We start from the raw sequence: 144,179 nt of genomic DNA on the forward strand, positions 1-144,179 counted from the left end.
AAGGGCAGCTACAGCAGGTATGTAAATTATTATTATAGAGTGGGAACTATATAACTGCACGGACTGAATATTAAATATTTTTGAACACAACCAGTCATTGACTGAATCACACGAAGTTGTCAAACATAGGCCTATACCTCTACTGTATCCTGGTGTTAGTATTCAAAATTATTTGGAATGAAATGGAATTCAATGCCATAACTGAGGACAACTTTATTGAAGCCAACTCTTTGCTTTGGTTCCAAAAGGTCACATTAGTGAAGTTCAATTGTATTCATTTTATTAGTGTATGGTAATTAAAAACATACAGTTTTATGTGATTTTAATCATTTTTGAACCCCTACTGGGGCTCCAACACTGCACCCCACCATTCTCCCTTCTATTTTTTCTGGATCTGCCACTGATACCTAAAGAGGAATAAAAACACTCAGGAAGAAAATCTTGACTAAGTTTGACATAATTCATGCATGAAAGAGTTAAACCTCTCACTTGTAGAGTTTGTCAATCCTTCATGGAGCGTTGATGCTGAAATCGTACACGGCCTCTGCAGGCAAATTGTTTACCTGTCGAGGTCAGTGGCCTTTCCAGCAGCATAAACCGACAGGACACTTACCCTCAAACACAACACTCTGACCCCACGTTCCAACCAAGCCTCGATTCAATAACAGCACGTGAATCCACGCCAAGGTACACAGTGTGTGCTCTGGTCGGCGAGGGAAAAGCTGCTGTGACAATTCAACAACTAAGGCCCAAGAGAAGGAGAAATTAGACTTGACTGCTTTATGGTTAGTTTAATTTAAGGATAAAAAAACATCTTTCTCCTTTACATTAAAGCCTTGGTAAGTCTCTCCTTTTAAGCATCACATCAGCGTGAAAACCTTTTGTGTTGTCACTGAAAAGTGGGTGATAGCTAGAGGGAAAAAAAAAAGATAGAGATTCCCTCTGGGTTCAGTGGGATTAGAGCGTATCCTTTCTTCAGATGAATCAACATGCCGGCTGGATCGGTGAGATTGCAAAGCATTAAAAAACTTGGACAGGAAAACCACAGCTATGAGGCGTCAGATGAAGGTACGACGTGATTACTTTGAATTTCTCACATCAGAGGGAAAAGGTAAAATGTTCACTTGATTACATTTATGTTTAATGTGTGTTTCTGTGTTGCAGAGCCAGCTGGTTCCTACATGTGAGTATATACTGTTTTATCACAACTACATTGATGATTATTCACTACGCAGTACAAGCCCTATTGTATTTAAATGCTTTAGAACATGGGTGTCAAACTCATTTTATTTCAGCTTCCACATTCAGCCCAATATGATCTCCAGTAAAATAATAACATATTAATACATAAATAATGCCAACTCCAAACTTTTATTTAAGTTTTAAAGTACACAAACTCAAATGACATCACAAAAATGTTTACGTCTACAAAAACTTACTTCTAAAAAAATGTGAATAGCACGAACAAAAATGAACAATCTGACATTTCTTCAGAAAAAATAAGTACAATTTTAACAATATGATGCCGCAGTTGATGATTACAACATGTGCATTATAAATTACAGATCACAGAGGATCTACTAATACATGGTATTTTGATTTTTGTGAAAGGATCATTTATAAATGTAATCATTTTATGTAATTTAGCTTTTTTCACACAAAAAAAAGAAAAAATGTGGAGTTGTTATTATGTAGAGATTGTTATGATAGTATATTACTGGTCTGATCCACTTGAAATTGAATTGAGCTGAATGTGGAACCTGAACTAAAATGATTGTTCATATCTTCAGTGTAATTTTGTATTTCACAAATTCATCCCATGGGATGGATTGGACCCTTTGGATTGGACTGGTTTTGGGCCCATGGGCTTTATGTTTGACACCCATGTTTTAGATCATTTCAACATTGTCTTACATTATTATTGGGGGAACACGTGAGGTAAAGTAGAACAAGGAGACATTTTGACTGTACAGAGATGCAATAAGACATAATTACACAAATGCAATTTGCAAAAACAATGCAAGTGCGACAGTAAAACTATGGAAATTTACAGTTTCATGGAGAAACATTGTGTTATTTTGCTTTTTTGTAATTAAGCCTTCTGGAAATGCATCCACAAAATATGGATGGAAGGGATAAAGCATGAATAACAGTAAGTAAATTTGCTGTGCAATCAAACGTGAAAACTTCATTTTACTATAATTGGATTTAACTCTCATGTTTTTATATAATCTCTTGGTCTAGTCTTTGTTTTAATCATTCATTATGAGTATTAATCAATTTCAACGGTTCAATTCTTTTGTCTCTTACTCATGCTTTTACCTGAATAAAATGTGCATATAAAATAAAGTTTTGCACAGATGCACTTTGATTTAGATCAAGGGCTTATGGGAAATTAGACAAAAATACCTAAACTCTTTGAATAATTTAGTGATTTAATGTCGCTGTATTCTGATGTAACTGGAAACTGTGACTGATGTTTAGTGTTTGAAATGAATTCTCTGCTAGATCAAAACATTCCAAGGAAAGATAACGCTTATCTCTTGTTGATTTATTACCCTTTTGTCACCATGACAATAGCAGCAAACAACGTCCTGCAAAGCAAATTGTCCAAATAATATTATTCAGACTTAGTTGCAACACAGAGCGTTGTAAGATTTTTTTAATAACGGAGGGTTTTGTAAGTTGTCAGCAAAAGTTTGGACATTTGTAGGAGTTGTTTGCCTTTTTTAACCCATAAAGACGCAGCGCCACTTTAGTGGCAGTTCCCAAATACATTTTTTCCCCTATATATAACCTTTTTAAAGTGATTTATTACCATTTATTGTAATATTATCTTCTTTATTTTATATTTTCTCAGTGAAAATCAGGTATTTTATTGCTTTGCATTTACTGATCATATAGATGTTCATAAAAGCTCAGATTAAAGTTGAGGGTTATTATATCAGAAACAAGAAAAAATGGAGAAAAAGTGACTTTTTCAGCAAAGATATCAATAACTGAATGTAAAACCAAGTGTGTCCATCCACTGTCCAATAAAGACCTATGAAGACCCAGTGCTACATCTGTGGCGGTTCCCAAATTAATTTTTCTCTCTATTTAACCTTTCTTAAGTGATTTATCACCATTTATTATAATATTATCCTCTGTATTTTGTATTTTTTCAATGAAAAACAGGAATTTTCCTTTATTTAATTTATTGATCATGTACTTCAGTCGTCATGCAGAGATAACATTTGAGTGTTATTGTATCAAAACCAGAGAAAACTGAAGAAATAGTGGCTTTTTCAGTAAAACATATCATCAGCTGAACATAAACCAGGTATCTCCATTCACTGTTATTTGTCAAACTAGATGGATTTTACTGTTGAATCAATGCTGTAGAAGATGACAGTGTTTCCAAGTTCCCTACAGAGCCTCTGAATGTCCAAATGAGTCATATCTGATGACCACGAAAAGATGACGATTTGTATTCTACACCAATTGTTTACATGTATTGATAGGATTAGTGGCTCAACAGGTATTAAACATTTTAGACCAGTAGATGATCTTGGTGAACAGTGGGTGTTTGGGTCTTTATGGGTTAATCTGCTCATAAATGTAAAAAAAAAAAAAAAAAAGTTGATGTGAAGAAAAACTGTGTGTAATATGAAAATGGAACAATAAATGGGTTGCAGCTTTTCTGCAGCTCTTGAGGTAAATAAAGCCTTTAAAGTCAACTTTTTCTGACAACTTTGCTCGATTACATCCAAACCCAGCATTAAACCGGGCTGTTACTACTCCCTCTGACAGTCTCACCCTGCAGGAAGCAGTACATTGCCATCATAATGTAGAGAGAGAGACGTTAAAACACTTAAAAGTTAAAGTTTTTCCTCTGAGACATTGGAAGGGCTCTCAAACTTTTGCCCTGTTGTGGAGTCGATTTCTAAAATTTGACATTTGTTCTGCAGAAAGGCCTCAGCTGCTGTTGGCTTAAGCCTCTGTCTTCATAAGAAATCAGAGTTGCTTTGTTTCTAGAAAGAGTGTGTTATCTCTCTGGAGGGCAATGCCCCCCGGCCATGTGTGCTTGTGGAAAGAGAAGAGTATGTGGGGCAGGGGTGTGCTGTGATTATCTGCTTTGGGGTTTTTTTTGTGTGTGTGTGTGTGTGTTTGTATCTGAAGTCTGTTCTAACTTCAACATTTTACCGTATGTTTCTCATATCTGTTTTTTTTCCATGCAGGACATGACAACGTCTAAGGAGGATGAGAAAGTGAGTAAAACATGGCAATAAAAGCCCATACGTGATCATATTCAATAAATCAGGGGTGTCAATGATGAGTGCCCGCGGGCCCACAACTGGCCTGCCAGATTTTCCACTCTGACTCGTGGGATGAATCTGCAAAGGGCAAAATTTACATTGAAAACATTACCAGTTCATGGTCTCAAAATTATTTTAGCCCAATTTGATCACAACCAGTAAAATAAAAGCAAAATAACCCATAGATAATGTCAACTCCAAATTCCAAACAGCAAAATTTTCACAATATTCTGCCTGTTACTAAAAGTTTTGCGCCTTTATAGATCCACTGCCATCTCTAATGCACATACAGGGTGGGGAAGCAAAATTTACACTGAACATTTAGTTGTTTTTTCTCAGCAGGCACTACGTCAATTGTTTTGAAACCAAACATATATTGATGTCATAATCATACCTAACACTATTATCCATACCTTTTCAGAACTTTTGCCCATATGAGTAATCAGGAAAGCAAACGTCAAAGAGTGTGTGATTTGCTGAATGCACTCGTCACACCAAAGGAGGATTTCAAAAATAGTTGGAGTGTCCATAAAGACTGTTTATAATGGAAAGAAGAGAATGACTATGAGCAAAACTATTACCAGAAAGTCTGGAAGATACTATTAAAGAAGAATGGGAGAAGTTGTCACCTGAATATTTGAGGAACACACGCGCAAGTTTCAGGAAGCGTGTGAAGGCAGTTATTGAGAAAGAAGGAGGACACATAGAATAAAAACATTTTCTATTATGTACATTTTCTTGTGGCAAATAAATTCTCATGACTTTCAATAAACTAATTGGTCATACACTGTCTTTCAATCCCTGCCTCAAAATATTATAATTTTGCTTCCCCACCCGGTATATAATAAGCTGAGGGATAATATTGTTAAAATTGCACTTAATTTTCTTAAGAAATTTCAGATTGTTTGGGTTACTCATTATTTTTTGCAAAAGGAATGTTTCTAAATGTAGACATTTTAACATTTCTGTTATTTAATTTTACTTTTGTGCACTAAAACAAAGAGAAAAATTTGAAATTTTCAAAATGTATCGGCTATTTTTCTATTATTGTACTGGTTCAGCCCACTTAAGATCATATTGGGCTGAATGTGGCCCCTGAACTGAAATGAGTTTGACACCCCTGCAGTAGATATAAAACTGACCACATGTGTCCTTTTATTCCAACAGAGCTCAGGGAAAAACAGAGCAACCAGCAATACGAGTTGGCTTCTTTCAGCTGGTAAAATGTTTGCACTTTTTAAAATGACATATTGTTAGCCTCATAGCATAATTGCCTAAGTCATACACTATCTGGACAAAAGTACTGGGACACGTTGAATTTAGGTGTTCCTTTTCTAATAATGAAAAAAAATCATAATATAGTTTTATATTGTGATAAATGTCATTGAATGTGCTTCAAGTCACTTATTCAAGCATTAAACACACTGAGGCTTTTGTCCTTAATGTCGGTAAAACCAAATCTGATGTAGCTGATGTCATACATGAGTTTCACCATGATTTGAATATAAACTTCTGGGTATTCTTTTATGCTGTGAAATGTCTGGTGTTAATTAGCATTACAGCACATTACTGCCACCTACTGTTGGGGAGTGTGAATGGATAGGGCTCCATTATATAAAAAAAAAGTGGTGCCAGGCACAACAAACCCCTCCCCTCACATGTGTTGTTGCTTATTTTGGCATCGATCCAGCTGATGTCAACATGCCTATGCATGCGGTGATGTCAGGATATCAACTGCCCTTATATATGTGCCAAGTTTGAAGTACATTGAAACAAAATTGATGTTTTTTATAGATGTGAAGTTTCGCCCATTATAAGTAAATGGGGGGGGATTTTAAAAATTCATAAAATTTTTTTAACTTTGACCTACTTTTCCCAAAATTTAATTACATCTATTCTGGGTCACTGGCAATCTATAAACCCAATTTGGTTTGAATTCAACCAATAGTTTTGGTTGGTGCTACATAATAATAATAATAATGGATTAGATTTATATAGCACTTTTCTATGAATGCATGCTCAAAGTGCACACAGTGGATCCATTATTCATTCACTCTCACATTCTCCCTCTGGTGGTGGTAAACTACATTTGTAGCCACAGCTGCCCTGGGGCAGACTGGCGGACGCGTGGCTGCCATTCTGCGCCTACGGCCCCTCTGACCACTTAGACTGGGTTACAAAAAAATGTTTTTTGCAAGTTGTCTAGGTTTTTTCAACTGAATTAGGACCATTTTGCACCGCTAAATCCAAAAATGACATCTGTTTTTCTCAATCAGGTCAGGTGTTTTTGCTAATTTGATTTTGAAAAATTTGATCTTCTCACAAAAATTGATGACATTTTGTGACTTTTATCAGTTGATTTTTTATATAGTTCTCACCCAAAATAAGTTTTAAGAGAAAAAAAATCATTTTCTAACAGGATTCCTGTTAGATACAATGGTGTATTCACCGCAGATGTACAGGGGTTGGACAAAATAATGGAAACACCTTAAAAAATCAACAAAAATATAATTTAATATGGTGTAGGTCCGCCTTTTGCGGCAATTACAAGCCTCAGTTCTCCGAGGTATGATTCATACAACTTGTGAATTGTTTCCAAAGGAATTTTAAGCCATTCTTCAGTTAGAATACCCTCCAACTCTTTTAGAGACGATGGCGGTGGAAATCGACGGTCTTACTTGAATCTCTAAAACTGACCATAAATGCTCAATAATGTTGAGGTCTGGGGACTGTGCCGGCCATACGAGATGCTCAACTTCATTAGAATGTTCCTCATGCCATTCTTTAACAATTCTAGCTGTATGGATTGGAGCATTATCATCTTGAGGTGAAGGTGTTTCCATTATTTTGTCCAACCCCTGTAGCAGAATACGTCAGGCTTATTTTTGCAAGATCTTCTAGTCGAAGCCATTTCATTCACCTGTAATATTAAAAAAAACCATTAATCATAAATTGGCAAAAGTAAAATCTTCAGAACTCGTTTATTGCAAGAAATATGAAAGAATTTTGTATCATATGATATGAAAATGCCCATAAATGTAAGCACAAATGTTAAAAAGCCAATATGTAGCATAGTTCAGAAAGTTGACCTGATTGAGCAAAATTAATGTGATTTTTGGATTCAGCACACCAAAATTATCCTAAATCAGCTCAAAAAACTTAAACAATAAATTTGTTGTTGACCAGTGTTATAAGTAAATTGGACAAAAAAATAAAAAAATAAAAATTTCATAAAAAAATTGAATTTTGACCTATTTTTTCCCAGAATGTAATGACATTGATTTTGGGTCACTGGCAATCTACAAATCAAATTTGGTACGAATTCAACCAATAGTTTTGCTGCTAGAGTGTTAACAAATAAACAAACAACCAAACCAAAAAACGACACCCCCTTGCTCCCCCTCGAGGGACAGGGTAATAAGCACTGGATTTGTTTGTTACCATATTTTTTGGCCAGACAAAGCCCGTGACCCACTGAAGACAGGGTTTGCAAACCTACTTTTGGGTTGCGACCCATCAGTTGAGAATCATTGAGTTAGACAGTTACGCGATGAGGCTAACGATTTGCACTCTTCACAACCTTCAGAGATGCTCTTTAATGCTTCATGCTTGTCCAGTTCCGTTTCGCCACAAACAGAGAGGTTCTGATGATGTTATGGGCAGCCTGTGTGCCATCCTGCATGGCTCGCCCAGCCCCTCATGTTGCTGGTGTTCGGCCTCCTCACTGACCCTTTCATCGACTACGGACACCGGAGCTAAATGAGCTGAGCGGACCCCAGAAAGAGTGTGTGAACAACACCATCCAGTGGAAGAGGAACTACACAGAAGTACTGAACCAGAACCAGTCGGGCTGGGGCCTCATGACAATTCACGTGGGAGATGCTCAGGCCGCTGAAGCCCAGGACGTGTGGGTAAGTGGGTTGTGAGAATGCATGAGTTTGGCTTTCTGAACATCAATATGATGTATGATGTGATATTAAAGGAGTTCTACTCTTTTAGATCTGTGTTTACTTGCAATTTTGTAGTTTCCGCATGATTTATTAGTGGTGTGACTGTACTGTGTGTGCTGACTTTCAGACTTCTTGACATTGAATATGAAATGACCAAATTTGCCTTTTACTACGTTGGCATCGAGTAGCTGTGTTCGTGCTCGGGTACTTTCAGGTTAGTCCTTAAAAACATAAGTATGTATTATGTATTAATGGAAATTATTTTAAAATTTGTTGAAATGTTGTGCTAGATGTTTTGGTGTGTGCTACATTTAGTATTTTAAAGACTTTCTCTTTTCAGTGTAGCACTTTGAGATTCTTTTGAATGAAAAGTGCTTTATAAAATGCCTTTTAATTATTATTAGTATTATTATTATTATTATTATTACCTCTTCAATAACAACAAGTGATTTGTTTAGCCCATATAGAAATGGCTTTGTCTCTATTTAACCTCTCTCAAGGGATTTACAAAAAATTAATTATATTATCCTCTGTATTTTGCTTTTTCCCCAGTGAAAATTAGGTATTTTCCTGTATTTAATTCACTGATCATAAATGTTCAGATTCAAGTTGAGGGTTATTATATTTGAAACAGAGAAAACTGAAGAAAAAGTTACTTTTACTTTACTTTTACTTTTAACAATTTTCATGATTTACATAATTGTTTCACCTTGTGTAAAATGTAGGTGAGTTATGAGATCATTGCCATATTGACAATATTGGGATGATGTAAACACTAGTTCACATTAACCCATAAACACTCAGAGCTACTTTTGTGGTAGTTCCTATATAATTAAAAAACAAAACAAAACATTTTAACCTCTTCTTAAGTGATTTATTCCCATTCATCATAATATTGTCCTCTGTATTTTGTGTTTTTAAGTGAAACTCACCTATTTCCCTATAATTAATTTACTGATTATGTAGATATTCATATTAAAGTTGAGGGTTATTATATCAGAAACAGAGAAAACTGAAGAAAAGGGACTTTTTCAGCAAATATATCATTAACTGAACATAAAAAAAAACCCATCTCCATCCACTGTCATTTATCAAACTCCATGGGCTTTACTGGTGAATCAATGTTTCAGACGATGACAGTGTTTTCCATAGTAACTATGGGGCCTCTGAACGTCCAAACGGGTCATATATGATGACCATGAAAACGATGACAAACTATGCTTACCTGAATTATTTCAATTTATTGGTAGGTTTAGTGGTTCAGAAGTTATTCAACATTGTGGATCAGTAGATGGTTTTGGTTGCTGGCGACTGTTTGGGTCTTAGAGGGTTAAAATAATTTCACAGTGTTCACACATTATACAGAATGTCCTCTGATTAGAATTTATGAGTTAAGGCCAGTGCCTGAATCCTCTAGCACTCTGTCACTATTAAATCATTCCTACTGTTACAGTCTTATGTTGTAAAAAGAATGGTGCAGAAATGTTCTCCTATTTGGACTACATACATATCTATAAAACCACCACATCTTATTTCTGTTTTTAGCTTTCAGTTCCACATTGTTAGTGTTATTTCTCAGACTTCAAGGGGTCTTCTCAAAGATCTACAACACACCGGTTCAGTAAAATAAACTGACATTAATCAGCGTTGTCGAAATTTTTATACCTTTTATGTAAGTAAAAGTAGTCACTTTGCAGTAAAACGGTCTGTCACAGCGTAGTGGCGGTCTCAGTGGTCTCAGCCTCATAGCATAATTGTCTAACTCGTACACTATATTGACAAAAGTATTGGGACACATTAAATTCATGTGTTTCTTTTTTAAAAGGGATCGGGGCTGCAAAACAATAATGACAAATGTCTTAATATAGTTTATGTTGTGATAATATCATATTGATGATTAATATGGATGTTTATATGGGGGTAGTAGAAAAGGGGTAAAGAAGAGGAAAAAAGTACCTGTACTGTGTGGTTTGTGAGTATATAGTGTGTCCTGTGTGTCTGAGTGTGTGCGGTTGTGTGCGTGTATGCAAGCAGTTTATCTTGTTTGTGGAAATAGAAGTGGGCTCAAGGAGAGAGAGAAAAAAAAAAGAGGTAGAACATTTAAAATCACAGTCATGGATAAAAAAAAGAATCAATGTTGAGAGAAATTAGCCCTTTAAAAACAGATCTATTTTTTAGGCCTCTGCTCAAAATTTGCATACCTGTAATAAAAAGAGTATATCTCTGTAACCACAAGGTATATTTGAATGATTCTGGTGTCATAATAAAGGGAACACTTGTGAGATTTGTTCAGATGTGTAAATATCAGTATATATGATACTGGTTAAGAGTAAATGAAGATGGCACATAGCACAAATGAAAACCATCTCTGAGGCATTTTGGAAAGATAACAATTTAACCCTCTGGTATCCAGGTGCGCTTTTTAGGCACACTTTGCACTTCGTGTTAAAAAACGTCATATTATTTTTCACAATTTAAATAAAGTTAGAATTCAAAAGTTGTTCATTTGTGCAGGGTCTTTAAAATTCTGGCCACCAACTAAAATTTTCACATTGTTAACAAAAGAAAATTACCAGACTAGCATCTGTCTCCCAAGTGTGCCTAAAACGCACTATTTCTTCTACGTATTATAACCACTGTTTTTGATCCATAAGCCATTAAGGCATAAATCCTGCTTTTACTGATATCTGGGCTTCATTTGAGAGATGAGGGTCTAAATTAATTTATTAACATTGTTAATGTTGTTGTTAATCATTGACATATGCCAGGCTGCAAAAATCAAATAATTTGTAATCCAATTTTTATGTAGTATTTTTGAAAAAAAAAAAAAAGAAACAACAACATATTTAGGCTTTTTTTGCATCAAAAAATATAGTGACATCTTGATGAAAAGAGATCGTTTAAAGGGTTAAAAAAAATCTAAAATGAATGATTATTTGATATGTATGATTAGGGCTGACCTTGATTTACAAAAATAAAATCAAATTAGAGCAGAAAAATAAATCAATATATAATACTTAATAGTTCGATTTATAGGTGTGCCTTTTTGGCACACTTGGTGACAGATGCTCGTATTTTGAACATTTGACCTAGCACCAAAATAGTAATGCAAATTAACCAATGTTGGAGTTAATCATTGAAATATGCCAGGATGAAAAAATCAAATAATATGTGATCCACTTTTTATGTAGTATATTGAAAAAAAATAATTTTTTGTGTGTTTTGCATCCAAAAATATGGTTTGTTTACATTACAAACATGACATTTAAAGGGTTAAAAAATGTGACAATTATTGAGTATTTGGTATTTTTATTTACGGCTCAAGTTGATAAAATAGAAAAAAGTGTAAAAGAATTAAAAACAAACTGTATGAAAATTTTTTTGACATTATTCCACAAGTGTGCGAAAATGGCACACTTGGTGCTTAGTAAGGGCCTTGCTGGATGGGATACCGGAGGGTTAAACAAAGCAATGATGTTTATCCCAATGTAAAACTATATTATGACATTTGACATTATTGTTTTGTAGTCCAGACCCCTGTTAGAAAAGGAACACCTGAATTCAACGTGTCCCAATACTTTTGTCCACATACTGTGTGACTTATGCTATGAGGCTAACGATATGTAACTTTAGCTTCTTTCCTCTATATTACAGATCTCCCTGTGGGTGACATCTGCTGCCAGACAAATTCAAGTCATCAGGAGGATGTACTTCGGCAAAGTGATGAGGATGGAGATCGGCTGGTTTGACTGCACCTCTGTGGGAGAGCTCAACACTCGCTTGTCGGAGTGAGTGGGAATAATGAGACTTATTTCTGTATCGATCGAGTATCGTCTGTATTACAATTTGTCCTGTTTGCATCGCAGTGATATCAATAAGATCAATGATGCCATCGCGGATCAGGTTGCCATTTTCATGCAGCGTTTCACCACCTTTGTGTGTGGCTTCTGCGTTGGCTTCTTCAAAGGATGGAAGTTGACTCTGGTCATCGTCGCAGTGAGTCCTCTGATTGGTGTTGGAGCCGGTCTAATGGCTCTGGTGAGTCTCTGCTTTTCTTTTCCTCTGCACTGTAAAATTGAATGTGCCCCATTTGTTGCACTAACGTATTATTCTGTGTTAGAATAACAAATTATAACTTGACTTGTGATGACACAAAAATACAAGTTAAAAATGTCTCAACTCTGAACCCTTTATAGGACGCTCACAGAAATACTCTAAAATTCAAAATTCCAACCTTAGTGTGTGATTGGAGGACCTAAACAAGACTTTATTACTTTTGTGAAATTTTTCAAAATGTTTTATTATGTAGAAAATCAAGGTTAATGAAGTTACCATATTTGGTTCCTTACCTGTAAGGAAGCAAAAAAAAACAAAAAACAAAACAAAAAACAAACAAACCAAGAAGTAAATATAAACAATACAAGAAAAACACATGTAAGGAACATGGACCTTTATTGGTCCTTCTGAACAACCAAAAAAAATGTTCTTCAAATAACAATTTCCATGTATGATTTTCAATTTTGTATCATATTTGATACATCAGGTCTCAATGCTCAAATATTATTATTTTTGAACAAACAAAAACACAATATAACACAAACATGTCTAACAAATTGGTTATTCCTTTTCAAAATTGGAAAAGTTCTGCTTCCTTCCTTGCAGAGTCACTGGAAAGGCCTCTGGTGAATGAGTTCCTCCCCCCTGGTGGATTATCCATGTATTGCATGTATCTAATTGTAGGCCTGTAATGGTACACGTACCGAACCGTTTCGGTACACACCTGTTCGGTTCAGTACACAGCTGTACCGAAACGGCACAGTATGATGAGAAAAAGAAAAAGGAACGAAAGACGTTGTTTGATGCGGAACTTTAAATCTGCGCAAGTTCCACACGGACATATTGAAGGACGTGCACATTGACCCGAAATACGAAATAGCAGCTGATATAAGGTTAAAAAAATAAATAAATAAAAATAAAACAACAACAAATATGATGTGAACCTGGAAGGAAGAGACTGAAGACCCTCCACCATCATTACAGTCCCGTTTGGGATCAGTTCAGGTCCCAGTGAAAGACAACAACGGGAAAACAGACATTAATAAGACGGACATTGTTTGGCCCCTAGGAACTACGGTAGTTCTAAAACACTTACACTAGCTCTGTCTGTCTGTCTCACACACACACACGCTGTATAACAGAGGAATAGAATCCGGAGTTGGACGTTGAAAGAATATAAAATTTCACTTTCGTTTCACGCCAGCATTAGTTACATTAGTTATGGACCCCCCCACCCCCCAGCTCTGACCAAAAAAACCACCAAAAACATTCCCCCTACAAATCGCACCCTGCACTCACGCGTGCACATACACAAAGTGTCCTAAACAATTTGTTATTTGCTGTAAAAGAAATAATTTGGTTAATTTTTTGTTGTCAAAGTTGCTCTTCAGTTTGTTTTAAAGAGAATACCAGTTTGTCCTCTAGTTAATGTTGCACTTCATGTGGAATTTTTTTGGTATTTTATGCAGATTGTGAACTGACAGAACTGTGATTTGATTTTTGTTGTTTGTTCAAAACTACCTGTCAGGGAAAAGTGCAATACTAATGTTTCAAATACATCTAGTAATATTAATAATTCATTTTATTTTCTATTTGATTTATAGCAGCAGAATTATATTCCTGTTTTTCTATATTCTATTGTGTCCAAAACTGGGGGACAATTTTTCAAAAATTCATAAATGTATTAAAGACATTTTGAGGGGTTTTCTTTCTTCCTGTACCGAACCAAAAAAAAAAAAAAAAAAAACGAACCATGGCTTTCAAACCGAAAACGTACCGAACCAAAAATTTTGTGTACTGTTACAGGCCTAGTGAATTGTATACATCAGGTTTTTCAAGACAAAAAACATCACACTGATCATGTAGAGGGCTTCAAAACTCATGTATCAATTATGATATGTTTGGCGTTATAGGGTTAAAACATCACCTTTAGAACATAAGTACTGTCAACATACACATTATCACTTTGAACATCATTCCTTACATTAGTACCATTACTTCATGGTACCCAACAAAGCAGTTATGCTCACTGTTCATGTAGAGGTGGACCAGACACTGTAGACCACATTGGACCTGAGATTGTTGCCTCACTGTCGTCACTGTAACTGGTGCTGTTACTGTCTTGTAATGTATGCGGAAATTACCAAAAAGAGTCCCTTGCCTGATAAAGGGTTAAGGCAGCCCTTTCGCTCATATTTTTAAGTTGAAACAAGTTATATTTTACAGTGTAAGCTCCTCAACTCCCGTCACATTCACTGCTCTGGTTCTACTTTCTGTTCTAGTTTGTAGCTAAGCTGACAGGGATGGAGCTGCAGGCATACGCCAAAGCTGGAGCTGTAGCTGATGAGGTGCTCTCCTCCATCAGGACTGTGGCTGCTTTTGGCGGAGAGAAAAAAGAAGTGGAGAGGTAAATTATGCAGGATGAGTGTGTACCGCGGAGCCTCACAGCCGAGATGAACTTCTCAAACTGGTTGCTTTTACAGATATGACAGGAACTTGGTCTCAGCACAGCGCTGGGGCATCAGGAAGGGGCTGATCATGGGCTTTTTCACCGGGTACATGTGGCTAATCATCTTCCTGTGCTATGGTTTGGCCTTTTGGTACGGCTCCCGTCTGGTGCTGGATGAAGAGGAGTATTCACCAGGAACACTTCTGCAGGTCTCACACTCACACTCAGCATTTGTAGACCTTTTTGGCAGCTGAGCACTGGTAAAACTCAGGGGTTACTACACTGGCTTTCTTTTTTTTTTTTTTTTTTTTGAAAGGTTGCACATTTTTTCCTCCTATTGAATGGATGTAATGGGCATACCTTTAGTAATTACATTACATTACATGCTCAAGTGGTGCAAAACTAGGCAAAAAAGACTGTAATTCACCATTTTCCTTTAGCCCATAAAGACCCAGTCCTACTTTTGTTGCGCTTCCCAAATGAATTTTTACTCTTTATTTAACCCATAAAGACCCAAACAGCCGCTGGTGACCAAAACTATCTACTGATTTACACTGTTTCATACCTGTTGATCCACTAATCCTATCAATACATGTAAATAATTGGTGTAAAATACAGTTTGTCATCTTTTCATGGTCATCAGATATGACCCATTTGAACATTCAGAGGCTCCATAGTGAACATGGAAACATCATCATCTTCAATAACATTGATTCACCAGTAAAACCCATGGAGTTGGATCAATGACAGAAGTTGTAGATGCTTGCTTTTATGTTCAGTCATTGATATCCTTGCTGAAAAAAATCCCTTTTTCTTCAGTTTTTCCTGTCAAAAAAGAATAACCTTTGAATTTACTCCAAGTTTTCATGAACATCTACATGGTCAGTAAATTAAATATTGGGGAAAATACCTGATTTACACTGAAAGATGCAAAACGCAGACGATAATATTATAATAAATGGTGATAAATCCCTTAAAAAATGTTAAATAGAGTGAAAAATTCACTTGGGAACTTCCACAAAAATAACACCGGGTCTTTATGGGTTAACCTTTCTTAAATGATTGATCACCATTTATTATAATATTATGCTCTGTATTTTGTGCTTTTTCTGTGATAGTCATGTATTTTCCTATATTTAATTCACAGATCATGTAGATGTTGATGAAAGCTCAGATTAAAGTTGAGGGTCATTATATCAAAAACAGACAAAACTGAAGTAAAAGTGACTTTTTCCACAAATTCTATCATTAACTGAACATAAGCCTAGTGTGTCCATCCACTATCATTGATCAAACTCTATGGGTTTTACTGGTGAATCAAGTTGTAGAAGATGACAGTGTTTCCACGTTCACTATGGAGCCTCTGAACGTCCAAATGGGTCATTTATGATGACCATGAACAGACGACAAACTGCATCTTACACCAATTATTAACCTGTATTTATAGGATTAATGGATCAACAGGCTTTAAACAGTTTGGATCAGTAGATGGTTTGTGTCACCAGTGGCTTTTTTGGTCTTTATGGGTTAATATGGTGACTCATTTCAATATGTAAGTTATTCGAATATACGGTATATGATGACCTAGCTTGAGCACAATTTTAACAGAAGTGAAAACCACTACACTCTGATTTTGCTGAAGCTCCAGAGACATCTTCAAATTCAGAAGAGATTGTGAAGAGAGAATGTTTACAAGTTTTACAACAAACTGTGCGTTTCCTGATTTGTATATTTTAATTGACAAACATCATATGTGTAAATGATACATAAATCAAATGAGATTAAAAAAAAAAAAAAAAAAAAAAAAAAAATCATGTCTTTCCCTACTGACTGTAATACAGCTTTTTTTCCATGGGGCTTTGCATCTTTATTTTACAACATTTGCTTCAACACTTCCAACCTATGAGCTAACTTCAGACTGTTATTTGTAAGATGGGAGGAGTCAAAAAACAGTGTAAACAAGCTTGTTATATTATGCATTGTCTAAAATTGTAACTCAAGCTGTCAGACAGATGTAGTGGAATAAAAAGTACAATATTTGCTTCTGAAAAGCAGAGGAGAGAAAGTGTGAAGTAACATGAAGTGGAAATAAGAAAGTACAGTAGAACCTCACAGCATGAGTTTGTTTCATGACTGAGCATTTTGCAGTTTACTTATTTTGCAAATAAATTTCACCTCTTGAAATTAACCCATAAAGACCCAAACATACACTGGTGACCAAAATCATTTAGTGATTTAAAAAGTTAAATACCTGTTGATCCACTAATCCTGTCAATACATGTAAATAATTGGTGTAAAATACAGCTCGTCATCTTTTCATGGTCATCAGATATGACCCATTTGGACATTCAGAGGCTCCGTAGTTACCGTGGAAACATCGTCATCTACAACATTGACTCACCAGTAAAACCCATGGAGTTGGATCAATGACAGTGGATGGAGATGCTGTTTTTTCTGTTCAGTTAATGATATATTTTACTGAAAAAGTCACATTTTCTTACATTTTCACTATTTTTGATATAATAACTTTTAACTTTAATTCAAGCTTTTATGGACATCAATCATAATTAGTAAATTGAATATAGGAAAATCCCTGATTTTCACTTATGAATGCAAAAATACTGAACGTAATATTAGAATAAATGGTGATATATCACTTAAGAAAAGTTAAAAATGGAGAAAAAAATATTAAGGAACTGCCACAAAAATAGCACTGGGTCTTTATGGGTTAATATAATATAATATAATATAATATAATATAATATAATATAATATAATATAATCCATTCCAGCCCCCAAAAACCACCCAAAAATCATTTTTAACGGTTTTTAAAACTGGAAAAGTGCAATTTAAAAGAAAATAACATTTATAAAAATATAATACAAGAGAATGCAAAAGAAAGAAAGTGGTTTTATTAACTTATTTAACTTAAAGATGAGACAATCTGAGAGTGAGGAAGAGGAGGAGAAGGATTATTGTTTGGAAGGGGGATTGTGATTGCGTTTTCTCTCTCGTGAGATCATGATCTCATGATCGCATTTTCTGTTGCGATCATGATCTCACGATTGCTATATTGCCTCAATGAGATGAACACAGGAACTGAGTGGGCGGAGGCTGCTCTTGTTGGAGGGAGCTCATGTGATATTGGTGCTGACTAACTGACTCTGTAAAGCCCTTTGAGATAACCTTGTTGTGATATTGGGCTATACAAATAAAGTTGAATTGAACTAGTATGAAGCTCGTACTGCAGATTCCCACTTGTATTTCACGACAAAAATACTCACTAGCTGTGGCTCACAAAGCAAATTACTAATGCAACGGTGCCCTCATACTGCAAGGTTCTACTATAACTTCATATTTTTTCTCCTCAGTTTCAGAAAATTTGGTTAAATATCCCAAAGTCATGCTTGTTCTAATGTTGGTGACATGTGTGACACAATATGCGACAAGAGATGCAGTCCACTAAGCCATTTTACAGTAAACTAGATTCTGTCTTTACCACAAGCCGCAACTTTTGTTATTGCCAATTTTCTTTTAAATTGATAAACATTACATGTGTAAATGGTATCACAATTCACCTGGGATCAAAAAATTATTTGTTTCTCACCATCTGTCATTCAAATGATACAGTGGAAGATCCTTGTAAACTTCTCATAATGTCTACAATGTCCAATGTCTAACAATGTTAAATTCATCCAATATCTCACCAAAGATTAGAGAAAAAAAGGTACATAAACATAAAATATTTAGAAAACCAGAGTCCAGCTCCACTTCCAGCAGAAACAACAGGAATGTACCATGACAACACAAATGCTTCACCATTACTAATCTAATGATGTTTTCTCGTTTTGTCGCAGGTGTTTTTTGGCGTCTTAATCGCTGCTATGAATTTGGGGCAGGCGTCTCCATGTCTGGAAGCGTTTGCTGCAGGTCGTGGTGCTGCTACAATGATCTTTGAGACTATTGACAGGGTGAGAATGCTTGACATTATCACTTTGATGCTTTATTTGGCTGTAAAACTACTTATTTCTCTACCTTGCTTAATCGATGATTTCATCCTGAATACTGACAGGAGCCAGAGATCGACTGTTTATCAGAGGCTGGATATAAACTCGACAGGGTCAAAGGAGATATCGAGTTCCATAACGTGAATTTCTACTACCCCTCCAGACCTGACGTGAAGGTACATTCAGAACCATATCGTTAGCCTCAAAACATAATCGCCTAATTCATTCACTATAAGGACAAAAGTATTGGGACACGTTGAATTCTGTTTTTTCTTTTCTAACAGGGGTCTAGGCTACAAAACAATAATGAAAAATGTCTTAATATAGTTTTATATTAGGATAAATATCATATTGATTATTAGTATTGATGTTTATATGTCAAATTATCATGAACAGGACATCTTACAGCTGTAGCCATGATGTGTCCCAATATTTTTGTCCATATATTTTATAAAGATTTTTCATCCTAAGTGAGATGTGAAGAATGTAGATGGTTAGTTGTAGTAGAAAATTATCATTAAAATATTTTAGAAATTCAATGGTAGAACTTTTAAAATTATAGTCGAGGGAAAAAAAACTAAATCAATGTTGAGAGAAATGAAGTAAAAACCATCTCTGAGGCATTTTGGAAGCAAAAATAACAATTCAAACCAAACTAACCAATGCAATGCAGTGATATTTATCCCAATATAAAACTACATGTTGACATTTGTCATTATTGTTTTGTATCCCTGTATCCCTGTTAGAAAAGAAACACCTGAATTCAATGTGTCCCAATACTTTTGTCCATATAGTGTATAACTTAAGCAATTACGCTGTGAGGCTAACGATATACAACTATGTTGTGATATAATTAGGTTTTGCTAATGATACCATGGCATCACCGCTCCACAGATCCTAGATCAGCTCAGTGTAGCAGTGAAATCGGGCGAGACCACAGCCTTCGTCGGGCCGAGTGGAGCTGGGAAGAGCACCACTATTCAACTCATCCAGCGCTTCTACGACCCTAAAGAAGGCATGGTGAGTCAAAAATAGATGAATAAAACACTGATTCTTCTGTCAGCCGCCCCTTTTGTCATCCTGAAAACTGAAGAAAAAAAAAAAATCCCTTGACACATCATAGATGAAGCCTCCTGAAGTTTCAAAAATAGACATCACCAGAGGTTGATAAAAGTAAATGATAATCTGTGTCATATAAAGCGGAGGTCTTTACATACCTTATATTTCTATTCCTTCTACAGAGGAACAGAGCCTTTTAAATCTGCACTATGAAGGTTATGCACAAGACTAACAATCCTATCAGCTGAAACTAGCATGGTCACAAAAACACATTAACACAACAAAGCACTTTAATAGCATCATCCATCAACTTGAGCCAAACCACCTTCTTCCTGCGCCCTCTGTCTCAGGTGACTCTGGATGGTCATGACATAAGAGGGCTCAACATCCAATGGCTGCGCTCGCTCATTGGCATCGTGGAACAGGAGCCTGTGCTTTTCGCCACAACTATTGCTGAGAACATACGTTACGGTCGTCCTGGCGTCTCATTGGAAGACATCATCACAGCCGCCAAGGAGGCCAACGCATACAACTTCATCATGGACCTGCCACAGGTGAGGAGTTTACTGAGAAAGAAGTAATGTAACTTTATCTGTTACATCTCCAACACAACAGGAAGTAACACATTACCAGCCCCATGTATAAATTAAACAAAAGTAGATACATCCTCACAAATATGATGGCATGTTTATTAAAGAAAAAGGGATTTGGAAGGTGAAAAAAAAATCCTGGAGAATTAAGTTATAAAACAAGAAAGAAACTTTGATATTCTCTGAGAATAATTATTTATTTTTATTTCATTTACCTTTATTTAACCAGCAATTCCCATTAAGATTAGAAATCTCTTTTGCCATGGTCGGGTTTAGAGTCTGGTTTAGACCAGCAAGTAAGTAAGGTAAAGTGTCATGAGATGTAACTTTTGTTATGATGTGATGCTACATAAATAAATCTGATTGAAATAAAATTTTATTATATATGTATATATATATATATATATATATATATATATATATATATATATATATATATATATATATATATATATATATATATATATTTATATACAGGGTGGGGAAGCAAAATTTACAATCAACCTTTAGTTGTTTTTTCTCAGCAGGCACTACGTCAGTTGTTTTGAAACCAAACATATATTGATGTCATAATCATACCTAACACTATTATCCATACCTTTTCAGAAACTTTTGCCCATATGAGTAATCAGGAAAGCAAACGTCAAAGAGTGTGTGATTTGCTGAATGCACTCGTCACACCAAAGGAGATTTCAAAAATAGTTGGAGTGTCCATAAAGACTGTTTATAATGGAAAGAAGAGAATGACTATGAGCAAAACTATTACGAAAAAGTCTGGAAGTGGAGGAAGCAACAAAAAACTAACTAAAGCTTTTATTAAAGCTCTCAAATCCAAAATCCTAAAGGATCCAACCAAATCCATGAGAAAAATGGCAATTGAACTTGAGGTAGACAACAAGAGCGTTAGAAATGCAGTAAAATATGATTTGAAGTTAAAATCTTACACAAGAACACTAAAACACTTGTTGACAACAGCAACAAATCCAACTTTAGCAATTTTTGGGAATCATGTTTATGGCCGCCTTCTAGCCCAGATCTAAACCCTCTGGATTCTGCTATTTGGGGCGTTTTAGAACATGCTACCAATAGAACATCACACAGCAATGTCGACTTTCTTAAAGATACTATTAAAGAAGAATGGGAGAAGTTGTCACCCGAATATTCGAGGAACACTTGCGCAAGTTTCAGGAAGCGTGTGAAGGCAGTTATTGAGAAAGAAGGAGGACACATAGAATAAAAACACTTTCTATTTTGTAAATTTTCTTGTGGCAAATAAATTCTCATGACTTTCGATGAACTAAATGGTCATACACTGTCTTTCAATCCCTGCCTCAAAATATTGTACATTTTGCTTCCCCACCCTGTGTATATATGTATACATATATATATATATATATATATATATATATATATATATATATATAGATAGATAGATAGATAGATAGATATAGATATACATAGATAGATAGATAGATAGATAGATAAATAGATAGATAGATATAGATAGATATAGATATATATATAGAGATATATAGATATAAACAAACTTTTGTATAAAAAAAAAGATTCTATTTTGTAGTCATAATCTATACTAAACTGCAGATATTTTCCTGTTGATATAAGTATCAAACTTATCACTTATGAAAATGTGTCAGCCACTGTCTTTTGTTCCTGCAGGCTGTGACTATCACCATGTTTGGGTTGAAGCCCCTCGGTACCTGGTTTCATTTCTGAAATATCTAGATGACCCAGACTGGGTGGAAATAAATTAACATGAATGGAGGAAATGCTTTAATATGATTTACACTAGTCGATCAAAATGTGTTCTGTGGTTCACCAGAAAATTCTGCACCACTTGCACAAATGAATCCCAACGCATTAATTCTGGACCTGAGCTTAAATTACTGTTTATAATACGGGATCAGCAATAAGTTCTCCAATCTAGGATGCAATGAAAATTCCAGCTTTCACCTTTACATCATTTTCAACCACCACCAAACCAAACCATTTTCTTCTTTCAGGTATTGAAAGCAATTTTGATCACTTAGACTTTATAGAACTAAACTGTTGTTGCTGCAAATGCCTATATATTCACTTGTGAATTACTCAACAACTTGATGTGCAGGAGAATTTCTGATTTCAGATTTGGGATCAAATCAGACTAAGGTAAATCATGTATTCATCTCCCAGCAGTGTTATAAAGAAATTTGGAAAAAATAGGAAGCCATGTTGAGTATAAATACAGGTGGAGTCGATGCATCCCCAGAAGGCAACAACATACTATTTAAGGCCAATTACATAACAAGAGTAAGCCAGCAATAAACATTTATCTAGTGGCCATGAATGAATCAAAGTGCATGAGGGAAGAAATCAATACTGGAGTACTACATAACAAACCATGATCATGTACTAAATTATATAGTTATTTACTTGGGGCGGTAAAACCCAGTCAACAACATTGCAGTCTTCCACACAACCTAGTTAGCTAAACCACTTTAGATGCACTGTAAGGCTTCCTATTATTTCCTGTATATTTAATAATTTCACGTGTATTTTAAACTTTACCCACAAGGAATAGACAGGTTTTTCTTGTAAATTAACTTCAATCTCAATTTGAAGTTTTTTTCTGTAAACATTAGGATTTTCTCCTGCACTAATGATGTTTCTTTTTTTACCTAAAGTTATAATTGCCTAAGTCATACACTATATGGACAAAAGTATGTGGACACGTTGAATTCAGGTTTTTTCTTTGCTAACAGGAGTCTGGGGTACAAAATAATTATGACAAATGTCATAATATCATTTTATATTGTGATATCATTGCATTGGTTAATTTGGTTTAAATGGTTATCTATGCTTCCAAAATGCATCAGAGATGATTTTTACTTAATTTCTCTCAACATTATTAATTTTTTTTATCCACGACGATGATTTTATATATTCTACCTCTAAACTACTAAAATATTTTTCATGCTTTAACTTTCTACCACAACTAACCATCTACTTTCTTCACATCTCACTTGGGAAGAAAAATCTCCCATTAAACTTTAAGAAAATATTGATGTTTATAAACTATATGGACAGAAGTTTGGGGACACATCATGGCTACAGCTGTAAGATGTCCTGTTCATGCTGATTTGACATACAAACATCAATATTAATAACCAATATGACATTTATCACACTATAAAACATTTGCCATGATGACATTTGTCATTATTGTTTTGTAGCCCACACCCGTTAGCAAAGAAAAGCCTGAATTTAACATGTCCCAATTCTTTCGTCCATTTGTGAATAAGTTAGGTAATTATCCAATGACATGTAAAGAATATATGACAATGAGACATTAAAAAATAGGTTTTAAAGTCAACAGCTTTGGCCGATTTAATGGGGAGGCAACACCACAAATGTAATAAAAGCTTATTGAACTATTGATTTAAACAACAACAGGCTCAGTAAACCTTTTCGTATGTTAAACCTAACAGAAATTTGACACCTTGGTCGGAGAGGGCGGGGGTCAGATGAGCGGCGGTCAGAAGCAGCGTATCGCCATTGCCCGAGCATTGGTCAGGAACCCTCGTATTCTGCTGCTGGACATGGCCACCTCTGCCCTCGACAATGAGAGCGAAGCCGTGGTTCAAGAAGCCTTGGATAAAGTAAGTCTGCCCTGTGTGCTTTATGTGCTCGGTCTAACTGGTTGATTTTATGGATAGACGGTGTAGCCATGTTAAGGTTACAGGTTCAACTTAATCTGAAATGGATGGGAGGTCTCAATACTCTTGTTATGTTCTGTGGAGAGATTATTTATTGGCATCATTTTGCGTTTATAGGTACGCCTGGGTCGCACCACCATCTCCATAGCTCACCGGCTGTCTACCATAAAAAACGCTGATGTGATTGTGGGGTTTGAACATGGCCGGGCGGTGGAGAGGGGTAAACACAATGAACTGCTGGAGAGGAAGGGTGTCTACTTCACCCTCGTCACCCTGCAGAGCCAAGGAGACAAGGCTCTGAATGAAAAGGCAAAGCAAAGTAGGTTTACGTGGGGAAATCTAATAAAAGATATGTGGCAACATTTTCTTGAGATGGCAAACACAAAGTACAGATACTTGAGCAACAACGGAGTACTGATTCAAGTTCTATAATCAAGTAAAACTACAGGACCTGAAAGTATAGGACTCTTTTTTTTTGTAACTTATATTTTATTAGTTTTAAAAGAACAACAAAAAGAAAACACAACAACATAAATAAGTCTGGGTAGCACAGTCTTATCAGTTATTTTGCTCACATAATGTCCATTTTTTCCACTTTTTGTTCATTTGTGGTTCTTGTAGTCTCAATCTGTGTGTTAGTTTTTCCATTAGAAATACACTGAACAAAAATATAAATGCCCCACTTTTGTTTTTGCTCCCATTTTTCATGAGCTGAACTCAAAGATATAAAACTTTTTCTGTGTACACACAAGGTTTATTTCTCTCAAATATTGTTCACAAATCTGTCTAAATTTGTGTTAGTGAACACTTCTTCTTTGCTGAGATGATCCATCCACCTCACAGGTGTGGCATATCAAGATGCTGATTAGACAGCAGGATTTTTGCACAGGTGTGCCTTAGGCTGGCCACAATAAAAGGCCACTCCAAAATGTGCAGTTTTATCACACAGCACAATACCACAGATGTCACAAGTTTTGAGGGAATATGCACTGGTCATGCTGACTTCAGGAATCTCCACCAGAGCTTTTGCCTGTGAATTGAATGTTTATTTCTCTACCATAAGCCATCTCCAAAGGTGTTTCAGAGAATTCATGAAGAAGACTGTGTGAGGAAAATGGTGGTCACACCAAATACTGACTGGTTTTCTGACCCCCCTGGACCACCCAATACAGTAAAACTGCACATTTTAGAGTGGCCTTTTATTGTGGCCAGCCTAAGTCACACCTGTGCAATAATCCTGCTGTCTAATCAGCATCTTGATATGCCACACCTGTGAGGTGGATGGATTATCTCAGCAAAGGACAAAGGAGAAGTGCTCACTAACACAGATTTAGACAAATTTATGAACAATATTTGAGAGAAATAGGCCTTTTGTGTACATAGAAAAAGTTTTAGATCTTTGAGTTCAGCTCATGAAAAATGGGAGCAAAAACAAAAGTGGGGCATTTATATTTTTGTTCAGTGTATGTCCTCGATCGTAGTTATCCATTGATCCTTTGATGGTACGTTTATCTTCCCCCAATTCCTTGTTATACATTTTTTTGCAGCTATCAACATCACCTTTACCAAATATTTATCATATTCACGTATAGCGCCATCACCAAAGTTGAATAAATAAAGAATTTCAGGTTTCTTTGGAATTGCGTACCCTAATACTTGACATAGGACATTGTAGATCATTTCCCAATATTCCGAAAGTTTTGAACATTTCCGAAAAACATGAGAATGGTCAACATCCATCTCCCCGAATTCTCTCCAACATTCCTGATGCCTCTGTAACTCTTTACTTTTAACTTGGGTGTAATAAAAAATCTTATAAGGTTTTTCCAGGCAAATTCCCTCCATGTGCGAGAGCTAGTAGTTGTATGATGTCATTTCCACATGTTTAGCCAATCTATATCATCAGTTTCTAAGTCAAATTCTCTTCCCCATTTCACTTTCATATAGTAAGTTGTTTGCTTATTGAGATTTATTTAGACTTTATATAATGCTGAGATTATCCTGGTATTACTATCTTTATATGCTTTAGTCATGATTTGAACCACATCGCTCTCTTCCATGGACGGTCCCACCTGTATTTCCCCTTTATAATAGTCTCTCATTTGAAGATAACGAAAAAAATCATGTTTCTCAAATTGATATTTTTGTGCCAAAGTTTTGAAACTCTCCAGCTTCCCATTATTTTCCAGAACACACCAAGCTGTAACTCCCTTAGTTACCCAATATTTATAGTTTTGGTCAATTTTGGACCAAATTGTCCAAAATTAAAAGTATGGGACTCTAATTACACTGGTCTACAATTTTTTTTAGAAATGATTTGCTTCAGACATTAAATGTGCTAAATGTTACGTATTTTAATAAGATTCATTGGAAAATAAATGACAAAAGTGCCGGTTTGCTGATGTTTTCAAGGTATATGATGAAGTGTTATTACACATATATATTGATTTATGTACATTTATATAATCGTTTAATAAATCTTCCACTAAATAGAACCTGTAAAGTGAATGTATTCTAATGTGCAGACAGTGTTTTGAAGTAGATCTTGTAGCTCTGAGACAAATATTCCTTTTGAGTCAAACCCATTCTCTCGTTAATTCTTGAATTTCACATTTTGACCCAAGGCTGTATCTTGGAAACTTCAGTCTACCAGCATTTTTGACTTGACTTTTCTTTATCAGTGACTCTCATGTGGTAAAATTTCATTACTTTTATTCTGGAAGCATTTTCCTTGTAGACCAGTGTTATAAAAATAAAAAAGTAGGCCACTGGAGGGTGTTTTGCTTAATTCAAGATTTTTTTTTGCTTAATTCAAGCAAAAAAAAAAAAAAAAATCAGCCAATGGATGAAGTGAAAATTTCTTGGTTAGATTTCTTGAAATAAGATTTTCAAGATCCATTGTCTAAAAATAAGTTCTTATATCTCACTTACAAGTTATTCTTTAGGTGGTTATGTCTTATTATGTTATTATGTTTTTGCTGGCGTTGGTTTGTCTCTGTCTGTCTGTCTGTCCGTGTGCAAGATAACCCTAAAAGTTATGGACGGATTTGAATGAAAATTTCAGGAAATGTTGATACTGGCACAAGGAACAAATGATTAAATTTTGGTGGTGATTGGGGGGTGGGGTGGGGGGGAGCACTGATCTGCCTTGGCGGAAGTCTGCGCTCTCCGAGTGCTTTTCTAGTTTTAAGTGTGATGAGATATTTTGACTAGAAATGAGGAAAAATACACTTGGTAAGATTTGGATTTTTGCAGTGTAGCCATTTCTGTTGACAGCATATGAATATGAGTATCTTATTCACTGCAAAAATCAAAATCTTACCAAGTGTATTTTACTCATTTCTAGTAAATATATCTCATCACACTTAAAATAAGACATCATCACCTAAAGAGTAATTTTACAGTGAGATATAAGAACTTATTTTTTGACAATAGATCTTGAAAATCTTATTTCAAGAAATCTTATCAAGATAATTTTCACTTGTTCCATTGGCAAATATATATATATATATTTTTGCTTAATTTAAATTTTTTTTTTTAGCTTAATTTAAGCAAAAAAAAAAAAAAAAATCAGCCAATGGAATAAATGAAAATTATCTTGGTTAGATTTCTTGTAATAAGATTTTCAAGATCTATTATCTAAAAATAAGTTCTTATATCTCATTGAAAAGTTAATCTTTTGGTGATTGTGTCTTATTTTAAGTGTGATGAATTATTTTGACTAGAAATGAGAAAAATACATTTGGCAAGTTTTTGATTTTTTCCCAGTGTTGCAAGCTGAAATAATGCTGTTAAACCTAGTAACCACCAAACAAAATTTAAACCTTATATCTTCATTAGTTTTTGAGATACTGGGGCTTTGACAATATGATGTAATACTGATTTCACTGTCGTATAAAAAAAGTCAATTCAACACGTCTTTAAAAGAAGATCCACAGCTGCATATTTGCCCAGTTATAACTTTCTGAAACTTGTAATAAATAAGTAATGTGAAGCCCATGAGATCATTTGAATTTTAGTATTTATTTTTCATGTTGTAGTACTACAGTGGTGACTTTTAATAAAAAATGGATTCAAAGGCATTGGAGTAAAAAAATAATCATTTAGGACACATATTTCAAATTCATAAAAAAAAAACCAAAAAACTAGAACTGCGAGCAGTTATGAACGGGGGCCAAGCCTCCCCACCCACTCGGACCCCAGGCCCCACAGAGCCCACGGAAGTCGGCCCCGAAGGACATGGGTCTGGGGCTGAGCTGGTGGAGGCTGGGACCCGTTCATAAGGGTTTACAGTTGGAGTTATTATTCCACCATCTGAGCCGCTGTATTCACTGGAATGGGACAAATGCACCAGTAGAGTGGAAGGAGGAATGTGTGGGACTGGGATTAGTTGGAATAGATTACGTCCACTTTGACCAATCATTACTAAACTTTACAGCTGGTCTCAGGAGTGACCCCACATCATACTCACAAAATTTCGTTGAAATCTGTAAAGGCATTTCAGAGATAAAAATTTTACATATTTGCAGCGCCCATTAGAGGCTAACATTCATCAAATTCGGCTCATACCCTCACAGTGACATGTAAACAAAGTATCTAATATGTGGTGTTGAAAGAATTTAATTTGTCTGAGATATGTAATAGTTAACATTTTTTTAGCTAACTGCAGAAAATTATTCATTTATAAATTTCACATTTTTTGACCAAACAAAATTCTATTGATAACTTAGTATCATGTCTATGGGAAGAGCGTACATGCCAAGATTCATGCAGATCGGAAAAAATCCAAAGTAGGAGTTGGAAAAAGTAGGTTTTCCAGTTTTCGCAGTTTTGCTGGAAAAAAAGTCCTCCCCCAAATCTGCCTGACCACGCCCATTTGATTCAGCCCTATTCAGGAAATCTGAGGATATGAGGTTTTTTAATGTGCAACATACAGTGTGGGAGTTATAGACCAAAATGCATATGCCTTGGTTCTATGGCCCCCTGCTGGTGGACATATATAATTGTTTGCGTCTCAGTTCCGTGCAGGGGTCTGGACCAACCCTCCAAATGTCAGCGCTCTACCATGTACGCTTTAGGCTGCAGGAACAGTTGGAGCCGGATTCCCTGCATTCACTGGAATGGGACCAATGCATTAGGAATGCAAAAGGAGGAATGTGTGGGACTGGGATTTGTTGTAATAAATTACACCCACATTGACCAATCATTACCAAACTTTACAGCTGGTCTCAGGAGTGAACCCCCATCATACCCACCAAATTTCGTGTGAATCGGATGAACTTTTTGCGACTTGATATTTCTCTGTTTATAGCGCCCCCTATTGTCCGATTTGTAACAAATTTGGTACAGAGCCTCTGGTTGACCTCTAAAACAAGGATCTAAAGTTTGATGTTGATAGCATTTATTTTGAGAAAGATATGCAACAATATGGTTTTTTTAGCTAGCAAAAAAATGTGTTCAATCATAACTAGCACATTTTTTACAGCAGCAAGCTGATTGTAATAACTTTAGATCAGAAGCCTCTGGAGATTGTATGTGCAAAGTTTGAAGCTAATGGGGCTTAAACCCTAGTAGGAGTTCGAAAAAGGATGTTTTTGATATGTAGCGACTTAGAAAGAAAAATATGCAGTGGAAGTGGGCGTGGCCTATGTCAAAAGAGTCATCTCTATCCAAGGAATACAAAAATGTAACGTTGATGAATGTGTCATTTAAAATGTGGAAGTTAGAGGCAAAAACGCGTATTTGTTATAGTGCCACCTAGTGAAGTACATCCACAGTTTTTGCTCTTGTAGATCTGTGTCCTATTCTATAGGGTCCATAGAAATTTCACAGCTCTCAGCAGAACAGTTCAGCTGTAGGAAATGTTTGTTGTTTAAGTTGTAATAAGCCACGCCCACATTGTTCAGCCACACCCACCTTCAAGATATGGCCTCAGGATGGGCCCTTCATCATGCCCACCAAATTTTGTAGAAATCGGTAAAGCTGTTTAGGAGATATAAATTTTTTATATTTGCAGCGCCCCCTAGCGGCCAACATTCACCAAATTCGGCTCATATCCTCAGAGTAACATGAGAACCAAGGATCTAAGATCTGGTGTTGATAGCATTTACTTGGACCGAGATATGTAAGAGTTAGCATTTTTTTAGCTAGCTACAGAAATTTGTTCGATAATTATTTGCGCATTTTTCAACCAAACAAAATTCTTGTGATAACTTTGGATCAGGTCCATAAGAAGAGTGTATGTGCCAAAATTCACGCAGATCAGATAAAATCCCAAGTCGGAGTTCGAAAAAGTAGGTTTTTCAGTTTTCGCGATTTTGCGGGGGGAAAAGTCATGGCGGAAATGGGCGTGGCCTAGCTCATGTGATTCAGTACTATTCAGGGAATCTGAGGATATAAGGTTTTTGAATGTGCGACATACGGTGTGGGAGTTATAGACCAAAACGCATTATCTTTGATTACAGCGCCCCCTACCGGTGAATATATGCGCATTTTTGCGTCTGAGGTCCCTGCAGGGGTCTGGACCAACCCTCCAAATTGCACCACCGTACCATGTACGGTTTAGGCTGCAGTAACAGTTTTATCGGCGGAAAAATAAAAAGAATAATATTGATGATGAATAATAAAAATCCGTACAAAAACAATAGGGTTCCACAGCACCGCTGGAACTGTGGAACGCGTATGCTGGCATACGCGTCCCCCAGTCTTGGCCCCCTAATAATTATATCACTGAGCAGAACCTGTCTGCATTAATATGTGCACAAAATATGAAGTTGGCATCCTTAACCATTTACTTTTATTAAGATATAAATAGTTCATGTTTCCATTCCATATATATCCACTTCGATCACTGGCAGTCACAAGACATTCTAACGCTCAAAAACTAACGTGGATATAAGGCTGAAATGTTGATGTTTATTAAAACTAATAACATGTTCTGAATGTATGAAACACAATGTGAACGGTCAGTTGGTTGTCTCTGGTGATTTCATATGGATTGCTCCTGAAATTGGTTTTGATGTTGGGTTTTTGAACAATCACGCCAAAAAAAAAAAAAAAAAAAAAAAAATCATATAAATACAATTAATAATTCATCTTTAATAAATTAACAGTGATGTAACAAGTCTGTTTTGAAAATGTGAGGCAAAGAAATACACAGCCGAAATGAGCATGAAAATACTGGGTGTAAAAACTGTCAGAAAGAGAAACATTCATGTCAGATACAGATATCCTTCAACCTACATTTATAAGGATTTTATTAAGTATTTGTGCTTCCCACCGCCCCCCTTCTCTTGCATTAGTGGCTGACGATGAAAAGGAACCAGAGAAGCCAGCGCTATCCAGAGGACTCAGCTACCAAGACAGTTTGAGGTATTACACACCAACACATTCCCAATCATGTCCTGTCCCTTTATCACTTGCTCATTTGCTTACTTGTGTATAATATCCATTAACATGGCCCTGACTGTGCATCTAAATTGGGTTATTACAGTGGGCATTTATGGCTGGAATGGAGTTGTGTCAAAGCAGAAACTGGTACCTTCATTTACTTAATTAGCCTCTTACATTGACTTTGACATTTGGAGCGTTTAGCTGACACTATCATCCACTGCCACTTACAAATGGTGCAATGAGAGAGGTTTTTGTCCTCAATAACACACATTCTAAACACTGCAATGAATGCAAGGGGTGACAACAACTATATGAGTGGAGTAGAGATGTTACCCAAAGACATGCTTGTATAAAAAACAGATGCTGAATGTAGTAGGGATGCACCGATACGAGTATTGGCATCGGCTCCGATACTCAGTGTGTGTACTCGTACTCGTAAAAGATATCCGATACAAATGTACCGATACCACTTACGGCTGTGTGACATTCACAGTTCAGTGCAGCAGGTACGCGGCGGTGGAATACTGTGTGTGGAGTGTGAAGAGTGTGGAGATTTTTCAAAATAAATGACGGTGATAAAAGTAACGCTGACTGCAAGTAACGTTAAAGACACAGACAGATACGGACGCAGCGTTCTGTCCGTCCTCTGCGTACATTCCATCTGTTTTCCAGGTGCTGGCGGATGTGTAAACAGAATGAGAATACCACCGGGTGTACGGAGCGGTGCAGACCACCGCCAACAGAAGTGAAAACAAAACTTATCACTCATTTCTCTTTTCTCTACCTGCTGAAGCTAAGCTGTTAAACCTTACCAGTGAAAACGCTGCAATATTAGTATCACATTAGTGTTGCCTCTGTCGTCTCCATGTTTGTTATTACTGACTTTCTTCTTCTTCTTCTAAAAAACTTTACTCTTCTTCATGGTATTTGTCCAGTATGGTTAATTAAGAGCGGCGCCCCCTGGTGGATTAATTGAGAAACGCTCATTCCAACACATTAAGGGTGTATTCACACCTACCACGTTTGGTCCGTTTAAAACGGACCAGAATTCGTTTCCCCAGAAAGTCCGGACTTTTTTTCAGGTGTGAATACAAACAGGAGAACTCTGATTCGAAACAAACAAGCGGACCAAGACCACCTCTTCCACCTAGGAGAGGTGGTCTCGGTCCGCTTCCAAACGCACTTCTGGTGTGAATATAACCAACCTCGAACTGAACCAAACCAAGGAATCTTGAGCCTTTTTGTGCTTGACGAGCCACCGTAGCCGCTGGAAGTAGCCAAGGTTTACAGGTGGTCAGAGCTAACAGCAGCAGCCATGAGCTGTGGACAGATGTGGAGCAATGAGGACACTGAATGTGCCACTGACATTTGGTCAGATGCCAGATCAGATTATGAAACTGGCGCCGACTGAGCTTCTCTTGAGTGTTAACATTATTTCCGAAAATTTGTGTCTGTGAAAATACAATTTATATTCCGAAAATGATAACTGTATGTAGGAGTACCACGATTATTTTCATCAACACCGGCCGTCTCTGATTCACCCCGCCCCCGACTTTTCTGTCCAATTCTAGCGCAGTTCGTCACGTGTGTGCTTCTGTTCACGCATTTTGGTCCACTAGCAAAAAGTGCAATGTGAATGCGATCCGACCCAAATGAAAAAAATAAAGTCTGCATTTGATCCAAATCAAATAAGCGGACCAAAGGACTTTTCAGGTGTGAATAAACATTAAATGTCAGTAGCAGTACTTTTTTCCAGTCAGACTAATGACAACGACAATAAAGCACATTTACAAAAGGAACTAAGAACTGGAATGGGATTATTAAGTACTCGTATCGGTACTCGGTATCAGCAAGTACTCAAATGTAAGTACTCGTACTCGGTCTGGAATAAAGTGGCATCGGTGCATCCCTAGAATGTAGTATTGGATGTAGTGTAGTAGAATAGTAGTATCTGTTCTTTTGACCAGTAGCAGTTTGTCAATAGAGGGCGCTAGGGTGCTGCCCCATCTGTCTCACATGAGGAAGAAGACGATAGGAATGACCTAAAATAATTTTACAGAAACATTAATATTTACATAAACAACTTATACATGATACAGTGCGTGAGTACTGTGTGTAATCTGCATTTAAGTGTAGTTTAAAAATGTTTTTCAATCATTTAGTGAGCAGTAAAGTGACGTGCTTCCTGTTTGGGACACAAAAATCTGCGCCCAAGGCTTTCCCTTTATCATAATAGACTCTTGTTTTAAATGGTGCAGTAGACCCCCCCTCCAATACAAGAGATAGGAGAGCCTCAGGGCACCCAAGCACCACCCACAGGAGTGAATATGTTTATAGGAAATACTACGAACAAGTGTACATGCGGCAGAATAGCTCAGTAGATAACACGGCTCATTAGGCCTTCAATATGGGAGACCAAGGTTCAAATTCTGGGACATGCCTGACTTTAACCCTTTAACCCCGAAGGATTATTTCATTGAAATGAGCTGCTGTGAATTTTCAGTTTCAGTGTCATAAAAGCTGCTCTGAGTATGTGCTTGTGTTTCTTTTCTTAATGGTTTTGCTTTACTGCATGTTTTTGGTGTCAAACCAGGGTGGAATAACAGAAAAAGACAAAGAGATAAACAGAAGTTTTACAGGCTTTTATTAAATAAGGCACTCAGAATTTGCATCATACAGTTTTTGTTTTGGGGCTCTTCTTTTTCTAGTCCAGCTGCTTTTTGGCATTTGGTTGAACTCAACAAAGCAGTTACAAAACTCTGTAAAAACGCAGTAAAAAATAAAGAAAGAAATAAAGAAAAAAATCACAACAACAGTGCAAACAACAGTTAAAACAACAAGGAAAATGCAAACCATTTATTTTTATTGCAAGTATGTCTCGCTCAATGCTCTGTGTTTTGCCCCCCCATTACACAGGCAGTGGGGGGTAAACTGAGCATGCTCAGATGTCTATGGAAAACACAATGTCTATTCTCTCAGCACATTTTGAATTCTTTCATATAGAGCAAATGGTTGATTTTTAATGAATATTTAAAATAAATCATATATTCAGAATCCTCACCACAGACACGTCAGGAGTTAAAGGGCCAACGATAGACTCAGAAAAATTTGTATGTTTGAAGCAGTGGCGATTTCTCACAGACTGCAAGGGAAGCCCGGCTTCCTCTAAAATTACGAAAATTAAATGGTTAAATATGTTCGGTTGTGTTGACATTTCATTGACTACAAATGTGTTAGAACACGTTCATCTCAAAGACGAGTTTGTTCAGAATCAGCTTTATCACAAATCAACAAACACGATGTTGTTCACTTCTCCTCCATTCCCATTGCGCTGTTTTCTCCTCCATCTCTGCTCAGTGCATTTGTCCGTAGACTGTGTCCGTCTCTGGGCTTCAATGGGACTGAGTGGAGCAGTTTTTTTCATTGCCTCAAAACTGGACGGTAATTGGATAAATGCCACGATGTTGTCCCGCCCCTGGACGCCGGGAGTCTCTGGGGGTGAATGGAGCTGTGGGCGGAGCTCGGCCAGGCTGGACGCCAGAATCCCACGTGCTGATTGGAGGATCAGTCGAAAGGCTGAACCCCGTTTGATTGACAGCTATTTTGAGCTCTCCTCCTTCACTGACACAGTTCAGTTTAATACCGTCACACATTCTGCTGTGAAATCGAGAGAGAAACCACTACGAAATTACTCGTTCATTTCTTGCACTGTAAATAAAACACAGTCATTGTACTTCCTTTTTTCAATTTAACATAATTTCATCGTTTTCTTGTTTCAGTTACGTAATTTAATAATTTCTTGTTCGAGTTTAATATCATTTTGTAGATAGTTAAATCAATCAAACTGTCAGCTAGGTTGGAGTGAAAGGAGCATCTCTAGTTTAAAAAGGCTGAAGTCTTACACCCACAACACAATGGGCCAAGGCCGTCTAAGCAGCCCAGCTTTGGGGACATTGAGAGGACACTGGTCCAGTCCCTGAAAAAGATGCCTACTGGTACGATAAGGTTACTGAGCATTTTCTTAAAAAGGAACGGAGGGACGAATGTATGTTTAAATAACTTGACTTTTTTTTTTTTTTTGATGTAAGTCGACAATGAGCTTCCCCTGTCTGAAGGACGAGCAGCCGCCACTGGTTTGAAGGGTAGATGAGTGAAATTTACATATAGAAAATACATGACTGAAAACATGTACTTTATATTTTTATTTAAATTAATATTTAAAATAGTGGTGCATGTGCTTTGGTGTATCGTAGTGGTTGATATTGGCTTATAGTGCATCTGAAAACTGACTTGCATACCAAAAAATAATTTCACCAGCCACCACTGCTTTTGATTTTTGTTTTCAGAGCTTCAATTCGCCAGCGGTCACGGTCACAGCTGTCCAACCTCGTCCCTGAATCTTCAGTTCCTGTTGTTGGAGAGCTTGGCCCCAGAGCCTATGCCAATACACAGGCAGACAAAACTAAGGTGCGTTTGTGGTACCGATTTATGCCTCAGTGTATATGTGGGTGGTTACGTACTGCTGGAGTGTTAACCACATGCTTGAAATTCACATTTAACATCAGATAGTTAACACAAGTTAGTGTCTGCATGTGTATGATTGTGTGCCCACTCATTATGTACTCAGAATGCTATCCCTGAGGAAGAAGAGGAGGAACCTGTGGAACCTGCTCCAGTTGCCAGGATCCTCAAGTATAACATCCCTGAATGGCCATATTTGCTTTTTGGCTCTATTGGGGCTGCAGTAAACGGAGGTGTCAGCCCGGTGTATTCTCTACTGTTCAGTCAAATCTTGGCAGTAAGAATCTGATTTTCTACAGCTTTAACCCAGTCAAAGTGTAAGCTTATATGTGTGAAGAGTAAGCGACAATACTATCACAACATGCTGACCATGATAATGACAACGCTTATTATAATTGTTTAAAGCGCATAAGATAAGGTAAGGTGAGGTAAAACTAGATTAGACTAGATAAGATAAGATAAGATAAGATAAGATAAGATAAGGGAAAAATAGACAAGATAAGGTAAAGTAAGACTGGACTACTAGATTAGACTAGACAAGATAAAATCAGGTAAGGTAAGGTAAGGTAAGACTTGACTATACAAGACAAGGCAAGATAAGATAAGATAAGATAAGATAAGATAAGATAAGGGATAAATAGACTAGACAAGATAAGGTAAGGTAAAACTAGACTATACTAGATTAGACTAGACAAGACAAGGTAAGATCAGGTAAAGTGAGGTAAGACTCGACTATACTAGATTAGACAAGATAAATTAAGGTAAAGTAAAGTAGTCTAGATTAAACCAAACAAGACAAGGTAAGGTAAGGTAAGGTAAGGTAAGGTAAGACTAGACTGTACTAGATTAGACTAGACAAGACAAGATAAGATAAGGTAAGGTGAGGTAAGACTCGACTATACTAGATTAGACAAGATAAATTAAGGTAAAGTAAGGTAGTCTAGATTAGACCAAACAAGACAAGGTAAGGTAAGGTAAGGTAAGGTAAGGTAAGACTAGACTATACTAGATTAGACAAGATAAGATAAGATAAGATAAGATAAGGGAAAAATAGTCTAGACAAGATAAGGTAAGGTAAGACTAGAATATACTAGATTAGACTAGACAAGATAAGATGAGGTAAGGTGAGGTAAAACTCGACTATACTAGATTAGACAAGATAAATTAAAGTAAGTTAAAGTAGTCTAGATTAGACCAAAGAAGACAAGATAAGGTAAGGTAAGACTAGACTAGACTATACTAGATAAGATAAGATAAGATAAGATAAGATAAGATAAGATAAGATAATTTATTGATCCCAGAGGGGGAACTTCCAGTGTGCAATCTATTGAATCTAATCCAATTCAATCTGTGCGATCTGATCTAATAAGTGCATCTGTTTCTTATTCAATACATTCTTAAATATTTTAAGTCAGTTCTGCAATGCCAATGCAGACAGTTCTGTAGAATTATACACAGTCTGGCCAAAAAAAAGTTGGACCCTTCATATAACTCAGCGATAATACGTTTTTATTATGTTTAATATTAATATGATTAATATGTTTCAACTGTAACAAGTTCTTTAACCCTTTAACTGATGCAGGAGCTTCTCATTTCTTAAACATAAAGACTGGACTGTGTTTCAGAGGAAAAAGGTTATGTGGTCTGAGCAGTCCAGACTGACCCTGTTCCACAATGATGACGAGAGGTAGATGAAGCGATTACCCATCCTGCCTAGTGCCTACATTACAAGCCTGCAGGGGCAGTGTTATGATCTGGGGTTGTTTCAGTCAGTCAGCTCTGGGTTCGGCATTAAAAATTAATGCAAATATGGATAGAAATAGATGTGACATTTATAGATCATATATTATGGATGCAGGATCAGGGACACCCTAAGCAGAACCACGTGAGGGTTAGTGTGGATTTGGCACTGATTGAACCCCTGAAAAAAAGTTCCCATATTGTTTCAGCAACATTATGTGTCCATAAAACGAGGTCATCTGAATCTAAATACCGTAAATTCCGGACTATAAGCCGCTCCTTTTTTCCCACGCTTTAAACACTGCGGCTTATACTCCAACGCGGCTTATACGATGATTTTACCTTGCTGCCTGCCACACCCCAGGGAAGAATCTGTCTATTGTTACCTGGTATGCAGAAATGGATAACATTAACAACTTAACCTTTATAAAGTTAATATTAACACACACAAAAGGGGAACTTTTAAGGAAAAATAGTAAACCTTCAAAAGTTAATATTGTTTCACAAATATACAAAACAAAACTCTGAATGAAAACACCCAATAAAGCTCTCCAGAGACCGTCATAAATTTAAAGCATCTCAGAATTAATGCGCACGTCGTGCGTAATGTTAAATGAAAATATTACAACAGATGTAATTGCTTGTTTTTAATCTTTATATTTTAAAAATAAATTAAAAGTCCTACTCTAACGAAAAACAAAAATTTGTTCACTTTCAAGTCTCTTTCAAGTCATTTTAAGTCCGTGAATCCACAGCCGGCGCAAAAGCAAGTCAATCCCGTATCGGCACGAATCCAAAGGAAACCCCGATAAGTCCACCGGCAAAAAAAAAAGAAAGAGAAAATGTGCTTTATTACTATCCTTTTATTGCCTCGTTTTTTGTCTTTTGTTTTTTAATCATCTTATTAACAACGAATCAACCTATAGATATGACAGCAAGCTCACATATATCATACCCATTTACATACAGGGAAGAATTTCGTTTGAACTCAAAGAAAACCTTTATCCAATTACCGTCCAGTTTTGACGCAATGAAAAAAAAAGGTTCCACTCGCTCCCATAGACTCCTATAGAAGCCAGGCTTCAACGGGGAAATGCACTGACCATAGATCGTATGAGGAAACAGCGCAACGGGAATGTATGAGAAGTGAACAACATTGAGTCTGATGATCTGTGATAAAGCTGATTCTGAACGAACTCGTCTGTGAGATGAACGTGTTTTAACACATGTGTAGTCAATGAAATGTCAACACAACCAAACATATTTAACCATTTAATTTTCGTAATGATAGGGGAAGCCAGGCTTCTCTTGCAGTCTGTGAGAAATCACCACTGGTGGACACTCGCAGCTTATAAACCGGTGTGGCTTCTACGTGTACAAAATTGATTTTCTTTCTAAAATTAGGGTCTGCGGCTTATATTCAGATGCAGTCTATAGTCCGGAATTTACAGTATACTGAATGACCTGGTCTGAACATCAGTGGATTTTATTCTTCCCTGATGATACAGGTATATTCCAAGATGACGATACCAGGATTTATGAGGCTAAAATTGGAAAGTGTGGTTCAGCCAGTGTAAGACATCATTTTCAGCAACACAAGATCTTGCGCAAATATTCCTGCAACTATGGATGGAACTAAAAATCACACTCCTAGAGCCGATCAAAAGGGATCACATGGCAAATCCACAAGGAAGTCCAATAAAATATTATATTGTGGGACTTTTTTTTAGACCAGGCTGTGCACAGTGTACCAGGTGACTCTAACGGCAATAATAACTGACAGAATCACTGGTAGACTTTTAAATAAATCAGTTTTATAATTAATATTATATGGGCCCCTATTGATGTGTGAATTTTTACATTATTAATAGTTTCTGTTAATAATGATCTGTAGAAAATAGGGGTGTGAGTCAAAGAGTTATTCACAACATAATGCATTACACAGTTCTGCAATACTTGATATGTTGCAAAATAATCATCTATGATATATTGTTATCTTTATGATGAACAAAAATAGATATGAAAAAAATCAGGAGCTGAGTTAAGGTCTAGAGAACAAAGCAGTTACACAACAATAATTTTTTGATATTTTCACAGCAGTTACATAGAAAATCACTTGTTAATACATGTACACTTTTCATACAGTTATACAGAAGGTTCTGAGTGAATGTCACTGACTTATGTGACTAAGTCTCACAGACCTGCAGTTTATCCAAATCCACATAAACACCTAGAAATGTCTCTAAAACACCACAACAAAAGTAAAATAAGAAAATACAGGCAGAGTACAGTGTCACCATAGATCAGGGGTGTCAAACTCATTTTAGTTTAGGGAACACATACAGCCCAATTCGATCTCAAGTGGGCTAGACCAGTAAAATAATAGCATACATAAAACTATAAATAATGGCATTTTTTTTCCTTTTTGTTTTAATGCAATAACGTAAAATTGCATTATGAAAATGTTTATAGTTACAGACTATCTTTTCACAACCAATGTGAGCAACCTGAACAACCTGAAATGTATTCAGAAAAATTATTTTATGTATTTATTTTAACAATACTTCGCCTCTATTTTTGTCATTTACACATGTACATTACAACTCAGAGATCACAGTGGATCTGCAAAGGCAAAAACATTTAGTAACAGGCAGAATACTGTTCAACTTGAAAAAATTGGAGTTATTATTTATAGGTTTACAGGGTGGGGAAGCAAAATTTACAATATTTTGAGGCAGGGATTGAAAGACAGTGTATGACCAATTAGTTTATTGAAAGTCATGAGAATTTATTTGCCACAAGAAAATGTACATAATAGAAAATGTTTTCATTCTATGTGTCCTCCTTCTTTCTCAATAACTGCCTTCACACGCTTCCTGAAACTTGCGCAAGTGTTCCTCAAATATTCGGGTGACAACTTCTCCCATTCTTCTTTAATAGTATCTTCCAGACTTTCTGGTAATAGTTTTGCTCATAGTCATTCTCTTCTTTCCATTATAAACAGTCTTTATGGACACTCCAACTATTTTTGAAATCTCCTTTGGTGTGACGAGTGCATTCGGCAAATCACACACTCTTTGACGTTTGCTTTCCTGATTACTCATATGGGCAAAAGTTTCTGAAAAGGTATGGATAATAGTGTTAGGTATGATTATGACATCAATATATGTTTGGTTTCAGAACAATTGACGTAGTGGCTGCTGAGAAAAAACAACTAAATGTTCATTGTAAATTTTGCTTCCCCACCCTGTATATGCTATTATTTTACTGGTCTGGCCCACTTGAGATCCACTTGGGCTTTATGTGGTGCCTGAATGAGTGTGATTGTTAATATCTTCTGTGTATTTTTTTTGCACTTTGCAAATTTAACCTATAAACCGGATTGGGCCCTTTGGCAGGCCAGTTCTGACCCACGGCCTCATGTTTGACAGCCCTGCCATAGGTGAACTCACTGCCACACAGGTCTCATGAGTCTGTAATGATGACTGAGAGGAATTACTACTGTAGGAGTCTAACCTGCCTCACAGGATGTACTCTGCCATTATAATCCTGCCAACGGGTAACTATTTCAGCTGGCATTTTCCTTCTTTCCACTGTCTGTATGTTACCTTTCTGAACAAGCTGCAACTACTCACTGAAAATGGCAAACCTGTCAAACACACAGATCTTTTTATATGTTGATTTGTGCAGGGATTTAGTCATTTTAATACCACGGCACACTTCTCCATCTGTAAATGTTCTGCCAAAACAACTTCTGTCACATATTAGTTTGCACTGTTGCTGCCTCCTGCATTTAGTGATTATTGATGCAAACGCTCCAAATAACACTGTATTCTAGAATGGTTTTGGACGGTGCCAGACTCTACGACGGCATATTAGGGCCACATAAGAAAAAAAAAAAAAAAAACGCTGGTCACTACGAGAATAAAGTCATTATTTAACAAGAATAAAGTCATTATTTAACGAGAATAAAGTCATAATTTTAAGAAACTCATTAATTAACGAAATAAAGTCGTTATTTAACGAGAATAAAGTCGTTATATTTCGAGAATAAAATCATAATGAGAAGTTGTACCTTATCATTGATGTAGAACTTGGAACATTTAGTGAAGTTCTGCTTTCATTAGTCTGTCCTCCATCAACACGAGTCTAAGGACTTTGAGGAGTTCGCACACATTTGGGTTTGTTGTAAGAACTGAACTGATTTGTAGCAAATTTCCTCTTTTATGGAGGAGAAACTGATGAAGTGGTCAGCTGTAGGGTTATCAGTGGAAACACCAGAGAACTAAACAGAGGTTTGGTGTTTCTGAACAAACTGTGGGGATTCTACTGTGAGTTTGAGTCCAACAGAAGGGAAAGTTGCTGCTTCGCTTATTGCCTTCGCCGTAAAGCCGGAAACTCTGTCGAATTTTCAAAATATTACGAGTTTAATCTCATAAAAGTACGACTTTATTCTCGTTAAATAATGACTTTATTCTCATTAATCAACGACTTTATTCTCATTAATTAACGACTTTATTCTCGTTCAATAATGAGTTTTTTAAAACTATGACTTTATTCTCATTAATTAACGACTTTATTCTCGTTAAATAATGACTTTTTTAAAACTACGACTTTATTCTCATTAAATAACGACTTCATTCTCATCAAATAACGACTTTATTCTCGTGGTGACAAGCGTTTTTTTTTTCTTACGTGGCCCTAATACGCCATCATAAGACTGAGATTAATATATATAATATTTTTTTTTACCAGAATATTATGCTTGTTTCAAACACACAACTGCAATCTTCATGTCCGCATGTGCCAGCTATCTAAACAGTAGCTACTGAGTAAATTCAGCAGGGAATCAGCATCAAATCTCTATTTGTTTTAAGAAAAAATATCAATGTAGTAAGATAAGATGGGATAAGATAAAATACCACAAATGATCAATATTCACAATAGCACCTTTACATTTCCTTCTCTTCCCATGGTTGAAAAGTAGACGCAAGTATGAACTTAGATAACATGATATATTTCTGTCAATATTTTTTCTGACTACTAACAAATATGATTTGAATATGCATATGTGCATTATGCATCTGAGCCTGCTTCTCTATGTGAATGTGTTTGCAGACATTTTCACTTACAGATCCAGTGGTTCAGAGGAGGGACATTGACAGTATTTGCCTGTTTTTTGTGGTGGTCGGCGTTGTGTCTTTCTTCACTCAGATGCTGCAGGTACAGTAAGTCTGCTTTAGTAAGACTGATTGCTTTAGTTCTTTGTGCTGCTTTAACCCCCTGCTACTGTTCAAGGTTGAATGAAGTCATGGGAGGCACACTTATTGTGTTAAATTAAAACCATCTTTTTAACAGCATGGGTTTCCCCACTGCAGAGCTCACATTTCATAATTGATCCATGACTTGTGACCCACTGTGGGGAGAGAGGATTTTTCTAGATTACAAAAGTATTACATTATACAGAGGGTGACTGTGATAGAATTTAATAAGAATATGTTTCTTCCACAGGGATATTCCTTCTCCAAGTCAGGAGAACTGCTGACCCGTAGGTTGCGGCGGCTCGGCTTTCATGCCATGCTGGGTCAAGAGATCGGTTGGTTTGATGATCACAGGAACAGCCCTGGAGCGCTTACCACACGTCTGGCCACAGATGCATCACAGGTTCAGGGGGTGAGTTGCAGCCTCAGAACAAAGATGTTGATTTTGACAAGTCATTCATTAACCCATAAAGACTCGAACATCCACCACAGACAAAAAACATCTACTGATGTAACTGTTTAATGAATCAAATACAGGGTAGTGTGCAATACAGGGCAATGGTGGCATGGAATACATTGCCACAATTTTTAATTTCAGAAATTCAAGCAGTTTTTCTAAAAGGTTGAGAATTTTCATATTTACCCAAGAATGTCTGTCTGAGCTATTGCATATCCTATGACATCATCTAGACGGTTTGTTTTTTTGTTTGTTGTGGAGCTGTTTTTATTGGTTTTTTTTGTGTTTTTTTTTCTGATTTTTGGTTTATTTATTCTTTTTTCTGTTGTTGTTGATATTATTATTGTAATTGTTTTGTATTGTGTGCTGTTGCTGATTTTTGGTTTTGTGTTGTTGTGTTGAGTGTAGGTACATCCTGTTTGTTGAGTGAGTTGTGGGAAATTGTTGGTGCTTTGTTTTTGTGTTGTTGATGACCCCAGGAAGAGTACCTGCTGGGGTATGCAGCAGCTAATGGGGATCAAACTAATAAACTAAACTAAACTAAACCTGTTTAACCCTGACCATATTTTCAGGGGTAAAATGCCTAAAAAGACATACCCAAAGTAAATGAAGAATTACTTCACAATAATAAGGTTCATATAGATGTTCTTGGTGTCTATGGACATTTAGAGACCTCACAGAATCTATTCCCATTGTCTAAAATATTGTATCTATTACTATGCCTGAGTAAACTGTAACAAACTAAAAGAGAAATTAGAATTTTTTATCCTCGCCTGTTTTTTTCCGGCTGGATTGGCGATGATATGCATAAATTAATTGTTCGTGTCAGAGATTTTTGATAGCGTATATTCCACCCCACAAAAATTAAAAATCATGTTTGAACATTAAAGTTTGCACTAAAATACACTTTTGATGTACTTTTATTAACATTAGGGTCTAAACTTTGAGCAAAAGTTGAAAAAAACATCCATTGTCCTGATTTATTATATTTTTTAAAGTAGATGAATATTAATACAAATTTTTTGGCCCCGCGGGCTCTGTTGATCCATTAATTCTACCAAAACATGTAAATAATTGATGTAAAATGCAGTTTGTCATCTTTTTATGGTCAGCACATATGACCCATTTGGACGTTCAGAGACTTCGTAGTGAACATGGAAACAACTTCAACTTCTACAACATTGATTCATCAGTAAAACCCATGGAGTTGGATCAATGACAGTGGATGGAGACACTTGGTTTATGCTCAGTTAATGATATCTTTGCTGAAAAGTCACTTTTTCTTTAGTTTTCTCTGTGATCTGATCAGTAAATGAAATACAGGAAAATACTAGTGCTGTCAAATAATTATCATTTTTAATGAGATTAATCACTGGGTTTATGTGGATTAATTTCAGTTCAGTTCAGTTTTATTTATAGAGCCCAATATCACAACAAAGTCGCCTCACAGGGCTTTACAGAAATAGTTTAATTGATTAAAAAAAAACACAATGAAAATAAACAAACAGTCAAGTAATCACTAAACAGTTGGTGAAGCAAATGGGTCAATGTCCCGGGCATCCCCAGACTTAGACCCTGCTTCTCGGCAAGGAAAAATTCCAAAAAACCCAGTGGGAAAAAGAGAAACCTCAGGGAGAACCACGGTGATGGAGAGATCCATTCCCACTGACAGACAGGCTGTAGAGGAGACCAGGACTGACGGACATCCATTTGCTGATGTCATACCAGTCTGTAAGGATGCAGTCACATGGGGGTACATCTGGTGGGGGTGAGGTGGTCCATCCACATAGGTGAGGGTAAGGGAGGAGGTCCGGGGTCACAGGTCAGGACAGGGCACAGATGGGTCACCTCAGGTCCCGTCGCCATTGGCCCTTAAGCGGCTACATCTTAATTGGTAGCCACTCCCCCAGAGAGAGGTGGGGAGAACAGACACAGGGTGAATAGCGGTGAACCGACTAAGTAAACGAAATATTGTAGATTATTAGTAGTGAAACAGATGATTTTGATTAATCACGATTAAATATCATTCATTTGTAATCTATATTAATCGCGGTTCATCTTGCATGAGCGAACAGACTCAAGAAAGGAGGGAATATATGTGCACTTAACGTCTTTGTCGCAAGCTGGGCCATGCGTTAGTGGAAGTGCTAGCAGAATCCCTAACATGCTTTGTGTTAATGTGGTATTTTAAGATGGAAGTGCTTTGGTGAAAAGAAAACTCCCTCCTGCAGTGTGCAAGTGTGCATAATACAGGGGTTGGACAAAATAATGGAAACACCTTAAAAAATCAACAAAATATAATTTAATATGGTGTAGGTCCGCCTTTTACGGCAATTACAGCCTCAATTCTCCGAGGTACTGATTCATACAACTTGTGAATTGTTTCCAAAGGAATTTTAAGCCATTCTTCAGTTAGAATACCCTCCAACTCTTTTAGAGACGATGGCGGTGGAAATCGACGTCTTACTTGAATCTCTAAAACTGACCATAAATGCTCAATAATGTTGAGGTCTGGGGACTGTGCCGGCCATACGAGATGCTCAACTTCATTAGAATGTTCCTCATGCCATTCTTTAACAATTCTAGCTGTATGGATTGGGGCATTATCATCTTGAGGTGAAGGTGTTTCCATTATTTTGTCCAACCCCTGTACTTTGTTGGTCAACTGTTCTGTCTTGGGTTTGTTTGTACTCAAATTTCCCATCATGTGGCCCAACGTGCTGTTTAGCATCTTCTGTCTTTATGGGTTGGTCCTGCTGCCTGTCATGACCAGATCAACTGCCTATTGGAGCATGCGCAACAATAACTCTACTTGGACAAACTGCTGCAAATATGCATTGGCAGAGACGTTCAGTGTCATTCTGCACTACAGATGGGTTAACAGCATTAAAATTTGTAATCAGATTAATCATGATGATGGATTAATCCGAATTAATGTGTTCATTTTGACAGCCCTAATGTAAACACATCAGATCTGATTATTATAATTATATGATGGCTCTCATCTGATTTTTATGGTCATGGGTCATGGGTTCACTGTCTCCCACTCACGTTTGATTATGTTACTTCCTTTTTCTATGATTTTTAGTTGTTGACTTATAAGAACAAAATAAATCAGATTAACTTGTTTACACACTGGAAAACATTGGAGTACTGTGGAGAAATCCAGGTGTGTTCATCTGATTTCTCATAATTAGATTATTGCTGTTACCTGGTAGAACATATCAGGTTATCCTGTTTATAATAATCTGACAACTCCAGAAATCGGATAACACTGGGTTACAAAAAAATGTTTTTTGCAAGTTGTCTAGGTTTTTTCAACTGAATTAGGACCATTTTGCACCGCTAAATCCAAAAATGACATCTGTTTTTCTCAATCAGGTCAGGTTTTTTTTTCTGACTTGATTTTGAAAAATTTGATCTTCTCACAAAATTGATGACATTTTTGTGACTTTATCAGTTGATTTTATATATGGTTCTCACACAAAATAGGTTTTAAGAGAAAAAAAATCATTTGATCACTTGATTCCTGTTAGGTACAATGGTTTACAAGGTGGGGAAGCAAAATTTACAATGAACATTTAGTTGTTTTTTCTCAGCAGCCACTACGTCAATTGTTTTGAAACCAAACATATATTGATGTCATAATCATACCTAACACTATTATCCATACCTTTTCAGAAACTTTTGCCCATATGAGTAATCAGGAAAGCAAACCTCAAAGAGTGTGTGATTTGCTGAATGCACTCGTCACACCAAAGGAGATTTCAAAAATAGTTGGAGTGTCCATAAAGACTGTTTATAATGGAAAGAAGAGAATGACTATGAGCAAAACTATTATGAGAAAGTCTGGAAGATACTATTAAAGAAGAATGGGAGAAGTTGTCACCCGAATATTTGAGGAACACTTGCGCAAGTTTCAGGAAGCGTGTGAAGGCAGTTATTGAGAGAGGAGGACACATAGAATAAAAACATTTTCTATTATGTCAATTTTCTTGTGGCAAATAAATTCTCATGACTTTCAAAAAACTAATTGGTCATACACTGTCTTTCAATCCCTGCCTCAAAATATTGTAAATTTTGCTTCCCCACCCTGTATTCACCGCATATGTAGCAGAATACGTCAGGCTTATTTTTGCAAGATCTTCTAGTCGAAGCCATTTCATTCACCTGTAATATTAAAAAAACCATTACTCATAAATTGGCAAAAGTAAAATCTTCAGAACTCGTTTATTGCAAGAAATATGAAAGAATTTTGTATCATATGATGTGAAAATGCCCATAAATGTAAGCAAAAATGTTAAAAAGCCAATATGTAGCATAGTTCAGAAAGTTGACCTGACTGAGCAAAATGAATGTGATTTTTGGATTCAGCACACCAAAATTATCCTAAATCATCTCAAAAAACTTAAACAATAAATTTGTTGTTGACCAGTGTAATAATCAGAGTATTGGTGTGAATGTAAACAGTTTCCTCTACTCTTACCCTGTCTTCCTTGTATCAAGGCTACCGGATCACAGATCGGCATGATCGTCAACTCTTTGACCAATATTGGCGTGGCCGTCCTCATGTCCTTCTTCTTCAGCTGGAAGCTCACACTGCTGATCGTCTGCTTCCTGCCGTTCCTTGCTCTGTCTGGCGGCTTCCAGGCTAAGATGCTCACAGGGTTTGCCAAGCAGGACAAGCAGGCCATGGAGGCTGCTGGACAGGTAAGACATTCTTATTTAGAGTGTTTCAGGTAGCTTTGAGCATTACTGAGGGCTCCACTTTTAACTGGCATCTCTGCCTTGTTTCATTTTATTGTTTTTTATATATTATTCATTCATTCATTCATCAACCACTTTATCCTCAAGAGGTTTGCGGGGGTCTCGGAGCCTATCCCAGCTACCTATGGGCCAAGCCAGAGTACACCCAGATGTGTCGCCAGTTCATCACAGGGCTGAGATATAGAGACGGACAACTAGTCACTCTCACATATGGGCAATTTAGTTTAACCAATGAACCTTTTAACCTTTTCTTTTTTGTCAGACAGATTAAAAAAAGTTCTTTTTTTTTTTTTTTATAAACATTTATTTATTATTTTTCATTCATACAAAACTTTAAACATCATGAACATCTCGAACATGACAGAGAAAAAATAAATATATAAATAAATAAATGAATAAATGAAAATAAATATCTATAAATAAAGCGAAATAAATACATAAAATAAAAATAAATAAAATAAATCTCAAAAAGATGTGACAAACATTCATCTGACAGCATTATATAGAAACAGCTGATTAAATAACATAATAAATAAAACATAGGTATAAAGTTGGAATAATACTATACTGTACATGTACATTCCCACATCAAACAAAATGTCCCAATTTTTCACTTACTCACTACCCCTTCATTATCACCACTCTTAATTAAATCCAAAAACATCTTCCAAATGTTATAAAATTCCGAAGTTCTCTTTTTAACCGTATATGTCAGTTTCTCAAGAGCCAGACTTGAGGTTAAATTATTTAACCAGAAGTCAAAAGAGGGGTGAGCAATATTTTTCCAACACAAAGCGATACACCGCTTAGCTTGTAATAAACATAAATCAACCATTTTTCTTTCTTTAGCAGATAAAGAGCAGTTTACAGGATAAATGCCCAGTATACATAATTTAGGACACACAGGTATCGGACAAGATGTAATCTGGGAAACATAAAAAAAAGTTAATTTAATAAAAATTTTATAATATTATAATACTGCCAGTACAACTAATTTCCCACTGAGGGTTGATAACCTTAGCAATCGAAGCTTTCAAAAGCATATATTTTATAATTGCAAATTTCATTTTACACATGTACTGTTGAAAATGTATATTAACCCTTTCATGGATGGTGGTCACTCCAGTGGACAGCTGTTCAAAGCTGTTCTCTTGTATATTTATGGGTTTTGTTGTTCTAGTTCCATATCAGCCAACACAGAGGATGATTATGTATCATCCCATACGCTGACATTCATACTATTACTGTAACTGCACTGTTCTACATAAACCTGATCTGCACTAACATGTTTGAGTGTAAGGAAAAAAAAAAAAGCTAAGTATTATTAGACTGTAATTAACAGTTTTGTTTTGTTTTTAATCATTTTTTGTTCATATTATCTCCATGCAGATATGTTAAAATGTGAGAAAACATCAGATTAGCAGCATTAAAAATGTTTTTATTTCATAGTTTTCTCACAGTATATCAGCAAATACATGTTTCTTTGCCTCAAAAATTAAATACATGGTATCCAGCTGAGTGGACATTTTGGTAACTACATGAAAAATAGGTTCATAAAAAATCAATTGCATTGTTTTTTTGTTTTTTTTTTTGTGCCTAAAGAGGAATAAAAACACTCAGGAAAAAATTCTTGATTAAGGTTCTCATAATTCATGCATGAAAGGGTTAAATACTTTATAATGAGACCAAATAAGTCCATCAAGGTCAAGTTAACAGGTTCTTCTTACTTTTCCCCATGGGTAAAATCAGAATGCACACTAGCCTTTTGATCCAGTGTCCCTAAAGGAATCAGGTACAATTACCTGAACAATGTGCGCATTCAGTACAGTTGAAAACATCCCTCTCATCAGAAGTTTTTAAGTAAAGAGATTGAACAATTTAGACCACGCTGGCATCTCAAATGTATATTTCCAGTACAAAAAAAATTGCTCTGTAAGCATTAATCTACATGTTCAAACTGGAATTTTATCAGCTTCCAGTGAGATTTCCAGATACTACAGGGTGAGGAAGCAAAATTTACAATATTTTGAGGCAGGGATTGAAAGACAGTGTATGACCAGTTATTTTATTGAAAGTCATGAGAATTTATTTGCCACAAGAAAATTGACATAATAGAAAATGTTTTTATTCTATGTAGGCCTGCACGATTAATCGATTTTAAATCGAAATCGGATTTTTTAATTAGTACGATTTTTAAAAAAGGGAAATCGTAAAATCGATTTCATCTCTCTCGTGCCTGCGGGCCGCGCGCTTGCGGGCTCCCGTAGGCTCCTCCTCCTATCAGTGACAGCGGTCTGTCACAGAAGTCCGTGTAATGACTGGACTTTAAATGTGTTCATGAGCCCGCAGTACTTACAGCAATGTAAGCTGTGGCTTCACGCACGGATCCCGCAACTGAAATAGAACTGCATGCGGATCACTCATCTTACGTTGCCCCGGATCCGTACCGTACTGTCTTCTTCCGAACCGGGTCCAGGTCTCGGGTCATCAGCCTCAGCAGAGGAGCCCACACAGCCCCCTGCCCACACACATCCACCAGCTCCACACATAGAATCCCTCCAGCGTGTCCTGGGTCGGTCTATTCCACGCACAGATCCCCCAGTTTAAATAGAACCGCATGTGGATCACTCATATTAACGTGGTCCACGCACACACACACGCACGCACACACGCACGACTGATGCCTGTCACTGACTTACATTGGTATCACTTCTGTGGGCCCAGATACCCAGAAAAAAAAACAAACAAACAAAAAAAAAACAAACAAAACATATATATATATATATATATATATATATATATATATATATATATATATATATATATATATATATATATAATTTAGTCCTCTTACTTGCTAATTTTCATTCACAAATGTAAGTTCTGTAACACAAAACCAAATATTATTTATTTTTTGAAAGATGTTGAACTTTATTTAAAGCTGTTCGATAAATCTGGAAACAAAAAGGCAGGTATAAAAAAGGCTATAAAAAACATAAGTATTTGCTCTGATGTGGACATTGTATTATATAGTGTATTCCCCCTGACAAACTTCTGTTATTTTCTTGTTGTATACATTGTTTGTATACTCTACTTCATTCAATAAAGATTTAATTAAGAATAAAACTTCTGTGGGTTCATCACGTGATCCCATCACAGATTTGAGGTCAGAGCAGTGCCTTGCATTGTTGGCTGCGCACGAAAACGGCATGCTGACTTCTGTTGTCTTTTGTATTTTTACCCAAAAATCGAAATCAAAATCGAAAATCGAGTTTTTAGAGGAAAAAATCGGGATTTTTTTTTTTGCCAAAATCGTGCAGCCCTAATTCTATGTGTCCTCCTTCTTTCTCAATAACTGCCTTCACACGCTTCCTGAAACTTGCACAAGTGTTCCTCAAATATTCGGGTGACAGCTTCTCCCATTCTTCTTTAATAGTATCTTCCAGACTTTCTGGTAATAGTTTTGCTCATAGTCATTCTCTTCTTTCCATTATAAACAGTCTTTATGGACACTCCAACTATGTTTGAAATCTCCTTTGGTGTGACGAGTGCATTCAGCAAATCACACACTCTTTGAGGTTTGCTTTCCTGATTACTCATATGGGCAAAAGTTTCTGAAAAGGTATGGATAATAGTGTTAGGTATGATTATGACATCAGTATATGTTTGGTTTCAAAACAATTGACGTAGTGCCTGCTGAGAAAAAACAACTAAATGTTCATTGTAAATTTTGCTTCCCCACCCTCTACAGCAAGTCAAAGCATGACTCCAGTAATCCTGTTAAATTGCATGTGCACTGACACTATCTGAGTTTAACAACAGAGTTTATTTTAAGCTCCAGGTTTTTGCATTTTACACCAAAAACCCCCAAAAAACAAACAAATAAAAAAACTAGAAAAGCACTCTGAGAGCGCAGACCTCCGCCAAGGCAGATCAGTGCCCCCCCCCCCCCCGATCACCACCAAAATTTAATCATTTGTTCCTTGTGCCAGTATCAATATTCCTGAAATTTCATCCAAATCTGTCCATAACTTTTGAAAGATCCGGATCAGTCTTTGCCATTTGATAGAACACCCCATTGTAAATCCCTGAGTCAAATTGCATGAGATTTGCACAATTCCCCCATATTGTGATTTCCACCATAAATATTAGTCCCATATTTATTTGACCTATATTTTAAGATTCCTTGACCATGAAAACATACCATTAGCAACTGAATTCATAATTATATCCTTATTAGTTCAGTAGTTATCCACGAAAATCACATTTCTCGTAATGGCGGTTTCTTCTGGATCTAGCTCCTTAAGTATTAAAGCTACATGAAATCCGGTGGCATACTCCCGATGCGGAACTGACTGAGCTACACGATGGCGCTTGTCAGAAATTTCTACCTTTAATATTAAAGGCACAGTAGGCCAAAAAGTAAGGGCACCCCCATTTTTTATAGAAATTGAGATAAAATCCGCCTTCTGGATCAGATCCGGATCAGCCTTTGAAATGTGATAGAGGACCCCATTGTCAATTCCTGAGTGAAATTTCATGAGTTTTGGTCAATAATTAAGCGAGATATTGGGAAACGAAAATTTTGGCCCCATTTACCACAATGTTAACGAAAATTTCAAAGTGATCCAGAATCCAGGATTTCTTCCGGATCACCCCCAAAAGTTAATCATTTCTTCCTTATCCCATTTCCAACAAACCCTGAAAATTTCATCCAAATCTGTCCATAACTTTTTGAGTTATGTTGCACACTAACGGACAGACAAACAGACAAACAAACAAACCCTGGCAAAAACATAACCTCCTTGGCGGAGGTAAAAAAAAAAACCTCTTGCCCTGACGCTATAGTCAGTTACAACTGTATTTTATTAGGTTCTCCTGTAATTTGGCAAGTTTGGAATGGAGATAATGCTGTCCAGGCACAGTTCCTTCTGGGACCACCCATGCTTAAAATCCAGTCATGGTACTGAAAGGTACATTGGATAAAAAAAAAAAAAAAAAAAACTCAAGACAATATAATGAGAGCCGGAAAGTTCCCAATCAGAGGAAAGTATCCAAAAGTCATTTTAGTGTGAACTTCCTTTACGCTATCTTAATTATTCCACAGCAGTAAACCCCACCCATTTGGTCCTTCAAATAAAGTGGATTAGATGAAAGTTTAATGATCCCTATGGGGGAAACTGGCTTACTGCAGCAGCAGAAAATAGGATGTAGATAAGAACAGAGCAAATACTTTATCTGTATTCAATTCTCACTCACACACTAAAAGCACATGCGAATTACGAGCAACTCTTGTTGAGGCATCCTCCTTTCCTGCCTGGTATTTACAGTGCTATTACATCCAACGTGTCCTTTAATTGCTTCGCAGATTTCTGGTGAGGCTTTAAACAACATTCGCACTATCGCCGGCCTGGGGAAGGAGAGGAGTTTTGTGGAGATGTACGAGGCCCAGCTGGATGCTCCGTACCAAGCATCCTTGAAGAAGGCAAATGTGTACGGAGCCTGTTATGGTTTTGCCCAGTGTGTTGTCTTCTTGACCAACGCAGCATCCTATAGATTTGGAGGTTACCTGGTAAAATATGAGGGGCTTCATTTCAGCCTCGTATTCAGGTGAGGCACTTAGAAATGTCATTTTTGTGACAGTTCCCAAATAAATTTTTCTTTAGATTTAACCTTTCTTAAGTGATTTATCCCCATTTATCATAATATTATCCCCTCCATTTTGCATTTTTTCAGTGATAATCAGGTATTTTCTGGTATTTAATTTACTGATCATGTACTTTAATCATCATGCTGAGATTACAGTTGAGGGTTATTATACCAAAAACAGAGAAAACTTAAGAAAAGGTAACTTTTTCCAGTAAAATCTATCTTTAATTGAACATAAAACCAAGTGTCTCCATCCACTGCCATTTATGAAACTGTGGGTTTTACTGGTGAATCAATGTTGTAGAAGATGATAGTGTTTCCACGTTTACTACGGAGCCTCTGAATGTGCAAATGGGTCATGAAAATCGGTAAATGATTTTGTCCGCTGATGGATATTTGTGTTTTTATGGGTTAAAGTAGGACTTTCCCTTGGTTTGTGGTGCTTTAATGCCCTTTTGTTTTTCTTATTTGACTAAAAATGAAGCATCTTTGCATAATGCTGGACCCAAATTTGTACAATATTTAGAAAATAGTAATGCAAATCTGATCACTATTGAAGTCAACACACAATTCCAATTTCACAACCTATTCTTTGAAATATTCAGACTCTTTAATTGTCATTTAAACATTTACATCATACCTGTAATGCAGAAATGAAGCGACCATGCATTGGACTCAAAAAACACAGATAAAACACTTGTAGACAGAATAAAATAGTTAGAACAAAAATGTATAAATATTAGGCCTGTAACGGTACACAAAATTTTGGTTCGGTACGTTTTCGGTTTTGAAAGCCAAGGTTTGGTTTTTTTCAGTTCGGTACGGGAAGAAATAAAACCCCTCAAAATGTCTTCAATAAATTTATGAATTTTTGAACATTTTTCCCCCAATTTTTGGACACAATAGAATATAGAAAAACAGGAATATAATTCTGCTGCTATAAATCAAATAGAAAATAAAATGAATTATTAATATTACTAAATGTATTTTAAACATTAGTATTGCACTTTTCCCTGACAGGTAGTTTTGAACAAACAACAAAAATCACATCACAGTTCTGTCAGTTCACATTCTGTTTAAAAATAACAAAAAAATTCCACATGAAGTGCAACATTAACAAGAGGACAAACTGGTATTCTCTTTAAACAAACTGAAGAGCAACTTTGACAACAAAAAATTAACCAAATTATTAATTTTAGAACAGATAACAAACTGTTTAGGACACTTTGTGTACGTGCACACATGTGCAGAGTGCGATTTGTCGGGGGGATGTTTTTGGGTTTTTTTTGGTCGGAGCTGGGGGGGTCCATAACTAACGTAACTAACGCTGGCGTGAAACTAAAGTGAAATTTTACATTCTTTCAACGTCCACTACTACCAAACTACCGTAGTTCCTAGGGGCCAAACAACGTCCGTTTTATTAACGTCTGTTTCCCCATTCTTGTCTTTCACTGGGACCTGAACTGATCCCAAACGGGATTGTAATGATGATGGAAGGTCTCCGGTCTCTTCCTTCCAGGTTCACATCATATTTGTTGTTTTTTTTGTTTGTTTTTTACCTTTTATCATCTGCTATTTTGTATTTTGGGTCATTGTGCACATCCTTCAATATGTCCGTGTGGAACTTGCGCGGATTTAAAGTTCCGCATCAAACAACGTCTTTCGTTCCTTTTTCTTTTTCTCATCATACTGTGGCGTTTCAGTACAGCTGTGTACCGAACCGAACAGGTGTGTACCGAAACAGTTCGGTTTGGTATGTGTGCCATTACAGGCCTAATAAATATCCCTAAATAAATAATGCATATAATAAAATCTGATAAAAATTAAAAACCAAAACACTGCACTTGTTAGACATTAAAATGTACTGTACTGAATATGTCCCAAGTTGAGAGGTAGAGTCAATATTGCACAGTGTAGCTAAGATCCTCCCAGTATATTGCACTGTTTGTCTGTTTTATCAGTGTTTTTATCATGAGCCCATGCAGCTGCAGCTAACATGGATGCCGCCATCTCACCTTAGAGGCAGTGGTTTTTCCTTTCCAGAAGAACCACTGCCTCTTCAGGCTAATCTGTTATCTCTCTTGCCAGAGTTATGGAGAAACCTCAGCAGAGATATTCCTTTTCCTCAGGTTAGGTGCAAAAACACTTACGTGCTTAGGGAAAACCCTGTCCGAAAGTAATTCTTGTGTCAGAATTGTGGCATAAATTCATGTTTCTTTTTCTGGCAGGGTCATCTCTGCCATTGTTACCAGCGGCACAGCCCTTGGCAGAGCATCCTCCTACACCCCCGACTACGCCAAAGCCAAGATTTCAGCAGCACGTTTCTTCCAGCTCCTAGACCGAGTGCCTCTTATCAGCGTGTACAACGACAAGGGAGACAAATGGGTATGGGGGCATTATGTTATCCTACATGTTATGCACTTTGCAGGCACAAAGGCACACTTATTGTATAAAAATAAGCCTTTTCCTCTTTTTTCATGATAAATTCAAAGATGAAATCCAGATAGAATGAGCAATTCTTTTATTGCTTAGCTTGTTAACCCTATAAAACCATTTATATCATATTTGCTAAGCCAGGGTCTGAGACCTATATACGTGATATGTGTTTTCTGTCCCCTGGTGGATTATCCTCCTACTGATGCCAGTAGAAGGGCTTTTTTCTTTTTGCCTTATTCAATATGGCCGCTACCATTAAATCATCCACACACTGTTTGTAGGAAAGTCTTTGGTAATTTTCAAAAAGTTACCTTAAGAAGAACTTTTTATATTGTTATTCTTTTTTCTTTTCTTTTTTTAAATAAGTACTTCATGTACTGAAACAATGCATAGTTACTTGATAATTGATTATTTATAGTACAATTAAATTGTGTTAAAATGCGTGTATCAAATTTGATACTGCAGGTATATAAGGTGCTTCATAAAAACACCCAATATATCAAATGTGATATGAAAATATATCGTAAACAAAATGGCATGGCAAAATGTTTTGTTTGGATATTGTTAAAAGGTCTAATAAACTCCACTAATAAATAAAATCTCAATTCCCAAAAAATAGAATTTTGTGGCTAGTTGTTCATGGGTCAGGTTTTACAGAGTTAATTTTTACATCAGTCATGGAATGAGAGATGGAAATCTGAATAATGAGGGAAACAAGAACAGAATCTCATTTTTGTATTATTTGCATACACTGGCCTTCACAGCTGTTTTAAGACAATGGATGTGTAAGATGAAAATCACCCATCAGTATGTCATTTTCTAGTCTAGAGACCTACCAGCTGTGGACAGAAGGTTGGACCAAACATGCATTTGCCCATTCTAACCTTTGTTCTCTCCCTCCTCTGTTGTTTTCAGGAGAACTTCCAAGGCAATCTTGACTTCATTGACTGCAAGTTCACGTACCCCACCAGACCAGACATCCAGGTCCTGAATGGACTGACTGTGGCAGTGAAACCTGGCCAGACGCTGGCCTTTGTGGGGAGCAGTGGCTGTGGGAAGAGCACCAGCGTGCAGCTTTTGGAGAGGTTTTATGATCCTGACCAAGGCAAATTGGTGAGAAAGACATCACGGCATAATTACCTAACTCATACACAAATGGATAAAAGTATTGGAAATTAAGTAAGAACATCTCTGGAGGCATTTTGCAAGCAAAGATAATAATTTAAACCAAACTAACCAATACAATGCAATAATATTTATGACAATATAAAACTATATTATGACATTTGTCATCATTGATTTGTATCCCAGATCCCTGTTAGAAAAGAAACACCTGAGTTCAATGTGTCCCAATACTTTTCTCCCAGTAGTATGACTTAGTAGAGCAATTATGCTACGAGGCTAACGACATGTTCGTAGGATGAATGTGTGACAATATGATGATTATATGACCTGCCACATATACAGGGTGAGTCAGAAAAAACGCTCTTTCCATTTAAAGAAATTGTACTGCTAAAACAGAAACACTGATTTTTCTTTTGACCATACAGTCATATTGATGTGGTTATTGAGCATGTCTGGTGATGTAGTCATAGATTTATTGCATTGCATAAGAGAGAGAAGGTCCATTGTTTATTGGGCACTGAAATACCTGCCAACACAATGTATGCCACAGTGAACAAACTTGAAATTGACAACAATTACAGGAGTCGGGGCTTTGCTTTCACACTCAGGACATAGGCCTACATGACAGTGCCCAGGGAGTTTTCGTCATGGCAAGACCACAGCGATTGCAGGTATTATTTCCTCATCGAGTTGTCTGTTTGGGTCAGGAGAGAGAGTGGCCACCTAGATCCCCGGACTTGACCCCCCTTGATTTTTTCTTGTGGGGGTATCTTAAAAAACCGTGTGTATCAGACTGTTCCACAAACTCTTCAGGAACTCCGAAATCGCATCACGGCTGAAATCCAAGCCCTACGACGAACACGAATGGCGAGAAGAGCTGTGTCAGAGATGCGACAACGAGCACAGATTTGCATCAATCTGAATGGTAGCCAGGTTGAAGGTCGTGCCGGACGACTTCGTGCGGCAAAACATTTTGATGGCGAGGTAAACATGCTGTAATGGTTGACAATTTCAATTTCATTCACGGTGGCATAAACTGTGTTGGCAGATATTCGGTGCACAATAAACAATGGACATTCCCTCTGTTATGCTATGCCATAAATCAATGATTCAATCGCCAGACATGCTCAATAACCACATCAATATGACTGTATAATCAAAAGAAAAAATAAGCCTTTCCATTTCAGTGGTGCAATTTCTTTAAATGAAAGAGCGTTTTTTCTGACTCACCCTGTAATGCAGAAACAAATCATATATTCTCAAATATAACTAAATTGTCTTATAATAAGCAGAAAATCTGGGAGGTAAGTGAAGTTTGATCGGCTAGTTTTTCAAAAATCTAGAACAATTCTATCCCTATTCTAATTGCAATAAGCCAACATTTAAGCAAACAATGCATATTCCCCTGATAAGATATTATGCAGACCATTTTTCTGACTTTTTATCTGTTGAATTTAGGTCTAAGTCACATTATCTTATTAAGGCAAAGCTACAAAACTAATCTCATTTTAAGAAAATAGATCTATTACTTTCTCTGGAAAAATAAGCTTGATAAGACCATTTCTCTTTTTAGAAAAAGTAAGACTAATTTTGCAGGAAGAAAGCTTTTTTATAATTTTTTTTATAGGAAAAGCATTCATTCATCAGTGCAATTGTTCAAACTCAGCAGACATGTTGTCAGGTTTTTTCTCTTTTTTTTTTTTTTTTTTTTTTAACATTTATTTAGTCTTTTATTTTTTTACAGACACACAAGAAGTGTGGTTTTATTTTTACCTTAAGAAACTGATTAGTTGTTGTTTGTTCAACTTTTATTTAATGTATTAGTTTTTCATGAGGAACGTTTAGATATATTTATCTTCATTATATCTGAAACTGTGATGTAACAACCTCCGTGGAAAACTGGTTGAAAATGAAAACAAAGTTGATTTTACTTCTAACTCTGTTTTGCATAAATTGCTCATTATACTTTTTATTTAGTTGAAAACTGTTGAATCAAAAGCTGCCCATATTTACCTATTGATGTTCTATCTTGCTGGTGCTAAAAGCTATTTTAAGATGGGATATCTCCAATGTTAAATTAGTGTCATGAGGTCCATCTGTACTTGAGTACAAGTGTCACTAGACATTATAAAGGGAAACCTACCGTTTGTCAGTGTCAGAGAATAATTGCTGGACATTCAGTGCACTTGGCGATTGAAGTATTTCTGACTTAAATTCATTCATCAGTGAGACATTTATGCTGACTCTCCTTTATTCTAAAAAAAGGGCACTTCATCGAGGATGGAGGTTTGCCTTTGTGCCAGTGAAGGATCACTGCCAAGATTCAAATGGCCTTAATTGAGTTGGGAACGGTTTGGAAAAGCAGCGTCCTGTTTCTCTGTCTGAGATTAAAAAGGGCAGTATCACCTTTACATAGTTAAGGAAGAAATTACAGAATAGATTGTAGTATGATAGTTCAGTAAGTGGATTGTATTCCCAGTCTTTCCATTCTAATAATGCTTACTTCTAATGGTAAAATCAATTGCTTCCTGCAGCTGATTGATGGCCACGAGTCAAGTCGTGTCAATGTGCCCTTCCTACGATCCAAGATTGGCATCGTGTCCCAGGAGCCTGTCTTGTTTGACTGCAGCATTGCAGAGAACATCAAGTACGGTGACAACTCACGGGAAATCAGCATGAATGAGGTCATCTCCGCTGCTAAGAAAGCCCAGCTTCATGACTTTGTCATGTCCCTACCAGAGGTACTATAAATAGTGTGGTTTCACTAATTTTTTTTTTTTTTTCTTCAGAAAACAGGTTGGCATATTTAATGTTTTGTCAGAGAGCTAGACAAATAAAAGCAAGAGAGGAAAATACAAAAAAAGCAGAAATTACAAACAGGGTGAGGGAAGGATTCTTGTAGTGGCACAATAAACAACAGTCAGGAATAGAAAGGAGCTGTCATATGTTGGCGATGTGACAGACAAGGCTGTGTGTTGAAATAAATAGGAGGAACCAGTGACAATAATTTTGTTGCCATAAAATGTGATGTGAATTTGTAGCCAACTTGACGAGTCGCAAAAACCAAAAATGCAAATGATTTGTATTGTCAGCAGGGGGTGCTCTAGCCTTCCCTACAGATAGCTCTAATGAACAGTAGAAGAAGTAGGGCTGGTGTTTTTGCTTTGGATATAGAAATGGTTGTAATGTTTTGTTTAGTTTTTTTTGTTCATGGATGAGACGAAAGAAAAATTCAGTCTCCTTACCTGTTAAATATCGGAATGTCTTCAAACACACAGCAAACAGCTGATCAATCACAAAACATTATGTTAAATGTTTGCCATAGGTCAGAATTATGCTCATTTACTCTTTTGTGAAACAGCAAAAACCACCTCGTATGAGTAAAAAAATATTTTTGCGATATTCTGGATGTTTTAATTTTGCTGATTCCATTTTCTAATTCCAGAATCCACATTTAAACCTTTACAGAATCACTGCTATTGAGCAATATCTAAGGGCATATGGTTGGACAGGTGGAGGATGAGGCATAGTTGATCTCTGTCTTCTGTCAGAAACAGAAATAAATTAGTAAATAAAATGGCATGAAACAGTAAATGCTTCAGAAAGAGTCTGTTCTCAACATAATATGCATACAAAACTAATTAAATGTTTATTTTATTATTAAATATTTATTGTTTACTACTCCAGATTTTGGCCTTGATTTACAATCACAGCTACTTCAGTATTCTACTTGGCCAGACATCATGTTAGATAGTTTGCAAATCCATGGCCATCATTTGAAAGTAATGTTACTGGAAAGAAGCAGTGCAATAAAAAAGTAATAAACTGCACACAAGTGTTGTATGACTATTTCAACACTTTTCTAATACATTTGGCAGAAATGAATCAAAACAGTGGAGAAACAAAGGTACCTAAAAGGTGTAATTTTATCTAAGATGAGCTATAATCATAGTTTATTAAACTGACATTAAAATGCATAAATCTGGCTTTAAAAATGTGAAAAAAATCCTACATATGTGAAATTATGTGCAATAACTAATGCAATAATCTTCTGTTCTGCAATAAAAATGCAATATTTATTCAATATTTATCCAAATATAAATTAGTGCGTCTATCAAACTGGTCCCTAAAATCAGGACAGAGGGGCTAAAAATTCCAACAGGATGTAGACTAATGTTATGAAGCAAGTGAGTTTGGTAGCACTTTGGGCCTATTTTAAAAATAAATATTTACTGAGATAAAAGAGATACTATTTTTCAGATAAAATACATTTTTATATTATTTTTATACAAAAATCTACATGTAACAGTAAAAGGACACGAAAATTACGTGCTATTATTTTTTTGAATATCTTTTTATTCTCTCACAGGTACATTCTGGGAATCGAACCAATTATACAAGGCAGACTGTTTCACAAAAATGGCTGCTGTTGCATAATCACTCGCAATTAAATGGGCAGGTTCCACATGTAACGCCAGTGGACACGATGGGTTACACATGAAACCTGGAATGAGACTGCCGATTCATGAAAAACCTACATGTCTGGATTATAAAAACCACTAGGATCATCAAATTTAACACAGTGTCTTTATTTATAGCTCTATATTAGACCATTTCAAGCCATGTTTTCTAGATAAAATGCACTGACACCTAGGCAGCTTTTCATGTCCCAATTATGGTCCTATTTTTCGGCCCCAATATTTTATTAAAAATTCATTAATTTTGGGATGGCTCAGAGCAAGAGTATAATTTTTTTTGCATTTATCTGAGGTCATCATTAGGTACATCCTGGGGGAAAATATGTCTAAATTTCTCTTTTATTATTGGGTCTAAAAAGCTGGCAAAGTGTCAGGTATCAAAATGAACCCAGTTTCATAGAAGCACCCAAATGCACTATTTTTATATAGACTTGGTTCAAATATATATACACGTACTGTTACCTAGATATAAATACTGTTACATACTGTTAATACTGCAAATTTGCATCTATTCTAATGTTGGCAATTTTTTATTCTACTGAGCTCTATTCTTATGTTACTTTGTAAAATTGTAAAATTTATATTTTATTTTCTTATCTTATTTTTAGTTTTTGAAATGTTATATTTGCTCTATTTTCATTTCTGCAGCACTGGTATTTTGTTAACATTGTTGCACTGAGTGGAGTAGCACTCCTAAGTAAATTGCACACACAATGACAATGAAGGCTCTTCTATTCTATTCTATTCTATTCTATTCTATTCTATTCTATTCTATTCTATTCTATTCTATTCTATTCTATTAAGCTCTGTTTAAAACCCAATCTCTGTTTAGTCAATCTAATTCCATTACTTCCCTTGGAAACTGAAAAGAGACTAGTCAGTACAAATATTCAAAGTTAATTCCTTGATAGAATGTTTCATTATCTGCTACAGAAGGAAAGAGTTGTGGTTCATTTGAAGAGTTCCTACTTTGAGAAAAGCGTGTTGGTACAGTGTAGCCAGTAAAAGATAAAAACCAAATCTACACAATGAGCCATACGGAGGCTGTTGGCAGACTTTTAAGCCACATTTGGCAGCTGTTCCATTCTTCCTGTTCAGCTCCAGAATAGCTTGGTCACTGAACTTTTATCTTACAAGAAATTCAACAAAATCATAAAACTCAGCTGGATGAGTCAGTCCCTTATCTCTTGCTGGAGAGCTTAATTCATTTACTCAATCTGCCTCAACAAAGACTTGCATCTACTCAAGTTTGGTTAAAACCGGGAGTTTTGGTGAATGAAACTGAGGTTGACTTTTCTCCACTCAAGTCATATTTTCAGCTGAGAAGCCAAAAAAAAAAAAAAAAAAAAAATCAGCCATTATCAGCAGTGAATTCTGTCAAAACTGCCCATTAACTGACAACATTCTTGTTCATTTTCCCTTCAGCACATAAACAAAAACAAACAAAAATCACAGCAGACAAACCAAACATTGCCTCTAGAAATGTTCTTTCGTATGTTAAAGTGGTGTAACAGTTTAATTTCAAACGGTGAAAAATTAAAGTAAATTAAGTTGAAATATATATATCTCCATCCATCCATATATATACTATAACACCCAATAATTTCCCCCTGGGATTAATAAAGAATTCTGATTAAGCGAATGTATAAAATGATATCACAATATCTGGTCCTTTTAACATTGATTTCCTGTTAAATAAATTTCGTTCTGTGTCCCTGCCTCAGAAATATGACACCAACGTTGGCGCCCAGGGTTCTCTGCTGTCTCGTGGTCAGAAGCAGCGCATCGCCATTGCCAGGGCGATCGTGCGTGACCCTAAGATCCTGCTGCTGGATGAGGCCACCTCTGCTCTGGACACGGAGAGCGAGAAGGTAATGCCTCAATGAATAATCAACAACACTTATGCTGCCTTTATGTGCTGTGGGGATTATGGGAAATAGTACTTATGAATGCAAAAAAATGCACATGAATGCCCCCTCATGTCGTATTTTCTACTGGGGAACTGGGAAAAAATTTTGAAACGTGTTGCTGAGATGAAAATAACCTTTGACCTTTTCAACATGACGGAGAGCAACAAAGGATCAATAGTGTATGGCAGGGGTGTCCAAACTTTTTTTAAAGAGGGCCAGATCTGATAATGTGGAGATTGCCAGGGGCCAGTGGTCCCTTCGGACGTTTTTTAAACAGTAAAAATTACATATAACCGCGATAATTTTAAAAACAACTTTATTTTCATTATCAAAATATTATTTTTTTTAAATGGCAATGTAACCAAATCTAAGCCACTCAGGTGTGAACAAATTTAAAACAAAAAAAAAAACAAAAAAAAAAAACATTTCTGCCTTCCTTTCACATCTGGAGTCAGATAACGTAGAACAAACCGTGTGGAGTATCTTAAACGTCCAAGAAGTTGATAAAAAATCTTAACCCCACATTCATTTTAAACATGACTTATATGAGTAATCATTACTCATATATTACTCAGTAATGCAAAGTCTGTTAACATTTCAGATGAAAACATATGACTCTTACTTTTGTCTTTCCCAGAATCATTCAGAAAGTAATATTTTGTGTCACATCTACAAGTACATAACACCAGCAGTTAGAGGCAACTAACCTGGCAACTTGGTAACCTGCCTTGGTGGTGAATTCATTGAACTCCCAGGTTCACATGAAGAGTCACTGTTGTGAGTTTAAAGCAGCTGGAATTTGCTTCACTTTTTCAGAACGCTCATTCCCTGCTAGCTTGTCGTATGCGTTAGCATGTTTTGTCTGCTAGTGTCTCTTTACATTGAATTCCTTAAACAAGGCAACAGTCTCTTGACAAATTAGGCAAACACAATCACCTCGATTTTCAGTGAAAAAAAAAATGTAATTCCCATCTCTCCTGGAAGCGGCGGCCCTCACTGTCAACTTTCGTTTTTTTTATTTACAGGCGCCGTGGTTAGAAATTAGCGAAAAGGGTTCACGGCAAAGTCACAGAGCCAGATAGAGTTAGAGTGGTGCTGCCACCATGAGGTGAAAGGAGAAACTGCATTTGGAACCTTTTATGATTCATGTACTCTGTTCAACAGTCCAAGTGGGCCATAAATAATACATTATAAAACCGAAGCTGTGGGCCATAGAAAATCTGACCGCGGGCCGTGATTGGCCCCCGGGCCGGACTTTGGACATGCCTGGTGTATGGTAAACACTGCTTTTATTAATGTTCTGCTGCTGTTAGTGGATTATTTTTGCACATGTATAGTATACAAAATTTGCATGCAAAAAAAACAATTCTACCCAAAAATACAAACAAAAAAAAAACCCTGGAGTTTGCGTGTTTACTTCGTGTGTGGGTTCTCTCCAGGTACCAAAGACATGCATTAATAGGTTAATTGGTTAAGCTAAATTGCCCATAGGTGTGAATGTGGGAGTGATCGATTATTTGTCTCTATATTTGTCATTGTACAGGGTGGGGAAGCAAAATTTACACTGAACATTTAGTTGTTTTTTCTCAGCAGGCACTACGTCAATTGTTTTGAAACCAAACATATATTGATGTCATAATCATACCTAACACTATTATCCATACCTTTTCAGAAACTTTTGCCCATATGAGTAATCAGGAAAGCAAACGTCAAAGAGTGTGTGATTTGCTGAATGCACTCGTCACACCAAAGGAGATTTCAAAAATATTTGGAGTGTCCATAAAGACTGTTTATAATGGAAAAAAGAGAATGACTATGAGCAAAACTATTACGAGAAAGTCTGGAAGATACTATTAAAGAAGAATGGGAGAAGTTGTCACCCGAATATTTGAGGAACACTTGCACAAGTTTCAGGAAGCGTGTGAAGGCAGTTATTGAGAAAGAAGGAGGACACATAGAATAAAAACATTTTCTATTATGTAAATTTTCTTGTGACAAATAAATTCTCATGACTTTCAATAAACTAATTGGTCATACACTGTCTTTCAATCCCTGCCTCAAAATATTGTAAATTTTGCTTCCCCACCCTGTATATATGTCCCTGCGATCCTCTCGAGGATAAAGTTCAGAAGGTGTACGAATGAAAAAAAAAAAAAAAAAAAAATGCTGTTTTACTCAAGTAGCAGGTCATGATAAATTGTGTGTCAGCCTTTTTTCATTTCGCTACGACAACAAAAGCCCTTGAACACAACAAACTGGTAATTTCAAATTCAGATTCATTTTCCCGATAGCACGTGAAGGCAGCATTAGGCTATGTTTACACATAGCCGGGTGTTTTGAAAAGCAGATATTTCCACCTCTCCAAAAAAACCTTGGGCAGACATGACCGTTTTCAGAAAAATCTTCATTTACATAACCCCGTATATCTACACTGTCAAGAGCATGGCAAGCCTGTAGATGGTTGTGTGGTGAGACAATCAAGTACCATTAACCAACCAGAATCCTGACAAAAATCACAACACAACCCTACTTCTGTTACTTCTGTTACTGCTGTTACATCCGTTACCCTTAGCGGTTCGCCTAGGTCGGACCTAAAACCAGTGTAGGCATTGGTGTAAGCTAGCACTGGACCTTCGTGATAGTCGTAGTTGTTGCAAAACTGCAGAGAACTCACTCTCCTCTGCTCCTCAGCATGACAGAGCAGTTGTATTTGGATATGCAAACATACAAAAAGTGTCTGCATTAACATAAATGCTACCACTACTCTAAATGCATCCATAACCATAGCTAAAACAAAATGAACAAATAGTCGCACATGTGTAGCAAATGTATTTCTGTCAAAAACCGTGATGTCCGTCCGAGATCTCACTTTCCCTCTGTTTACACGCAAACGCAAAAACGGAGATTTGGCAAATTCTCCATTTTGGCTGGAGCTTTTTAAAAACCGAAAACAATAGGCACAAATGCAGAGAAAAATCCCAATTTTGTCAGATACCTGGCTATGTGTAAACATAGCCTTATCTGCGTGCTAATCAACTGATCCGTGCAGCTGTTTGAGATTCTCTAGGAACAGAGGGCACGAGAGCAGACAGTTAATTATTATTATCATTAACATCATTATCACTCATCATCTCTATTATTATCACCAGCAGCTCACAGTTCAAGCCAACCCTCCAGTAGCGCCTCTTTAACGTGAATACGGTCTGTGGGCCTATGCAAAAGCTTTTCCAGCTCAAATGGATGAACCATGCTGAGGTGCAAAAAGGCCTCTGCAGCGCTCTGATCCACTGGAACATTCTAATGATAGTAATCAAGGCATGATTGTCAAATTGCCATAATTCTGCAGCTTGTGTGCATGTGTGGGAGAAGTGACAGCTTCTGCCTGCCACCTTATCCGTGTTTCTGTTTGACGCAGACTGTGCAGGATGCCCTGGACAAAGCCAGAGAGGGCCGGACCTGCATCGTCATCGCCCATCGTTTGTCCACCATTCAGAACTCAGACATTATCGCCGTCATGTCCAGGGGTATTTTGATCGAGAAGGGAACGCATGACCAGCTCATGGCCCTGAATGGCGCCTACTACAAGCTGGTTACCACAGGAGCACCAATCAGCTAACTGCTCAAGGAAGGTCGCCAATTAGCAGTGGGCGAGCAGCCAAGAGAAAAGAATGTACAGAGCAGCGTTACATAAGAAAGTGTGGAGTCTGGAGTATTCTTTAAATCACAAAGGATGTACAGAAAAGTGCTAAAAAAAAAAAAAAAGGACATTCTCTCTAATCACACCTCCTCATTCTTACAGTATTTATTATTGAGAAAAAAGGGAAAAGGTAGAGGAGGGAGGGGATTTGTGGGTAATTTTTTCAGATTGTTAGCCTCATTGCGTAATCGTTGAAGTCATTTTTTTCATTCATAGCCAATAATGCAAAATGGATCTGCAGTGTTAGGAGAGTAAAGTTATGCAGATATCACTATTTGGCCAAAAACATGACTTAGGCAATTATACTATGAGACTAACGATATGGTTCAGTGTGTTTCTGTTATTTCTGTTTGTCACATGTTTTGCTAAAGGAGACCCATGAAGTTGTTGCTGATGAAAACTTAATTTTTAATACATGTAGAAATAATTTGTGTATTGTGAACAAAGGTTTGCAATTTATATGGTGGTTGTATAAGCTCAGTTCAAATCAGTGTTATTTATATAGCACCAAAAATAATATATGAGTATGTCAACATTTCAAAAAGTATGATAAAGAGAGGAACTGCAACAAAATGTCCAAAACTTAAACTGTCCTAGTACTCCTTTGTAGTGGAAGTCCTTTATTGTTGTTTATGCTGTTAAAGCGTGGATGTATTATTCAGAACTGGATTCTGAAGCCCAATGAAAAGCTGCTCATTGTCACCTAATGGCTCTTACAGACTGTGAGATTCCTGCTTTATAAACCTCTTTGCAGTCACATAGTGCAACACGGATGCAACAAACTTGGGTGCAACATTATGCAGACTATACATTTACTGAATCTCAGTCTGACATAGGTTAATGTACAAGAATGGTGCTATGAAGCAAAGTTAATAATCATGTGGCTATAAAAGTGGTATTTGTACAATTAACCTTATAATGCCAACGTAGCATATTTGATACATGACTTTTGAAGTCCTCAACATGATCTGTGTGATATTTTTTTTCTTGAAAAACCTGATGTATACAATTAGATACATGCAATACACAGATAATCCACCAGGGGGGAGGTATTCGTTCCCTAGAGGCCTTTCCAGTGACACTACAAGACTGTCATTAGTGAGGAAGGTGGCAGAACTTTGCCAATTTTGAAAAGGAATTACCAATTTGTTAGACATGTTTGTTTTATACAGGGTGACACAAAAAAAACGGGAACTTTTTTAACAACCCAATAAAACCAAGAGTGATGGAAGAAAAATATTTTATTCATAGTAATTGAAACCTTAAAACATGCCATTTAAGAAACAATGATGGAATTTTCATTTTTTTAAAAATTACAGGGTGACCCAAAAAAACGGGAATTTTTGAAGTGCGTATTGGCAGACATGAGCAAGTGGCAGCACTGCGAGACAGTGACCTTGAGCAAGTAAACACACCCCCATTTTAGTAACCATTGGCGGCTGTGCGAGAATTGTTCGGTAACCGTGTGATCTCAAGATTCGGTAACGTTCCCTGGCCCCCTAGATCGCCAGATTTGTCCGTTTGTGATTTTTTCTTGTGGGGCTATCTCAAGAGTAAAGTGTACACGACTCGACCAAGAACTGTGGATGAGTTAAAACAGAGAATTCAGGATGAAATTCACAGTATCCCAGCTGAGATGTTGCAGCGGTCAATGAGGAATCTCAACAGTAGATTTCAAGAATGCATTCGTACAGGAGGACGCCATCTACAGGAAGTAATTCTTAAAAAATGAAAATTCCATCATTGTTTCTTAAATGGCATGTTTTAAGGTTTCAATTACTATGAATAAAATATTTTTCTTCCATCACTCTTGGTTTTATTGGATTGTTAAAAAGTTCCCGTTTTTTTGTTTGTTCAAAAATAATATTTAAGCATTGAGAACCTATGCATCAAATATGGTACAAAAACTGAAACTCATACATGGAAATTGATTTTTGAAAAAAAAAAAGTTTTCGGTTGTGCAGAAGGACCAATAAAGGCTCCAGTTTCAAAGAACTGGAATTTTCTGTTAATGATTTAAAGGTTCAGGCTTTACAGGGTTAAACCTCCAAACTTCAAAAAGAGGCCAACTTTGGGTGTCAGTTTTGCAACAGACTGTTGAGGTTAGTATTTTTAGCTGCATTAACCTACATGCCATGTTGATTAATGTGTCATTTCATACTGATTTGGTTGTGAAACAAGCATAATTTCACATTGAAATGATCAAACAAATGTTCTCATCAAGAGGCTTCTGTGAACCTTGCTCACTGTGCAACACTTTTTATCTACCACTGTATCAATATTTTTTTCCCACTCTTTAAGATTTTATCCACAGTCCCTATCTGCACCTCCAACTCAGAGAAAAGGGTGGAAAAATGTTTGGACAGTTTGACAAGTTTAAACATGTTAGTCCTCTATGTTATAAAAACTGATAATAAAGAGTCATTTCTAAGCAGTTTGTAGTGGTTGGTGTCCGCCCAACAATTTTACAGATGTAAAACTGTTGTTTTGCTCCATTGGCAAAAAAATTCATAAATATCCAACCATTTTCTCAATAGGAAAAATTCCAAAACATCCTGATAGAATAGACCTTGTTCTTTCCACAGACAACTGAGCATGCTGACTATAAAAATGATGGTTTGGGCCTTTTTTTTTTTTTTTTTTTTTTTTACACTGCTTTCTTTGTCGTTTTTTTGTTTTTACTGTTGTTTGCAGTGTTGTGGTGATTTTCCTTAATTTGTTTTTTACTGTGTTTTTACAGAGTTTTGACTGTGTAACTGCTTTTTGGAGTTCACCCAGGTGCCAAAAAGCAGCTGGACTGACTTAGAAAAAAAAGAGCCCCAAAACAAAAACTACTGGGCCAAAATTAAAATACTTGTTGTTCAGTGTGTTCCAGTTCACAGTTCATGATAAACATCCTAAATCTCTTATTGTTGTACATTCTGAGTGCTTTATTTAGTAAAAACCTGTAAAACTTCAATTCCTCTCTTTGTCTTTTTCTGTTATTCACCGTTTTGACCTTAAAACACACAGTAAAGCAAAACTACTGATGAAAAGGAACACAAGCACATACTCACAGCAGCTTTTAATGACACTTCACGGCTGCCCGTTTCACTGAAATAATGTCTTAGGGGTTAAAGGGTTAATAATGCCATACTGTGTTTTTTTTTTGTTTTTTTTGTATGGTGTTACAGCATGATTAACCCTCCGGTATCCTGTCCAGCAAGGCCCTTACTAAGCACCAAGTGTGCCATTTTTGCACACTTGTGGAATAATGTCAAAAAAAATTTCATACAGTTTGTTTTTAATTCTTTTACACTTTTTTCTATTTCAACAACTTGAGCCATAAATAAAAATACCAAATACTCAATAATTGTCACATTTTTTTAACCCTTTAAATGTCATGTTTGTAATGTGAACAAACCATTTTTTGGATGCAAAAAACACAAAAAATAATTTTTTTTCAATATACTACATAAAAAGTGGATCACATATTATTTGATTTTTTTCATCTTGGCATATGTCAGTGATTAACTCCAACATTGGTTAATTTGCATTACTATTTTTGGTGCAAGGTCAAATGTTCAAAAATACGAGCATCTGTCACCAAGTGTGCCAAAAAGGCACACCTATAAATCAAACTATTAAGTATTATATATTGATTCATTTTTCTGCTCTAATTTGATTTTATTTTTGTAAATCAAGGTCCGTCCTAATCATACATATCAAATAATCATTCATTTTAGATTTTTTTAACCCTTTAAACGATCTCTTTTCATCAAGATGTCACTATATTTTGCGATGCGAAAAAAGCCTAAATATGTTTTTTTTTTTTTTCAAAATACTACATAAAAATTGGATTACATATTATTTGATCTTTGCAGCCTGGCATATGTCAGTGATTAACAACAACATTAACAATGTTAATAAATTAATTTAGACCCTTATCTCTGAAATGAAGCCCAGATATCAGTAAAAGCAGGATTTATGCCTTAATGGCTTATGGATTAAAAACAGTGGTTATAATGGAAGAAATAGTGCATTTTAGGCACACTTGGGAGACAGATGCTAGTCTTGTAATTTTCTTTTGTTTACAATGTGCAAATTTTAGTTGGTGGCCAGAATTTTAAAGATCATGCACAAATGAACAACTTTTGAATTCCAACTTTATTTAAATTGTGAGAAATAATATGAAGTTTTTTAACACGAAGTGCAAAGTGTGCCTAAAAGATGCACCCAGATACTGGAGGGTTAAATAAACATGACTAAATAAAAATTCTTGATTTTTATTGAAAAAAAAAAGCAAAATACAGAGGATAATATTATACTAAATGGTGAGAAATCACTTAAGAAAGGATAAATAGAGAGAAAAATTAATTTGGGAACTACCACAGAAATAGCACTAGGTCTTTATAGGTTAAACTCATTCTCACTTTTCTTAATACATGCATGAATTAAATACTGTTTAGTTTGTCTCAATCAAAACACTATAAAGGTGTAGTTTGAGGACATGACGTTGTGTAAGATCATGTGGCCTAATGTTTTTCACTGCTGTGACTCATGCATTCACATCACATTTAGTGACGTATATTCATATTTGGCCATTGCCAGGCAAACAAATGAAACATACAAAGTAAAATTAGTTGTCTGTGAATTTGAAAATGTTAGTACTATAATTGTTTATTTCAACCAATAGTGAGAATTATCACACCATCAATATCATTGTAATTTATTCTGTGTTTGAAGGATGATTTGTGCTTGTTACAGAAAGCTGACGAACACCAGATGGTTAATCGAGGTTTGAAATTATTATTTCTGACAAGCAGCTTGATGATACTTAAACACCTGTTATATGACACTGACAAAAAATAGATCATGAATATTATTATTGTTTCTCACCCACCCCTTGCCCACATTTGATATAGTCCAAGCATAGAAAATGTATAATACTGGCTTCTGTTTACAGATATTTTAATGTATAAATACTACATATTACACAATTAAAAGCACAATGTTGGAAAAGATTTCACTGCCAAACATAGTACTCACACTGAGAAACCAGGATAAAGACATTTAGAAAATAACATGCATTTGGCTGCATTAAAATAGGAGACATTTCAGGAACAGCCAGGTCAGAGTGTCCCAAAAACCATGAAAAAAAAAAAAATGAGAAAATGATCGCTGCTGTGAGTTGCATTAGCTTAGCACATAACAAAACAAAAATAGACGGCAGAGGAGATGGTTGGAATGATGGATCACATTTCTTATGCAAGGTATAAATCAAAGTGAAATAAGTACATTTCACAAGCTGTGTGGATGTTTAGATGTTAAGTTAAAATCACAACTGCTTTAACCCATAAAGACCCAGTGCTACTTTTGTGGCACTTCAGAAACAATTTTTTCTCTCTATTGATCCTTAAGGGATTTGTCATCATTCATTTTAATATTATCCTCTTTATTTTGCATTTTTCAGAGTAAATCAGGTATTTTTCCCTATATTTAAGTTACTGATCATGTAGATGTTCATAAAAACTCAGAGGTTATTATTTTACAACACAGAAAACTGAAAAAGCAAGGTTATCAATTCCTGAACATGAAAACAAGCATCAACATCTTCTGTCGTTTATCAAACTCCATGGGTTTTACTGGTGTATCAATGTTGTAGATGATGACAGTGTTTCCACGGTAACTACGGAGCTTCTGAACGTCCAAATGGGTCATATGTGATGACCATGAAAAGATGACAAACTGTATTTTGCACCAAATATTTACATGTATTGATAGGATTAGTGAATCAACAAGTATTCTACAGTTTAGATCAGTGGGTCTAAACTGGTCTGGCTTCAGGACCCACTATCACCCCTTAATCTCAATGACAAACTGAAGACCCTGGTGCTAATAGTACTGAAGTCACCTTTTTGGACAATTCAAGTTGATCATGTTGTATTTGTTTAGCTAAGTCCACCCTACAAATATTTTTAGCAGTTTTTGTTTTTTTGACTGTCCTTTTAGCACTGAGGCCTTCAATTGATAAATGTTAAACTTCTCCAATTTATTGGATGCAAATAAGGTGTGTTTTGTTCCTGAGATAATACAGAATATCACATTATGCCAACGCAGGAGAGAGGACAAGTTTGATGATAAACCAAACTGACCAGTAGGTGGTGATGCTATATATTGAGAAAAAAACAGTAGCTACACTCCGTTAAAAATTAAAAATTACAAGTCCTTTCAGTCACTTATTCATCCATTAAAACACATTTAGGTTTTTGTCCTCCATATCTGATGTAGTCATTGTTGTTACGACCCGAAGATGAAATATTTAAAAAGGACACCAGAGTCAAAAGGGTATAATTCGAAAGAACATATTTTATTGTATTAGATTTATTTTATTTTGTTCTTTGTCATTTTAACTTCTTTCCTCTGTTGGAACAAGCTGCTTTTAGTTAAGCAAAACCAAACGCTTTAGAACCCCGTAGCCAAAGTAACAAAACAAAAGACCAGAGTGGACCAGTGTTCTGTCGAGTTGAGCTGCTCCGTCGAAGTAAGCTACCGGTAGCTTACTTCGACAGCAACGTCTATCGATTGACGCTACCCTGTCAAAACATGCTACCTTATGTTTCGACACGCCTATTTTAAAATGAAATAATGCTTCTTCTGTAGAAAAACACCATTATTTACTTATTCGTATGAATATGGGTAAAGGAAGCTCATTTTGACAGGCTTTTATGACGTCTATTAAATAAAGCTCCCACTATAGAAACACCATTATTTACTCATTTATATGAATATAGCTAAAGGAAGCTCTTTTCGACAGGCAAAATGAACATAAGGATGGTGCGCTGGACAGGCCAACCCTATACAAGGTCATAGAAGCTGCCAGCGCACCGCTACCCTACCAAAAAACACAAACCACAAAGTAAGTCCTAACGAAAAGAAAAGCAAAAACAGGATGTTCAGATCCACCTGGCCAAGCAAAAAGAAAAGCTAACAAAAAGCTAAGCAGGCATGAGGCAACCTGCGTGGAATGGAGTGGAGCGGATGCGCGCCTTGACGTGCATGCTATGGACACCGGAATCGCTGAGGAGGAGGAGAGAGAGAGCCACCCCATGGCGCAAGCGGCACCAAACTAAGTAAGTTTAAAGGTGGGGTCTGAGATCCTGGAAAAACGGTTCCAGCAGCTACATTTTGAAAATACTCAGTTCAAAAGTCCAAACCCCTTTCTTCAGACGTCCCTCTGAAGCCACGCCTCCAGAGTGGTGGCACGCGCAATGCTTGTTCCCGAGGGTTCACGAGCGCTGCACAGCAACAATTCGCCGGCTCTGCTCTGCTCCGTACCCGGGTTGGGCTCCGACGCCGTCTACGGTCTGGTCCGGCCAAACCGTCTCCGACACCGGCTGAGGCTCCATTCCCTGCTTCGGTCCCGTACGCCTCGGGCTCCTACCCTGACTACGGCCCCAGCTGAGGCTCTGACTCGCATATCCATGCATAGCTCATTCAGTTTCCTCTAACATCTATGTGACTAATGTTACATTTCCTAATGGGTTATGTCAGTGACAAAACAGTTTGCAGGTGAACTTTCCATCCTAATAGAACTAATATAGCCAAGCTCTGGCTACGCTTCCTGTACAAGTGCTCCAGCCTCTGGGAAAGCGAAGAGAAGTACGCACAGAGGGGGGGGTGGATGGCAGTTGAGTTTGATAGACATATCACCGTTCAGTCATTTTGAGTGGCTGCTCAAAATGATTGGATGGTGTTTTTTCAGTCCTGCCCGTTCCACAGGTGACTGATTTTTTTACATTTTTGTGTTAGAGCATTTAATTAATTAGTTGTAATCGGGCTGTGAAGGGGATTTTAAGGAATATAATAAAAAAAATGCTCCAGAAAAATATCTCAGACCCCACCTTTAAACATATAAAAATAGGGGAAATACAAGGACAAAAATTAGGTAACCTAGAAAAACACAATCAACTAGGCAAAATATCTCCAAAATTATCAATCAAAATAGACTAAACAACCAAAGTCAAAAGAAGAGAAAGACTAGAAAAAAATAGTGCACAGCACCTAACAATTGTCATACCTGAGTTTTGCCATGAAACTTTTTGGTCTTCTTTTATGCTGTGAAATATGTGGTGATAATTAGCATTACAGCGCATTACTGCCACCTTCTGTTGGGGAGTGTGAATGGACCGTACTCTGTTCCATAAAAAATAAAGCACTGGATTTGTTCCTACATTATTTTTACCTCCGCCAAGGAGGTTATGTTTTTGCCAGGGTTTGTTTGTTTGTTTGTTTGTTTGTTTGTCTGTTTGTCTGTCCGTTAGTGGGCAACATAACTCAAAAAGTTATGGACAGATTTTGATGAAATTTTCAGGGTTTGTTGGAAATGGGATAAGGAAGAAATGATTAAATTTTGGTGGTGATCGGGGGTGGGGGGGCCCACGGGGGGGCGCAGACCACAAAATTTCATCAAAATCTGTCCATAACTTTTTGAGTTATGTTGCACACTAACGGACAGACAAACAGACAGACAGACAAACAAACAAACAAACCCTGGCAAAAACATAACCTCCTTGGCGTGGGGGGGCCCACGGGGGGGGGGCACTGATCAGCCTTGGCGGAGGTCTGCGCTCTCCGAGTGCTTCTAGTTTGCTCAGGTGAAGGCCCAGAACCTGCTGAAGACGGTTTTGCAGCCCACTTTTGGGTCACGACCCACCAGCTTAGAATCACTGGTTTAGCTCAGTAGATGATTTTGGTTTCCGGCGGCTCTTTGGGTCTTTATGGGTTAATTCTAAACAAAAAAATTCTGTTTCTAGCTGTTAGTCATTTATTCAAAGGACATGATGTTATGGTTGTGGTAAACACAGGAAAGTGTTGTTCGGCACCAGCACGACAAAGCACAGCAGCATTAAAACCTGCTGCTCTGAAATGCCTTCCACTGGGACACATGTAGGGATAATGCATGGCAGGGCTTCCTGCTATGTGAAGATAATGCTCGATGGCAGCATTTCAGGGCTTAGTCGCTTGTATCTGAGAGCTGTTGTAGGCCTCTCCCTTCGCTTTTTCACTTACATAAACTAAAGCATGAATAAGCAGTTTGATAGCATAATACAGCTGCTTAAAAATGGAGTCTGACAGGAATATTTAATCCCACGTGACAGTCTGGTTCACTATTTCACGTTAGCGGGTGTTGATGCTGGCTGCGACAGCCGCTCTGTCAAGAGTGCAGATGTCAGAGACACTCCATCAGTTAGTTGTAATATGTGATCACACCAACTGACCTCTGGGAAATTGAGTCTTTAATCACAACATCTCCAGACTCCTGGTAAATTAGCATTCCTCAGTTGCAATCTAATCTCGCAGCCTCTCCTGCCAATTCATTCAGCGAGAGGACACTGTTTGACTTTGTGCCATGTAATGCCAATGCAATTCTGATTGATGAAAACAGGCACTGCAGGCTGAGTGATGTGTCTCTGTCGGGTGTGAGAGTGATAAGCTAGTGCATCAGTGTGTCTGGTGTGATTTCAGTGTATTTGTACATAGACAGAATGCATAACAGTGTTTTTCTTAATACGCAACATAAATTGTAAATTAGATTTTTATCCGAGATGACTTGCAAAGTAATTTCTCTGAAACTATGCCTGACAAAAATACTCATTTACATGTCTCAAAGTAAAGTCATTCATTTAGTGTAGGTTTATTTGAGTTCAATCACTTCTTTCATTCCAAAGACATCTATTTCATGTGGCAGGTAACTAACCATGAATACTTATTAACTGTATTTAAGTAGAGTTTAAATGTCTGCAAATTATTGTCTGCTTTCCAACCCCAATTCCAAAAAAAAAGTCGGAACGCTGTTTAAAAAAAATACATAACGTATTGCAAAGCTTTCTTATCTTAAAAATCTATATATTTTTCATTGTAGAACATAGAAAATATTAAATGGTTAAACAGGGAAAAAAGAAAAACTGAGATAATTTTGAGTTTATTGGCGGTAAAAAGTCTGAAAGACATTGAGCAGTTCTAAGAAATAACATGGCTGGAGGGCCATTTAGAAAAGGATTAGATTAATAGACAACAGGTCAGATTGGATATAAAAAGTACATCAGAGAGGCAGAGTCTGGAGGAAGTGAAGATGAGCACAGACTCACTAATCTGGGTCTAAATACTGTGTTAGTTTAAGAACAATGTTTGGAATTGAAGCTGTAAATATAAAGACAAGTAAATAAAATAAATAATAAATAAAAATAAGGAAAATCACCACAACACTGCAAACAGTAAAAAAAAAAAAAAAAAAAACACAAAGAAAATGTTGCCAAAAAAAGAGCGCAAACAGTCTATTTTTATGGTGAGTCGGTCTCACTCGCTGATCTGTTTTACCCCCCATTCCGCAGGTGGCAGGGGGTGCACTGAGCATGCCCAGATGTCTATTCTATCAGCATGTTTTACATTTTGTCTCATTGAGCAAACAGTTGAATTTTTATGAATATTTAAAATAAGTCATATATACTGTACAAGAACGCTCACCACAGATATGTCAGGGGTTAAAGAGTTAAACATCCTTCATTCATCCATTTATCCATCACCCATTTATTTTTAATCATGAATTGGAATAAGATTTATTTACAGTGACCAAATTCAGGTTGCTACTGGAATCTGAGTCATAAGTGTTTCCAGTCAGTTCTGTACTTGTCTTATTCAGTTTTTGTAAATGTCATGTTGTATATTTATTATCTGCACCTGAAACTTCCAATGTCCCTCTGTAATTTGTATTCCTTTGTCATATTTTCATGTACTTTAAAGTCCATTATACCCATGGGTTTTTAGTGGTATTCATGTAACTCTGTAGATTGCTGCTGAATAAAATGCGTGTAAAGGCACAAGATTTTTATTTTTTCTATACTTTTCCATTCATATCGGTACAGATGATGGTACATAACTGCTCGCATCTGCATTTTAAAATAATTTTGTATTGAATTTGTTTGTATCTGTACATCACTTTTCATTAATTGTCCTATTGATCAAGATTCCTCTGCTGTGGCCTTGTTCACTGGAAAAAATCCAAATGTTACCAAGTGTGTTTTTGTCATTTCTAGTCAAAACATCTCATCACACTTAAAATAAGACATAAACACCTAAAGAATAACTTTTCAGTGAGATGTAAGAACTTATTTTCAGACAATAAACCTTGAAAATCTTATTTCAAGAAATCTTACCAAGATAATTTTCACTTGGTCCATTGAGAGATTTTTTGTTGTTGTTGTTGTTGTTGCTTAATTCAAGCAAAAAAATTCTTGAAATAAGATTTTCAAGATCTACTGTCTAAAAATCAGATCTTATATCTCTCTGAAAAGGTACTCTTTAGGTGATTATGTCTTATTTTAAGGGTGATTAGATATTTTGACTAGAAATGAGAAAAATACACTTTTTTCAGATTTTTATTTTTACCAGTGTTCACTTTTCTGTCCTCTACCAAGACGACAGTGACTTTAACAACTCAAACTATATACTTTGCAACAGAAATTTCTTCTCTCTCTTTTATTGTTAGACATATTCTACCTTAACCTGTGGTGTTAGTCATGTCTCAGTTCCAAGGTCTGTGCTGCTGTCTGCACACTTTACCCTGTACCTTGTCCTCCATCTGGTCTAAACTATCTGTGTCTCTCTCCTTCAAGAATCATCTGCCATATTTCCCTTGGGAAGATTGCTGGGTTACAGCTGTTTACCCTATTCAACCATTTACGGCAAAAACACTTACTCTATGCTCCACCTTGGACCAAAGAATGAGTGTATTGTACGGTTAGTACAATGGAAAGTGCATTCAGAACTAGATGCTTCAACCTCCTGTGTTGAGCAATTGTTTTCACAAGCTTTTCCCCCTGAAGGCCTCCTGCTTAATACATCCAGAGACTGTCCCTCAGTCTCCACTGTCCGTCGGTACCTGCTCAAAGAAAAAATCCACCTATGCTCAGTGTATTCATGTTACTCTACAGTGCATGAGCCTCATTTGTTGAACAAAAACTGGTCATTTGTTAAGTGTAGGTGCTGATAATAAGCAGACTGCACTCATTCATATACACTTATTCATACCTGCTCATGTCTTCTTTAATTAAATCGCAGCCTTTTGTACAGGGCTGACATTGCAATCCCAGTGTGACCTATATAGTGACATTGCACTTTCCTCATTTAGTTATTTATTCCATTTCTTTGCTCTATTTATTATTTTTGTGGCTTCAAATTTTTAAATTTTTAAATTTTATGTTCTTATCCTGGTTTTTATCCTGGATTGTTTTTATCTTTTCTGGTTTTTATTGTGTTTCATTGCATCTTGTTTTTATTTATTTGATCTTATTTATTGTATTCTTTTGCTTATCCATGCTGCTATACCGATGAATGGTGGAACACTGAGCACTTTTTGTCCTGTCTGTTAGCGTGATCAAGTGCCTGTCTTACATGTTCAATGTGTGTGTTGTTGTAATGCCAAGGCAATCACCTAGACTGCAAAACAAATCTACCTACGGGTATAAATAAAGTAACTTTGACCTTGACCTTGACCTATGCAGTTCTAATTTTAATACATTTAAGTGACATTATTGAATATTTATTTTTTGCATCATTGCATGCCTTCTACATATCAAGTCTATTTTCAGTATGAATAGACTGAACAATCACACACAGAAAAACAAAATTATTCCAGAGTTTTGGTTTGACTGATGCTGGAGTAGGCTGCAAACTGGGAGAGACCTGTTGAAATTCTGCTTACAAGTATGTCATACTCGCTTATTAATTTGCACAAACCTTTGCCTACAGAAAACCTAGAAGTAAGTAAATAAGTACATTTTATTTATAGAGCACTTTTCACAGATAGGGTCACAAAGTGCTCTATCAAATCAAAATCAAATCAAATTTACAGAAACCCAACAGAATCCTCCAGGAGCAGAAAGAAAGAAGATTGTTAGCCTCATAGCATAATTGCCTAAGTCAAAGTATTGGGACACGATGAATTCAGGTGTTTCTTTTGTAACAGAGGTCTGGGCTACAAAACAATAATGACAAATGTCATAACATTACCATGGATGGCCACCACTTGTCTTTTTTTTTTTTACCTCACAAATGCAAATCAAATGCAATCACAACAGTCCTTTTGAGATAGAAATTACCATGTGTAGTTGCTTTTACTTCAGCTGAGCAGTGTTTGACCAGCACTGTAAATAATTGTCCAGAGCTGCTTTAATGCAGAACAAACAAATGGATTTTTCTGACATCTCCTTCTCTGATATTCCCTATTTGATCTTTAAATCCTTGAATTTCAACATGTGATGTGATAAACAATCTGTTACATTCAGAAGTCCAGTACATTCACATAGATCAATGCGAGCATTTCTTATAATTACATCTTGCCTTTAGCTCCCAAACGAGTCATTTGTTTTCTGTCTTTATGCCTCGGCCTTACCTTTGTGCATCGGACAGTGGGTCTCTTAAGGATTTAAAGCGCTGACAGCCAAGAGGCCATTACAGCTCACTGAGAGGATGGCCAGCAAATTGGTTAGCTCACAGCACCAGTAAATAAGATGGAGAGACCCCTTGTTTTTCACCTTGTCAATAGCTAGCCTTAGGGCAGTGGAGTCCTGAGTCAGAATTTAAATGAATTGGAGACGAGACAGAGATGGTTTAAGTGAAAATATTACTTATTAAAATGCTTACTTGACCGCTGATACTCACAGAATAAAATCAAATACTTCCTGAGGGACGTCACAACAGTTTAAGTGAGCCTTCTACTTGGTTCTTGCAGCTTTAATGCAGAAAACTGCTGAGATTTCCTGTCTTTTTTAAGTCGGGCTCCAACACAGACAGCCCCATAAAAATGAAATTACAACGGTCATTGTAAAATAAATTCATATTTGAAGATGTATCATTAACCCAAGGGGAAGTGAAAAGCAGCCTTAGTATAATGAGTCTAATTTCATCATTACTGATGACAGTCATTACCATTAAAGCTTTTTCATTATCATAATCATTATTACAGCACCAATAACAGTGACTGTGACCACAGGGAGGACCAGGGTCTGGATCTGAACTGCAATAGGGTTGTTGCAATGCATTAATGAATAAAGCATAAAAAGATAACACTGAAGTATTCACCTTCTTGAATACGAATCTTCATGATGTGAATCCAATTTATTCATCAGATCTGAGTTTTTTTGGCTGTTCATATTGTTGTTGTTTTTATCTTTTAGTGCACAAACTAATGCTAATCATAACAGAAAATAACAGTAGTTAAAGTATTATTTGACAAATTTTACACATTTTGAATGGCTCTCTAGGTTTTAGACATCTAAGTTTAATGTTTAACCCTTAAATGACCTGGTGAGGTTGTCTGAATCTTTGTAATGAAAAGTTATTATCATTTCATATTCCACGTATTCCTCAAAAAACATGTTATTGACATCGTGCTATTTAAACATAAAGTTACATTTTATAGATTTTATGAAATTGTAGTTTTTGTTTTACAACCCCAAGCTTCTATATTTGGGGCAAAAATGACCTGCATTCATTTTAATTGGAATTCATCTGAACCTTCCATTCATTTTGTATTCTACATTCATTCTACAGCAAGACCAAAGAAGGTGTAGACACCATGGACCAGATGGTTTGCACCTCTGCCTGCAAGTGTCAAACACAAAGATAAAAAAACAAATAAATTAATAAATAAATGAAAATGTTAAAATAGTTAAAAATGTTTTAAAAATTAAAAATAATTTAAAAAAAATTTAAATTTATTTATTTATTAATGTATTTAAAAGTATTTCAAGCATGAAATCATTCTTTTGCAGACCTAAATACAATCCAAGTGATTATTTATTAATAATAATAATAATAATAATAATGATGATGATGATGATGATGATGATGATGATGATGGATTCGATTTATGTAGCATTTTCTATGAATGCATACTCAAAGTGTATACAGAAGATCCATTATTCATTCACTCACACATTCACACTTTGGTGGTGGTAAACTACATTTGTAGCCACAGCTGCCCTGGGGCAGGGTGACAGAAACGTGGCTGCCAATTTGCGCCTACGGCCCCTTCGACCACCACCAAACATTCATATGCAATCATACAAACAAACTGACTTTAATACTGATCATTTTTGACCCATTTATGGGCGACACCAGCTCTAAATGTAAAGTGTCATGAAATAACTTTTGTTAATATGTGGCACTTTGATGCTTTGATTGATTGACTGACTGACTGAGCGTAGGGTCCAGACAGTTGTGCATCTGTTGGTTAATGTTGGTAAATGAGGTCCAATTGTCACATGGAGTCATAATAATCCTGATGTGACTGCATAGATTAAAAAAAAAAAAAAACAGACTTACATCTGATTTATGACCACTTATGGGAGTGTCCCCATTTGGATCGCATCAGATCTCGTAAATGACATTTATCATTGGATCATAACAATTATAATTCATGCAGAAGCTATGACAGTTTGGAACAGATGGAGTCTTATTATCAGTTATTTTGGGAAAGTATTCTAAACCTTCTGCTTCGAGCTTAGCATCTCTCACCGTCTGTGGTTGATAAGGGCACACTCAATATGGCCGTTAATATGTCTAGCAAGATTGCAGGTTAACAGCAACACAGTCTGACTCTGCTTTGTGAGCCCAGAAGGGAGAGGCTGAGATAGTGGGCCGTCCTGGGCAGCCCAATATCTCAGCCTCTCCACAATGAATGCAAGTTGTTACCATCAGGACACAGGACTAAGTCTTTACAGACTCAAAAGTATAAAGAAAATGTTGCTCTGGACTTTGGACTGGACGTTGTTATACTTGTGTGTTGGTTATTGGTGATGCAAGTGATTCAATTTGTAATCTATAGTGATATCTAGTTGTGAAGTTGGTGACTGGAACCAACTGAAAACTCGTCCATATGGCAGACAAAAAAAAAAACAAAAAACTTTTTAGTGTGTGTTCTGAGCTACATATTGTTAGCTTCATAGCATAACTACCTAAGTCATACATCAGGCATGTCCAAAGTCCGGCCCGGGGGCCAATCACGGCCCGCGGTCAGATTTAATACGGCCCACAGCTTGGGTTTTATATTATATTATTTATGGCCCGCTTGGACTGTTGAACCGAGTACATGAATCATAAAAGGTTCCAAATGCAGTTTCTCCTTTCACCTCATGGTGGCAGCACCACTCTAACTCTATCTGGCTCTGTGACCTCGCCGTGAACCTTTTTCGCTAATTTCAAACCATGGCGCCTGTAAATAAAAAAACTAAAGTTGACAGTGAGGGCCGCCGCTTCCAGGAGAGATGGGAATTACAATTTTTTTTCACTGAAAATTGAGGCAATTATGTTTGCCTAATTTGTCAAGAGACTGTTGCCTTGTTTAAGGAATTCAATGTAAAGAGACACTAGCAGACAAAACATGCTAACGCAAACAAGCTAGCAGGGAGTGAGCGCTCCAAAAAAGTGAAGCAAATTCCAGCTGCTTTAAACTCACAACAGTGACTCTTCACGTGAACCTGGGAGTTCAATGAATTCACCACCGAGGCAGGCTACCAAGTTGCCAGGTTAGTTGCCTGTAACTGCTGGTGTTATGTACTTGTAGATGTGACACAGAATATTACTTTCTGAATGATTTTGAGAAAGACAAGAGTAAGAGTCATATGTTTTCATCTTAAATGTTAACAGACTTTGCATTACTGAGTAATATATGAGTAATGATTACTCATATAAGTCATGTTTAAAATGAATGTGGGGTTAAGATTTTTATCAACTTGGAAGTTTAAGATACTCTACACAGTTTGTTCTATGTTATCTGACTCCAGATTTGAAAGGAAGGCAGAATTGTTTTTTTTTTAATTTGTTCACACCTGAGTGGCTTAGATTTGGTTACATTGCCATTTAAAAAAATGATATTGAGACAATGAAATTAAAATTGTTGTAGAACAGCGCATTTATATGTAATTTTTACTGTTTAAAAAATGTCTGAAGGGACCACTGGCCCCTGGCAATGTCCACATTATCAGATCTGGCCCTCTTGAAAAAAAGTTTGGACACCCCTGTCATACATTATATGGACAAAAATCTTGAGGCATGTTGAGTTCAGTTGTCGAGTTGTCTTTGAGTAATTAAGGCATCTTCCACTCGGGCGGCTGCAGCAGAAAATGTACCACCAAATTACAGATCAAAAAGTTATCCTCCAGTCACGACTCTCTTAAGTAGCAATTTTTAAGGTTTCAGGTAATAAATTTATTACGCACACCCCAGGAATGTTTAGTGTAGGGCATTTCTTAAACAGATTGTCCGAGGTAACTTGAATGCAACGTTCCGTGTTTGGGTCAGGTACAATGACCGTACAGAGCAGAAGTTACAGGTTAGTAGCTCATGTAAAGGTTAAAATGTAGTAATTTTTCTACATATCATTAGCGTCATAGCATAATTGGTATGTGGTTACACCTAAAGACAGAGATCTAGTGTCTTTAGTTGGAGTATTATAGAAGTCACCTGTCATGGAGCCCACCATGTTTTGCCACCATGTTTCAAGTCATTGGCCTCATAGCATAATTGCCTAAGTCATACACTTGTAACAGGGTCAATTATTTAGCAGCGCTGTGGGTATGTATATTATATTGTGTATTGTTATAATTACACAAAATCTGTTGATTTTATTTCAATTTTTTTTGGTTTGTACCTAACGTTGTGGGCTTCCGGGTCAGTGTGTGAAACTTTTGGTTTTGGTCTGTTTCCCAGCGAACAATTTATAGTGTTACACTGTGCACTATAACCGTAGTTTTCGCGCCTTTGCCTCTTCCCTTTTGTTCTGGATTTCTGTGGAAGAGGTAAGCAGCCGTGCAGTTTGTAAAAATTTTTGGTTTAACCTCTGTTAATTTTTTTTTTTTTTTTTTACGTGAACCAGCTAGTTTAGGCTGTATTAGGCGCTTATAATGTATTTAAACACTTCTTTATCATTTGGTTTGTGCAGGAGTGTGTTTTATGTGGGATGCTGACTGGAGGTTTTTATGTTTTCTGTCACTTTTGTCGGTCAGAACAATAAACGGAGACTGCGTCCAAGGACACACGTGCGGGTCTCATCATTAAAAAAAAGAACACAACGCAGAGTCCGACACAACCGGTTACACACTATATGGACAAAAGTATTGGGACACATTTAATTCAGGTGTTTCTTTTCCAACAGGAGTCTGGGATATAACACAATAATGACAAATGTCATAATATAGTTTTCTGTTATGATAAATATCATATTGATTATTAATGTCCCAATATTTTTGTCCATATACATTTACATTTATACATTTGGCAGACACTTTTTTCTCACAGGGGGACTTACAGGGGAAAACCAATCAAATCAATCAATCAATCAAATTTTATTTATATAGCGCCAGATCAGAACAGAAGTTATCTCATGACACTTTATATATAGAGTTGGTCAAAACCAGACTCTAAAGGCGGCTTTACACTGTGCGAGTTTAGAGACGATTTCTCACTCGTGCGACTATTTCTGGGATCGGGCCCGATGTGCCTCTAATCGTGTGTCGTGCTTCGTGCAGTGTACATGGGGTAAGGAGAAGCGATTAGCACCTCACGACCAGCAATCATGTGTTCGCAAGGAAAACGGAGCTGTTTGAAATCCTGCTCGCTCCTCGTGAGTGTATCGTACTGTCAAAGCAGTGCCACGAACCGATGTGCCTCAAATTCTCACACTGTGCATGCGCGAACACAGACGCGTACAGTAGCGTACAAGCTAACAGTAGCTGGCTATTGTCCTAGTGCAGTTTAGCTTTTGCAGCTTACCTCTAGTTCCTGCTGTAGGATGACAGCCCATACTGTCCACGTCTGACCAACCAATGCCTGCACCAAACACATCGTTGTCTTTTCTTCTTTTTTGATTCCTCACAGATAATGGCACATATTACCAAAGCAGCTCGTTGGTTTTTGTTTAGCACTACCATTTCGTGACTCACGCCAATGCACAATCGTCTATGCACTTTTACGGATTCCTTGGTATTTTAACGTTGTATTTCCGGATACAACACTCAAACGTGTCATGCGTCCTGTGGTGTATGGTCCTACAGTGTCAGCAGTCAGGTCGCATACGAGCGTCGGTCCGTGCAGTGTGAGAACAGGAATCATGAGCCTGACTGTACGACTGATTCGCACAGTTTGAGATGGAGCTGCGTGCAACGATCGAAATAATCGCACAGTGTATGGCCGCCTTAAGCCAATTTACAGAAACCCAACAGAATCCTCCAGAAGCAAACACTTGTGACTGGTGACAGTGGTGAGGAAAAACTTCACTTTAACAGCAGAAACCTGGAGCAGACCCAGACTCCTGGACGATGGCATCTGCCTTGACCAGTTGGGGTTAAAGAGAGAGAGTAAAGGAAGAGAAAAAGAGAGAGCAATAGAGATAGAGACTGGGGGAGAGGGGGAGAAGGGGGAAAGTAGGGGGAGACACATGGATGCAGTTGAGGATAAGTGAGTGATGGCAATGAAGGCAGGAGAGAGGCAGGACCACCGCAGCAGGTCCAGAGATGATCCTGGGAAAATCTGTGATAATCCTGGGAAAACCTTATTAATATATTTAAAATGGAATGTCTGAAAGTGCCAGGACAGCAGGTGGTATAGTAGTAAACATATAGTTTGTAAACATAAATATTTTTAAGTTTAATGGGAGATTTTTCTTCCTAAGTGAGATGTGAAGAAAGCAGATGGTTAGTTGTGGTAGGAAATTATTATTTACAGTCAGGGCATGAAAAATATTTGAGAAATTTAGAGGTAGATCATTTAAAATCATAATAATGGATACAAAAAAAAAAAAATCAATGTTGAGAGAAATTAAGTAAAAACCATCTCTGAGGCATTTTGGAAGCAAAGATAACAATGTAAACCAAGCTAACTAATGTAATGCAATGATATTCATCACGATATAAAACTATATTATGACAGTATTGTTTTGTATCCCAGACCCCTGTTAGAGGTCTAACGAGGCTAACGATTTGAAACATGGTGGCAAAACATTTTGGGCTCCATGACAGGTGACTTCTATGATACTTTGACTAAAGACACAAGATTTCAGTCTTTAGGTGTAACCACATAATGGCATAGGGGTCTTCAAAGGGAGACCAAAGGCAGATCCGTTTGGATGGTGTTCTAGAGGAGAAATGGGTCAGTTCACTGAATAAACAACTATCAAGTGAAAACTGTAGGTGCAATAATAACCAGATGGCCTCTGTAATGAGTTGTAACATCTTATCAATAGACTAGAAAGTTACCTGATTGCATCTAATATTAACTAAATAGTCCTTTTGTGAGACAGTTTGAGATGTTACCATCAGCCAAGGCCTGTTTACAACAGTTCATCATGTAGCCAAAACCTTGGACCAAACGCACATACATTTTTATGTCTCTTTTCTTCGTCAAATAAAAAAAAACAAAACTGAAAAAAATGACCAAACTCACCAACCATGTCACTAATCTCTCTCATTACAACTAAAACATACGCTTCGCTGACTGATGTAAACAATAGAACATTCAGTGTCGTCAGGGAACTGAAACGATTGGTTCTCATTGATACATGTGATCGATGTGGGCTGATTAGCAGTAGGTTACCTGTCATCAACAGGGAAACAGGTCAGACTGAAATCGTTCATCTTTAGTCTACATATGCTTGGCAACCTGCTGCCTGCGGTCATAAACAGCTCATTTTAAGGTAATGAAAAGACAATTAGAATTTTTATGTGATTATACGCTAATAAAATCATAATTAGGAGCATCAGATTCAATTTCTGCAATTATATCCTTCTAGACTTTTGAATGTTTATCTTTTCTGTTATAACTGACAGTTACAACAAAGAAAAGAAAAACAGATCTGAGTCACACTGGGCCACTTTTGCCTGCAGTCTGACAGTGCTCTTTTTTAATAACTAATTTACAGCCTTGAACATTAAAAAAAGTAATGCTTAGATGATGTGTATTATCATGCATGATGTAAGCGCTGAACCACAGACAGGCAAGAAGGACATCAAATGTCTCACACTGAGGACTGAGCTCATGTTTTATTAACGGTACATTTCTGATGGCTGGCAGTAACCTTGGACACATTTCCCATCTCTGCAGTCTGAGGCATTCACATGTTCACTCAGAGCTGAAATGATTTTCTGCTCATTCTCTAGCTGGAAAAGTAAAATATCTAGCACTAGCGCTGTGGCTTTATCAAAACCAAAAACATGACACCATTATTCTCGCCTGTGAAGATCAGCAGCTTGACATTAGCACAAAAGAGGATTTGACTTGATGTATTTGTCACTATGTTTTAAATAAAATATTACTTGTCACTCCAACATGACAGTACTTTGTATCTGCCACCCACAGATGTGAAAGATCATGTACATTATGACTCTATTAATAAAAGCAGAGTTCAGTCCTCTCCTTATCTTCAGTGTTATGTTATCTGTAATAGTAAACGCAGCTCATAAAATCACAATTGTAAAACCATGACATAAATTCTGAATTCTCACTGGTGAGTACTGTTAACGTGTGAGCCCTGTGTCTGGCCTCGGGTAAGCCTATCTATTACTGAGACATTCATGCGCTAATGCACGTTTCTGCAGGCAACTTCCCGAGGCATTTCATTTGACTGTGTAAGCAGCTCAGCTTCCATTATGCTGATACCTTTGACCTCCTAATTCACTGTCGCTAAATAACAGGGATGAGTTATTTCTTTTTGAGTTTCCTAAATCAACATTATTTAAGAATCAGATTTCTTTAATTTTTATTCATTTTAGAGTAAAAGCAATGAACCTGTGAGGTGGCATTTGGCATTTACAAACATTTCGATAGCCTCATAGCATAATTACCTATTATGAAAAGTCATACAATATATGGACAAAAATATTGGGATTGAATTCAGGTGTTTCTTTTTTAACAGGGGTCTGGGCTAAAAAACAATAACAATCAGAATCAGAATACTTTATTACTCCTGGGTGTTAGTCACTCCATTCAAGTATAATAAAAAGTAGCAGGAAAGAATATAAATATAAATATATATAGTCTATCACAATATGTACTAGACAATATAGTATCAATATGACAACTAAAGAAAAATACATAAGTGTGCAAATATATTGTTGTGTGTAATTATAATTTTTAATTATATGGTTATAAAGTCAAGTTAAACAGTCTGATAGCCACAGGCAGCCAATGTGGTAATATAGTTTTATATTGTGATAAATATCATTTAGATTATAATATTGATGTTTATATCTCAAATCAACATGAACAGGACATCTTACAGCTGTAACCATTAGGGATGTACCGAGCCGATATTGGTACTGGATATCAGTCTCATAACTTTGCTCTTCTGTGTCGCACACTCTGTGATGCCACTGTCAATGTGACGGGATAGTTATTCATTGTGGCAGAGTAATTTATCATGGAGGCAGCTAACAGCAAAGCGTCAGCGGTGTGGCAGTAGTTTACAGCCAACAGCTTCCGCTGCTACTTGCAGTATCTGTAAAGCGTGTTATGAGAGGTGGCGGCAGTATTGCAAAGAACAACACAACTAACCTTATTAAGCATTTACAGAAGCATCACATCAAAGAGAACAGCGAGTAAAGCAAAACTAATGTTAACGAGCTGAAGCAGTTAACTTTAACGAGTGTTCTGAAGAGCAGCAAAAAAACTCCCCAGTGGCAGAATAAAAGCAATAAAAATAATGGAAAAGATCCTCGAATTTGTTGTTCTGGATGGTCAACATCTAGAGGTTGTAGAAAACGATGGATTTAGATGCCTGGTCAAACACTTGGAGCAACGCTACTCTTGCCATCACATAAATATTTTTCTGAGACCGCTCTGCCCGAGACGCTTTGAGAAAGTTTGCCACCACTTAGCAGCACAGTTAAAGGATGTCACAGCAGTGAGTTTCATGACAGATATTTGGAGCTCTGGCATTTGTCCACTGTCACTCTTATGTTTAGCTGCACACTGGCTGGATGCAAACTTTATTCCGCAGAACTTTACATTGTAAAAACGTCAATGGATCACACACCAGAAACGCAATTGTAAGAGCGATCAGGGAAATGCTTGATCACTGTCATATCGCTATGGAAAAAGTCCACATCATTCTGAGGGACAATGTTAGCAATATGAAAACATAACATGCACGCTCTTGCAAACCCTCGGCCTGACTTATCGGACACACTACTGCCCCCAGTAGTCTGACGTCTCAGTGCATGGCAAACTCTTTGGACAGACGGACAGACCGACAACCAACTGATGACAATACCCTAGGGCCAGATGGACCACATGGAAGTGCATAGCTTAGGCTGCTTTGCCCATAGCATGCAGCTCATTGTCAATGAAGGCTTGTTGTCACAGCAGAACGTAAGCAAAGCCATTGCAAGTGGTAAGCAGATTGTAGGACATTTTAAACATTCTACCCTGGCATATTTATACTTACAAGACATTCAGGGTGACATGCGGCTGCCTCACAAACACCTTCAACAAGATGTCAGAACAAGGTGGAGTAGCACTTATTACATGATAAAGTCTCTTCTTAAGCAGAAGCAAGCCCTATCTGCTTATGTTGCTTACCATGATCTACCTTTCATGCTGACTTCCAACCAGTGGGACCTGCTCGAGAAAGCAATAGCTATTTTTATACAGAGATCCTGTAAAAAAGGCGAGATGGTGATCCCACCTTTTTTTCACCACTGACCAATTTATGCATGGATTTACATTGTATATGGAGGCACTGGCATGGATTCTGCAGGAGCTGCCACACGTCTCACAGCTTTGTAGACGTGGGACCTGTGGCATGAAGCCATGGCACCAGTAGCATGAAGCCACAGAATCTATGCTAGTGCCATCATATGCACCCACTGTCTGTCAGGTGCAGCGGTCGCCGTCATCAAAACATCACACTTCGGTTGCAGAACAAGAGGTGTTCCTTTCACATAGCATTCCAGAATCATGATTCCACTTTTATCATGGCTCTGTTACTACCTCCAGAGGTGGGACCCAAGGATCCCACCCTTTTGTTTGCACAGACGTCGTTCCGGAATAAAGGTGAAATATTCCCATACAGAAGTGCTGTGTAAAAGGGACTAATGACTGTTCTTACACCATTTGAAGAGTTGACCACAAAAGTAAGCTCTTCCACCTGCACTGCTGCAGACATCATTCCAGCTTTCACAGTTCTTCAACATCTCCTGCCTAAGGAAAACAAGTAGGATCTTGGGATCAAAACAATGAAAGACACACTACTACAAGCTGTCAACAGACGCTTCAGCACTGTAGACACTTCACCCCAGTATGCGCTTGCCACTGTGTTTAATCCGAGATATAAGAACAGATAAGACTGAATATCAGTTTTATAAAATACAAAATAAATACGTTCGTTCTTTCTCTACTCGCCTTAAAAAAAACATAAATGTGAATTTTGCACAATAATCATTAATAACAAAACAACTTGTACAATTCTTTGGCTTTTCTTTTGCCAGCCTACAGGTGACAATGTTTACTATTTTGTTTCAGATGCTTTAGAACCACCAATTCTGCACAGCACGCAAAAGATGCACTGGCCAAGGAACTTGAAGAAGAGATGAGGGGAACCAGCACCAAACGATCCAAGGCTGTAAAGCCAGCTGAGAAGGTCCCCCGTCTGGAAGTAAAAGCACCAAGCACAACAAACAAGAGCGATTTCCTGAAAGCACTGACTGAAATCCTGGAGGAGAGAGAGCACAAGCAAGTAAGTAGCTCAACTGTAGTCCAAATACAGACATGTTTAACAGAGCAAACAATTCCTGCTTCAGACAACGCATTCTATTACTGGGCAGTCAATAGGCTTAGGTTTCCCGGTCTTGCTGCATGTGCTCTACAATTCCTAAGTGCACCTTGCAAGTGTAGAGAGTGAACGACTGTTGAGGTCCATCTCTGACATTGTTGATGAAAAAAGAAACAGACTAACTGCAGAGAAGGCAGAAATGCTTGTTTTTTTTTTTAGAAAGATCCTGCCATTGCTTCTCAAGTGAATGAAATACAAATAATACACCAAATGTGAGATAGCAGTATATCAATAAAAGGGGGAAAGATGGAATAATATAAACTAAAATAGATTTTAAAAAAATAACAGTGTTTTGACATGGCATAGATTTCTCCGATAAGAGAGAAAAGACATATTTTCATTGTCATTTCTTTTTGTCTTGACTGTTTTTGATACAGTCCAATTCAATTTTATTTACAGAGGCTGATACCTCAACAAAGTCACCTCACAGGGCTTTACAGAAATCGTTGAATTGATTAAAAAAGCACAATGAAAATAAGCAAACAGTCAAGTAATCAGTTAGTAAACAGTCAGTGAAGCAAATGTCCTGCGCGTCCTTAGAGCCTCCTCCTCGGCAAAGAAAAACTAAAAAAAAAAAAAAAAAAAAAAAAAAACAAGTGGGAAAAAGAGAAACCTCAGGGAGAACCACAGTGAAGGAGAGATCCACTTCCATGGACAGAAAGGCTGTAGATGTGACCAGGACTGACAGACATCCATTTCTGTGTTTGTTACGATGATATGGCACAAGAGCAACTTAGAGATAAGAGGAGTATACTTGTCATGTGTACTAGTCATACAATGACTAGTACACGTTTTTTAAAACAATGAGCGACAAATTCGACTCTTTACAGGTATTTATTGTTTGAGGTTTGAAAAACATTAAATTCGGCTCTGTTTTTCTGAGTTTATGAAATACTGAATGCCGAATTGAATGTTTTTCAGAAAACAGTATCCCATTAATTCAGAAAAACAGCGCCAATTTTTTTTTTAAACTTATTTTTTTTCATAATTACGAGATCATTATTTCATTAATTCAGAAAAACAGAGCCAAATAAAATTTTTTGTGTGAATGCAATACGCTTCCGTACATTTAAAATCATAATCATGGATATAAAAATAAATCAATCAATGCTGAGAGAAATTAAATAAAAATTCCTCAGGGGCATTTTGGAAGCAAAGATAACAGCTGAACTAACCAATGCAATGATATTTATTACAATATTAAACTATATTATGACATTTCTCATTATTGTTTTGTAGCCCACACCTCTGTTAGAAAAGAAACACCTGAATTCAACCTGCCCAGGGATGGACTGGCCATCTAACATACTGGGCATTTTCATGGTGGGCTGATGTGTTATTTGGGCCGACAGTCCCAACACTTTTTTAAATTTATATATTGGTCTGACCAGCCCATAAAACCAGCAGATCAGCAGTCCAACTGACACTGGGCTGGCCCAATCACATTGTTAAACACCAGTCTCTTTCACTTTGGTCCTGCCTACGTAATGTATGTATATGGCAAAAAAAGTCCTTGACACACGCTGGTCTGCGGCCCATTGGTTATTTCCTTCACTAAACACGGGGCTGGCCCAATCATATCATGAAACACCTCCTCCTTTTGGCTCAGTGCGCCGGTCCAGTGCAATATAGGATGAACGTAAGCTGCTCTTGTAAGTTAAAACGATGAGAGGAACCTCTTGAATTGATTATCATTGATTCTTATGATTCCTACAAGCTTGAGCCCCTCCTCCTCTCTGACAGGATTCCAACTCTCCAACATCTTTCAAATAATTCATCACAGGAGTTTGTCATTTGCATCCTGTTTTACTCGGTGAGTTCACAGTAGTCCAATGCTACCTTAATCTGGAAGACTGAATAGATCTGATGAGTAACTAATCACAACTACTTATGATAACAACTGATAATGTGAATGGTCGACTATGACTACTCTCTCTCTCTCTCTCTCTCTCTCTCTTTCTCACACACATACACACACACACACACATAGGATGCCTTCACTTGTTAGTTACAGGAGGAGGTCTTTAGGGGACTTCTGCATCCTTTTTTCTTTGGTAAATTGACAGTTAATGTAATTCAAAAGACACAGATGATCCTCTCATTCTCTTCCTGTCTGTCACACACATACAGGATGATGTCTTCATTTTTAAGGATTTGTCCAAGGAGTTCACAGGCCTTTATTCAGCACTGCTTTGTCTGGAAAACAGTGATAATCAGATCAATCAACTATGTTAATTATTTCTCTTTCACTCTCCCTCATACATGTGTCATCATCCTGTTTAAGTTTTCAGTTTCTACACTGCTATTTTTGTCTTGAAGACTGACCAATAATTAAATCTCTCTCTCTCTCTCTCTCTCTCTCTCTCTGTCTCTCTCTCTCTTTCTCTCAAACATACATACACAGAGTTCAAGAATTCAAAGTTCATTCAGGAGTTCAGCTACATTCATCCTTTTTGACTTGGTAAGTTCACAATTTATTGAATTCTACTTTTGGAGGAGTTAGCATCTGATCCATCATTTCTCATCTGTATTCTTTCTCTTTTGTTCGTCCCTGAAACACATTGGCACACCCAATATGATGAATGCTGCTTTAAGATTCATTACTGTGATGGAGTGGTGGAGTATATATTTTTGTAGAGTTAATAAATAACACTTTTTGGAAGTATTGTATGTGTCTCTGATTCTCTCACTGATTCCCATTAACTCATCGCATGGCTTAAGGTATGTTGAGCCGCATTATGTAATAAATTCCCATTATGTAATAAAAGTTCAAAATGTAATAAGAATGTCACGTCATCTTGTAATAAAGCCGTATTATGTAATAAACTGACACATTTTGTAATAAACTACCTCAGTGTATTATGTAGTAAATTTTTTTGCATTATGTAGTAAGTTACAACTTGAGAAATTTATTACAAAATGCACTTGACACATTTTTATTTTCAGGAAAATGTAATGTGCTAAATTAATCTTTAAACTGTGTGGTTAAAGTTCGGATTACATTACCTGTAGCTCATGTGACTAATTTCTTCTAAATTGCTCTGAAATTATATTAATTTTTTTATTGTTATTACATAATGAACCATGTTATTACTTTTTTTTTTTTTTTTTAATAAAAATGTGTCAAATACATTTTGTAATAAATTTCTCAAACTGTAATAACTTACAACATAATGTGAAAAAATTTACTATATAATGCATTGAGGTAGTTTATTACCTCCGCCAAGGAGGTTATGTTTTTGCCAGGGTTTGTTTGTTTGTCTGTTTGTTTGTTTGTTTGTTTGTCTGTCCGTTAATGTGCAACATAACTCAAAAAGTTATGGACAGATTTGGATGAAATTTTCAGGGTTTGTTGGAAATGGGATAAGGAAGAAATGATTAAATTTTGGTGGTGATCGGGGGTGGGGGGGCCCACGGGGGTGGGGGTGGGGCGCAGACCAGAAAATTTCATCAAAATCTGTCCATAACTTTTTGAGTTATGTTGCACACTAACAGACAGACAAACAAACAAACAGACAGACAAACAAACCCTGGCAAAAACATAACCTCCTTGGCGTGGGGGGGCCCACGGGGGGGGCCACTGATCAGCCTTGGTGGAGGTCTGCGCTCTCCGAGTGCTTCTAGTTACAAAATGCGTCAGTTTATTACATAATGCGACATGTAATGTGACATTCTTATTACATTTTGAACTTTTATTACATAATGGGAATTTATTACATAATGCGGCTCAACAAGGTACATGGTTTTAAAGAGTTGCACAGTTGGTATACATGTTCAAGAGACCGAAAAGATGTGTGTTATCGAATGTGGTGGACCGTTCTGGTCCAAAATGCCAGGGCCAATTTTTTGTCCCAGTCCGCCCCTGAATCTGTCCCAATACTTTTGTCTATGTAGTGTATGACTTAGGCCATTATGCTATGAGGCTAACGATTGGCATGTACCGCGTGCCAAACACATTTGCCTGAATCAAACGGGGCTCAGTAAAAACCATCTGAACGATCTGGGGATGAAAGTAGAGCGGTCTGTAAACACGCTGGAGTTACATCAGATCTGATCCACATCTCACGCTGAGCCACATTTTATGTGCATGCAGCTCTTTTGACCTTGGACGCTGCTCAGTGAACGGGCACATGTATGAAATCCATCGCTTATTAGTCTTCTCTTGCGTTTCCAATTAATTAGGAAAGCGAGGTGATATGAGGAGTCGTCTCTAGAGAATCCAGGTTACAAGCTCTTTGGGGTCTTTGCTCTGACCTCAGTGACAGGAATATCTCCCCACTGGGGAAAATAAAGAGGTGTGTGGACAGCCATATTAAAGTACCCCATCTTGGTTTCATTGTGAATGCAGGCAGTGCCTCTTAGCGCTAAAGGATCCACCTCCTCATAACCTCATGTGATTTGCCACACCGCCTCTCCACTAGATATTTCACATTTCAACTCAACGTCCTATGAAATCCCCTCATTCATTCCCCTTGAAATAACCCAAGATAGCATTAATGTGCTGCTGTCTAGTATGCAGTACGCTGTTGAGAGCAGTTTCCTAATCAGATACAGCCTCTGAACAGACCCATTAGCGGGATTAGCAAGTAGCTTTTCAGTAAATGAGGCAATGATTGACCTTGCAGGGATTCTCCGTGGAACAACCTGCGAGCCGTGCTGATGTTCACCCACCTCACACAATCTTGTTTTACACAGCGCTGACATCCTGCTGAGTGAGCTGTGAATGACTGACTTAAAAGTACAAGAAAACTAACACATCTGTTACTGCGCTTTTGATAGTGCACCGTATAATTTGCAGGAATACAGTATGGAAACATTAGCGCTCCCCTGCAGCACCGCGGATGCTGTTTACAACGGTGTTTTGATTCAGGATTTTTCATCTGCCTCTGAGATATTTAGTCGTCATCTATGACACCTAGAACACCTTCATTTAACCAGGCACTTACAACTTAGGCAGTCGTAATTTCGGGTAACTTTACATTTGCAAGGCGGAGGGAGGGATGGAGCCGGGTGATGCAGGGCCTGGGGTGGGGTAGCGCCCACCGTTCCCGACCCTTGACCCCTGGTGGTATGGCCGCAGTCTCTGGCAAGGGCAGTGGGAGGTAGCTGGCTTGAGCGTCTCCACCCCTATCTCTTGTACGTATTAGAAAAATAAAAAATGGTCACTCCACATTGGACAGATTGTCTCCTAAATGGTCTGAGAGTGGTCCAACTGTGGAGTGGACGAAGTCTATATTAAAAAATTAATTAATTAATTAATTGTTTAAAAAGGCAGAGAAGGGGGTAGGAGGAATACCCTTTGGCTGGTTGTGGCTGGTCTGGTCCCCGGGCTGTGGTTGTGTTGCTGGGGGTGCTGGAGGTTGTGTGGGGGGTTGATGGTGTCCTCCCCTCCTCGGGCTCTGTGTGCTTGGCTCCACCCCCCCATAATCAAATTGACTTAAATTAATTCATATAAACACAAACTGATAGTAATTGAAACAAATACATTATTACAAATATTAAATTATTTAACCCGCTGCTACCGCCACCACAATAACACTAGCAAATTAGACTATTGGTATTAATATTAGATATTTGTGTGTTGTTGTTATTATCATTATCATTATTACAACAACTATGATTTTCCCTTCACTCCCCCTTCTCTCTTTCTCACTTCCAGTCACACTCCCCTCTTCCCCTTTTCTCTATCACCTCTAATCAAGCTATATTGTTTAGTTGCTCTTTACATTTAGTATCTTTTTCACTGTAATATGATGTTGTCATTGTTGTTGTTGTTTGTCATTACTCTGTCGCTGTTGTTTTTGATTTGTTTACTTGTTTGATTTTTTCTTTGTTTGTATTATGTTGTTTTTGTTTTTCTGTCCACAATGTCTTGTTAGCTATCACAAATTAAAAAAAAATAAATAAATAAATTAAAAAAAAAAAAACATTTTAGAACCAGATTTAGACAGTTTTCAAAGCACTCTCCATACTTGTAATAATAATATTTGCTCTGAACACATCTTTAGCTTGTCTGAATGAGACATTAAAGTGTAACTGTACCTTCCTCCAAAGTCAAACAGCTGAGAATGTGGGGATCAGTATATGAACATATGTGGTTGTGTGACAGTAGTCATAATACAGTGTTTTCCCACACACAACTGAAGCCCTGAAGCCTCTTAAAGGGGTCCTATGTATATACTGGATGTATAGTATTGAAATTCCAAACTATCAATAGCAGGGGGAAGTTGCATACCAGAACACACTCACGGCTACAAAACCCACCAGTGAATTAATGTGGCATCTCCATAAACTGTATCATTCACTGAATAAAGTATGAAGCTCACTGTTTACACACATCTGTAATAAGATGAGATAAGATAAGATAAGATATACTTTATTGATCCCCATGGGTGAAATTCAAATGTACAGCAGCACAAGAAAAATTCAATAGAAAGATAAAGAGAAGATAAAAAAACCCAAAAAAAAACGAATTTGTTGAAGTGACTGAATGACCTAAATAATAATAATAGTAAATAAAATAACGAGTGTACAGTAGGTGATGTTGACGTATTATGGTATCATTAAGTTTTCTTCATCAAACACAAACTCAGTCAGTCAAAATAACACTTGTCTTATAATCTTCATATGCTGCATCAGCTGATAGTTTACATTATAGCGCTGTTAGCTTAGCTGTGGCCACTTTTACACAGAGATCCCGGAAAAAAAGTGAGATGGTGACCCCGCCTTTTTTCCACCATTGACCGATTTCCACAGCCAAGCCAAAGGAGTAACAGAGGTGAGACAGGCTGGACTTTTGCACAGTGGACCTGTGTTCAAGAATCAAAGAGGCGGTGATGCAGTGCATAGTGTGATGTATACCTTGTGCATCTGAAATACCCCGAGCATAGCGGTGTTGCTAATCTCTCCAGAGTCAGACCATCTTTCACCTTTCCACAAATGTTAGCATGGATAGAGTCCTCTGCCCAAAGTAACAACAGCTCTCCCCAGTTCATCATCTTTCTGGTTGCATTGATATATTTGTTTACTGTACACAACCTGTGCTCATTTTTAACCCCCCCGGCGCAGGGGTTGTAGACACAATGCATCATCAAAACATCACGCCTTGGTTGCGGAATGAGAGGTGTTCCTTTTACATAGTGTTGTGGAAGCAAGAGTTCATCTTTATCATGGCTCTGTTACTGCCTCCAGAGCAGTGGCGATTTCTCAGACTGCAAGGGAGGCCCGGCTTCCCCTAAAATTACAAAAATTAAATGGTTGAATATGTTCGGTTGTGTGGGCGACATGGTGGTGCAGTGGTTAGCACTTGTGCCTCACAGCAAGAAGGTCCTGGGTTCGATTCCAACACCAGTCGACGGGGGGTGGGACCTTTCTGTGTGGAGTTTGCATGTTCTCCCCGTGTCTGCGTGGGTTCTCTCCGGGTACTCCGGCTTCCTCCCACCATCCAAACACATGCACTGATAGGTTAATTGGTTAATCTAAATTGCCCATAGGTGTGAATGTGAGAGTGATTGTTTGTCTCTATATGTTCAGCCCTGCGATGAACTGGTGACTTGTCCAGGGTGTACCCCGCCTTCGCCCCTATGTAGCTGGGATAGGCTCCAAGCGACCCCCGTGACCCTAGTGAGGATAAAGCGGGTTCAGAAAATGAATGAATGAATGAATGTTCGGTTGTGTTGACATTTTATTGACTACAAATGTGTTAGAACACGTTCATCTCAAAGATGAGTTCGTTCAGAATCAGTTTTATCACAAATCAACGGACTTGATGTTGTTCACTTCTCCTCCATTCCCGTGTCTCTGTTTTCTCATTCGATCTCTGCTCAGTGCATTTGTCCGTAGACTGCGGGCGTCTCTGGTCTTCAATGGGACTGAGTGGAACAGTTTTTTTCATTGCCTCAAAACTGGACGGTAATTGGATAAATGCCACCATGTTGTCCCGCCCCCAGATGTCGGGCGTCTCTGGGGGTGAATGGAGCTGTGGGCAGAGCTCGGCCGGGCTGGACGCCAGAATCCCACATGCTGATTGGAGGATCAGTCGAAAGGCTGAATCCTGTTTGATTGACAGCTAGTTTGAGATCTACTCCTTCACTGACACAGTTCAGTTTAATACTGTCGCACATTCTGCTGTGAAATCAAGAGAGAAACCACTACGAAATTACTCGTTCATTTCTTGCACTGTAAATAAAACACACTCATTGTACTTCCTTGTTTCAATTTAACATAATTTCAGCGTTTTCTTGTTTCAGTTCCATAATTTAATCATTTCTTGTTCGAGTTTAATATCGTTTTGTAGATAGTTAAATCAATCAAACTGTCGGCTAGGTCGGAGTGAAAGGAGCATCTGTAGTTTAAAAAGGCTGAAGTCTTACACCCACAACACACTGGGCCAAGGCAATCTAAGCAGCTGAGCTCTGCTGGACATCCAGAGGACACTGGTCCAGTCCCTGGAAAAGACGCCTACTTGGTACGATAAGGTCACTGACCATTTTCTTAAAAAGGAACGGAGGGCCGAATGTATGTTTAAATAACTTGACAATTTTTTTTGATGTAAGCCGACAATGAGCTCCCCCTGTCTGAAAGACGAGCAGCCGCCACTACTCCAGAGGTGTTACAAAGCTGTGATAAAAGTGGAACCAGATGATCCCACCATTTCACCTACACAAATGTCGTGTTGGAATAAAGGCGAAATATTCCCCTAACAGAAATCCTGTGTAAAACAGTCTTATGTTTTGTAAAACCACATGTCAGCTCTGTTTTCTGTACAGTTTGTGTACTGAAGATCTGTTTGGAATCATCCAAACTAGGTCAGAACTGTCACAGTTTAGTCTGAACCATGAATTAACAAACTGAACTGAATTAACAAACTTAGCAAACATATTATGCCTTCATTAGCCTCATAATCAAACTCCATTAGAGCTTCTGTTTAATTTAGAGCTGTTAAGCAGTGAAAACAACAATGGTTCTATTTTTTAATCACTTTGTCAGTTACTTTGTCTCTGAAAGTTGTTTCTTACCAGTCCTCATCCTCAGTTCCGCCTTGGTTTTAGTTTTCATTGCCAAGTGAGACTGACAGGGTGACTCAATACTCCCTCTAGAGGCCATATAAATCCATTGTGAGTACAAATGCTAACATTTCCTTGGCTCTTTGACAATAGACAAACCAATATGTTGTGCCACAGTACTGCGGCAGTAGCCATTGCCTAAATTTATTACCTGAAACCTTAAAAACAGCTGCTTGGAGTGTCGTGGCTGGAGGATAACTGTTTGATCTTTAATTTTGTGGTAAATTTTCTGCTGCAGCCGCCCCGAGTGGAAAATGCCTTAATTACTCAAAGGCAACTAGACCAACAACGATCTAACCTACACTGTTGCTCCTCTGCAGGCCTTTATCCTCTCTTGAATACAGATTTGTGCATATTCATTAGATGAGGTGTAATTTGTTTTAATGGATGTTTAGCTTAGTGAGGTCTCTAGGTGCTCTTTAGGTTCAGAATCAATTTCAGAAAACAAATAACAGGCCCACACTCTTATCTAGACTACTTAAACACGTGCTATAACCTAAAAAACAAGCAGGACGAAGAAAAACAAGTCCCACATTACTGGCCCCTTTGTTAATAGTAACATAATCTCATTACAGATAGCCATCCCTTTTTTCCTCCCTTTTCTCATTAAAAAATCATCATAACATTTCATTTTAATCTAAATATTATTTATAACATCTTCACATGAATATGAGACTCCTAGACTAGAACTAGACTAATGAGGCACAAGCACTAGGACTAATGAGAAGAAAAGGACGTGTTTACTTTCATCTTCAATGGAAAAGCATAATATTGGCGGGGAAAACTAACTGATGAAAAATCAAAGGTGTCAAGGTAGGCATCAGCCGTAGTGTGAGGTCCTCTCTTTAGATGCACCATTTTGCTCCAGTGATGAACAATCCACAGGGAGAAATCCATCATAGCTGAGGCAGAGACACCAATTTCTCCTCCGTCAAAGCCCTCAGCGGACCATAACATTGCACAGCCGCCAAACATATTGTGTTTAGACTAAACCTGGTCTCCGCCTACGTCTAAAACCACTCCAGAAAGCAACAAGTTCACACCTGTTTTCTCTCCTGGGCTGCAATTTTTCTGCAGACGTAGACGCTGCAAAGGCCCTGGGACAAAATAAAAAATGTATTTACAACAAAACAGCGCATTTACAAAAGTATCTGAGCATTTCTTTGAATGTGAAATAAAAACTCCTTGGTCTGCAAGCAAGCACTGATGGGTTGCAGATGAATAAATTAAGCTGAAATTGCTTAATTTGTCCATGACTTGCTGCTGTGTAATGTTGAAAACATAGAACTGCGGTCTGTGGTGCTTTGTGAATAAAAAATATAGTTCCTGGGTTACTTTGCAAGAACTGACTCCCTGGTGTGTGTGTTCACATGTGAATATGTTTACTGTTGGCATGGTGTAATTACTGTCTGTGCTGCCTGTTTGTGAGTAATTAGCACTGACAGACACTGGTCTTTCACAGTGTTAGTGAGCCAGCTGAATGCTAACAAGAAATAGGGCGGTAAAGCAAAAAGTGGATGTTGGCACTTCTCCTTGTTTGCATGCACAGAAAATATGCAACGCAGGTTAAAAGAAGTGTCAAAATATTATAATTCAATGTCATATAAATTACCATATTAAGCTGCATTAAAACGACAGCTGCCTCAAGTGGTTCTGACACTAAGTCATCCTGATGCATGTAAAATTAAGTTTAACAGAAGTACTTTACCATCTGTTTTTTGTGTACCAAAGGCATCTCTATATTTGTCTTTGCATGTACAAGGAAATATTAAAAAAGAAATAAGAAAAAAGGCTAAGGTGCCACTTCATGCACTGCTGAAGCAAAATTCATGCAAAAATAATGTGCATTTCAAATAACTCAAATGACTTTCTTCTAATTTTTTTTTTAATTCCCAGACTTTTTACTTTAACCATTTAAAAAGAAAGACATACCATCCCAACCAAATTATGCACAATAGACCAAGCAATGTGACAAAAAGGTATTTTTTTATAAAGCTGTTTTTTTTCTCCATTCCTGCTTCTTTTTATATCATTATTGCAAACAAGTAAACCAGGACGGAAAGAGAATTATATCAAATAAATCCCTACTTCTTTTTATGAAATGCACAAAAAAATGAAAATATATTCAGGTAAAGGTAACAGGCTCTGAAACTTTTATTAACCCATAAAGACCCCATGCTACTATTGATCCTTTCTAACGTGATTTATCACCATTTATTATAATATTATCCTCTGTATTTTGCATTTTTCAGTGTAAATCATGTATTTTACCCTATATTTAACTAGCTGAAAACTCAAAGTCAAAGTAAATTCAAAGGTTGTTATATCAAAACATAAGAAAATGAGAGAAAAGTGACTTTTTCAGAAAATCTATCAGTAACTGTATAAACCTAGTGTCTCCATCCACTGTCATTTATCAAACTCCATGGGTTTTACTGGTGAATCAATGCTGTAGAAGATGACAGTGTTTCACGATGTTCACGATGGAGCCTCTGAACGTCCAAATAGGTCATATCTGATGACCATGAAAAGATGACAAACTGTATTTTACGCTAATTATTTACATGTACTGATAGGATTAGAGAATCAACAGTTATTAAATGTTTTAAATCAGTAGATGTTTTTGGTCGCCCGTGGATGTTTGAGTCCTTATGTGTAAAATGCATGAATTTTTTTGGCAACACAAATAAAATCTACTGACAGCCATCTTTGTTTTATGCTTTCTGGGTGTTATTCATTTATTATATGCTCTAGCTCAGTGCTTGTTAACCTTTTTTAACAAACGCCCATTAAATAAAAATGTGGGACCAGGTGGGATGGAGTGGGGGGATGCATTATTCTAAAAGTAATGTGACGGAGGATGACATCTCATCATTCCCCACCTGCCACCCCCCAAAAACAAATTTGCGACCAGGGGTGGGGGGTGGAATATGCCTCTATTACGCAGTGGATCACAATCTGTTAGCTAGGGGAGTATGCCTCTATTACACAGTGGACCTCAATACCTAAATTGGAGGGGGTGGGGTGGGGGGTGGAATTATGTTGTGTTGTACAACAGTAGTCGCTACCCCCCATTTGTGCCTGAACATTCCACTCTCAAGCTTTCTCGTTCCAAATGCCCACCAATGATGGCACTCGCACCCCCCCAATGTGCTTGTACCCCCAGGAGAGAACCACTGATCTAGCTTATCCACAGTTTTCTTGCAGGAGGAAGAAACACACATGATTTTTTTTACTGATTTATATCTTCTAAAAATAGAAAATATCTGTTGTTTCTCATTATGTTCTATCACTTTCCATGACTAGCAAATTTGAGAGATCACAAAAAAAGAAAATAATGAACATTTTCTTGAATGGATTTGATGTTAATAAATGAGCCAGTGTAATGTCATGGGTTAAATTTCTTATTTTTCTCTTTAATTTTTCACTCTGGTTTTTCTACCCGTCTTTTTCTCTGCACTTGCTTGTTGTATGTTGCTGTGGTTAATGGTGAAATTTTCCCACGGTGGGTTAAATAAAGTCAAATATTTTCTTATCTGAAGGCGGAGCTGTAGGCTATGTTATGTATGACTCTAGTAAATAGAGCAGAAGAAGGGGAGCACTTTGTTGCTGATTTCCATATAAAATGCATCTCATCAGTCCACACTACCTTTCAGTATTTCCTACAAACAGCCCTGTTGCAGTGCTTTATGGGTAAACTGGTTTTAATCATGAGTTAAGCATTTACATATCCTTCAGAAAAAGACAGAAACTTTGCATGTGTAAAAAATCAACTAAGTACATTTTTTTCAGTTTTGCTTTTTCCATAAGCATTGGTGGGACACATACTGTTCCACAAATGGAACTCATCACCAAGGTTATAATAGTTTTGGATTTTTCATTATTGTTTAGTGTTATTTAGTTGTGACTTTTTTTTTTTCTCTAATTCAGTTGGTGTTAATTAGTTTTTAGAGCAGGTTTGCTAGTTTGTATTAGTTTTTGTTATTTTTGCAAATGCTTAGTTTTAGTTTAGTTTTAGTTGTTTTGTTTTTTTTTATATCTTTTCTCTTCTTCACCATCGAATTCAAATAAATCCCAGACAGGACTCTGCTGCTTTCTCCCAACTTTAGTCTCCATGTTTCCAGGTAGAGTGGGGACCAGAAGACGACTGTAAACCACAAGTGACCACAAGTGACAGACCGTTAAATATTCATATGGTGCCAGCAGCTAAAATTGCTTGAGGGAAATAAATTGATTTTATATCAATCTGACATTTACAAAGATGAAAACGAAGGGAATTTTATTTATAATTTTTATAGGTTTTAGTTGGTTTTGTAAGCACACAATACAGTTTCAGTTATCGTTTTTTTCTTTTCATTGTAGTTTTTATTTATTTCAGTTAACCAAAATGTTTTTACAGTTCTAGTTTTTGTCATTTCATTAGTTTTCGTTAATGATAATAACCTTGCTCATCACTGCATTATTTATCGTCATTTGGATATTGTTTTGTGGAGCCAGGAAATTTACATGGAAGCAAAACAATATGTAGGAGCACAAAGGTGACACAGAGGAAAGTCTGAAGAGGAAATGTTCTACACAAGTTCTAAATAAAAGATGTAGGAAACAAAACGGGAATGTAATTTTAACCCTGAAATCAAGAGATTAAAAAACACCAGAATGTATCTGTGTAACCGACCAGGAATAAGTTGACCTTCCTTCTTTGCGCCGTGGCTGAGCTGTTGCCAACTCCAATCAACCTGAAGACCCGGGGAGACGGAGAAGAATCCATCCTGCCAGCAGTGTGGAGCCCCTCTTTGTACTCTCAATCACATTTTATCAGGATGCCCCAAGGCACAGATGGAGGCATGACAGAGTCCTGACTGAGGTTGCCAAGTGAAGTGAGGTACAGAGAGTTAAAGCCAACAACAAGGAGGCTCCTCCACCCAGAGGCATCGGTTTCCAGAGGGAAAGGGGACAAGGCTCCAAGGGCAATTAACACCACTAAAAACCTGCCATCCATTTTGCAGCAGGCCTCTGACTGGGAGATGCACGTGGACCTGAAGAAGAAGCTTGTCTTCCCAGAGGAAATGGCAGCAACCACTCTCCGGCCAGACACGGTTCTTTTCACAAGGAGCTCAAAAAATATTGATGGTCAAGCGCACTGAGCCCTGGGAAGACAGGCTAGCAACCTCCCATCAGTTACGAGAGCCAGACACCAGGAATTGATGGATGAAGGTCTCGCTAGGAATTGGCAAGCGATTTTGTTTCCCATTGAAGTAGCCTGCCGTGGTTTCCCCATATCATCAGTTCGCACCTACTGAGGATGCAGAAGGGTCCCAAACAACACAGGTGGTCTACCCTTCCACCATAACATGAAAACAGTCCAGCAACACCGCATTCCAAGTTGCTCCTGCAGTCTCTGCTTGTAGCAAAGCATCACAGATGTTTATCTCACTATGAAAACACACCTTCTTTCTGCAGCTCTCTCCCCTCAGTCCACATCATATAAAATACAAATGCAGGTAAGCTAATGTCATTTCATGCTTTAATGGCAAAGTGAAGCCACTTTTCTGGTCTTTCATGGAGTAGAGTGTCAAACTTGTGTCTCATTATTGCTGTCAATCATGTATTTAACTCCTATATTTCTGAAAGCACCATGATTGGCTTAAACCAAGACATCACAGGATAGATCCTCTACAGCCAGAAAACAAAAAGGTGGGGTAAAAGATGCAGAAATGTAATCTCATATTCTCTCAGACCACTTGAATCATAATGAGCTGAAATTTAATGTGGAATTTTTGCACAATGACATTAAAAAACTATGAATCACTGCAGCTTTAAGCTAAATGCTATAATTATCTCAAATGATGTGCTTTTGTTTTTTTCCCCTGATGACTACGTGACCCCCTGCTGCAACCCCAGCCTCTAAAAATCTACTGAAAACGAGTGAAGAACTCCGCAGCACCCTGTTCACTGCAACTCTTGGTTGGATCGCCCAACCAGCCCAAAAAATATAGTAAGTGTACGATGAAAAGCCTGGTTTATTTAATATCTGTAGTAACTTTGATCTGCTGCAATCGGCACAAATCTTATAAAGTGCAATAAAATAAAGAAATAAAGCAGTCGAGTAACATAAAAGTAAAAGCTGGTTGTGAGGTTCAATGATTTTTCACTGGCGAGGCACCTCCTCCCTCATCTGAGCTGACACTGTTGTTACAAGCACTTGAGGTGGGACAGCCAGTGGAACAGGTCATTTGTCATGATTGGATAAGTGTATACTCCTTTAACCCTTTAACCCCTGAGAAATTATTTCAGTGAAACGTGCTGTTGTGAATTTGCATCTATTGAAGTGTCATAAAAGCTGCTGTGAGTATGTGCTTATGTTCTTTTTCTTCAGTGGTTTTGTTTTACCATGTGTTTTAGGGTCAAAACAGGGTGGAATAACAGAAAAAGACAAAGAGAGATTGAAGTTTTGCAGGTTTTTATTGAATAAGACCCTCAGAATGTACATCAGTAAGAGATTTAGGATGTTGAATGTCGACTGTGAACTGGAACACAGTGAACAACAACAAGTATTTGAATTTTGGATCAGTAGTTTTTGTTTTGCTTTAGGGCACCTGGTTGAACTCCAAAAAGCAGTTACACAGTTCAAACTTGGTAAAAACGTAGTAAAAAATAAATAAAAATACATAAAGAAAAATAACAACTACACTGCAAGCAATAGTAAAAACAAAAAAACGACAAGGAAAATGATGTTAAAAAAAAAAAAAGGCTAAACTGTCTATTTTTCTACCTATATAGTGAGTCTGTCTCAGTGCTCTGTGTTTTGCCCCCCATTTTACAGGCGGCGGCGGGGGGGGGGGGGGGGGGGGGGGGGGTCTATGCTCAGTCTATGGAAAGCACAGGGCCTATTCTATCAGTACATTTTGAAATTTTTCCTATTGAGCAAACGGTTGGATTTTTATGAATATTTAACCCTTTCATGCGCAGTCGTCACTACAGTGGACAGCTATTGTACAGCTGTTCTATTGTTTATTCCTGTGTTTTGTTGTCAGCCAGCATAGTGGAGCTTCTGCATCATCCCAAACACTGCAAAATTCATACAGTTACTGTATCTTTGCTGCTCTTGATAAACCTGATCTGCACTAACATGTTTTAGTGCAGTGGTTCTTAACCTTGTTGGAGGTAGTGAACCCCACCAGATTCATATGCGCATTCATCGAACCCTTCTTTATTAAAAAATAAAATATGATTTTTTTCAAATTCAAGACACAGGTATATGTTTTACTGGTGCACAAAATGAACCGTGCATTAACATCACTGTGTTCAAAGAACAAAACCAATACAGTGCATGAACTCACAACAAATTACATACCTTTTCACAAAGACATGACCTTTTTTAATACTACCACACTGAAATGGTTTTAATTTTTAACCTTATGTATTCCAATAATAAACTTATTGTATTTATGCTATTTATCATTTTTAACATTTTAACACACACCCATCACCTAATTTCCATCAGGCTACAATAATAATGAATATTTACTGCAAATCAGTGTGACTGACGGCTTTAGCGCAATACGATTTCTCCATCCGCGATGGTGCGTCTTTCGTCACATGACTGTAACTGACCAGTGTGGTGACCGAAAAATGTAAACAAACGCTACACATGGCTGCCTCCGTGGTTAACAGGAAGTAGCAAAAGTCAAAACAACGATGTGGAAAATACTCAAATAATTCATCGTCAGACGAGTGGAAGAGATTATAAACACTTCTGGATTGTGTTGTAGTGCTATAAGCAACAACAATACACCGCGTATATTGGATGTCAATCAGAGAAAGAGTCTCCGAAGCCGTTTGTTTACACGGACCTAGCCCGACACACACACCCGACTAATGAGTCGAGTGTGTGTCTTGACCTCCGCCGAACCCCTGAGACTGACTCACCGAACCCCTAGGGTTCGATCGAACCCAGGTTAAGAACCACTGTTTTAGTGTAAATCAATTGCTAATTGTTGTTAGACTGTAATTAACAGTTTATTTTTTAAGCAAAAAGTTTTTTTTTTTTTGCATATTATCTCCATGAAATGAGTAATAACTAGAATTAGAGCATTTTAATATATGAGAAAAATAAGATTACCAGCATTAAAAATGTTTATATTTCATAGTGTTCACACAGTATATCAGTAAATACATGTTTTTTTGCTTCATAAATTAAATGTATGGTGTCCAGCTGAGTGGACATTTTTACAACTTCATGAAAAATAGGTTCATAAAAAAAATTTCAATCGTGTTTTTTCTTTCATGCCTTAAAGAGGAATAGAAACACCTCGAAAAAAATCTTGATTAAGGTTCTTGTAATTCATGCATGAAAGGGTTAAAATAAATTATCCATTCGGAATGCTCACCACAGACACGTCAGGGCCTAAAGGGTTAAAGTGTGTCAGTATGGCTTTAGGGGGGAAAGTTTGAGCTGACAGTGACATAATTCACGTGTGTGAGAGGGAGTGATCAAAACAACCTGTTGGTTGCACATATATCATCATGAATCCTCCCCAAAAAATGTTTCTGCAAGTGTATCTGCACATCTGTTTTAGCTTTCCTTACAGTAAACGACAAGGTTACGGTTATTACAACCATAAAAAAGCCCAGGGCAATTCTCTTGGCAGCACCTCTGATGTCCTGCGATTATCACCCATCAGCCCCGAGCTATCACATCCCCCACAATTCCCCACTGACACAAACCCACCGCCACTTAATTTCATTGTCGATTATCATCTGGAGCTCAGGGAAGAACAACAATTCTCCTGTATTAAGTAAATTGAATGCGATAGGGGTGAAGACGAAGCTTTCAATGTAATGTAAGCACTGACCTTGTATCCCACCCCCACCTGCCTGACCTTGGCCTTCTGGGTAATAGAGTTTTTTTTTTTTTTCTCTCACTAACAGTAACAGTTCTTCACCGAATCGATTTGTGATGTTTACTTATTACCTAAAACTTTTTATCATCTGCGTAGTCTCTGCAGAGGCAAACACGAACCATTTCTCTTCCCTCCTCTCTCTTTCACACACGTCCATGCACTCACATAAACAACACATGCAAAGCACCTCGAGTCAAGTATGAATAATGGTAGCTATTAATCTCCCAGACGGTTGAGATTTGATTGAATTTTCTGTAAAGCTAGCCCAGGCGGAGCGCAGGAGTTTTCATCTTTCCAGATTTCAGATTGTCATTTTTTATTGTATACCCTTGTTTGGCCTGTATGTGTGTGATAGATGAAAAGACTGCAAACGGCTTATCAGTCCAGAGAGAAACTGACAAAGCAGATGAAGTGATTATAGGACAGATTGCAGGTTTTGCACTCAAAATGGAATGAAGGAAAATGTAAACAAGGAAAATATGGTTTAGTTGATTCTGCTTTGTGCAAACGGTGTCATTCTGGGAAGATGGGATTTTGAGGGAAAAATTAACAAATTTCCCAATAATTCCTCAACCAACAAAAATGTCCAGTAAATCTCTGAAGTAAAGAATGTATTGAGTTGTAAATGTGGTTATTAGATTAGATTAGATTAGAAATTGAGGTTCAGATAGTAGCACAAACACCATATGTACAGAATCAGAAATATTGTAAGAAAACAGTTATACAATATCTATTTAAGGGCCATTCCACCAAATGGGTGCCATTTGCTTGTTATAACTCTTCCAAATTAAGCTTCATTTTTTATCTTTTTTCAACACTGAATCTAATAACACACATATTTAACTATTCAAAATGTGTATTGGTCCATCTCAGGCAACTTTGTTTCATTTTTTACAAGGTTTTTAAGCGGAACATGATTGCATTTTCCTCAGTCCTGTTACCAAAACTCATGTGACATGTAAAAAGCACACTTAAAAGCTTGTCAACTAATTCCTTTGTTTTCCTCTCAACAAAGTGTTTATTTTAAAGAAATGGTTGGTTACATGTTAAAATAATTAATATTTGTGACTAAAAAAATCACTATATATGCACGCAAGTTGTAATTTTCTTGAAACTGCAAAGTCATTTTTTCATTTTAAAGGAGACCCAAACCTCAAATTTATCAAAATTTTTATGATGCAATTTATTAAATACTTGGACAAAGAATGGACCACACATAATTGAAAAAATCTGGTGGTTTATCTTTATTTTTTAGAAAAAGTTATTTAGTAACAGGAATGAACATTGGGTAACAGGAATGAGTGTGTGTGTGTGTGTGTGTTAGGCTGGTCCAAAATTTTTTTTTTCAGATTCTCTGGATTAGAACCCTGCATTTGGTTCCATATCTGGCCAAATTACTTCGGTCCAAATTTTATACAAATTATTAATATTTAGAGGTTGTACAGACACGTGCAGATTGCTCTATATACTATAACAGAACTAGCCAAATGAATAGAATAATTTCAACTGTAAAACTTTAAAATCAAGTGAATAGTATTATATTGAGTAACATTCACTAATAAATCAATAAACCAGAGGATGCTACTCATTCCCGTTACTGTTACTCAATCCTGTTACTCTTTATTTGAGTAACAGGACTGAAAGTAACAGGAATGAGTTTTTAGCACAGAATTAGCAAGTTCATGAAATCCAGCCACATGGCATTCATGGTAATAGCAGGAGGACACTGAGCACATTCTGGTGATTTTCAAAAAATCTGTATTTTTAAGATAAACAAATAACATCTAAGAAATAATTTTGGTAACAGGACTGAGTGTTGAGATTAACCTTCTCAGTCACAGTTACAATATCATCAAATATTTAGAAAAAAAATGACAGAACTTAGTTTTGATCTTCCCATGGCCTTCAGAAAATCCAGCTTATGTCACTTCCTGCTGAACATGGGACTTGTGGAATATTCCAGATTTTTCAGAGGGGGTAACAGGACTGAGTGAGAACCCAGGGACACGACTAAAATGTATTTTTTCACAAAAATATTATGGATTTCTCATGAAAAAAAATTTATTTAAAACATAGATGGAACACACAACAATGCAAAAAAAATAACATTTCTGAAGTATTTTAATCATTATAATTCATGGTAAAGTGTAGCATTAGAGAATGGGGACAGGCAACAAATGCTATTTTTCAGTGTTCTAGGTAGTTTTTATTAATATTTTCAAATAAATATTTGAAATTTGCAATTAGATCAATGTGCAGGACACTTTGCTGAATAGTAAAATGTACAGGGGTTGGACAAAATAATGGAAACACCTTCTATGATGCCACAGTGTTAGGTGTTTCCATTATTTTGTCCAACCCCTGTATTTTAGAGTTGATTTTCATGCACATTTATACATATAATGTCCTGGGGATGGAAATGGCACCCATTCGGTGGAATGGCCCTTAAAAAAACCTATCAAACAGTAGTGGAAAAAAACAGGCAACTGCACTTTAGAAAGTACTAGTAAAAACAACAAATAACAGAGGAGCAGTAATAATTACAATAGCAATTATTTCCCATATTTATTCATAAGAATATTTTTATCGCAGTGCTTTTTACCTTCGGGCCTCACCGCAGGGTATTGTCATCAGTTCGTTGTCCGCCTGTACTCACTTGTTTTCCAAGTCACTTCCATTAAAGACAAGATAAGACAAGAGTCCTTCCTTCTGATCAGTTCCCTCATGAATGGATCAGACCAACACACTGATCAGAGCTGGTCAAACAAGAGCAGAAAAGGTCCCATCATGATCAAATTAAATTAAAAGAAACTAAGGCATTTGCATGTGGGATGTTTTGTTGCTTTTTCCATATTTTACTTTACTGTACCGTGCACCATGACCCAAAAACTGAGACGTAAGCCATGACTTCTGTGTAGACTGACTCCTGTAATAAAAAAAACCCACAAAAACTTGTTTTTGCTGGATTTGTCTAAACTATACATAAAACAACACTACAGTATTTTAAAGATTAAAAAAAAAGGAGGGAGGGTGCAATATGTTATTAACTGTAGCTAACTGTAGTTTAGTGCTAACAAGTAGCTTTCATTATGAAAGAACCACAGCGAAAAGGGAAGAAGACAGAACTGATCTACATGTACCTTCATGTTTGGGTTCATAGCTTATCTCCTCTTGCCGGTATATGACTAGTGTGTGTGTTTGTGTGTATGTGCCCTTCCCGTGCGTACGGTTGTGCGCGCCGCGGCCTTACGCGGTTATGCGCCCGACTGCATAAGTGCTTCATTTTTACCCGTTTAGTATCTTATTTCTATCTGTGTGGTACAGTATGAAGATAAAATTGAATGAATAACACCCTTGGTATTTGCAAAGCCACTGTTTTTTAAATACCCTCAGAGTATCTGTAACGGAATATAATTTCTGTTTCAGTTGACGTAATTTCTTCCAATCAAAAGAGAACATGATATTGGCGGGAGGGGGTTGTGGACACAGGTTTAACGACGTACAGATTATTTTGGCTATCATATACGACATCATGGACACGTTTGTCGAGCAAGGTGCTGAAGTGGTAACTATTGAGAGATGCGTGAAAAATAGATGGAGGTGGGCGTGGCTTGATGAGAAGGGAGACGATGGAACTCCAATTAGATCATGGTGCAAAAAAAAAACCCACAAAAACTTGTTTTTGCTGGATTTGTCTAAACTATACATAAAACAACACTACAGTATTTTAAAGATTAAAAAAAAAGGAGGGAGGGTGCAATATGTTATTAAAACAGAGTAATACACAATTGTAAAACAGCTTTGTTAGGGTATTCCACTTCCAAAGTACCATAGTCCATGTATGGAAAATATGCATAAAAGACACATTTTTCAGGTCTTGACAAAGGTTTTGATTCACTCTGAAATGTATGGTGCATTCAAGAGCAATCCTTGGTCCATCTTTTCTCCTGAAAGAAGAGGTTGCTGCTTTTGTTCCAAACAATGATAACCATCACCTGCTGACATCAGCTGTTTCACATTATATAAGGTTTTTACATCTTTACTGGATCTAAACTACCCTTGTCCTATTTTGTTAGGACAAGGAAAACAGGCCTGAAAGTATATTGACAAAATGAAATATGTTCCATGTTCAGTCTTTATATTGTCTGCAAAAAGAAAAAGTCATGGTCCCTATGTTTTTTTCAGCTGTAGTAGTTTTCATCCAGTTTTCTAGTATTCCCAGCAATAACAGTAAACCTTTTAAGTACTGCAAAAAAAGTTTTTATACTTAAAAAAGGTGGAAAAGTTGTAAAGTGTGTATCAATACAAGTTTAATTTATTACATTATTAGTGAATAATTACATGAGTCTGCATGTAAGGACCAATAAGGAGATGACAACATTTCTAAATCAATAAAATCAACAAACAGAAATGCCATATTATATGATAACAACGATGATGATGATGGTGATGATGATGACGATGATGACGATGATGATGACGATGATGATGATGATGATGATGATGATGATGGTAATGGTAATGATGGTGATGGTGATGAGGATGAACCAGCTCTTTTTATATTTGCATAATAATAGTGGATAGACACGCATAAATCTGCATTTTGTTTTTGCACATTTTCTGAGAATTTGGTTAAAGTTGATACATTTGGATGAAAACCTGATCACACACTTCACAGTTGTCACAGCTGGTGAGTGATGGAATGAGAAAGAGCTCCACCAGCACTGTGTGATGTTTACCTTCATGATGGAAAAACATACTTTTATGGACTTCATAATGTACATTTTCTCCACAGCTGTGATATGTCAGGTGCCTGATTTTGAACATCCTCAAGGCTCTTACCTTACAGAGAGGAGGAGAAGTAACTGTGAAACACTTACTAACCGTTTTTTTTTTTTTTGTTTTTTTTTTTTGTCAAAACTGCATCACAGCAGTGGATCTCCACTTATTCCACTAAGCTTCCTGTTCTTAATACAATTTGTAAAAACAAACCACAGTTGTGTCCACGAGCTTCTCAAAGCACTGAAATAAACAATAAATTGGCTAAATGTTTTAAAAAGTGTTTTATTCTTTTAATCCACTACATCTTACAGACAATTATTGTAGTTTTTTCTTTTTTGGACTAAAAAACATATCCTAAAAAAGTCTTCATAAAATTAGGTATGGTTGTACATAATGCAATAATGAGCCAAAAATGCATGCTGTAGGAGCAACAAAACAAAACTTGATTAAAAAAAAAAAAAATAATCATACATCATGATAAAAAGAGTGTCTGAGTACAATCATTATTACACCAAAGATAAGTGGCTTGTCCTTGAATTTTTCATCCATGCAAAAAAAGAAAGAAACTATAGGTTAATTTTGTTCAGAAGTTGTTTCATATATATCAGATATTTTGTTGAATCCATTACCAATTTTGTATTAGAAATATCTATTGTACTCCCATGCCACCCTGTATCAAGTTTCTGAGGTCCACATGTACTGATCTAAAATGTTTAATGCCTGTTGATCCACTAATCCTATTAACACGGTGAAATACTTGAGGTAAAATGCAGTTTCTCTGCTTTTTATCATCATCAAATTTGACCCATTTGGACATTCAGAGGCTTATCTTCGGTTTTGTTTCAAAAGTCACCAAAAGTCATCAAAGGTTTCTTCAGTTTTCTAGATGTAATAGCCTTTGTATTTATTTTGAACTTAATGAACTTCTGTATGGTCAGAAAATTAATCAAAGAAAAATAACAGATTTTCATTAAAAAATGTAGAACACAGAGGGTAATATTAACCCCTTTAGGCTGATAGGGCTAAAAAATTATATTAGGGCTAAAAAAATTATATTAATATTCATCTACTATAAAAATATAATAAATCAGGACAATGGATGTTTTTTTCAACTTTTGCTCAAAGTTTAGACCCTAATGTTAATAAAAGTACATCAAAAGTGTATTTTAGTGCAAACTTTAATGTTCAAACATGATTTTTAATCTTTGTGGGGTGGAATATACACTATTAAAAATCTCCAACATGAACAATTAATTTATGCATATCAACGTCAATCCAGCCGAAAAAAAAACGGCGAGGATAAAAAATTCTAATTTCTCTTTTAGTTTGTTACAGTTTACTCAGGCATAGTAATAGATACAATATTTTAGACAATGGGCATAGATTCTGTGAGGTCTCTAAATGTCCATAGACACCAAGAACATCCATATGAACCTTATTATTGTGAAGTAATTCTTCATTTACTTTGGGTATGTCTTTTTAGGCATTTTTCCCCTGAAAATATGGTCAGGGTTTTAAGATAAGCTGTGATAAATCACAAGTAAAAATTCATGTAGAAATGACCAGAAAAGTAAAAAATTAAAAGAACCCAATGATTGAGGTATGTACAGTATATGTTTGTTTGTTTGTTTTTTCTAAAGCATTTCCGTGTTTGTCCATTAAACCTGTGTTTGACATCACAATACTATGAAAGGTGGGAAATTCTCTCAGTTAAAAAGCATAAAAATGTTTTAGAAAGGGACCCAAAAGAGCCTGAAATGCATTTGTCTTAAAAAATTTTAAATCTGTGAGATGAAATGAAGCTCTTTAGATCATCTGTTTTGTCTCATTGGATCTTGACATCATGTCTGAAATCAGTCCTGAATTAAGTCGAATACCATCTTCATCACATGTCAATGAGGGTCAACCTTAAATAATGAGGATTGATGGTGATATTCAGGATGATTAAGCTATCCTCCAGGTTGTGTTGAGTTGTCAATCTTCACGTTAAATAATATGCCTTTTCTCTCCAGTTTAATTAGTTACAAATTCTTAAAAGTATTAACCCTTTCATGCATGAATTATGAGAACCTTAGTCGAGACTTTTTTCCGGAGTGCTTTTATTTCTCTTTAGGCATGTAAAAACAATGCAACTGCTTTTTTAATATTTTATTTATGAATCTATTTTTCATGGCGTTACAAAATGTCCACCATACTTTTAACTTTTGAAGCAAAGAAATGTGTATTTAACCCTTTCATGCACAAATTATGAGAACCTTAATCAAGATTTTTTTTTTTTCCTGAGTGTTTTTATTCCTCTTTAGGCATGAAAAAAACAATGTGATTGAAATTTTTTTTATGAACCTATTTTTCATGGAGTTACAAAAATGCGTTTAATTTTTGAAGCAAAGAAACATGTATTTACTGTCATACTGTGTGAAAACTATGAAATAAATGTTTTTTTTTTATGTTGCTAATCTGATGTTTTCTCACATTTTAACATACTATAATAGTAGTTATTACTCACTCAAATAATATGCAAAAAACAACAAAACACAACAACTTAAAAAAAACAAAAAAAAAACAACAAAAAACTGTTAATTACAGTCTAATAACAACTAACAATTGATTTACATTCAAATATGTTTCTGCAGATCAGGTTTATCAAGAACAGGAATGTTACAGTAACGGTATGAATTGCAGTGTATTATGGGATGGTGCGTAAGTATCCACTGTGTTGGTTGATATGCAAGTAAAACAACAAAATCCATGAATCTACAAGAGAACAGCTGGAGAAGAACTGTCCACTGGAGTGACCACTGTGCATGAAAGGGTTAACAACAACAGAAAATGATATACAGTGGGAAGACTATGCAATTAAACATTTGTAATGCTCCCCATCTGATGTTTTCTCACATTTTAACACATTCTAATACTCATTTAATGGAGATATTATGCAAACAAAAAAACAAAAACAACTGTTTATTACACTCGAAGAACAATTAGCAATTGATTTACACTAAAACATGTGACTGCAGATCAATCGATTAACGGTAAAGTTACACTAATGGTATGAATTGAAGTTGAAATACAGCCAGTGATGCATGGCGTCAGATTTAGTGGACCTGATTAATTGGCAAATTTCTTCCAATACGAAATAAATATCTGGAATTTTTAACACTGATATTAATCCTTAGATGTTACTGGATGCTAGCATATTTTTCTACCTACAGGGGTGTCCTGATATCGAAGGATTTACAAGATATTCCTGGGATGTTCAGCATTTCTGATGTCCTGTCAGCCATCTCGGTTATAGTTTAAATAAATAAATAAATAAATACATGTCAAAACCCATAAATATACAGGAGAACAGCTTTTGAATAGCTGTCCACTCTACTGACCACTACGCATGAAAGGGTTATGGATTGGTGATGAATCTGGATCAATATATGTATTTTCTTTATTTACATCTATGTGTAGTAGTTGGAGTATAAAAAGCCTCACTATGACAAGCAAAAATGTTTGTATTTTCCCCCATGCTGTTGCCATAAATCATTCCATGTTGACAAGTTTGGAGAAAAATACCAAACAAGTGCAAAGAAAATATTTGTGGGACTTTCCTCCACCCCCCCCCCCATCCTGCGTCTTCATCTCCAATTTTGTGCATTCGATCTTCACAAAAACCTGCCTCGAATAGCCTTGTTTCCACGTTTAAAGCTGTGTTGTCTGTCAACAGCACAGAGCCGCAGCCAAACAGTCTCTCCGGCATCTGCTGAGGATTTTCATGGCCTCGCGGTAAGAACAGAAGCAGACAGGAGGAAACAGCGAGAAAGTAGATAGAAGCTTAAACCAGGCTTAGATTATCACTGTGAGAATGAGATGTGGAAGGTGGGGGAGACAGGAACGTGGCACCAGAAGGAGAAATAAATGGAAGAAGGGAACAAAAGGCCAGCAAGTGTGTAGTCAAAAGAAAACATATTCAACTATTTTTCTTTTGAAATGGCTTTTCATGTCACAGTGAGGCTTTAAGTCTTTTCCAGCCATTCGTCTACCTGACACTGTTTTTTACATTTAAACTCCTGCTGCATAGCAATCACTCCGCCTTTTCTTTTTCCTTCCCTCCCTGTCTCTTTAGGCATGTTCCCAATGGTTTGTGCTCTGAAGCGCAAAATTGCATGTGAAATGTGGGTCAGGTAAGGAGTGAGATGGATGTGGTTTTAACAGAGATTAATTACATCCCAAATGAGTCTCTGAACTCCCCACAGGTCCTCTGCAGTGTGGCTTGGACCATTGTTAATGACTGAAAAACTCTGTGTTTTGTCTACGAGAGCGAAATAATAACATCCGAGGCCAAATTGGTGGATGGAAGGAACTCGATGCACACTTTCAGATGTGAAGCTGCAAACTTTAGCTTGATTTGTCAAATTTCAACACATTTACTTTTTTTTTTCATCTTCACATTAACCCTTTCATACATAGTGGTCACTACAGTGGACAGTTATTCTCCAGCTGTTCTCTTGCATATTCATGGGTTTTGTTGTTTTAGTTCCATATCAGCCAACACAGTGGATGCTTAAGCACCATCCCATACACTGTAACTCATACCATTACTGTAACTTTGCTGTTCTTGATAAACCTGATCTGCAGTAACATGTTTCAGTGTAAATCAATTGTTATTTGTTAGAACAAAAAAGTTGTTGTTGTTGTATTTTTTTTTTTTGCATATTATCTCCATGAAAAGAGTAATAATTAGCATTACAATATGTTAAAATGTGAGAAAACATCAGATTTTATGTCATTGTTTTAATATCAATTTCTGATATTGGGTTTTAAACACGTTTCTTTACTTCAAAAATTAAATGCATGGACATTTTTGTAACTCCATGAAAAAAAAACAACTTGATCACGTTGTTTTTTTCATGCCTATGGAGGAATAAAAACACTCAAGAAAAAAAAAAATCTTAACTAAGGTTCTCATTATTAATGTGTGAAAGGGTTAAAGGGTACCTGTAGTAAATCTCCATTGCCAGCTACACTATATTGCCAGAAGTATTCGCTCACCTGCGCACATATGAACTTAACCCATAAAGACCCAAACCTCCACCAGTAACCAAAACCATGTACTGATCTAAAATGTTTAACAACTTCTAATCCACTGATCTTACCAAAACATGTAAATATCTGGTGTAAAATGCAGTTTGTCATCTCTTCATGGTCATCAGATATGACCTATTTGGACTTTCAGAGGCTCCGTAGTTACCGTGGAAACACCGTCACCTTCTACAACATTGATTCACCACTAAAACCCATGGAGTTGGACCAATAACAGTGGATGGAGACACTTATTTTTATGTCCAGTTATTGATATCTTTGCCGAAAAAGTCACTTTTTCTTGAGTTTTCTCTGATTTTGAACCCTTACCTTTACTCTGAGCTTTAATGAACATCTACATGATCAGTAAATTAATCATTAAGAAAGGGTAAATACAGAGAAAAAATTACACTGGGGAGCAATTTGAAAAAAAATTTCTGTTGAGTTAGATTTTTATGCTGATTAAAACTAAAATTGGCATGCTGATTCCAAAATTACAGTCAATTTTGCTCTAGCACGTCAAGTTTTTTCTCCACAGCTCACCCTCCAGATAAGCCAAATTCCACTGATTAGCTGTAGTAAGACTTGCCAGCTGATGACGAGTGGACTCATCTACAGCTACGTGGCAACTTGTTTGTGCAGTCACAATTGAGACAGTGTGGTGAGAAGTGTGTGCAGCTCCCAATAGGTCAGTACTATCAATATCTGCAAACAGAAAGCTAGCATAGTAGGAATTAAGAGGATTTGTGCTGGCTTTTCTCTCAAACTTGTAACCATGGGCATACCGTTGTAAGTTCTATTTTGTTTTATGCTGTTTTTTTAGTTTTCAAAGCTTGTAACTATTCCATCTTAGTGTTTTATTTACATAGGTCAGGGATTAAAGTTCTCCGTCACCACGACAGATTTCCATCAAATGGAAAAATTGAGGGGGGAAAAAGTCATATTGAAGTAACTTCCCCACGTGTTTCGCGGAGTCCAGTCGGCACCACGATCCTGTCCTGGGTCTGCAGGTGTTTAACACAGGCACAGGGGGCTGATAGGTTTAACAGTGATGATAATAAGATGACTTCTTTATTTTTATGTCGGGAGGACAGATTGATGACTATTTATGTTTGGAAGGAAACGCTGCTCATTCTGTGCCTCAGAAACACATGGACAAGTTCAGCTTTACTGAAGTTCAGCTTCCAGACGCTAACTGTAGTTTAGTGCTAACAAGTAGCTTTCATTATGAAAGAACCACAGCGAAAAGGGAAGAAGACAGAACTGATCTACATGTACCTTCATGTTTGGGTTCATAGCTTATCTCCTCTTGCCGGTATATGACTAGTGTGTGTGTTTGTGTGTATGTGCCCTTCCCGTGCGTACGGTTGTGCGCGCCGCGGCCTTACGCGGTTATGCGCCCAACTGCATAAGTGCTTCATTTTTACCCGTTTAGTATCTTATTTCTATCTGTGTGGTACAGTATGAAGATAAAATTGAATGAATAACACCCTTGGTATTTGCAAAGCCACTGTTTTTTAAATACCCTCAGAGTATCTGTAACGGAATATAATTTCTGTTTCAGTTGACGTAATTTCTTCCAATCAAAAGAGAACATGATATTGGAGGGAGGGGGTTGTGGACACAGGTTTAACGACGTACAGATTATTTTGGCTATCATATACGACATCATGGACACGTTTGTCGAGCAAGGTGCTGAAGTGGTAACTATTGAGAGATGCGTGAAAAATAGATGGAGGTGGGCGTGGCTTGATGAGAAGGGAGACGATGGAACTCCAATTAGATCATGGTGCAAAAAAATGAAGCAGCCTCACTCATTTTTTGCAGTAAGGTTTTCTTCTAGTTATTATTTTCACTTGCTTCAAAGGTTTTCATACCCTTTAAAATTAACCAGAGAGCACCAAAATTGACCTGAAGCTTTAAAAATTTTCTGGGGGAGGACCCCCAGACCCCCCACCAATACCACTCATGACATTTTTTCAATCCATGTTACTAATCTTCTACACCTGTACACTCTCCCATTCAGTGTGTTTTACAGTATTGCCAAATTTGACTATATAAACTTGTACGCTATAGTAGTATTGTATTGCATCATTTTTAATACTGGCCAATGATTTTGACCAGAAGAAAATTTTCAGTCAGATGAAAATTTTTTGCTTTAATCCCTGACATAGGAATATTTCCTTTGTTCCAGATCATGTCTGCTCCTGCTACTTCTCGTCGTAAATGCCTAAACAACCCTGACTTCTTTTGCTATATTTGTGATAGTTTCATCATTCCAAGTCAGAGGGCAAACATCAGTGCATTTGTCAAACAAGCATATTTTGCATATTTTAAAGTAAAACTCGGCCAGTGTGTTTGATGGTCCACAAATTCGGCAGCTCATCAAAGATGAACAGTTCACTGGGACTATGTCGGACCTTGAGAAGAATGCTTGATTATCATTCAAAGACGTTGTCAAGAACTTTCTTGGAAATACACGTGCAAGTAATTACACAGAAATTGTTCAGAAACTGTTGGAGAGCTACAAAGTGCTTGGTTGCAACATGAGTATTGAACTACATTTTCTGCATTACCATCTTGCCAGCTTTCCAGAAAATCTTGGTTAGCGATGAGCAAGGTGAACGATTTCACCAAGATTTGAAGGTTATGGAAGAACGTTATCAGGGTAGATGGCTGACTATTGTTGGAGCATCAAACACGATAGTCCTCAAGTTGAACACTCCAGAAAGAGCTATAAACATAAATTTTTACCTTAACTACTTGCACACAATTATAATGACAGTAGCCATATCCTTTGTAAAAACATAATAGTGTTAAATAAACATTGCAGTCATGCCTGTTTCTTTCATATTTCATTGTATGTCAATATTTGAAAATGTTTATAAAACAAGCACATATCTGTTAAGTACAGTATTTTTCATATTTTTTAAGATCCTTTAGTTCAAAAACTTGACGTGATAGAGAAAAACTGAGATCAGTTTTGGATTCTGCACCCAAAAATTAGTTAAAAACAGCTGTCAGACCTAACTCAACAAAAATTGTGTTCCCCAGTGTTATTTGGGAACTGCCACAAAAATAGCACTGGGTCTTTATGGGTTAAGTGACATCCCATTCTTAATCCATAGGGTTTAATATGACATTGGTCCACCCTTTTCAGCTATAACAGCTTCAACTCTTCTGGGGAAGTTTTCTACAAGGTTTAGGAGTGTGTTTATGGGAATTGTTGACCATTTGTCCAAAATCTTTTGGTATGCTAAAGCAAGAGATTTTGGACAATTCCATGCTCCCGACTTTGTTGGAACAGTTTGGGGATGACCCCTTCCTGTTCCAACATGACTGTACACCAGTGCTCAAAACATGGATGACAGAGTCTGGTGTGGATGAACTTGACTGGCCTGCACAGAGTTCTGACCTCAACTCCACAGAACCTTTGGGATGAACTAGAGCAGACACTGAGAACCAGGCCTTCTCGTCCAACATCAGTGTGTTATCTCACAAATGCGCTTCTGGAGGAATGGTAAGAAATTCCCATGAGCACACTCCTAAACCTTGTGGAAAGCTTTCCCAGAAGAGTTGAAGTTGTTATAGCTGCAAAGGGTGGACGTCATATTAAACCCTATGGATTAAGAATGGGATGTCACTTAAATTCATATGCTAGTCAAGGCAGGTGAGTGAATGCTTTTGGCAATATAGTGTATCTCAAAAGATCCAGTATATTACATTGGGTTACAAAAAAATGTTTTTTTGCAAGTTGTCTAGGTTTTTTCAACTGAATTAGGACCATTTTGCACCGCTAAATCCAAAAATGACATCAGTTTTTCTCAATCAGGTCAGGTTTTTTTGCTAATTTGATTTTGAAAAATTTGATCTTCTCCCAAAATTGATTACATTTTTGTGACTTTATCAGTTGATTTTTTATATAGTTCTCACCCAAAATAGGTTTTAAGAGCAAAAAAATCATTTTCTAACAGGATGTATTTATTATTTATTATGTATTCACCGCAGATGTAGCCGAATACGTCAGGCTTATTTTTGCAAGATCTTCTAGTTGAAGCCATTTCATTCACCTGTAATATTAAAAAAAAAACATTAATCATAAATTGGCAAAAGTAAAATCTTCAGAACTCATTTATTGCAAGAAATATGAAAGAATATTGTATCATATGATTTGAAAATGCCCATGAATGTAAGCAAAAATGTTAAAAAGCCAGAAAGTCAGAAAGTTGACCTGATTGAGCAAAATTAATGTGAATTTTTGGATTCAGCACACCAAAATTATCCTAAATCAGCTCAAAAAACTTAAACAATAAATTTGTTGTTGACCAGTGTTATTAGTGGTAACTTACCTTATAGCCTGTTGTCAAGTACACACGAGCACTAAGCAGCTGCTCTGTTAGTCAGGCATCTTCAGCGACATGTTGCCTCCTTCACAGGCTGTTCCAGCACCGAAACTGATGCAGACCCCATGCTTTGTCTGATTAGCTGGGCTGTGATGGACTGGTCACTGACCCCGTACAGCAGACACCGGTCTAAGATGATGCATTATCAGCCAGTGCTGGGTCACGTCTCCAGGACAATGTCGGACTGCAAAGCTTATGGCTGCACAAACAACAAGGGCAAACATGTACTTTCCACTCAATCTTGCTCACTGGCTGCTGCTTATTTACTTGTACTCCATCACCTGGAAACAACAACAGGTACATTTCTTACAGCCGATAATGGCTGCTCCTCATAGGTTCTGCCCACACCTGCAATTCACGAAATAAAAAGTCCAGTGTGGTGCATTTATAGCAATTTTTTTGCTGAATTTGTGCCTCTGTTGCCTATATTTAAAATACAAAGCACGGTTAATATGGTAAGCATGACCAGTTCAGGTCCACTTTAAGAAAGAACAGCTATCAAGGTTTTACCCCAAGACATATTGAAGAGGCGTGAGGTGGAATAAGTAGATATCCAGTCACTCCCAGTAGAATAGAATAGAATATCGTGGACATAAAATTACCATTGATAGCATTAAGAAACTCAACAGACCTGTTTCCTTTAGGTTGTGTGAGCACATTTACAAGCACACTATTACTTAGACTAGGTCAGTATTCTGTTTTGATGGTGTCATTTGAACCAGTGATTCTCAACTGGTGGGGTGCGACCCACAAGTGAGTTGCAAACCTGTCTTCAGTGGGTCGTGGGCCTTTACCTGGGCAAAAAATTATGTTAAGAAACAGATCGTGTGCTTTATTTCTGATGGAGCGGGGCACCGTCCATTCACACTCCCCAACAGTAGGTGGCAGTAGTGTGCTGTAATGCTAATTAACACCAGACATTTCACAGCATAAAAGGAGATCCAAAAGTTTCTGTTCAAATCATGACTAAACTCAAGTATGACACCAACTACATCAGATATGGAGGATAAAAACCTTAGCGTGTTTAATGCTTGAATAAGTGATTGAATGCACTTTGAATTTTTAACTGTGTGCACTTGGGTTAAATATACCTAATTTAGTGTTAACCCTCCGGTATCCGGGTGCGCCTTTTAGGCACACTTTGCACTTCGTGTTAAAAAACTTTATATTATTTTTCACAATTTAAATAAGGTTAGAATTGAAAAGTTGTTCATTTGTGCATGATCTTTAAAATTCTGTCCACCAACTAAAATTTGCCCATTGTAAACAAAAGAAAATTACAAGACTAGCATCTGTCTCCCTAGTGTGCCAAAAACATATTATTTCTTCCATTCTAACCACTGTTTTTGATCTGTAAGCCATTAAGGCATAAATCCTGCTTTCACTGATATCTGGGCTTCATTTGAGAGGTGAGGATCTAGATTAATTTATTAATGTTGTTAATGTTGCTGTTAATCATTGACATATGCCAGGCTGCAAAAATCAAATAATATGTAATCCAATTTTTATGTAGTATTTCGGGAAAAAAAAAAACAACAACATATTTTGTGTTTTTTGCATCAAAAAATGTAGTGACATCATGATGAAAAGAGATCGTTTAAAGGGCTAAAAAAAAATCTAAAATGAATGATTATTTGATATGTATGATTAGGGCTGACCTTGATTAACAAAAATAAAATCAAATTAGAGCAGAAAATAAATCAATACATGATATTTAATAGTTTGATTTATAGGTGTGCCATTTTGGCACACTTGGTGACAGATGCTAGTATTTTTGAACATTTGACCCAGCGCCAAAAATAATCAGGCAAATTAACCACTATTGCTGTTAATCATTGACATATGCCAGGATGAAAAAAATCAAATAATATGTGATCCACTTTTTATGTAGTATATTGAAAAGAAATGTTTTTGTGTGTTTTTTGCATCCAAAAAATGGTTTGTTTACATTACAAACATGGCATTTAAAGGGTTAAAAAAAATGTGACAATTATTGAGTATTTGGTATTTTTATTTAAGGCTCAAGCTGATGAAATAGAAAAAAAGTGCAAAAGAATTAAAAACAAACTGAATGAAAATTTTTTGACATTATTCCACAAGTGTGCCAAAATGGCACACTTGGTGCTTGGTAAGGGCCTTGGTGGACGGGATACCGGAGGGTTAAAGGGAATATTTCAGTATTTATCATCACCACCTGCTGGTCATTTTGGCTTATCATTAAACTTGTCTTCTGTGTTGGCATATTGTGATACTCTGTATTATTTCAGGTTCAAAACAAACCATGTTTTCATTAAATAAAAGTTTAACTTTTATCAAATTGGGTCACGGCTTGTCGTTGAACGACGATAGTGGGTTCTGAAGCCAGACCAGTTGAGAATCACTGATTTAAACAATATATTCCTCTTATTATGTAACCTGTCTCCAAAGAGCATATTTGTGGGACTTACTGATATGATTCTAGCTTTAGAAGGATTCTTTAGGCATGTTTACAACAAAACTGAATTCAGTGCACATTTTGCTGCAGGTTGCTATACACACCTTTATTCAGCTGCAGTAAAGGTCCTCTCTGGTAGAGACAATACACCAAAACAAAGACCACAATACACCAAAACAAAGACCACAATACACCAAAACAAAGACCACAATACACCAAAACAAAGACCACAATACACCAAAACAAAAACCACAATACACCAAAACAAAGACCACAATACACCAAAACAAAGACCACAATACACCAAAACAAAGACCACAATACACCAAAACAAAGACCACATTTGGCCATATCAGAAGGACAAACACTCTCACAAGGGGATGAAGCAGTTACAGAAAATTAATTGATAAATGATTTCATGTTTTTGGAAATGAATAAATATCGAAAAGCTGACTTTTTCCAAAAGAGTAAGGCTGATTTCATACAGTGTGTAGCCTGTCATCAGTTGGAAATTAATGGGATGTGCTCAGCTATATGTCAACAGGGATATGAGAGGAATATTTGGCTGGAAATAAGACATGAAACCTGGTCTTCTGTGGTGAAATCTCTGCCACCTGTTTTTAATTTTTCATTTTTATATGTTTTTCTGGTGAGGTTGAGTGATTTTTTTCATTATCTTAAAGGCTCAGTGTGTGATATCTAGTGGTAAATTTTCAGATTACGCTAAACGAACTCCCATCACTTCACCCTCACACTGACAAAACACAAACCTTGTTATACGGGAAAAATATATCCCCCTGAAATCTTTCTATAATAATAATAATAACAATAATAATAATAATAATAATAATAATAATAATAATAATAATAAAAGTATCTATAGATACGGGGGGTTGTTCGCAGCCTAAGAGAGATAAGGAAGAAGAAGTCTATTCTGCACTGCTATAGATATAGAGGTCTCATCTGTCTCTTACTTTGGGTGATTATGCACTAGCCGAAACATTGTTGTGCATAATATATGCTATTTCTGCAGTTAGATTCCCTTAAACCAGTGCTATTCAACTATATTTTCCCATAGGCCAAATTGTCAGAATTCTATAGACTGTGGGCTGGACCCCTGTAGTACTACACTAATATTGGATGTACAACTCACTAGGCCTGTAACGGTACACAACATTTTCGGTTCGGTACGTTTTCAGTTTTGAAAGCCAAGGTTCGTTTTTTTTTTTTTTTTCGGTTCAGTACGGAAAGAAAGAAAACCCCTCAAAATGTCTTTAATACATTTATTAATTTTCGAAAATTTTTCCCCCAATTTTTGGACACAATAGAATGTAGAAAAACAGGAATATAATTCTGCTGCTATAAATCAAATAGAAAATAAAATACATTATTAATATTACTAAATGTATTTTAAACATTAGTATTGCACTTTTCCCTGACAGGTAGTTTTGAACAAACAATAAAAATCACATCACAGTTCTGTCAGTTTACATTCTGCATAAAAATACCCAAAAAATTCCACATGAAGTGCACCATTAACAAGAGGACAAACTGGTATTCTCTTTAAACAAACTGAAGAACAGCATTGACAAAACCAAAAAATTAACCAAATTGTTTATTTTAGGACACAGAACCCACTGTTTAGGCCACTTTGTGTACGTGTGCGCACGTGCAGGGTGCGATTTGCAGGGGGGATGTTTTTTTTTTTCCATAACTAACCATAACTAACGTAACTAACGCTGGCGTGAAACGAAAGTGAAATTTTATATACTTTCTACGTCCAACTCTGGGTTCTATTCCTCGGTTATACAGTGTGTGTGTGTGTGTGTGAGAGAGAGAGAGAGAGAGACAGAGGTAGTGTAAGTGTTTTAGAACTACCGTAGTTCATAGGCGGCAAACACTGTTCTGTCCTCGTTGTTGTCTTTCACCAGGACCTGGACTGATCCCAAACAGGACTGTAATAATGGCGGAGGGTCTTTAGTCTCTTCCTTCCAGGTTCACATCATATTTATTTATTTTTGTTTTTTTTTGTTTTGTTTTTTGCCTTATATCAGCTGCTATTTCATATTTCGGGTCACTGTGCACGTCCTTCAATATGTCCGTGTGGAACTTGTGCGGATTTAAAGTTCTGCATCAAACAACGTCTTTGGTTCCTTTTTCTTTTTCTCAGCATACTGTGCTATTTCAGTACAGCTGTGTACCGAACTGAACAGGTGTGTACTGAAACGGTTCGGTACGTGTACCGTTACAGGCCTACAGCTCACACATATCATCATTGCATTTTCAACATTTTTATTTAACTGTTAACCTGTTGGTGTTAAATTTTAACATAACACATACCATCACAGTCACAGTAACCGCTGGCTTTTAGTGCAAGTAAGAAATGTAAACATACTATTTAAAGCAATTTATGACCATCAATATTACTTTGTTGTCTCAAATCAAATGTTGTTAAATTTTTTTATTTTCATTGTCAACTTTGTGTCTCTTCTCCGTGGAATGCACCATGTTTTCATCATGAAACCGGTCTCTCTGGCCTTCCGTAAACAGTGGCAGTGCTGCAAAATGATGCAAAAGTTGAAAAATGGTGTAAAGTGTTGCAAATAGCCGTATGTACGGTTTTAATGCTACTATTTGTGGGTAGGGCTGCTTGTTGAATAGCTCTGCCTTAAAACTCACACGCTGAACTTTTAACATTATTAAAACACAAAAAGTGTTGGACCATAGAAAGTGCTGAGTAAATTCTAAAAGACACCCCCAAATTTTGTGCTTTCAAGAGCTTTGATTTAGCTTTTGAGTACAGCAACAATAACTAATTAACCATTTTCCCAAAAGTCTCTTACAGTGTAGCTTCAGGCTGCGCAACTTCATTTCACTAAGCTCTAATTAAGACAACAAGGATTTAGTATCCTCCTATCACATCAGCTGCAAGATAAACTCTTAGTGGCAAAATTCTGCATCTCTAGAGTTTTCAAATAAATATGAAGAGATGCAAATTACTGCTTTAGCATTTTCAAGGAAGATGCTTAGTGTATGCATGCTTAAAACACATCTTTTCATCACTGGTGCACAGAATGACAATGACGAGGCTGTTTAGTGCATCAACACATTCCCCATCCTCAGTGTAATGAGCGTAGGGCTGCAGTTGTACTCTCAGCTCTTCTGTTAACATACATGTTTCATAAAGACAAGTGACAGAGCACTGTGAGATACAGAAAATGATGCTGTAAACTGCTGAACCGCCATGCCTTTCTCTTGGATGCGAGAAGACAGGAAAGATTACTTTATTTAACAGACACAGACACTGACAGATCGAGATCTTGTGTGCGCTGCGAGGCTCTCAGAACGCATAAATATGAGTCGCATATTTCTACGCCACAAGATAAAAATACTGACGTTAAATTCACAGTCAGCCTGTTACTACTGCTTTGAGATCGGAGAATGCAGATACCTTACTCCTTTACCTGCTCCCTGACTCGAATGATCCTGATATATTCACATTCCTATCAGGTATTTATGAGATTTCACTTTCATCCCAGTATGCAAATATGCCTTCTAAGCTCGCAGCTGGTCATAAATATGAACCTGCTGCCTTCTTTGCCATCAGTTCCAAGAGATCAGCTTCAGTCCCGGGGCATTAAGAGTTAATTTATGGCTCACGCAATTCAGATTCAGCCTGGCTGTCACACTCATCTCAGTCAAAGTGCTCGTCGTACCCCCTGTCTCACATCCTGATCTATGCTTCCTATTTAAATCCCATCTATCTGTTCTGGATGACAGAAAATAATTCATGCTGCTGAAATGCCATCATCATCATCGACAAGGACAGTCACTCCTGGCATATATCCATATTAATACCACATTTCAATATTTAGATTTTTGTTTTACATATCTCAGAGTAGCTAGGGTTAAACTCCTCCTGCAGGACATGGGCATATGGACACGTGGAGTGGTTGGAAAAGCTTGAGGCATGCAAAATGGGATTGCCTATAAAACATCAAGTGACAAGTACGTCATTTCTGGAGCAGTGTGAAGTTGAAAGCGTTGGGAAGTGTAGAGTTTATTCTACTCCGCTGCCATTGAATCACAAAGGAATCGCTGAGAAAAACAAATGTGACTGTGCAGTCTTGGTCACACAAGAAAATGTTCAGTTTCTAGAAATGATGATGATGATGATGATGATGAAAATAACAACAACAATACGCCTACAAATCTGTATGATCTGTTGGACCACGGCTAATTTCGGTCTCTGACTTACATCGGTATCACTTCTGTGAAACCGTCATGGAATTTTCGGGGATTCCTTGATGCCATCAAACCTTTTGAGTTGACCTTTTACCCTCTGAGACATTATTTCAATGAAACACGCTGCTATGAATCTGCGTCTGTTTCAAGTGTCATAAAAGCTGCTGTGAGTATGCGCTTGTGTTCCTTTTCTTCAGTGGTTTTGTTTTATTGTGTGTTTTACGTGGCAAAACCGGGTGGAATAACAGAAAAAGACAAAGAGAGGAAATGAAGTTTTACAGGTTTTTACTAAATAAGGCACTCAGAATATACATCAATAAGAGATTTAGGATGTTGAACATGAACACACTGAACAAGTATTTGACTTTTGGCACAATAGTTTTTGTTTTGGGACTTTTTTTTTTTTTTAATCAGTCTAGCTGCTTTTTAGCACCTGGTTGACCTCCAAAAAGCAGTTACAGTACAAAACTTGGTAAAAACAAAAGAAAGGAAAATCACCACTCCACTGCAAACAGTGAAAACAAACATTGTTAAAAAAAGGCCAAACCAACTATTTTTTTAGCGAGTTGGTTTCACTTACTTTCCTGTATTTTGCCTACCATTCCACAGGTGGCGGGGCATGCTCAGATGCGTATGGAAGGTCAAGAAGATCAAGGTCTATTCTATCAGCATGTTTTGAAATTTTGAGCAAACTTTGGAATTTTTATGAATATTTAAAATAAATCATACATTCAGAATGCTCAGCCCAGACAAGTCATGGGCTAAAGATTTAAGGATTCATTTCACAGAATTCTGAGACCAGGTCGGCACAGCCTTTGTTGAAAATGTACTTTTGTGACATAAATTCTTCAAAAACATGCCTGTAACTTCTGTGCTTTGCTGAGCTGTATCTAGCTTGGACTTTTCAGTCTCTGTGAGCTGTGAGGAAATGTCATGTCTGGTGATGGACTGTGGCATCTCCAGGTGAACACAGACAAAGACAAGTGCACATACTTAGAGAAAAGTACACATCTGAGCCCTGTGCTGGGTAATTAGGCCACAAAAGAAGCCGATCTCAGGTCACTGCTCACTTCAGGCCTAGCCACTCTCGAGTAGTCAGACACATCAAGGCATCATTATGATTTCAGAGAAGCTCAGCGCTCGGATGTATTCCGGCATCGCTGTGATGGCACTTTTCCTGCAGGAAGAAGAGGTTTTAACAGCAGCTCCCCAGCTGCTTTCAATGAGCCCTTTTCTCTCACCTTGGAATGACTGCGCCCGCACAGATGGCGGACTGCACACCGCCAATTTATTCCATGGCTATTTGCTGGTAAACATGCATGCACTGGATGTTAAAGAACAGGGTCATAGAAAGGTCAAGACAACTGGACTGGAAGGCTGTGATGATAAAGTTTTGAAAGAATAAGAATGAAAGATTATGAATTTGAGGATTAAAAATGCATTTTTTTTTTCCAAAAGGCGGTCTCTGCAGTGGATTATGCAGCATTAGAAAATTTGCCTGGAGTCTTTGCACCATCTATAGTGCAACTCAAGGTCTATTCTGTGCCCTAAGAGTGTTTTATTTCCAGCCAAGGCTCTACAGGCCTGCCTTCCAATTCTTTGTTTTGAAATCTGAGTGTTCCCAATTGTCTACCACTCCGCCTTGCTCGTTATGAGGTTCATTTACCACAAGCCCCAGAATAATCACTCGCTTTTCATTTTCCCCAAGCTTTAGCCTTTTAAATGCTCTACCACTGGGTTGTTTGGCCAATTAGAGAGCAGACTTTCTATTACTCAGCATATTGTATCAAATTGCATATGCCATAGGGGGTGATCAGAGGAATGCAAAACACAGCATCAAGGATACAAAGCTGTGAATAACAGTTATTTCACATGTGTAACACTGGGCAGACTGCAGTGGGAAATGCAGATTTTTTGGAAGAAAATAAAGTCATTAACTGATAACATACTGTGACTGCCGGAGTTGGAGTCCTTTCTTTCTGCACAATAAACCTGAAGAACAAATCCATCTTAAATGGAAACATTGAAACAAAACTCCTTCAATTATATTTTTACTTTAAAAGCGTTCATGAAACTGATCAAAAGAACATATTTGACATTGAGACGACAACCGGGAATAGTTTATTGTGAAAGAATCATAACAGCAACAGAGTGTTTTCTGCCTACGAACTCCCATAAGGTTGTGGAACATTTGAGAAAAGCGCCTAGCCACAAGTGCCTCCCACATTTTTCTGTTTATCTTTGCAAGTGCAGAACAGAAGACATTTTTCATTTTTACACCAGAAAATCCCACAGGAATGTAGCTGCTCCCTGGGATGATGATGCCTGGAACAAAAAGTTCTATCTTATTACATTATATCTCCAATGTACACACACAGATATACACACCTGTAGGCATCACAGGAAGTCTAATTAGAACAACGTTGTCTGCTGTTGATTTGTCCACTGACATCTACCTTAAATACATCTTTCCATATCATTATCCTCATAGCATAATTGCCTAAGTCATACACAAATGGACAAAAGTGCTGGGACACGTTGAATTCAGGTGCTTTCTAACAGGGGTCTGGGATACAAAACAATAACGACAAATGTTATAATATAGAAGTTTTCTATTGTGATAAATATCATTGCATTGCATTGGTTAGTTTAGTTTAAAGTATTACCTTCCAAAATGCCTCAGAGATACTTTTAACTCAATTTCTGTCAACATTTATAACTATTTTTTTTTTTTATCCATGACTATGATTTAAAACGTTTTACCTCAAAATTTCTCTAAAATATTTTTCATGCTCTGACTATAAATAATAATTTTCTACCACAACTAATGATCTCCTTTCTTCACATCTCACTCATGAAAAAAAAAAATCTCGTTAAACTTTAATGAAATATTGACGTTTATAAACTTTATGGACAAAAATATCGGGACACAAAATGGCTTCAGTTCATAACATGTCCTGTTCACACTAATTTGAAATATAAACATCAATATTAATAAGCAATATGATATTTATCACAATACAAAACTATATTATGACATTTGTCATTATTGTTTTGTATCCCAGACCTCTGTTAGAAAAGAAACACCTGAATTGAACATGTTCCAATACTTTTGTCCATATTGTGTATGACTTAGGCAAGCATGTTATGAGGCTGATGATGTGCGTTTATGCAAAAAATAGTTTGATGCAAAAGACACAAAGTCTATGACCTAAGGCAACTTTCAGACAAAGTTAATTTGTGCACTTTATTTTAACATAAAACCCATTTCGCTCTGTAATTCTTCTTGTTAAGGTTTTATGGTTAAGGCTATCGCTATATTCAACTGCCAATTACACAGATGCTCTGCTTGATTTAACCGCACATTGTTTACAGTCAGTTTGCCTCTCTGAAACACCTGCAAAAATAAAAAAAAGAAAAAAAGCAAACCTGCACGGCTGTGTTGTTTTCAGAGATTTCAGAGGCTCTCAGCATGTGTCTGTCAGTGACGTGTTGAGAGTTGGGACCACGCTTCAAACCGAGCACAGCTGCTGCGATGAACAGCCGCCCTAATGAGATGCTTTCATTCCTTCGGCTGATGTTTTTGCAACAGTTGCAGACTTCACAGCGTAATTTTGTTTCCTCCTATGCAAGCGGGTGTATTAAGTTTAAGGGGGCGCATTTCATCCAGCGGAGCAAAAATATCTCTGTATTGTTTTCTTCAATAAACACAACAATCAAATGTTATAAAAGCGCTTTATTTAATCTCAATTAATTGAAAAGAAAAAAGCACTCAAAAATGTAATATTTGCCTCTAGTACACTCTTTCACTACTGCTCTTACAGCACATCTGTTCTTTTAAGGTTCAAGTAATAGAAAATATAATAGTCTGCAGCCTGCTCACAGCACTGCCTGAGACAAATAACTGCACGTTACACATTAACAGAAGTAACATTCACTTGAATGCAAGCAGCTGAAATCTTCACACCATCTGATATCTTGTTGCAGTGCTTGTTTTCTTTCTTTCTTTTTTCGAGAGACAGAAAAGGATTTTCTTGTATGCACAATACAAAGATCTGCTCTGGATCTGCTGTAAGAAAATATGTCTGATTCTGAAAAGAATATATTACAGCTTATAGAGTCATTACAACTCATAATTTGCTGCTGTCCTACAATTAGAGCAACATGACACACAGGCTTCAGTCTATTAAAATGAGTCATAACAATTAGAAACTCACCATGGTCCTCACAATGACAACAGCTGCTGCAGTGCCAGACAGTACATCCAACAGAAACAACCTTGTTCAGAAAGTACAACTGAAAATACATGAGGAACATTCATAATTAGAGCTTGTAATCAACCCAAAAGGGCAAATGTCTGTGTTGGCATTTATTTAATTTGCAGTTTTATTAATTAGGGAAGGTTTGTCTCTTGTATAAAAGTATGGTTTAACACGAGCATTTATGTATCCTGTCTTGTAACTATCTGTAAAAATATGCCTGGTGCTGCTGGTGATGACTGCCAACCACCAGAACGTTTAACAAATTGGTTGAAAATCCAACTTTGTGCCTAATTTGTGAGTCTGTGAGAGCTGCAGCACTCATGAACACCTTGGAGTGATAGAGGACAAGGAATTACAGAGGTGTTTGCTTTGGCCTTGCACTAAAGAGGCTCCAGGCAAACCAATCAGTGCCTGGACAAACCCCTGGATAGTTTGTCAATACTGTTCCTTCAGCTCAGTGCTACGTGCTGTACAGTATTTGCAGATGCCTGTGACAGGCAAGCCGGCAATAAGAGGACATTCATTCCTCATGACTCTCCTGCTGCTCCTAACAGTCCTGCTAACATTTAAGGTGTTTCTTGCTGGTCATGTCATTCCAAATCCGATGCATTTCCTCAGGGGAGATCTGGTGGACTGTGACGACTCGGCGGTAGCGGCAAAGGCTGTAGGCCATCTTCCAGTGGTTGAAGCCGCTGTTTTGGAAAGGGTGGATGCCTAGCTTACGGAGGCACACACCAACGTACACGTCCTCCAGGTGCAGCAGCCTGGTGTGTAAGGAGGTCTTGTAAATGAGCTCGGCTACGTCTGCTGAGAAGACGTAGCCGGTGCCAGAGCAGAAGGGCGGGTACTTGCTTTCTGGGTACAGATCTCTAGGCATGTACCATTTGCTGCGCATGTCCCTGATTGGCCCGCCATTGATGACATAGCCGGTGAAATACCTCCTCCTGGGTTTGGTGGTGGGCTTCAGGAGGCTGTAGATGAGGTTCTCCATGTTGACGAAGATGTCACTGTCTGTCTTTAGGACATATTGAGCCTTAGAGCAGAAGGTGGCCACCCAGCGCATGCCCATCAGTGTCTTTAGTGTCAGGTTGTGGTAGGAGTCAATAAAATCTTCAACCACAATGTCATGAAAGATCTGGCTTTCCTGCTCCACCATCTGGTTGAGGACAGGGTCTGTGCTGCGGCCCAACAAAAACAATGTGACCACGCGAACGTCTGAAAACGTACTCTCATCCCCCCATGTCTCTCTGATGGCCTGACGAGCGTCAAACTCCTTGTGGGTGGTGCTGATCAGGATAACCAGGAAGGGGGGCTCCGCCTCGCATTTCTTAGCCTCGTTGATGAGGTAGCCAAAGTCGTGAGGATTGAGTGAGCGTGTGCGGATGTTGCTAAAGGTGGCATTCTTGTGCACCTTGGGGACCTTACGGATAGGGATCGTCAGCTGGCCCACATAGGAGTTGGAGGGGCGGGACACACTCAGGTACCACAGAGCGCTGGCCCAGCAAACCACTGTCAGCAAGTATAAGCAGGAGACCTTTGAAGGCATCGCTGGTCACTTGGCTGACTTTACCAGTGGCGGCAGAAACGTTGAGGCCGCGCCTCCATGGGTTGTCCTAGATCTGGCGGCGCAGCTTGAGGCTGCCTCCGCAACACAGTTGACATTAATTATAGATAATGGACTCCTCTATTGTCTACTGTTGGTGCTGTGATTGAAAAGGAGCACTGCAGAGACTTCTTATCATGACTTCAGTTTCACTGTGTCCCATCGCATCTCTCAGGAATATGTTCAGCTCCTTTTGACAGCATCTAAAAAAAGATGAGAAAAACAGTCAGGGGCAACATAAATCAAAACCACATAATGAAATGTAGAAGTTAGATAAGCATGCTGACTGGAGGTGTTACTTCTAACACAGCATATTTTTTTGAAAAAAAAAAAAGGCATTTTCTGCACCATGGCGTGAGACACATTTAATAATATTTTTTTATTCCTCATTCATTACAGCCCATCCTATCAGTCTGCTGGCCTGACTGTGCCGCATCCAGTTATCCTATCGTTCAATCAGAGCCTCTGATAAGAGCTCTGTGGTCTGAAGAAAGTGAATACCCCTAGAAACTCTCTCCATTGATAGGGCCTGTGCTGCCTCAGCTCCAGCCACTTTCTGTTTGCAAACGCTGTTTATCTCCCTCTTATCCCCCTTGGACCAGACACAGGCGGGCAAATCAGCCCCACTCTAGAAGTCTGAGGAGGAGGAGGAGGAGGAGGAGGAGGGAAGGGATGGTGAGGAAGGAAGAGTCAAATCAAGACAGAGAAGGTGAAAGTGAAATGTTCTCGTGGGAAAAGATTAATATCCACATCCACTCATTCTCCATATCATTCTTACTCCTGAGCCGCACCCACCATTTCTTGTCTCACCCTCCACCCGCTCTGCACCTCAATGTCAAACTGAACTTGCTATGTAGACTTAACACACTTTGCTGCATAATGAGCTGGACAGTTAGCTGTAGAAAATTTCAGCAACTTTTAGAATCACAGCTTTAATTGGACACAGTGACAGATCATAAGGGAATACATTTAAGCTCTAACTATGGAATATGATAAAAACTATTCATTATTATAGTCAAACTGGAGTACCTCCTGTATTCCAATGGCAGTTTGCATTTTGCAGTGTGTTTGTTGTGTTTCTAAGGCAGTGATGGATGCCCAATTCAACGGATTTTTGCTATCTGAAAGCCAAATTTCATCTAATCCTTCCTTACAAACAGATGTTTATTTGCTACAGACATAATCTCTTTTGATGTGGCACCAGCTCTGTTTTTACTCTTCAACACACAGACAAGTGAAATAGTATTTATCATGCATAACTTATGATGAATGGGACAAAAATGGGACTGATCCTATCATAGATATTGCACATGCTGGAATGTGCAGAGATGCTTGTGGGCTGTTTTAAGATAGAGCGGCTGAGATAAAAGCATCCCATTCTTATATCAGGAGCGAGATTTGCCATGTCTTGTGGGATGCAATGATTCTTTTCATCAGGACTTTTCTCTTATTCCTCCCCAGTTTCTATCTCTTTCCTCTTTCTCACTCCATCTCTTCTTCTCTCTGAAGCAGAGTCATCAATCTCACGGTCCAGTAGAATCCATCTCATCATGGCTGCTTTTCCACACCTCCTCCCTCTCATCCTCTCAATCACACTCTCCCTCTCTACTTCAGTGGCTGCTTGATTCATCTTTATATGTCTCACTACCTCCCTCTTCGTCTTTTTTTCTCCTGTTCGTGTCCTTCTGGTTTTTTATTGTTTTTGTCTGTGTGACTTCTCATTTGAAGTTTCTCCATACTACCTTGTTCATTCTTCATGTTTCTGTCATTCTTTTGGGGTTGGGTGTATATCTATACTCTCCAATATCCTCTAACTTATTGACAGCTCTTGCTGCAATCAGTCTCCCTAAAGCCACTCAATCCCCACCTACTCTTCCATTGCCTCTCCTTGACAACACCACTAAATCATCATATTCATCCCCATCCCTCGACCTTACTCCTTTTCATCCTCTTCATCCTGTTTGCCCACAGCAAAGGGTAATTGGTTGTTTCATTAACCTACAAAATACTGTGCACTCATTTTTCTCCAGGCCTGAGAAACTGATCTCCTTCTTTGGTGATGCACCTCATGAAATCTTGAAGAGGAGGTTCAACTATTAGCGCAAAACGGCTTGTCAATAGAGGGCACTAGGGCACCACCCCGCCTGTCTCACGTGAAGAAGAAGATGATAGGAATCATACAAAATAATTTTACAAAAAACATGAATATTTAAATATACGAGCTATACATGATACAGCCAATGAGTACCGTGAATAATCTGCATTCAAGTGTAGTTTAAAAATGTTTTCAGTCATTTAGGGCAAGTGAGCAATCATGTGATATGATGTATTTCCTATTTGGTGTGCAGAAATCTGTGCGTGAGGGCTCTACATTTAGCATAATAGACTTGTTATAAATGACGCATGCACAGTAGAGCCCCATCTAATACAAGCGATAGGAGAGCCTCAGGGCCCAAAAAATTGCACCCAAGCACCAGCCACAGGAGTAAACGTCACATCCCGAAAAACAACCAAGACCTTCGTCAGAAATACACTCTCAGTACTACTACTACTGCGATACATTACAATGGCCGGATAGTTCACTGGTTAACACTATAGACTTCCATGCAGTGGACCGGGGTTTGAAGCCTGTCAATAACAACAACTCCATTTAATCTGTTGTTAACTTCTGTTTTTCAATGTCATGTGATCTACCTTTGCCCCTAGTCTAAATGCATTAGCCATGCTATCAGTGGAAAAGAAACTGGTCAGGGACATGCCTGATTTTGACTACAGCGTCACAGAAACTGTGCATGTTTGAAGGACAGACGGGTGACATTTACATATAAAAAATACGTGACTGAAAACATATACTGTACATTTTTATTTTAATTTAAATGAATATTTTGAAATAGTAGTGCATGTGCTTTGCCATATCCTAGTGGTGGTATGTGGTTATAGTGCATCTGAAAACTGACTTGCATACTACGCCACCAAATAATAATTTCACCAGCCGCCACTGGTGCAAACTGAAAAATTGCTGTATAGTGTTGTGGTGTTGAACACATTAATGCTCAAGACATGTTGTACTTCAAATGAGCCAATCAGTGTTATGTTGCTTATGTTTTTTTTAAATGACTGAATCCAGCAGGCATGGGGGGATGGAAATATGAGCTTCACCATAGTGTAAAATAAGAGCTCATCCCAGATTTTGTCTTATCCCCATTGTTTATCCCTCCAGTATCCGGGTGCGCCTTTTAGGCACACTTTGCACTTCGTGTTAAAAAACTTCATATTATTTTTCACAATTTAAATAAGGTTGTTCATTTTTGCATGGTCTTTAAAATTCTGGCCACCAACTAAAATTTGCACATTGTAAACAAAATTAAAAGACTAGCATCTGTCTCCCAAGTGTGCCTAAAACACATCATTTCCTCCATTTGATATGTATGATATGTATGTATGTATGCTGACCTTGATTTACAAAAATAAAATCAAATTAGAGCAGAAAAATAAATCAATATGTAATATTTAATAGTTTGATTTATAGGTGTGCATTTTACGCACACTTGGTGACAGATGCTAGTATTTTTGAACATTTGACCTAGCACCAAAAATAATCATACAAATTAACCAATGTTGCTGTTAATCATTGACATATGCCAGGCTGCAAAAATGAAATAATATGTGATCCACCTTTTATGTAGTATATTGAAAAAAATATTTTTTGTGTGTTTTTTGCATCCAAAAAAAAATGGTTTGTGTACAATACAAACAGGGCATTTATAGGGTTAAAAAATGTGATAATTATTGAGTACTTGGTATTTTTATTTATGGCTCAAGTTGATGAAATAGAAAAAAAGTGTTAAAAGAATTAAAAACAAACGGTATGAAAATTTTTTTGACATTATTCCACAAGTGTGCGAAAAAGGCACACTTGGTGCTTAGTAAGGGCCTTGCTATACGGGATACTGGATATATATATATATATATATATATATATATATATATATATATATATATATATATATATATATATAAAGCTAATACCTATCTTTTTCCCACAGCTCGCAATCAGGTTACTGTTGTGCCCTGTTTAATACATTATGAAACTTTAACATAAGAGGGAAATTGATGTTATGCAGAACAATACATTAAAAAATATTCCGGCCTGACATAAAGACACAGGTATTTTAATGATACATGTTTTGATTACATTCATGTCCCAACCAACCCCAATAAAGACATGAACATGACAAGCCATTTTTCTTTGAAAAACTGTTGTAAAACTCCTACAAATTTTTATATAAACACTAAATTTCTTATTTTTTTCTTTATATTTCATTTTTCACTCACTTGTGGTTTTTGTACCTACCACCCAGAGCCCTGATTTAAACCCAACTGAGCAAATCTGGAAAGACCTGAAAATGGCTGTCCACCAACGTTCACCATCCAACCTGACAGAACTGGAGAGGATCTGCAAGGAGGAAAGGCAAAGGATCCTCAAATCCAGGTGTGAAAAACTTCATCATCATCATTCCCAAGACGACTCATGGCTGCATTACCTAAAAAGGGTGCTTCTACTCAATACTGAGCAAAGGGTCTGAAAACTTTTTTTTCTTTTTTTAATAAATCAGCGAAAATGTGTACAGTTCTTTTTTTCTGTCAAAATGAGGTGCTGTGTGTACATTGAGAAAAAAAAGAACTTAAAATATTTTAGCAAATGGCTGCAATATAACAAAGACTAAAAAATTTAAGGGGGTCTGGATACTTTCCGTACCCACTGTATACTCCATTACCTGGAATCTGAATTTGTTCTTTAGATCTGAAGGAATACATTAGTTAAACTGACGAGTTTAATGTTGAATATTTCCTGCAGGAGGACCTTAAATAAGTTTCTGACTGTCAGTCAACAGCGTTCACTTCATGTGATGTATGTGTTACATTTTACACATTAATCATGTTTTGAAAATCTCCAAATTTTCTGATTTATTTGCTGGTTTAGCAGTCTGGTCGTCTGTGAAAGAATGGCCCAATTTTGTAATATGAAAGTTTTCTCCAAAGTCCAAAGTCTAGCAAAGAAACTCCCTCATTTTCTGTCCAGTGAATTCACTGTAATCCCTTTAGGCCCGCATTACAATGTGTGTCCCTAAGGAGAACAAACTGCTACTACAAGGCCTTGTTGAGACTGTCAGCCCAAATCCACTTTTTTGGCACATCCAGATTGTATCCAGATTGATTTTTGAAAGCCTGGACATGAACTAACAGACATGAAATCCAATTATTGCAAATCAGATCCATTTGGAGGTGTACTCCAATGCAGTTCCAGGCAGATTTCAGCAGATACTGGCATCAATCTGTGTTTTGCGTCACTCACAATACAATACACAACAATGGCTTCCAATGATGGAAGTGCTGAGAGAACTCAACAGAGGACAATGTAGATAGACAAGTGCATTGACCCATGGGGATCCATACGTTTCCGTATCTCAATGACCTCTGATCCAGCAATGGTACTTGTTTCTTTCAGCATGGATGACTCTGGCCTTGTTCCAGTCCATTGTGTGGTTTTCTCTTTTGCAATGGTTGAATATGGCTGATTTTAGATTTTCTTGATGTGCTTGTTCTTTTGCTGCTCTTGTTGGTCTGTGTGCTGTTTCCTTTCCGCATTTCGATCTGATGTTCTTTTTTTCATACTCCAAAAGTTCTCCCCGTCTCTCCCACATATGTTTTGTTGCATGAATGCAGGAATGCGAAAAGGAAAAAGCACATAAACTGACAAGAGCAGCAAAAGAACAAGCACATTAAGAAAACCTCAAATCAGCTATATTCGACAATTGCAAGAGAGAAGACCACACCATGGACTAGGGGTGTGCCAATATCTAATAATTATTAGATTCATCAAGATGCGACACCTGACAATTCAATAATGATTCATAAATGTCCAAAAATTATTATTTTTCATAATTACTAAATGACAGGAACACAACTGCAGTGTGAAGCAAGAAAATAAAAGTGGCGGACCTTAACCGGACACCTTATGGAACGGACCAGGTGGAACACAGTAACACCAACTCTAACTTTTTGGCTACGCATGAGTTTTACCCATCAGGTTTAAAAGCTAGTGTTTGGAAGCAGGGCTGTTGTGCTGTGATGTGGATGCTGGAGCGCAGATACAAACTTCTGAACCAAAAGTATTTTGCCCAGATAGCAGTTCCCGAACTGTACAATGACACCAAAACCATCGTGGAATCACTGAGGTAAACATGCAGGAGAACTCAGACATGTGATGCATGCTTTGATTGTAGAGAGCGAAATTTTTAGTTTGTTATGGGATTTGTACTGCTCACTGAGGATTTTGTTTGGATATCATTTATTATGACTGAATAAGATAGCTTTTGTGTTTGTTCAGATTGAATTAGCTGTTTTCTACAGTTTTCTACAGAAGCATGTGTGTGGGGAGGGTCTGAGAGTTTGAGTGGGTTCCTGGGGAGCTTTTGAGGGGCCAGGAAAACTCAAAAAGCAATTTTTAAAATTTGACCAGTACAGAAATCTGTGAAAACCCCTTTTGATTGAAATAAGTCTTATTTATTTCTAAAGACGCTTTATTTGTTTTCTAAAAAAAATGTGGACTTCATTCCACCAAAGTTTTTTTTGGTACTGTTAATAGAGAAATATATATTTTTGAAAAGTATTGCTTTTGATACAGCAAATGTTTGGTAAATAAGAGCAGCTTTTGCTGTATATGCCACTGCTACCTTTTTCCCGTTGGTTCCCTAGTGGAAAATATATTGGATCATTCCGTGGTTTAACACAAATAAAAGATGATAGCGGCAAAATTGTTTGATTACTTGAATTTATAGTTACTGACAAATATATCTCGTTTAAAAGTATGAAGTAGCCACAGAGGGAAAAAAAATCCTGAGTGGGGAAAACAGATGCATTGATAATCGTTATAATAGTAATTCATCGTTATTATCATTATTATCATGATAATCATTGATTAGCACCC

General features: G+C 37.2%; 2 protein-coding genes and 1 long non-coding RNA gene across 6 annotated transcripts in view; 1 reads left to right on the forward strand and 2 right to left on the reverse strand.

Moving 5' to 3' along the window:
• The first annotated feature begins 989 nt into the window (after nucleotides 1-989).
• On the forward strand, nucleotides 990-67,509 carry LOC115436613 (bile salt export pump-like). The gene is given in 33 exon segments (XM_030159512.1): nucleotides 990-1,068; nucleotides 1,165-1,187; nucleotides 2,990-3,015; nucleotides 5,466-5,517; nucleotides 7,916-7,949; nucleotides 7,952-7,981; nucleotides 7,984-8,042; nucleotides 8,045-8,161; nucleotides 8,163-8,209; nucleotides 8,376-8,428; nucleotides 8,431-8,462; nucleotides 11,903-12,036; nucleotides 12,115-12,286; nucleotides 14,587-14,711; nucleotides 14,788-14,962; nucleotides 18,612-18,725; nucleotides 18,827-18,937; nucleotides 19,656-19,781; nucleotides 20,171-20,374; nucleotides 23,896-24,066; nucleotides 24,241-24,442; nucleotides 31,425-31,494; nucleotides 35,862-35,982; nucleotides 36,143-36,313; nucleotides 42,895-42,999; nucleotides 43,288-43,449; nucleotides 48,001-48,204; nucleotides 53,630-53,871; nucleotides 56,139-56,295; nucleotides 57,262-57,459; nucleotides 60,006-60,212; nucleotides 63,674-63,820; nucleotides 67,275-67,509. Coding segments are annotated over 33 exon segments (4,071 nt in total). The 3' UTR covers nucleotides 67,476-67,509.
• A 53,245-nt stretch (nucleotides 67,510-120,754) lies between these two features.
• Nucleotides 120,755-123,298, reverse strand: LOC115435097 (uncharacterized). Its single transcript, XR_003937648.1, has 2 exons — nucleotides 123,002-123,298; nucleotides 120,755-120,936 (listed from the first exon to the last, which is right to left on the reverse strand). It is a non-coding gene; the product is annotated as an uncharacterized LOC115435097 (long non-coding RNA).
• An 11,741-nt stretch (nucleotides 123,299-135,039) lies between these two features.
• Nucleotides 135,040-144,179, reverse strand: part of LOC115435550 (beta-1,3-galactosyltransferase 1-like) — a 266,798-nt gene continuing 257,658 nt past the window's right edge. For all 4 annotated transcript variants that reach the window (XM_030158054.1, XM_030158064.1, XM_030158038.1 and 1 more), the window contains one exon: nucleotides 135,040-137,391. In XM_030158054.1, coding sequence (XP_030013914.1) covers nucleotides 136,145-137,131 — 987 coding nt within the window. In that variant the 5' untranslated portion in view covers nucleotides 137,132-137,391 and the 3' untranslated portion in view covers nucleotides 135,040-136,144. The remainder of the gene's footprint in view (nucleotides 137,392-144,179) is intronic.

Source organism: Sphaeramia orbicularis, chromosome 2, assembly GCF_902148855.1.
Source record: "Sphaeramia orbicularis chromosome 2, fSphaOr1.1, whole genome shotgun sequence".
Classification (NCBI taxonomy): domain Eukaryota; kingdom Metazoa; phylum Chordata; class Actinopteri; order Kurtiformes; family Apogonidae; genus Sphaeramia; species Sphaeramia orbicularis.